The sequence below is a fragment of the Tripterygium wilfordii genome, chromosome 3, assembly GCF_013401445.1.
Source record: "Tripterygium wilfordii isolate XIE 37 chromosome 3, ASM1340144v1, whole genome shotgun sequence".
In the NCBI taxonomy this organism is placed as follows: Eukaryota; Viridiplantae; Streptophyta; class Magnoliopsida; order Celastrales; family Celastraceae; genus Tripterygium; species Tripterygium wilfordii.
The window spans coordinates 2,162,725-2,287,546 of record NC_052234.1 but is presented as its reverse complement, the minus strand read 5'-3'; the positions used below and the strand labels follow the sequence as shown (position 1 = coordinate 2,287,546).

Below are 124,822 nucleotides of genomic sequence, written 5' to 3'. Positions count from 1 at the left end.
TGAGGTAGAGAGAGTAGAAAGATACGTGAGTTTTAGAGAGAGATGAGAGATGGGTGAGGTAGGAGATGGGGAAAAAAATTTTAGGGTTATGTTATATAGAATGACATTTTTGTCCAAATTACTTTAAGTAAATTATTGGAATGTTAAAAATACAAGTGAATCTAATGGCAAAATTTTAATGAGCGATCGATGTATGGCCTATAGCCTATGTGTAATTCTCCTTTTTTTTATTAGATCGAATTGAGATTAGAGCAGGTTTGCCAATTTTTTCAATCTAGTTATTGGTTCCAATATTAATGAGTATCAATTGTGACATCTGTCAGAGCCTCCGCAATGGTGAGGAGTAATTCAGCACTTGAAACACTTAAAAATTTGTGTAACATTTGTGTTTTCAAGTTTTTGTATACTATACATTCACAATAGAACCAAATCTCAAGTGCTATAAAATACATAAACTATCAACTACCAATCTATCATTCCCTCCTAGTTGTAATGGTATATGGTAATAGAAATTTTGTATTGATACAACTATAAATTTTCACAGTTAATTATTAATACAATTTTATTTATTATTTAAACATGCCTTAATTTTCAATCACATCTATCCCACCAATAATGAAGACACACACGTTTTAATTGTTTTAATTGAGGGAATCTGTATTATGTGTTTGTATTGTCAATATTCACTCATGGTCATCCTAGAAATTATTCTTGCCAACGAATTTAAAGTTCATTTGAGCCAATGTTCTTCAAAGCCATCATTGCAATATATTCCCTTCGTTCATGATTTATCTTTAGAAGCCCATTCATAATTTCATACATTTGTGCAACATCCTAGTTGTGTCATCTCTTTTACCCAATTAAATGGCAAGTCCATCAAACTGGCGCTTTCAATCACAATTTATGGAGGAATTTATGTCTCTACAACAACAAGAGCTCGACGACATTGCCAATCTATCATTCCTTCCATCTTTTCCCTCCTAGTTGTAATGGTATATGGTAATAGAAATTTTGTATTGATACAACTATAAATTTTCACAGTTAATTATAAATACAATTTTATTTATTATTTAAACATGCCTTAATTTTCAATTACATCTATCCCACCAATAATGAAGACACACACGTTTTAATTGTTTTAATTGAGGGAATCTCTAATATGTGTTTGTATTGTCAATATTCACTCATGGTCATCCTAGAAATTATTCATGCCAATGAATTTAAAGTTCATTTGAGCCAATGTCCTTCCAAGCCATCATTGCATTATATTCCCTTCATTCATGATTTATCTTTATAAGCCAATTCATAATTTTATACATTTGTGCAACATCCTAGTTGTGTCATCTCTTTTACCTAATTAAATGGCAAGTCCATCAAACTGGCACTTTCAATCACAATTTACGGAGGATTTTATGTCTCTACAACAACAAGAGCTCGATGACATTGCCTTGCTTGAGCATGCGCTTGCAGAAGTAGAGGTGCCCGAGCCCGAGCCACCACGAATTAATACATGAACTTTCATTAATAGAGATCATGCAAAAGCGCATGAGGATCTTGTCAAAAAATACTTCGCTGTCAACTGTATTTACCCACCACGCATGTTTCGACGTCGGTTTCGCATGACAATTGAGTTGTTCCATCGAATACGAATCAACTTACAAGAAGCGGCACCATACTTTCAATTGAGATATGATTGCACAGGTAGGGCTGGGTTTTCTTCAATCCAAAAAATTACAGCAGCATTGCGGATTCTGGCTTACGGTAACCCAATTGATCGTGAGAATGAAACTCTATGCATTGTAGAGACTACAACTTTAGAAACAGTTCGTATATTTTGCAAAACTATTATCCAGTTGTACTCAGATCAGTACGTACGAGGTTCGAATCAAAGAGACCTTTCTCGTTTGCTAGAAGAAAATAAGTCTCATGGTTTTCCTGGTATGATTGGTTCATTAGATTGTATGCACTGGGAATGGCGTAACTGTCCCACTACTTGGCACGGTCAGTATGTTGGACACTATGGTAGACCTACCATGGTCCTAGAGGTTGTCGCATCTCAAGACCTTTGGATTTGGCATTCATTCTTCGGTATGCCAGGTACATATAATGATATATATGTTCTAGATCACTCACCGCTCTTCGACAGGTTCATCCGATGTCAGACTCCAAACATCCCATATGAAGTAAATGGTAGGGTATACCATATTCCGTACTACCTCACTAATTGCATATACCCTCACTATGCAACATTGATACAATCGATCAAGCACCCAAGGACCCAAAAGGAGAAACATTTTGCAAAAAAAAAAAGAAGCGGCCCGCAAGGATGTGGAACGAGCATTTGGGGTGTTGCAAGCCAAATGGACAATAACTCAAGGACCCGTACGATTATGGGATGAAGAAACTATTACAAACATCATGAATTGTTGCATTATACTGCATAACATGATAATCGAGGATGAGATGCATGCTAATATCGAGCCTTGGCAACCTGTAGCTGGTGAAATTCCACCAGATGGTTTACTGGAGCATGATGAGCAACTACTAGGATGCTTTATACGCTCACGTATGGAACAAGTACGTGATCGGTCCATTAACGGTATGCTTAGGCATGACTTAATGGAAAATTTATGGTCCAACTTTAGGGGAGAAAATACCCTTATGTAAACTTTATATTTATTTAACACAATCACGAAGGGGTATGGACCTCAACTGTTATTATATAGTACGTAAATCAATTAATTATGGTAGTATTTAAATATTGATAAACCCCATGAACTAACAAATTCAATATCCAGTGACCAAAATGCAACTCAGCATACATGTTTTGTTCAATAGAAAAGACCAGTTACCAAAATCCAACTCACATACAACAGAAGCACAAAACAAGTTAAGCTATTTCGTGCAATAATTAACAAAATCCATCAAGTATACTATAAACATCCATCACCCCTTATTGTCATCCTTCAAATTCATAATTTTGAGAAATAGTGCAAGTAAATAAGTACATTCTTCCACCCAATTGTAATCCATCAAGTTGACTACAAACATTACTAAAAGGCTGTCAAATAGTGCAAGTAATAATGAAGGGATACCATGCAAGCACATGTTTACAAATGCATGTTTGTTCCAAACCGATCATACTTGTTGTTCAAGTACGATCCCCCATTGACTCAGCATCATCAAACCTGCTCTCGATGTTGTATGGATTTATGTTATTCCCTTGCATTTCATCACGAATTCTTGTTGATGCTCTAGGTGAGAATTCCATAGCTCGAATGCCTGTGAAAAATAACTATAATATATTAATATAACAACCTGAAATCCTACCAAAAAAAACCCTGTACAGTTAATAATAATGGGTTGTATTCACGATTCACTTCTATATTTGTTCCCTTCGAAAAGCCAAAAAAATGATAGAATGCCTAAAGTGAGCAGGAAATTGTTGGCATTATGGCCTTGAAAGAGTTAACCATGCATATTTCATTGACAAGCGACATGTAATATATGTAACAAATCATAACAAGCATATCATAACAAGTATATGATGCTTACGTTGGTGCTCTTTGTCCAACTCATCAAGCTGCCTCATTCTAGCAAATACTTAAGCAGCGACCTCATCTGTAGGGAGTTCTGGCATCAAGGACAGCAAATCCTTCTCAGTATTCACAAGATCTTTTGTTATTTGTATACTCTTTTGAATCTCCTCAAGCTTAGCAAACTTAATAGCATGGAACTGTTGCTCTTCATTTATTTGTTTCATTGATTCTAATCTTGACTCAGATTTCTGTTTCCAAGCACAGATGGCTGAATGCAATCTTTCACTTGCAGCATCAGAGGCTTGGGAGCTTGTACCCACAGAACGACAACGTTTATCCTTTGCAGATTTCCACCCTAATGGTCGTTCAATATGCCTTTCCAGAAGGACGTGAAGAGGCTGTGAATTTTTGAAAGCAGTGTTGGGTGTACCAGATGTAGGGGTTGTAGGCATGCTAATATTATTGCTATAATCACCTATGCCATCCAAACCTGGACGTCAAGATGCAGAAAGATTGATTGATGGCATTCTGGATAGAGTGTTTGATGCTTGTATTCCAGAATTTGCATGCCTACCTCTTCTACCGTCTCCTCGGTTTTGTCGTTCATCGATGGAAAGATGTCATTTTGTGCATTTGCTTAGTTCTTCCCAACAATGGACTAACTTGAAATCCCGGCCATGGTCACTTTTAAAAAGAATATAGCATGCTCCCCATTACAAGAGTCAAAAGCATCAATGTTAAATTTGTAGATAGAAATAAGTGAAATACGAGCAAAAGCATCAATTCACATATAAAGCGAAAGAGGAAAAAGAATATCAGGGGGTGTAGCCCCAAACTCATGAGTTTCATAGAATGCCAAGAACCGACTCCTCCAACCCTTTTAAGTTTATTGGACTTCCAACAGTTGTTTACTACAAATGTACCACTATAAATGTCCAACACTAAAACACCATGATACATATACCACTAATTAACTCATGGCAAACAAACCAAAGACATATAGTTGAATTTTAACCAAAATAACTATAGCAACACATAAATCTACAAACCTTAAAAATGGTGGGAATGGGAAAGTGGGGATGGACAAATACATTGAACATATATATATCAGGTCTCACTCAAATCTTGAGTGAGTATAGTTGGGAGGGGAAAAAAATATTCATGATAGGTATGGCTATACATGGGATCAACTGGAACATCATGCACAACCGAAGATCATTAATTAAATGTTCTGCAATCAACTGCACACACACTCAGCAGAAAACTCATATATTCCAAAATCTATAATATGCAGATATTGTGGGTGGATCGATGGGCATTTTGAAATAAATCTAACCTTGCATAAGCTATACTCAGAAAAACCAAAAAGACAAATGACCAAGCAAACAACTCAACCCAATCTTATCCCCCACTCTCTCCACGATAAAAATTAAAAATAGATAAGAGTGTTGAGTATGCTATCATCATCTGCAAAAAAACACTATCTATTTACATATACATATAAATGAAATGCAAGAAAGCATGAGCAAAATATAGCATAGAAGAACAATGCATCAACAGTATCCAAACAAAAAAAAAACCAATCCCTCCATATACAAAAGAGAGTTAAATATTCGCATGCTTTCCTGACGAGATCCTCACTTCTTCCATGCCAGAAGGTAAAGTTTGGACATTAAATTTTAAGAATTGAAGTTGATTATCACTGTCAACAAAACAGGACCAAGTGACAATTTCTTTTCAATTCTTATTCTCATAGACAAAAAAGCATTGCAGACCAAGTGCGAGGATTTGGTATTCTATACAATGGAAGAGTAATACTAACCGGCAAGATGTCCCACGTTATCATATATATTGTTATCACTTATCAGGCTTGAGATGATAATAAGCAGATCCATTCAAAAGAACTGGACTTTGGAAATGAATATAAGGCTATAAGCATAAGATGTTTGAAATCTTGGGTCTTCAAAAGAGAGAGAATCCAAAAAGATGAAATCTTTTTCACTATTTGCCCATATATATGTGAGCTTTCAATGGTGAATGTCTCTATCTGTTTGTGTTTAAGCAGGATTTTGTGTAAAAAAATTTTTTTAAAAAAAACCTTTATAGACTTATAGCTGCTTAATTAGTACAATAAAAGTACTTCAACACCAAGGGTGGAAGTTGACATCACAATGTTGAAAATTAAACAACAAAATCTTGCCGTACAAAGCCAAAGCCAAAGCAGTGAAAATTCTTGTGGTGTGATCATAAAAAACAAAGACGATTAACAATAGAAATTGAATATCATATCCACAATTGTAAGATACAAAGACAATTGACTTCCTTTGTCATATGACTCAGTAAGTTTAAATCCATAAAATATATTACTTAATTTCACCATTCTACATCACTGTTTTATTATGAGTATCAGTCCATTGACATTCAATATACTAAGTTTAACCAACACAACTACCAGAAAAAAATCCAACAGAAAACAATCCAACATATGAGTAACCATTAAATGAATGGAAGAGTACCTCATCATTTGGGTTAGTCCCGCTACCCCTATTTCTATGCACCCGCGTTACGATAGCCCTCCACTTGGTTACATCACATTGAATCAAAACCCATCTATTCTCACAAGCCCGTTGGGGACATTTTGTCCCAGGCACACGCTATTTGAATTCTTTCCAAACAGATAACCAGAAAGCATCATGAGCTTGACCATTCCCCACAATTGGGTCCTCAGAAATACGAATCTAAGATTGACATAGTGCCACATCCTCATTAATTTTCCAGCTTGGGGATTTTCGGTTTGTAGCTTGTGTGGAACGTGAAGTATTTTGAGTTGGGGGGGTTGGGCTTCGGAGTATGAATGGTTAACTACTGTATTAGTATGTGTGTTGGGGCATGAGGAGAAATGAGGATCTACTGGTTGGTATTCGGTGTTGGAAACACCCCCTAAGAAGTTATTGAAAGGATTAGGCTGTGTGAGAAATTGTTGTTGACAGAATTGTGCAAACGTTGTTGCTTGAGCGGGATGCATTGAGGGCGGGGCGAATGGGAATTCAGTTGGCCATTGGATAGGGTTGGAAGAATACATTTGGGGGTTATTTTCGCTATCATTTTCTTGAGAGTGGAGATGCTGTTGGGAGGGAGGTGGGGGATCTATTTCGTATCTGATGCTTCAGCAATGCAATCAATAAATAGCATAAATTCAAATCACAAGAATAACATATGACATTGAACTAATTCTAATGGTGATTCCAGAAATGAATAGCACATGGACAATAGTATGAATTAAAATAAAATCAATGAAACATCAATATATGAAAAACCATTTTAAAATCACACTGGATTGAGTATGATGCTGATATAGATCAAATATATGTAAGAGAAAACACCATGAAACAGAACCTTGGAATTTGATCAATGATCGATTGCATAAGAGGGGTAATGTGGTTACTGCCTAAATCTCACCCAAAAGAAGGAAATCAATGTGGACCGATTTAAATCTCACCCAGAAGAAGGCAATCAATGTCCACCGATTTAGGGCAAAAGCCAATTCGTGCAGATATTGAAGAATAAATAGGAACTATACTCACAGGTAGATACGAAATGGAAGATATTGATGAAGATACACACTTGAAGAAGAAGGGCACGATGAATCGATGAAGAGAGATGATATTCTTCTACGCGCACTGTCTGAAGAGAAGGATAGGAGACGGAGGCGGAGGCGGAGGCGAAGAGGGATATTGTGGTAGGTTTGTCAAAAAAAGAAAACATAGGTGGCACGTATTGATTGGATATTGAGTTTACTGTACATAAACTACCTCATACTTCTTCACTCAAGTATTGCTAAAATTACCAGGATACACCACATGTTTTCAAGTATACAAAAATGGCCCATTGTGGGACTCTAGTGCTGAACTTTACCAAGAAAGGGGGTTTCAAGTGTGATTTAACAAAACCATTGTGGAGGCTCTCATATGCTAACCACCAACGACCTTTCAACTACCTAACCTAAGTAATCAAATTAATCATAAATAATAAATGTATATTTTTCCTCACACCAATTTATATATATATATATATATATATATATATATATATATATATATATATATATATACAAAAATTCTCTCATCCGAACTAAATGTGTGAACCAACTTTGTGAATACGAAATTCAATAGTTGTAGTAAACACAACAAAAAATGGGGGCCACACATTTTCTATGGTAGATGGTTGAAAAATAAGTTTACAAAGTTTATTCATACTTTTTATTCACTATATATATATATATATAGAAATTCTCCTATATGGACCAAAAGTGTGGACCAAGTTTGTGAACTTATTTTTCAACCATAAATGTGGTGGGTCCCATAATAAATGTGTGACCCTCACTTATGTTGTGTTTTATTACAACCATTATATTTTGGTCCACACTTTTTGATCCACATAGGAGAATTCCTATATATATATATATATATATATATATATATTATTTCGTCCCCACCTTCGTTGCATTATTAAGAGTTGAGACAAAACAAGCAACATGGAGAGTGACTGAGACAGGACCATGGCATGTGACGTGGCATGTGGATCAGTGGATGGATTTCACATCGAAAATTCAAAAACCAATAATGTAGAATTTGATTCACTTGATCAATCAATTACTCCTCTCAAAAACAAACATTTCTGTTGATTTCAAATCCCAAAGGATCTCACTTCTTACCTTGGAATCTCAATTATTATCACTCCCTCCATTCTCAGCTTCCTCTGAATTCACTGTGCACTAACACTTTGAATCTATTACTGTTATATCAAAATTTCCAGGTTCATATTTGTGGTAGATTCTTTGAATCTACTACTTAACTCTGAAATTGCTTTATGGGTTCACTCTTTTAATGTTTTGGGTTGCTCAGGAGCTTGAAATTCCAAGATAATTTTCTTCCAGAGATTCAAGAAGAAGATTGAATGGAAGCAGCAATAAGAGTTGTAATGGCTTCACTACGTGAGAAGATGAAATCTGAAGGAGTTGATGTCTCAACAGCAATATTTCCTCTACTCAAACTCCTCTCCCTCACAATCATAGGCTTAATTCTTGCCCACCCAAAAGTCCAATTAGTCCCAAGATCAACCTACAAGCTTCTTAGCAAGCTTGTTTTTGCTCTCTTCTTGCCTTGCTTGATATTCACCCACTTGGGTCCATCAATCACTCTCAACAACTTCCTCCTCTGGTGGTTCCTCCCTGTGAATGTTTTAATCAGTACTGTCATTGGCTGTGTTCTGGGATACCTGGTGGCACTGCTATGCCAGCCACCGCCGGAATTCTTTCGATTTACCATCGTCACTACCGGGTTTGGTAACACGGGTCATATCGCTCTGGCTATTGTTGGATCAGTGTGTCATAACCCAGATAACCCATTTGGTTCTGAATGTAAGAGGTCTGGTATGGCATATGTTTCTCTGACTCAATGGGTTTCTGTGATTCTTGTTTACACGTTTGTGTATCATATGATGGAGCCTCCATTAGAGTACTATGAGATTGTTGAGGATGAAGAGGATGAGATTATGGAAGTAATTGATAATAGTAATGTGAGTAGGCCACTTCTGGTTGAGGCAGAGTGGCCAGGGATGGAAGCTAAAGAGACTGAGCATTGCAAGACACCTTTTATAGCCAGATTGTTCAACACTAATAGTGAATCCAACATTTCAGACAGGAACATTCCGGACCTTGAATCAATTGACGAGGAGAGAATTAAGTCCATAAGATGTTTGGCAGAGCCTAAAGTTGTCAGGAAAATCCGAGTTGTCGCGGAGAAAACACCAATTCAACACATTCTTCAGCCTCCAACCATTGCTTCTTTCTTGGCAATTCTTGTTGGAATCATTCCTCAGGTCAAGTCTGCAATTTATGGCCAGGATGCAGCGTTAGGCGTCGTTACGGACAGTTTAGACATCCTGGCTGAGGCTGCAGTGCCGTCTGTGATGCTGATACTGGGAGGAATGCTTGCTGAGGGACCTAAAGATTCGCGGCTCGGAATGAGAACCACTGTTGGGATCATTGTTACACGGATTTTGCTGCTGCCTGTAGCAGGAATAGGGGTGATATGTTTAGCAGATAAATGGCATCTTCTGGTGAAGGATGATCGATTGTATCGGTTCGTGCTTCTGCTGCAATACACAACACCAAGTGCAATCCTGTTGGGGGCTGTTGCAAGCCTGAGAGGTTATGCAGTGAAGGAGGCTTCTGCATTACTCTTCTGGCAGCATGTGTTTGCCTTGTTTTCACTTTCATTCTACATCATTGTATATTTCAATCTGCTGCTCCCTTATGTCTAAAGATTGATCTTCCCTTATCAAATATGTAATCCATTTAGCACATATATCATCGCATTGATTGAAGGCTGGCCTTTGAAGTTTTCTGTTCTTCAATACAAACCTAGAGTCCATAATATTGAAGATATGAGAATCAATTTAAGATTTCTGCATAATCTCAATCTTGAATCCATCAGGCCTTTAAAATTAATGATTATAATTTTGTGCGTAAATATAAAGTCCGTGGGACGAATTTATCCGAGAAAAAAAGACAAACAATGTTGCAGACTCTCAATTTATGATCCTATTTCATCCTAATCATATGTGATATGTCTGATAGTTATTGGTTATAAATATATATATATGACCCATTTACAAACACAATTCGAACATGCCACATGGATTGAGAGTTATAAATTAGGAATATCAAGCATTTTTCAAAAGAATAATTAAATCAAATTAAACGTCCAAACTTTCATAGCGTATCTACGTTAAGTATTTTATATGGATTTATATAAGCCGTAATAGATAGCAAAATGTAACGGGACGGCCATGTTTTGAAAACCGGACCGGCCCTTGAACCGGAAAACTATCTGGTTCACGGTTTAAAAGGTAAACCGGTGTCAAAATCGGGTTCGACCGGCCGGTTCAGTCAAATTTACCGAACCGGTTAAGTACCCGGTCACCGGTTGAACCGGCCGGTCCGGTCCGGTTTTCAAAACCCTGCGGGACGGGTCAGATAATGAATTTGACCGTGCTAATTTATGGAGCATACGGTGAGTTTAAATTTTCAATTATCACAATTTATGAGTTGACCCTTGCTCAGTCCACATGCCAATGTCATTCTTCCTTAGCCCAAATCTCACATGTTTGATAGAGTTGCGGGATCTTGTATGTGAGAGGGGATTTACCAGGCTGTGAGCAGCGGTGGTGGGTAAATAGCAAGACGCAGATCTACCGTCGTTTTAGTTGGGTCCCTTGTCTTGTGATTGTGGCTTTGTGCCTCTGTCCTTCTGCGGACATACAGATCATCCTCTCTTTCAGCTTCTTCCTCAGCTCGATTCGTACACAGGAATTCGAACCCTAATCCACATCCAAGAAGAACTGTTGCACTCGCAGGTACAAGAAAGGTAAGTTACTTTCGTCTTTTTAATTTTACACGTCTTTCAACACCCCAAGAGTGTCGTTAGTATTGCACGATTCAGTTATTTCTCTGAAACCACATCGTTTCCATGCGATTTTTACGTAGTTTCGATGGTTAATGCTGTGAAAACTCTCTGTAAGGAAATCAAATCTTGAATTGAAAGGAATGCTCAGATGTTTAAGGTGCATTGAGTCGGTATGCGTTTTCATTTTCTTTGGTGTGGACTTCTACTTCTTTCTAAAATTGGAGATGGTACAAATGCTATGGTTCCTTTGTGTAACACTTTTTATTCCTTTTGTTTCATGTTGATATTCTTGCTTGTGCTGATTATGGTTCAATCATCTTATTTAAGGATTCATTTTGATTGAGGATAGGTTTGATCTATATGCTTTCAATGGAGAAATAAGATAATGAGATAGGATGGTGTTTTAGAATGGCATGATTCATTCCAAATTGCGCAATGTTGGAAAATTTGAACTTTTCTTGCTGAGAAATGTATGCAATCTCCACATATATGGAGGTCATTTAGTTTCTTATGAGACTCTTGATACTTTACAGTTTTTAAAGCCGTGTGCATTTATTTTATGGGACATTGGAACTTAAGTTTTAATCGTGATTTCTTGAGCCACACCTAGATATATATTTTTCTCTGAAACCACTTCATAAGATCCAGGTATTGAAGGAATTTGTAGTTAAGAAAGATCATGGTGTTGCTGAAGTTTTCAAACCTTTTGGATTGTTAATGAAAAAGGAATTTCTGTTATAGAAGAAGGGGCTAGAGGGTGTCAGTTCAGGGGTTTGTTGGTGTGGGTTCTATATTCTGTTTAACTAATTCATGTTTTAGCTTAATCATTTTCATGGATTTTTGTGGATTTTTCCTATCGTTGTTGGATCTCTTACCATGGCTGCAAGCATGTGGCCTTTAAAAATTTATAGGATTAAAGATCACTGGCGGCCATTGGTTTCTTTAGTTTGGGGATTGTCGTTGTGGGAGTTTTTTTTTCCCCCTGCTCTCAGGGCTTCCATTGGTTGATTTCTTCAATAGGAGTTGTTGAGACTTGAGAGTATGGCCTTAGACAGGAATGTTTGGCCAAAAAGAATGCACATAGGGGATTCTCCTTAATATCTCTCATGGATTCATGTGCCCAAGCCCAAATAGTTTGGGATGATTATGAATTCACAATGATGATTGCTTGATTTTTTTTTCCTTTTTGTTGTGCGTTAATGACTGAAAGAAATTCATGAGAGTTGTCTTGCTTGAGTGCATCTGTTGGCAAATAAGATTTTATATCAAATGATTTTTTATCAAGACTTTTTATTCCATTTTGTAATACCTTAAATATCCTTTTCTTTGCCTTTATCTTCTTCTTCTTCTTTCCCTTATTGTTCTACTCTTTAAAGGATACTCTTATCTCTTTCTTGAAATAATTATCTCCGTGAATTCTATTTCCCTTTTCTAGTTTTGAAATTTTAAAATATTTTTATTTCTTTAACAGTCTTTTCAAGGCCCATTTCTTAGTTTCTGTGTAGTTTTGTTTACACCTTATTGGCGCCTTAATGAAAAGTTTACAATTCAAATGCAATGGGAAAGGGGGCTCAGAGGGATTGCAACCCTTAGAAACAAGAGGCAGAAATAACATTACAAGACACAGAGAGCACACAAAAAAAGAAGAGATTTCAACAAAATCTCTTAAGGACTTATGATTTGACCACACCTAAATTGATGTCATGAAAGAAACTATTACAATATCCGTCTATAACCACAGTCTTAATGCAGCAAGCCAGTTTTCTTCAAAATGGTTTTGTGACTCAGAGAATACTTTTGTCGCTCCTTTTCAGTCATATATGTCAGAAGGTGGCCATGTGCAAGCTCACCTGAAATCTTCCTTTGGTTCTTTTTGTACCAAACCAGCCCCAAGCTATAATTCAGACACCAAGATATTGCTGGAGACGCAATGGATCCCATACAGATGCCAAATAGTATTTTAGATTTTGTCTTGTCCAAGTGCAGTGATCCCATTCAGCTGCCAAATTTTTTTTTTTGGTTCATTGAAATGTGTATTTCTAGTGCTGCTGTGCTCATCTTGAAGCCTTTTTTTGTCATTTTTCTCCTGGTTCACTATGGGATTCTCCTAGCACTGTTCATTCTTCTCATATTGTATTTTTAAAAATCGGCAATCTCACTTTTTTGCTAAGTTTTAAATTTGCTGAAAATTTTCATGCGAACAACTGATATGCTGTTGCAGCTGCTCTTTCTTGAGTGGTGCAAGTTGCATAATATCAGGCATGGAGGATGTTAAAGAGCAAGAAAAAGTAGATGGAAATTGCCAAGAGTATGAAAAGTCCATGCCATCATCTAAAGAGGAGGTTGTGTCTATAATTTGAATGTGTTATTTATTATGACTGGATATCAAAAAATCGACTAGAAAAACAGTCCAGAAGAAGGGTTCTTACGGTGGCAATGTTTCTTTTAGGAGGCAGCACTAAAGAAGAAATATGGAGGAATCGTGCCCAAGAAACCACCACTAATTTCTAAGGTGATCTCGGGCTGTAATCAATTTATTACTTGTCAGTTTGAGGAGTTGTTGGTTTATGCTGTATATTCCAGCTGAAGCTTGATTTTGTTCTCAGGACCATGAACGTGCTTATTTTGATTCTGCTGATTGGGCACTTGGAAAGGTACTGCTGTGATACATTCCTTCACAACTGTACTTATGCTAAAAAGGTGCTATAGTTTTGTGCTGAGTTAATTGCTTAATATTTTTTTCCCTGATGCTTTTTCGGATAACAGCAAGGGGTAGCAAAGCCCAAGGGACCTCTTGAAGCCCTTCGACCCAAGTTGCAGGTATTAATTAATACTTTTGTATTCAGCTGGATTTGGATTATGCCTGTTTCAGTTTGCATAACCTTGACATTTATATATTGTCAATGGGTAGTGTAACTGTGGTCACATGTCATTATTTTTTACTTTCTGGACAGCGTGAATGGTTTTTGAGTTCTTGAACTAAATAACTTGAAAGCAATCTGACGTATTAACCAGCTGGAAAATTAAAACTTTTTCCATTTGTCAATTTCATGTTATATATAATTATTAGTTTCTGCTTTGGTGATAAACAAGATATTTCATTCAGGGTGACTGAGAAAGTCAGATAATATAAAACTTAACAGAAAATACTATAGGAGAAATGGTCTAGGAGGAACCACATCAGTTCAACGATAGTAGTGAATGACCTCCAGGAACTTACCATGGATTCTAAGTTTCTAACTGCTTGCAAGTTATGCGTCAATGCTAAGTGCCGGACTTGATTCAATCATTGAATGAATGTTCATGTGTGTGTGAGAGATAGAGCTCAACATGAAGGGTCAACAAGGGAGACTTGACCTGGTACCAGCGTTTAAAATGTTTTGAGAGCCTCAAGGAACCACATTTGGCAGCCTGAATTGGATAGCTTTCAATAATCTGTGTGGCTTATATTTAAATTGAGGATAAGCTGATGCTAGTGGTTATGTAATTTGTTTGGTGTAGGCCCTGATAAAGCTAGAAAGTAGGAACTGCCTGCCATTACTGGTTTTTCATAAATTTGGTTAATTTTTTTTCTTTTAAAATCCTTGTCTTCTATAGTTTCTGAATTTTTACTCATCTGTTTGATAAAGATAATGAAATTTAAGCAATTCCGTGAAGGAAGTCTTAGAAAATTAATGATTGTTATGTATATTTGTTCGTAATTGGTTTTCCATAGTTTACGCTCAGTAAATATGAGAGAGGAAGTTGATGAAATACTGGTACAGATGAAGTTGAATTTGAAGTCGAAGTCAGCGATTAAGGAGAATGCTTGGAAATCCCTACCCGGCCTCTTTTAAGGTTGGAACCTCGAGTTCTAGCAACATACAAGAAGATATCCTGCTAGCCCTCAAACTTGCTCAGTTTTAAAGTATGGTAGATGAGCTTGGACATATGCTCTTGTGTTGATGCTTGATAAGTAATAACCCTGTTTCCAAGCCAAAAAAGTCATGTGCTTGCTATAATGCTTCAGTTTTCCCTTGGACTAAAATTTCTTCAACACAGCACTTCCATCGTACTTAAAAATCTGACCTAGAAATTAGTGTTATATTATGAGTGAGAAGCTGCTTAATTTAATGTTGGTAAACCTATTTTACCCTCTTATATTTTATTGGGTTTCTGCATGACACTGATGACAGAAAGAAACTTGGTGAAATGATGGAGTTGGAGTATGTAAAGGATCTAAAAGAATTAGAGGAATCAGTCCAATATTGGAATTTATTCTACATTTATCCCAATTTTTTTGGTTCCGTCAGTGAAAATTACAAACATAATACTATAGTTGGATTTCCGTAGCTCTTTGTTCTTCTGGATTTCTAATGGGTTGATTATGAGCAATAATAATTTTCGGTGGACGCCATATGGAATTCCTTGATAGATGAGTTTATGACCTTTGTGTTCCTGTTATGTTCTCTCAGTTTAAATGTTTATTTGTTGATTTATGGTTCGATGCTTCAGAATAATGAGAGATCCTAGGTTTGGTTGGTAGTGGTGATGGTACAATGAATATATAATCTGTCTCAATTATTTATTACTATTCTATACATCATTCCTGGGTAATGATCTTTATGCCTTATATGTTTGCTCCAGATATGGATGACTAAATTGTTTTCCCCTTAAGAATCATTCACCACTTCAAAATGAAATGAATTGTTCATGCTAAGCATATTGCTTTGTGAGATGAGATGCCTATGAAAATTGTTCCATGTGTCTTCAATTTTTTTGGGTGTTTGATGATTTTCTTTTCCTACTTCTGTGTAATAGGCTCATAACCCACTCAAATCTGTGGGAAATCTCCTGCTGGGTTTGGTTGGTGGCGGTGATGGTACAATGCCTCAGATGTGGATAACAACTTTTCTTGTTAAGAGCCAGCAATTAATGCATGAAGAAATAAATTTTGCATGCTTAGTTTAATGTTGTTGAAGATGCGCATGAAAATTGTTCTATATATGTCTTGGGTATGTAGTGTTTTTTGGGTGTCTGATAATTTATATACTTCTGTATCAGCCCACACAACAGCAGACACGATACCGGAAGTCTCCTTATGCCCCATCAGATGGTGAAGGTTAACCTCCCATCTCATTGTGCTTCATTATCAAGCTCCTTTTGTTCTTCTTAGAGCATTTTTTTTTAACAAAAAAAAAGACACTAACTCTGTTTCCCTTTCCATAGATGCGGGCAGTGCTCCATCTGAGGAGACAGCTGCGAATGAATGAGGGACTGATGCTAGCTTTTAATTGTGTGGGTGACTGCTGATTGTTGCCCTAATACTCGTATAGGTAAATGAGTTAGAATTCAACTGTTGTTTCTGAGAATAAGGTTGGTAATGATGTTTCAATATCACCTAAAAAGAAGCAAGCGACGACATTTATGCAATTGAGACCCATGGAACCCAATTTCCCTCAGTTTTCTTCGGTGGTTTTGCGACTTCTCTGACATGGGACATTAGTTCTTGTCTTTTATGATCAAAGAGCGTACTAGAGGAAATGAAAAAGGACCCTTGTGAATCCTTAATCATTCGACCTTTGTTCCATAATTATTATCATTTGAATGTTTTTTTTTCCTCTTTCAGAAACTGAATGGACAACTTGTATTTCAAATATTGCGGTGTTTGGTCATTTGGTGCAAAATGCATGTTTTTGTGTTTTTGTTACTTTTGGAATTTGATTCAAGAGATTGAGAGCTGGCTTGGAAAACTCACCAAAGAAATTTGTTTTGATGCCATTTTCATAGATGATGACGATTACTTTTCAATCTAATGAATTCAATTCCCCATAATTTTGTTGAGGATGAGCCAGTTAGCCAGACAACCCTGACCCCACTCACTGCAGGAGTCTTTTGCACAGGGTTGTTTGCCTTTTTTAACATGAACTATGAATTATGGACTTTGCTCAAAATTTGTTGTAGGCTATTGGTCGGGCTCAATTTTATGAATCATATGCTCGGTTTTTTAAATTTTGTTTCGTGATGGAACTGCCGGTTACAAGCTAGGCATGTGGATAGTAGTTATGGATCAAACCGGACATTCGTGTTGGTGCCCTATGATAACTTTTAGGTGATTGTGTCATTCGTCTCTTGTGCCCATTCTTTTTATCCAAGAAGACGATCGTTGGACACTTGATAAATGGGGTTCATTACTTTGTGTTTCACATGTTACAAATCAATGGTGAAAAGATAAATTTACACTTTTAAGTACGCATATGAGAATTCTGGTTCATTACTTTGTGTTTCACATGTTCCAAATCAATGGTGAAAAGATAAATTTACACTTTTAAGTACGCATATGAGAATTCTTATATATATGTATATATTCTTGGCCAAAGTTGATAGGCAAGACGGAGCAAAGGTAACCAATTATATAATGGGAAAATTTCCTTCACTAAAAGTTTTATTCCAATAAGGACACTTCAATAAGTTTTGTTCTATAAGGTGCATTAAGTTTAAAAAATATTTCGTAAAAGATAAAAAATTATACATATTTATTTTATTGATAGAAATACTCTCATCTTCCCCATTTGACACCCAAATTGAATCTTCCATTTTTGACAACTATTCCGACCAGCCAATGGGCAAGGACGGTGTGTCTAGGTATGGGTTACAATCCTATGGTGGTTGCTTGTAGCGGCAAAGTCTCCGGTGGCAGGATTGGGCACTTTTCTTCACGGTTGGCCGTAACTTCAAGGTCAAAATCCAATGGAATCAGCAATTGGTGGCAACGAATGATGGTTGAGGATTGGTCGTGGTGCTCCGAAGCTTCGTTTTGGTGGGTTGGCAACCTTGATCGGTGGCCGGACAACGGTGGTCCACCATTCCCATGAATTTGGTAATTGGTAATTTGTTATTTGTTTCGACCTGCACTTGTTGATATGTTTATCTGTTTTTAATATATAATATATGTTTCTAGTAGATATCTTATTGTAATAGTGGAGAAGGAAAATTATGTGTATTAGATGTGAGAAGTTAGGAAACCACGATAAAAAGACATGTAATACTGTCATCTTATTTTTTGTGATTTTTTTTTTTTGGATTTTATGATTGTATTCATGAACATATTATGATAGATAATGAAATTCTGGATTGTTAAATATATATGTTATCTGTAAATTTTGAAGCAGATAAAACTAATTTGGTTTAATTTTTTTATGTTTTTTAGACAAATTTCATTTGAAAATTTATGACAGATGAAACAGATAATATTTTGGAGAAACAGATAAAATTTCAATAGATCCAAAATTGATAATATATAAACAGATCCATCATAACCTGAATCAGAAGAAAAAAAAAATTTAAAAATGAAGAAAGATTATGCGCCTTATCATATGTAATTGCGCCATATGCAAAACAAATATAATATTAGCAGCTCCAAAATAGATAAAATATCAGATCTGGTGATGACAATCGAATGACGGCTTTTTTCATTTTCGTTCTCTATTTCTCTCTAGACCAAGAGCTCTGCTTTGTAGATCTGTCTTTGTCCCAACCGAAGGAAGAAGAAGAAACCTCAATTTTAGTTGCAAGAAAGAAGAAGAATAAACGTCGATCTATGTCGCAAGCAAAGGAAAAAAGAGAGTAGAAGCAATGAATGAAGAAGAGAGGAGACACCGATCAAGGAAGAATAAAGTGGAAGAAAGAATAAGAGTATTTGTCGTAGAAAAAGAAAAAAGCGGAAGGAAGAAGAAGAATAAGAAAGGAGAATGTATGTATATATAAGGGCATTTAAGTCACTTAATTTCATTTGTCCTCTTCTCTAAACTTTTTTCCGGTTTGTCCTTATTAGAGTACAAATGTTGTATTTTGTCCTGCTATCTAATTTTTCCTTATATAATTAGGGTTAAAATATTTGTAGGCAAGACATGTCAAGAGGTAGCTAATTAAGGTTGTCAAATAGAATTAGGGTTCAAAATATATATTCATCTTTAGTGAGAATGTGAGATAATCGAGTGTTTCTCATTAAATATTTGTTGTATGTATTATTGTTTTCCGACTACGAGTATTCCCTGTCCGACTTTGTGCCAAGCTGGTTATATACATTTTGATTGCAAAGGAAGCTTCATGTTGGTACAAATTCGTAAGTATACGAAATCACGCAAGTAATAAAGAGACAGTAGAGTATCGTCTCACATAGATTTTGACAATTTAATTCAATATCAATCAAACCTACAATTATATTAAAGTGGAGAAGTGAATTGGTTTGGATTTTGTTTGTTCTAAATTAAAGCAAGTATTAAAAAGTGATTAACAACAAAATTAAGCGAGTAAGCAAGAACAAGTTGAACTAAAGAATGAAAAGTATTAGGGTATCTAATTTCACCATCCCTAATCCGATTCAACTCCCTTGACTCTTTAATCTCCTAAATAACTACCTCATTGTTGACAATCGGTTTCCCTATCCTATCTGATGCTCCATTCCTAGTTACACCAAAAGTGTCTGTATCCTTAACCCATGTTATTCCTAACAATCGGGATCAAGAAACAAAGACCCATTAAGATTTGTGGATTATCCGTGTAAAGATTGCATAGGTCATGCCGCTATATTCCTATGGTTCATGCAACCTATGATGTCTATGGTAAGAGGCAAATCCTAGATATCTCCTTCCGGTTTCAATCTAGGCAACGAATCAATTGAATGATGGTCAAACATCCAAAAGTATTAAACACACCCATAAACAATCAACAATAGATGGAAATCAAAGCCAAGTTTATTAAATCATCAAAGTTAGGTTACATTAGGTCCCTAGCAAGAGAATCTAGCCACTCATGGAGTCAAGATACATCATAATAGAATGAAAATAAACCATAGAAACCAGGATAAAAGAGAGAAGAAACCCCCTTCTTCTCCAAGCTTCAATGGCTTCCTCCTTGAGAGCTCTAAAACCCTAGGCTCCAAGATCAATCCAAGTGGGAGCAAATCCCCCTAAAACCCTAAAAACTACCCTTTCATACCTCCTTAAACCCCTATTTCGTTTCTCTAACAAGTTGGGGGTCATTTTGGCTCAAACCCACTTAAATTTGAGACTTTTTCGAGAAATTTGATGTGCTGTAAATAGTAATTCCAATCGATCGGAAATGGCTTATGTCTCCACGAATTCAAGGGTATTTTGGCAAGTTCGATCGATCGGGGGTCCCATCCGATCGATAGGAAATCGCTTCTAGAATCCAAATATTCATTTTACACTTTTTTCCTCCATTTCTTGTCGTGGCACCTACGATATGCAAATATAGCTTTCTTAGGCAATATAAACTCTTAATCAAGTCAAAATGGGATGAACTTATGTGTAAAAAATGCACAAATGTATGTATATATTTGGCACATCACTTCGTCAATCCATCAAAAACACTTGTTTATGTTTATCATTTCGGATGGCACTATAATCATTTTTTGCTGGGATTTATATGTACAACAAGTTGTATATCCGTGTTTACGAGTCTTTTATTTTATAGTTAGTTGGAACTATTATGAAATTTGACAAATACAAAAATTTAGATATACCTCTACATAATTTTTGAAGAATCAAGATCTCGTCGGTTATTCACCGTCATCCCAACAATTTTTTGTAGTGTGGTGGACTAATAGTGAGTGACATTTCATATGTTGGCCTTACTATATATACTTGTTTTTTTCTTTTTTTTTGATGGAATATATAGTTCATTTGTGTGGAAAAAATAAATTGAACATACATTTTTAACAATGCATGTATATGGCTACGTGTCACATGAATATGATGATGTGAATGCTATGAAATTTCTCTAAACTTCCACTTTTATATATTGTACAGATAGATAGAAGATAGATTAGAGGTCGTGGTCAACAATCTCTTTTGGACCAAAATATGATATCTTGTAACACGTAATAAGTCATGCCAGGACTTTTTATTAATTAATTATAATTAATATCAATAAAAAAACATATTTATTAATTAATTAGTCAATATGTCCTTGTACATTTTTCCCATTTTTTAATTTTAATTATCCTTGCCGTCGCACCTAATCTTGTCTTTTTTTTCCTTTAAAATCAATCAATCACCCAAATCCTACCATTCGGAGACTATTTATCTGGTCAGACAACGCATTTAGACTCCTTGCACTCTATATATATATATATGTATATATAATGTATGATATGGTAGCCAGCCAGAAGAAACACAAAAAAGACCCATTTCAAAGAAAATTTTCTTCATGATCATGTCTTCATGTCTGCTACCTCCATATGGGGTAGCTTCTTTAAGCAAACCCATATCTCTTAAGAAGAAAAAATTTGGAGCCTTGCAAGCTAGAGCTCAAAGCTTCAGAAATGAAGGTAATTAAACATGCATATATATATATATATATATATATTGATTCTGTTTATACATAGTTGTTTTGGATATAGTTATATGGAAGAAAATTAAGGTTTCTAGGTTACGCAATGTTTTGCAGGGAGACCAGGTAATAATAACATGGTTGATGCAAATAAGAGTATTTTAAGGGAGAAGATCGAGGAAGTGAAGATGAAGGAGAGACTGGAGAGGTATTGCAGACGCGAAATTGGGTGGAATAACCACAACTACTGCAAGATCATCAAGAGAGATCATGAGGCAGCAGAAGGGTTATGGCATGAATTGGTTGAATTGGTAGGAATAGTTGGTGGAACTGTTGGTATTACCATTGTTAGTTGTACTGCTTTTCTTTTCCTCTTTTCCTTCTTAGTCCATTTATATTCATAATCTTAGTTAACAATATTAATTTGTACATAAAATGATCTAAAAATCCTTAACTTTTGTACTTGTTTAATTGTACTTCTTATATTTGAAGGGAAGAAAGAAGGTAACTGAATAAAGCATTTGACATTGATATACTGATCATATATCTTGCAAAAACCCTGAACAACTGCGCCTGTGCTTGCATGGGGATTGGGAAGAGTTGAGGGGCTAGTGTTGGGAGGAGTTGGGGAGAGTTCGATTGGCAGGAGTTGGGAAGGGTTGGATTTTTGGGTTTGAAGTTTTAACACTTATTTTGGAGGAGGTGGTGGATTCGAAGGGGCTCTAATTTTTTACAAAGTATTAAACAGGGGCATCCCTGGGGTTTCTTGAGACTCGGGTACGCCATTGGTATAAAGTTACTATCATACATCATTACAACAATTTATTATCAATCCAATGTTTGTTTACTACCATGTCCGATGCTAAGATCCCATAGGCCCCCTGACCAAAACCTTTGGAACTACCCATACCCATACCCCATACATGAACCTCAAGAGGAAAAACCTACACAGTTACACACTCATCGAAATCTACGTTCTCGCTACTTGGGCATATCAATCTTAGATTTTGGTATACCATATTCTAACATTCCTAGCACGTATGGCCTGAACAATCCGACGGCCCAACATGTGAAAATTCAAAAACCGTTAAGAGGTATCCAAACATATGCATGCCTCAAATTCTCAATGGATACCCAATACGTGGAAAATTCAAGAAATGAAAAATCCATAAATTGTAGAAGTTAATGTTTGAACCCAAGACCTATTGCTCCGAAACTAGCCATCATATAAATTGTTAGTTTGTCATTCAACCAAATTAATTGGGGCATTTCAAAATGATTCATATCATATTTTAACACTACTTGGTCATAAAATCTACGTTCTCGGTGCATTTTAGCTTTATATAGTATTATTAACTGAGAGAGACAATGGACAATAACTGTCTTGATTTAAATATGAAGAAACTTGTGAAATTTGAGAAGACCAAGTAAACCATATATATTGTAGAGATAAACACATAAATGACATATATATATATATATATATATATATATATATATATATTAACCATATTGTATATATCCATTGTCAAACCTAAAGATAAAAGGGCTATTGGACATCTATTTTGTCTCAAGCTTTGGAAGATTACTAGTCGACCAATTTTGACCGTAATTATATATATATATATATATATATATATATATATATATATATGTTTTAAAAAATGACAATGCATAATATTCCAAGCATGGTGGTTGAAACAATCAACTAATGAGTTGGATGTTACTAGGTAACCTTTTCTTTTGTCATTCTTGCAACTTGATATAAGCACGAGCCATTTAAAAATTTCTTAGACTAATCTAGTCGAAATACAATTTTTAATTCTCAAAATATATAAATGATTTTTTTATTTTTTTAAATAATTAAACATTTTAAAATTTAATAGATGAAATTAAAATCTTAATCTAATTGAAATAAAATTTAAAGTACATTTATTTTTTAATTATGTTTTGTAGGTTGAAGAAGTTTTTTGAAAAGGACATAGACCTAATTGTATTGATTCACCCAATAAATTAGGTAATTGAGATTCATAGTCACTCGAGCCGTCATAAAAATAGAGTACAACAAGATGACTAAACGAAAAACAACAAAACACACAAACACTAAAATGGGCCATGCATTGTCGTACACCCCGAACAACACTGTAATATACCGGACATTGTTGGACCTCACCGGTCTACACCAGATAACAAAGACTAAATATAAAAATAACACATAGATTACACCTTGGATCTACATCAAAGATATCGATCTTGACTTCTCCTTCAACAAGAGAGGTCGATCTCCCTCAGATCTGAAAATCTTATCACTATAAAAGCAAATATATGTAGTCGGAGCACACCAGAAACGCCTATAATCGAAAATCTATAATAGATAGAGGAGATCTAGAGTCGAAGAAAAGAAACCCTGCAAAATACTTATTCAACACAAAATATATATTAAAAAAAAAACATATCTAGATTGTAGATCTGAGGAGGGGGGAGTGGTGGGGAGTAGTTTGAAGAAGTTGATCATCATGATGAGGCGGCAAGAGATGATGCCTGCCTGAAAAGCTCATATAATTAAGAAATGAACTACTTCTGCATGTCTTTATTATTCTTGGATTATATGTCATCTTTGTATGTTGGAGTCTGTTTGCATGGGAAGATGTTTTCAAATTTATATTAATTATGTTTTGGATTATATAATTTCTTTTTTTTTATTATTCTTGGATTATCTTTTGAACTTTGCTATTGTTATCTTTTTATTATTGTTATTTTATGAAATGATCTTAAAACATGCAGAGAAATTTAACACGTTTTTTTTCTGTTCATTATAATATATACACACATATATATATATATACACACACACATACATACTAATATCAATGGCAACGATAAATAGTATTATTAATCTCTTTTTTTTTTTTAAATACCACAGAAAATTATATTCGTGGTTGAAATCGAACATTGTGCACACGTATGCATAACCCAATCGATTGTCAACTAAGCCAACTATCGTTGGTTCTTACTATTTTAATCTTATTAAGACTGTATTCGACATTAAACACGATATAAATTTGTATGTCAAATTGCTACTCCAAATTAGAAATGAAAATATCACCGTTAGCTCGGCTTCACGATCCAATATTACAGACGAAAAGAGACTGGGCCAATTCTAAGTCTAGAATATTAGCATTGCATAAACCCAATGAGTGGCCCAAATACAAATAAATATAGAGTCTAAGCCATAAATAAATAAAACTTAAACACTGGCCACTCTCAAAATAGAGAGAAAAAAAATACAGAGAGAAGTAGGCCCAAAACTTAGGGCCTGACCTGATGGATTACGCTCAAAAAATATTCAAAGAGAGAAGTAGGCCCAAAACTTAGGGCCTGACCTGATGGATTACGCTCAAAAAATATTCAAAGCCTGGCCCAGTGTATATATCACATTAACACCATCCTAGTAGTCTAAGTTCTACCATTTTAGTCTATTAGATGCCAGGAGCTTAAAGATGGTCTCAAATGGAGGGTGGGTAATGGTGATACAGTACAAATTTGGCAAAGTCGCTGGCTCCCCCTCCCCCGACCAATTTTCTTTGGACCCAAAGCAAAAACAACACAAGTATATTTTACATGCTACAAGCCAAACATAGCCGAGCTACACAGATAATTTTGATCCTCAATCGCAGTCGGTGAGTTCGTTGAACCCAATACCTCTCGCCATAGTAATTGCCGCCCAATTTTGACATGAAAATCGTCTCTATATGCGCCTCTCCTTTCATTTCGTCTTCTCCAACATTGATCTTCCCAAAGTTAACATTCCAACATTTCTTCCCTTCCTCCCATCTCTCTTTGATTTCCCCATATGTAATAGTGTATCAAAATCTTGTTAGGATCAGCATGATGGGTCAGATGAAGCAGGGTAATGATGAGTCTGATGAAGAGGGTTTTGACATGCAAATGATTGGCAACTTTCTTAGCTTTGCATCGAGGGGGGACAGGGTTGGATTGAACCAGATGCTGAGGAAGGGTACTTCACCCAATGTTCAAGACTATGACAAGAGGACTGCTTTGCATCTTGCAGCAAGTGAGGGCCACGCACCCATTGTTGAGCTTCTTCTTCATTACAAGGCCAATGTCAATCTCAAGGATCGATGGCAACGCACCGTAAGCAACCCTTAATTTCTGCAATTTTGTTGTTTATTTTTGTCAGATTGTTGTCAGGGTGGTGATTCTTTGGTATGTTCATCACTTGAAATGATATTTGTTGGAAATTTGAAGAACGTGAGAAATGCTGACAATGTGCTTGTGGAAATGTTACATTTGTTTCATTAGTTCAAATTCGATTGATATATGAATTGTGCTGTTGGTGCTCTATTAATTCATAAGTTTAATCTGGATTAGCTGGAGGGAGTTTGTATAAATTACTACTCCATCTACAAAGTGCTTTAAAATTATGCCATCGAGGCAATTCGTGTTTTTGTTTTAGTTTTTTTGTTCCTTTAGCTTTTGAATTTTTTGTTCCTTTTGATTGCAAAAGGCTTTATATAAAGTTTTTTGCTGTACTATGATGACAGTTAAAGGGTGTTTCAATAAAACAACACGTAAGCACAACTTGTTTGATTGCAATTGATTTTGTTCTGCTACTATGAAATCAAGCCATTGACAGATGCAAGACTCTATGGACATCGAGATATATGCAGGATCCTGGAAGTAAATGGAGGCAAGGAGTTCATCAATGATCAACCTATGGTACTTGTTGAATTTATTTTTTTCAGTTTTGATGATGATTATTCTATAGCTAATTGTGAAGCTGTCTTAGGTGGCATGTGTGGAATTGTTTCCGTATAGACTTTATGAGATACTTGCGTGGTTAATATTTTCAACAAGCTGGGAACATGTAATATAAATGTTCCTCCTTGTGGGGGACTGTTATAGAATGTTAGTACATAATAATCTTTGTATATAATCCCAATAAAAAAGCTAACCTCTAAGTCTCCAGATTTCCAGTTTCCACCCATTTACAGCTCCCCTCCCTCTTTTTTCTCCTGTCCGCTGTCTCTTCTCGCTCAATTCTTCCTGCTGCAACTTGATTGCCTTGATGGACGAAGACATATCAATTTGTTCCACTTTTCACTTCCTTCTTGCAGATTGTGCATCTTCTTATATTTTCCTTTTACTGAGACAATCGTGTAATGAAAATATTAATTATTTAATTTAATGAAAGTATATTAGTTTACTCTAATTTTTTTTGTAGCAACAGCTCAAGACAATGTGTATGCTGGAATCTACTTTATTTTCTTGTGGTAGTCTCTGCTATCCAGAATAAGTCAGTGCATACAAAAAACTCTGGAAGTGAAGAGTAGATAATGTGGTCTGTCGGATTGGTTTCCTGACTTTCCTCCCTCCTCCTAGTTTTGCCAACAATAGAGTACAAAGAAGTTTAGACTATTCTTCATTTACATTTAACCAAGGCATCATGCTATGGTAATTTAAAATTCGTAAACTTGAAAGATCTTATATGGCAGCATGAATTTTACGTTGGATAATACATATTTCACTTATTGAGTTGTTATGCAAGTTTTTGTCTTTTTGTGCAGACAGTTCGAAATGAGCAAGACTCCATTGAATTAAATTTTGATATTTCGGAACTGAATTTGCAGCACTCTTCAAACATTGAGCAGGTACACAATTGCTGTAAGTTGGTGCAATAATCTCAAGCTTTCTTTTAAAAAACTTTTCCAAAGGCAATAGTCTGTAAATTAGGAACTTGTTGCCGTCCAGCAGTAAACTTCGTAAATGTTCAAGAATCTTTTAATTGTAGACTAGTTGTGAGGGTGGTTGTTGTTGCTTGGGTCTAAATCTTTCTTTCTGGCTCAGCTCATCGAAAATGGATAATAATAAGTAAAAACTAGGATATGGCACTTGAGCTAATGAAATGCTCTTGAACTAATTTTTCTGAAGTGTTGTAATGTAAACGAGTTTATCAATGCTGAAAGAACATTAGCTTGATGCTTTTATCTTGCATGTAATCTTCAATGTTGAATTAGGTATAATGATATTATCAAATGAAGTTCATAATAGAATAATTACTGATTTGTAGTATGATTCGACAACACCCCGACGTTGTTGCCAGCAGATTTCTTTACGCCTTACTGGATCTACAAATGAATTGATTGACATAAGTTCCCATCATCACTGTTTCTGTTGAATACTGTTGTTGGCTAAGGTCTTGTATTATATGATATATGGTAATTCATTCGAAAGCATACCTTATCAATGCTCCCACAACAAAATTAACTTGGTGAAATTATTAATAATTTTCAGGGTGTATTTGGTGAATCGCAAAAGGTCAAGTGGCGAGGAACATGGGTTGCTAAAACAGTAATTAAGAGACACATACATCATCCTGTACAAATGTATGCTAATATACTTTCCTTTTTCCCGTTTTCCTCATTCAAATTAATTATTTTAGTTCAATGAAAACTAAGAGGCCAGATTATTTTCAGCCACTGATATTACAGTGCTTCAAGCACAATGCAGGATATTGTCTGCCAAGGACAACTCGCTATTACTCGAGCTTCGACATCCGAATATTTTGGAGTTTCTTGGTTCCATTGTGCATGGAGAGGAGATGGTTCTTATTACAGAATATCTGCCTCAAGTATTTCTTACCTTGAATCTATGATATCCTGTTGCTGTCCTTCTAATTTTTTTGTTAATCATTAGCTCCTGATATTTCATGCCTATATGTTCAAATGTGCATTATGTTCTGCGTTTAGGAGATATCCATATATATTGCAACGATGTAGAGAGAATGAATTTTCGGAATCTTTTGACTTCAATAAAGAAAAGCTTCTCATAATTGAAAGTTTGAAAAACATCTACATGACCACCTAAAGTTTACTGTGATGCTTAGTTAATATAGTAGTTATATATTATTAAATTCTAAATACAAAATGACACTGTTCTCATTTTTATTGTAAAACGAGGATGGGGATTTGAACCCGCACCCCTTGGGCAGGATGGTGAGGAGCTTGATCCCCTGAACTAATGGTGCTCCACAACAATGTATTACTTTATCTGACAAACTTTCTTTCTTATAATATTGCAGCATATTGGTATTTAACCAACAGAGCGATTCCATCTCATCTTTAGTTACTTCCTGCACAGATATGGGATCAGATCCCAATTCCTAGTACAATAATCATCATCAGTTTACTACTTCTAACTCTTACATCGTGTTAACGCGTGATCTCTGAAAGAACATACACATGTTAAAAAAATGGTTAAAGGGTTGTCAGTCCAAAGCTAGTCTTCAGTATGCCTGCATTTTTTTTTTTTATCAAGAAATAGGTACTACATTGTTGGTCTCAAGAAAAATTAAATTTTTAATAATTTTCTTACTGGAATATCTAAGCATCTCTGCTGTGTTGTTTCTTTTGTCTCATTCTTGACATTCTTATAGCACACGATTACATTGTGTATTGACGCTGGTTCATGATTATTCTATTGTATATGATTATTGCTTGATTCATAGCAAGAAGAAATGTGAAGTGTGAGGTAAAAGGAAAACCATTTAAGGTGTAAATTGGTAAGCAAATCTGTAGTTGGATATACTGTATTCTTGCATTTATCTCCTCTCTCTTGTTCATTTATGTGTTTGCCTTTCAAATATACAACAAGCTTTCAACTATAATCTGTAGCCATTATTGACTATTAATCGTCTATTCTCAAGTGTGTAATTCTCGTTCTTTTGTTCTTATGTTAATTAAGGGAAACCTGGATGATATCTTGAAAAAGAAGATACCGCTGGACCTACCAATTGCTTTGCGCTATGCCCTTGATATTGCTAGGTAATCTGCTTCTCCTGTCATAATTTTTATGAATAACTGCCTTTTGTTAATTGATATACTACATCTCACTATCCATGCATATATACATATATATGGTCAGATGTTTTATTATACCAACTATATTCCGTAAGAAGCACTATTGGATTGGCTGCTTACACACTTGCATATATAGTATATACATATATATGGTCAGATGTTTTATTATACCAACTATATTCCGTAAGAAGCACTATTGGATTGGCTGCTTACACACTTACTCCTAGTCTAGTCTTGACCTGGGCTTTTTAGGGATTCCCTGAAACCTGAGCAAGAACCGCTTTCTAGTTGGATTCTTATTATAGCTCCTCGGCTTCAGTTGAAGCTACTGGCCTATTGGTTGATGATAGGCATACATACATATGGTCAGATATTTTATTATACCAAAAGCTTAAGCTAACATTTGGGAAATAATGCAAAAATATACGTATATATATTTACATGCATACATATATGCATGTAGACAAAAGTGATCGTTCATGTGCATATGTATGGATATCAGGATCATGTTAATTTTGTATGCATGAAATGAGATCCTTGATATTTTGTCATTTCAGTTGATTTGCACGACATTGGTAATTATATCTGTTTCATTAATGTGTCAAACATGCCTTGATGTTTGAAATTATTGACAGGGGAATGAATTACCTTCACGAGCACAAGCCATTTCCCATAGTTCACAATCATTTGGATCCCAGGTGAACTTTATTTCCAATATTCATAGATCTCCTTGACCTCTTATTTGCATCATGTTGCTAGAGGACTTGAAAGACTATTGGCTCCTTTTGCTGTGATGGTTCTTTCGAACGAGCATCTATTATGCCTTATTCTTTTTTCTTCAATCTGTTGTGAGTTGACTAGGAACAATGCAGTTAGCATTGAAGAATTTGTGCTGGATTCCGTAAGAGAAATCAGTTGTAATCCACTGTGGATTTTCCTTCATTATTTGTTCCGATCTAATGCTGTGTTTTCTGCTAATTCTATACAGTTCATTCCTTCCTTAAAACTTCCGTTAATGTATTTTTGGCCTCATTCGTCACTGCCTCCTTCTTCAGTTTTCTCTGATAATGGAAGATGTTGATGTCAACCACATATACATCTTTTATCTCTTTATATGGTTGACAGTCCTATAGACTACATCTTTCTTTTTGTTTGATTGCTGACTTATTTTCACTCCTATATCCTCAAGTCTATCTGTTGACAGTCTGAAATTATAAAATGCCTTCTGATTGGATGCAGAAATTTGTTACAAGATGAAGGCGGCGACTTGAAGATTGGCGAGTATTGGGTTCAAATGTTATATAAGGAAATACAACCTAATCAAGACAACTGTGCGTTACGATCATCCTACTGTTAAAATTGTATATTTTGCATTTCCATTGCATTTAACTCTCCCATTTTGTTTGAAGGCCAAAGGAATGATGATTCAAGCATTACTAGCAAGCCAGTGGATGATACTAAGAAAGATATTCAGTCATTTGGATTTATGTTTTATCAGGTAACAATTGGATAGATTTTACCTCACCCAATATGAATATAGGTTGGTGGTTGATTCCTGGAAAGCTTAATGATTTAGTTTATGTGATGTATTTTGAATGTCATATCATGTTTTAAATGTGCTCATGATTCATGAATGATGCAACAGATGCTTGAAGGAAGGCACCTGCTGACCAACACGGACTTCGACCTCATACACCTCAAGTCTATTGATTTTGAGCCAAAATTCCAATTCAGTCGACGCTTTAAAAGAATTCAACAGTATGTGAATTTCATTTAACAATGTCAATTTCCACTGTCATTGGAAGTACTGCTGTTCTTTTACATTGTGAATCTTCAGTACATCTCTGCTCTCTTGGATAAAAAGATATTAAAATTCGCAGAAGTTGCTGATATGTTTTCTCAAAGCTCTTTCTTTCTCTCCTACCATTAAATTTATTTGAAACGTTCACGCCTATCAGTTGTTAGCTAATTGAAAGCATGCACAACAAATATTTTCGCGAGATAGAGCATTTGCAATTATTAATCAGGCAGTGTTTATGCCAATGTTAATTTTTGCTCCCCGTATCAATTATATATGTGGTACTAAGTGTAAGGAGAAAATTTTGCAGGTTGATAGAGCATTGTACAAGCAAGGATCCTTCTGAAAGACCCTCGTTCGCGGGTGTCATAGAAATCCTGGAAGAAGTTTCTGCATCTATGGGGAGACCTGCATGCCCTGTCTGTTGAGTGCTGCAACTAAGTTAGAATATGACTTCATTTGCTGTGACAAAAGCTTGACACATCTACCGAACCTCGTTATTTAGGGCTTACGGTAATTGTTGCTGGCATTTGTTTTATGTTTGGTAAGATTCACTGCTTCAGATTTGGTAATATATGATATCTTCAGCTTTACTTAACTACATATAATTTAGCTTTTGCCAGCTTAAGAAATGAAGATGACCGTCCAACAACATTCTTGTTAGAGCTTAATTTCCATGATGAACAACTGCCTCAAGGACTCATCATGGAAAGCTCTTAAAAGATTGTTGACATAAATTTGACGTCATTTACAGCCTAATGAAATATAAGATTATTAACCACTGAGTGTGGCCAAACGCTAAGCATGCGGAAGGTCTGTCGTTTAATTCCGGCCAGAATCAATCCTAAGTGGCCACGTGCTGGGCCGAATGCCCAACTCAACTTGTCTGTAGCTAGTGCGTGGGTACTTGTTTGGCCTTGGTTTATGCCCTATTTGGCTGTCCAAAGGTCAAGCTTAATTCTTGGTTTTCGGTTTTAAAAAAATTATTGATATTTTATAGAAGTTTTTTTTTTCCTTCGAGTGCCCTCAAGAAAGAATGAGATGTAGACCAATTAACAGATTGTAAAGTAGAATTATTGAATGAGCACTAAGATATCCAGCCTGAAATGTAAATAATAATAAAAATTATTAGAAATGAAAATAAATAATTATAATAATAAGAAAGTCATCCTGTGACAGAACAGGAACACAAGCTCACATAACCGACACCGCCCCTATACATACTATAAGACTAGGACTATATATATATATATATATATATATGAACACAAAGTGAAACTTGTGAATGGGTCCCACACGCATTTGCCAAAGATTTTTTATGTTAATTGCCAAACAAAAAAAAACATTTGATACTAAGCATGAAAGATAGTGCTCATACTGGAAAATGTAATTCACCTTCCCATCCATATATATATATATATATATATAGAGAGCTTCTCAGGTGAGGGATCCCGCATTTTATTTAAAGTGCGGGATCCATCTAACACCATTCACTCGCGGGTCCCACGCGGGTCCCATCACATGTGGGGGTCACACTTACACATAATGAATGGTGTTAGATGGATCCCTCATTTTAAATAAAGTGAGGGATCCCTCATTTGAGAATTTTCATATATATATATATATGATTATATAAAGTAACTACAATTCCTTCTATATTTCTTGTACGCGTAGCTAACTGTATTGTCAACACAGGCACAACTGGCTCTCCTAAGATTCTTCCACCAAAAAAAAAAAAAAAGAGAAAAAAAGTGACCCTTATAAATAAATCATTCAATCTAACCTCCATTAGTTATAGTTATCACCCACCACTTTAGACATTCTGTCATCTTCCTCCTCCTTCATTCATACTCAAAGCCTTCCACATATCTATCATACTCATCCACAAACTATAATTTGCTTCAACCACCATTACTTTGTTAAACATAAACTTCTTATATATATATATCAAGCAAGCTAGTTTTGGAGGCTTTGTCATTGCATTAGGTACGTTACACAACGCAAATGGGGAATTACATCTCTTGTACCTTGTCAACTCCATTACCCAAACACAAACACTCGTCAAGATCAACCAAAGTGATCCTCCCAAGCGGCGAAATCAAGCAGTTCCAGGCACCCGTCAAGGCGGCGGAGCTCATGCTCATGCTAGACATGCCAAGCTTCTTCCTTGTCAACTCTCAATCCCTCAAAATCGGGTGCCGGTTCTCCCCTCTCAGCGCTGATGAGGACTTGGAATTGTCCAATGTGTATGTCATGTTTCCCATGAAGAGACTCAACTCTACTGTCAAGGCCGGTGACATGGCTGCCTTGTTTGTGACCGCCAAGCGCGTAGCTCGTGCGAAGGTGAGGGTGTTGCCGGAGGCCGCCGGGGAGGTTGCTGATCATCAAGTGGTTGAGGAGGTGAAGATGGTGCCTAAGCTTAGCTTGGATGACATAGAAGAGTTTTCAAAGGAGGAATTCATGCATAGGTTGTCTATGACTAGGTCAAAGAAGCCTTTGCTGGAGACCATAGTAGAGGAGCCAATTTGCTCAAGATGATTAATTTGGTGTTTGGTTATTAAAAAAAATAAATCCCCTTGTGAGCTCTCTTTGTAGTTTTAACCAAAGGGAGATTAATTCTTTTTAGGAATTTAAGGATTCATGTGTTTGCATGTGGAAGGTAAAGGGGGAAGACTAAGCAAACGTAAAACAGAATATTAATAGCATTATTGTTCTTTTAAATATTGTGAGAATGCAAATGTCTACAATATTAATTGTTCTACTCAATTCACACATGATGTGATCATTACCATTTAATTGCTGTTTTTTTTTTATTTAAGAGATGTGAATTAAAATTAAGTACATTGTATGATTATACTAACAATAATTAGCAGTTAGTTTAAGTAAATATTTCTATTATACTCTACCATGGTGGAGCATTTGTGCTTGAAATCGATTCTCTTTTCTTTTCATTTTTTGTTGTTGTTGGTTTTACATTAAGGCTATTAGTCAGTTGACCAAGTAGATCTCTATCTCAAAAAGATTTATTTGTAAATTTATGGACTATCTACTTCTTCTTTTTTAAATATCATTGAGAAATTTGCTTCTCATTGCAATCGAACTTTGGACACACATATACCTAACGCAGTCAATTGCCAATCAAGTTATTGCTCGTTGGTTATGGACTATCTACCTAACTGGCAGTTGTAACTTATATGATATGCTTTGACAATATTATAAGGTTTTAAAAAACCTTTCAAATCAAAAGGCAAAAGTATCTTCGAAAGAATTATTAAATAAAATTGTTATCATCGAAAGATGGGTTATGTTTCAATTCAGTCACTCAATCTCAAAATTTTTTAAATCAGTAACATAAAGTTCAGATTTGTTCCAATTTGATAACTCGTGTAGTTTTCACCAATTTTGATCAATCAAACAATCTACATGACAAGTTGATCGTTAGAAATCCATCAAGTATGACGACGTGGCATAACGGATTTGTTGACATGGCTAATAGTGCTTACGTGTCATAAGTGTGACACTCAAAATTTTCCCAAATCATACTCCACTTTCGTAAAACCAAAACCTAACTCTTGTCTTATTCACAAAAATTTCCTGATGTAGCACTCACCCCCCACAATCTCCCTTGGATGAAGCACATCACATGCAACAGTCACCCGCCGCACCACACCATCTCCCTTGGATGAAGCACCTCCATTGGATGAACAACCTTACCCACGCAACATCTCACCATCTCCCTATAACCTTAGCACCCCATGAAGCATCCACGCCTTAGTGATAAGAGTTGATTCTTCTCTTTTCTTTCATTATTGTGCATATTTACTCTAATTTTTATTTTGATTTGAGTTTGTAACAGATTTGGGTATTAGGATTTTTATGGTTTTGATTGATTATTCTGCTTTTTTATTTGAGTTTGTAATTGATTATTTTGTATTTTTTGTGATTGTTGACCTGCAGTTTAGTTGTTGAAAATGAAACCTACCGCAAGGGGACCTCTAACCAAGTCACATTCTAAGATTAGAAAGGTAGTGAGTTAGTTTGAGGTTGTGAATGAGGTAGCATTGAATGAGATTTATTTTGTCACTTTTGGTGTTGATTGTTCTCTTGTTAATGAGGATTAGGATGTCCTGGAGGCGTATATGACAACTTTGAAAAACAATGATGGAGGCATTGTTGATGGCAATGTTGGCAGTTGAGGTTAAGGGTGTTCATGAGTTATTTCGATAGGTTTTTTATCGGTTTTTTTGGTTCGATTTTAAGTGGAGAAATGTATAAAATTTTTAGGAACAAAACTGACCAAGCGGTTCGTTTTGATCTGTTTTGGTTTTGGTGATTTTTTTTAAGAGCCCTAGTTGAGGTATTACTGATGGCAATGGAGGCACTAGGGTTCTACTGATGGCAATAGAGGCAGTGGGATAGTTTCTATTGATCACAATAGAGGAGGTGCAGATGGAGGCAGCGAGGATGTAGGCAGTGGAGATGATGACAATAAAGATGATGCCAGTGGTGTTGATGTTGATGGCAGAGTGATATTGGAAGTGGTGCTGATGGCAGAGGTAATATTGGCTGTGATAAAGACTCAATTTGCTGTAAGAATCAGATAATGAGGACATCTTGTTGTATGAAGATGATAATGAAAATGACATTATGAGAGATAGTGGAGCAAATCCAAAGTTCAACCCTAAGGTTAATTTAGAAGAGTTGATATTTGAACTTGGAATGGAGTTCACTGATCCAAAAGAGTTTAAGAATGCTATCAAGAGCTATGCAATTGATGGTGAGTTCCAGATATAGTTGGTGAGAAATGAGAAGACAGCATGTCAAGCAAAGTATGATATTGGATGCCCTGGATGATATGGTGCTCCAAAATCAATGGGGAGAGTACTTTTCAAACCAAGATGCATGTTAAAAGACATGGTGTAACCGGAGACTTAAAAATAAACAAGCCAACATCACATGACTAGCAATGAAGTTGGTGGACAACATATGGGGGAAATCAAAAGTGAGCCTTGCAGATTTGGTGACATATGCAAAGGACCACATGTCTTTGACAATTTCAAGGGCACATGCATATAGAGTAAAGAAGAAAGCATTGGAGATCATCAATGGGAAGCATAAGGAACAATACAGTCAATTGAGAAGTAACATGTTCGAGGTTCTAAGGACCAACATTGGTATACTAGCACAATGTGGAGCTAACCAATGGAGAGAATTTATGGATAGTCATTGGTGGTGATAATATCGTACCTTTACCAATGAATGTATACACACATGAATTTATGTGCATCATGTGGAATATGTAAAGCTTACGATTCACTTAGATTATGCGTGTCAAACTCAGCAGTTTTGATAATTAGGATATCAACTGTTGGGATATCTATCATTTTCGTTAAAACAATTAGTTAGTTGACCCGGTCTCTAGCTATCTCAAAAAGGTTCATCTATAAATTAATGGACTATCTACTCACCTTGTAGTTGTATGAGATGCTTTGTGTGTTAATAAACCCTTGTTTGGAATCACAAATCAAAACGATGATATTATAAGGTTTCATAAAACCTTCCAAATCATAATGCAAAAGTATCTTCTAAAGTTGGTTCTTACTAACAAATGGTAATTCCAGAGCTAATAAAAATAATAAAAATTAGTGTCGTCTTTTTAACATAATATAGTATTCCAGAGGTAATAAAAAAATTTAAAAAACTTGATTGTTATTTGTTTAGAAACATATTCCATAAGTCCAATACAACAATTAGTAATTTGTTAGTTTGGGTATCTAAAAAAAAAAAGATAAAAACTATGAAAATCGATATGCTAGCCTAATGCACAATAGTCATGTTTTAAGCTGACTACTCATAATTTATATTTTTTAATTCTAGATAAACTATCAATATAATCGTATCAATAAAGATAGCAATTGGTATCTGAACCTTTATAATATTTTAATAAATAGTAAGCAACAATCTTTTAGACAATAATTCATTTTGATACACTATCAAATGACAGCAAATCCAGATTGAGGTTGAAACCAAAGATATAGGAAGAATGAAATTGTTTTTCTCAATTTGATGAGAGATTGACCTACTGGCATATTATTTTCAAAATTTTCTTTTCTGTCATAATTGATGTTTATTTTTTCATTTAGGACAGTCAATAGGGATGCCAGTAAAGAAGTAAATATTGAATGGTGTCTTTTTAACATAATTATTTACTTTTTCAAAATTTTAAAAATCATTATTAAAGTCATGTAAAATCATAAGATGTTACGAATTTCGGGCGTCTAATAGAGATTTTAGTAGGATTTTATCGAATTCGGACTTTAAGACATATTTAAATGGTTTTGTTGATGTGGTATCATAAAATCCTAGAATTCTAGGATTTAATTAGGGATTTGAACAACCATGTCATGACATAGTAATCACAAATTTTTTTATTTTTTTTATGAAATATACATGAATTGGAGCTCTAATCAATTCTCCCGCCAAAGCTTTGTCACCGGCTCCTCCGGTCGCTCATACTAGCATTTCCCGGTTGAAACAAAATCCCCAATTTAACCCCCATAAACATAAACCCGAACAAACCTTTCTTTAATTTCTTGTTTCTGTGAAAACCTGCTAGCGATTCACGATATAAATTTCTTCTATTAGGGTTTGGGTTTTAGTTCGATGAAGGCTGTAGGAGTTAGGGTTCCTGTCAATTCCTGCCTGAATCCATCCTTCGACTGTTCCTTGCTTTCTCCGGATTCGCCACAATGAGTGCTGTTAACATCACGAACGTTACGGTTTTAGATAATCCGGCGCCCTTCTCCTCCTCTTTCCAGTTTGAGATCTCCTACGAATGCTTGACCCCTCTCAAAGACGGTACTCTCTCTCTCTCTCTCTCTCCCTCTCTCCCTTTCTCTCTCTTTGTGTGTGAGCTTTTCTTTCCTCTCTTTGATTTTTGATTTTACTCTGTTTCATTTTTTTTCTTTCGTTTGGGGTTCTATTCTTCTTAGTTCGGGTGTGGAAAAAAAAAACAATGACTTTATTTTCTCAGAGGGGTTGTCTGGAGGACCAAATTGAGGCTAAGTTCTTGGCTCACATTGTCGGTATGTGTGGTCGGTTACAGGAGTCAACTCCAGAGAACTTTTTGTCTGATCTTTTGTGTGGTTTACCATGTATATACAGGGGGTCTTTCAAGTGATGTGATTTTTGACATAAAATTGTGTTGTCAAATTATAGAAGATGCTTCTTTTTGTTCTTGTAATGTCGAAAATTGTGTGTTTTCTGTTATATACTGTGATTTTCTCAGGAAATAGAGGTGTGGAAAGCAGTCTTGAGGCAGCAATCGAAAATTTTGGTTGAACACTCTTTATGTAATATCTTGCTACAACTATTTTTTGATTATGTGCTTCTCAAAATGAGAATATTTTTCCCTTTTATTTCCCTATTAAGTGAATGGACAGTAACCGTGGGGCTTGAAAGAGTCGGAAGATGTCCCAGGTCCACCTTCCAATGCTGAGGCCAATTTGAAGGATTTTTCTAGTTTGAAGGCCCAATATCTGGTTCAAAGGTCCTGTGTATACAGACCTGAATTTCTCTGATGGCCGAGCTTAATTAGATTTTAATTTTACATTCGAGGCTTCCTCTTTGGAAGTTGTGACAATAGTCAATTTCTAGAGATTGTCGGTTATTAGGGTTAAAATTAGAACACTTGAGTTTGAATGAATAAAAATCAGAATTGAAGGTGACTGTACTTCTGCTGTAACTATATATGAATTGAAGTAGAGGAAAATAAGGAAATGTAGGTTCTTTAAAATCACCAGTGATTTCTTGGTATCCACCAAAGAACCTGTTGGGTCATAAAATCGGATTCTTTTGTAATTCTGATCCTTTAGATACTTTCTTTCTTTGAGTATTATTTCGTAAATTCTAATAGGAAACTAATGGGACTGCAAATGACAAGGATTGACTAACATATTAAACTATTAAAAAAAGAACATTTTAGTAGTGACAATGAAAACATTCCAGTGAATCTGTGTAGATATTATATGAGAATGCAGAAAAACCATATAAAATTAAATCAAAACTATTTACTTTAGAGATAATTCCATTTCTATGTCTCATTGTTTGTTTCATCTGTCAGTTGATGTATTTTGGAGCTTATTATCGCCTGCATCACTCTCCCATGGCTTCAAAATAATTGTCATGGATATTTGAAATGCCAAAATAGCCAAATTGCTCAAAGTACATGATTGGATTATTTATTTGGATTTTAACTCAAGCATTATGTTGGGTTCTCCTTCTCGGTAGTAGGTAATGGCACCAGTAATATCTTCTTGTAATCTGCATGTTCAACCCAAACAACAAACTTTGTAGTAACGAGAAAATAAGTGAATTGCATAGGCACTGCCATATTGACTGGATTGCCATTTTGAATAATGAAGATAGGCTCTTGCGTCTGTTGTACTTCAATCATCTTTGTCTTGATTTCACTTTCTTGCAAATTTACTAGGACAATCAGTTTCACCATGGCTGAAGTCTTCACTTCTTTGCCTTCATCATCATCAATATTTTTATGAGATGATAATCTTGTTGAATGAAGCTAAGCAGTAGGTTTTCCATTGTCTCCTATAGTGGCATTTGTTATGTTTGCTTCTTTAATTTCTTGCCGACTTGCTGAAATTCTTCTTTTGGCAATTGGCATGCAACTTTGGAGGTTTTTTTTTTTCTATGTCTATTGTTTACTGTTCTGATATGTTAATTTGCTCTCTTTTCTAGTTGTCGGTGTGTGTCCTTTTATCTGTTGGTTAGTTGACTATGGTCGTACTTTTTGTTTTTTGTTTGCTGTATTTTCTTTTCTTGATCTTTGATTATCAGCCCATCTGTTGGTTGGCCAATTCAACTTTCTAAGTTATGCAAACAAATTTTAATCCTTTTGAGCATTTCATCCTATTCTTACATATGTATGGACATGATTTCCTTTCTACTGTACTGCATGGTTTTCATTTGATGTTTCGAAGTTGGTTCAATTTTAGAGAGTGCCTTTTGGTTACCTGGCTGACAGATGATTATGTTGCAAAGTAGTATGCATGAAGCCTTTGTTTCCTACTTCAGTACCAGATTGAAGGTAACTGCTGCTTGGTGTTGAATGATGTCATAGGGTTTCTAATTTTTTTGTATAATTAAGGGAACGGAGAATTGGACCGAGGGAGAAGCATTGATTGTCATATGTATCCTGCACAGCTTCTGTTTATTTGTTACACAGCTATAGAGATTACAACGTACTTATTCACTTTGCTTCCTTTTAGGCTATTAGGCTTCCCAAGCTCGTCATGCAAAAATTTCATGGATGGATATAATTGAGAATCTCAGTGTTGATCATTTCTTGTAATGTGTGTGCCTGTGTGTGTTTCCTGGGATCCTGTTGTGTTGATGGTTGACAGAAGTAAAATAATTTTTATGTGCTGATGGCTATTAGTACGTTAATTATAGCTAGAAGTTCTCCTTTAATCATTGGCACTTGTGATTACTTTTCAAACTGAGAAATCACATCCATGCAAGTAGATCTGTAATCCTACTTTGAGAGTTAAGTTTTTATGATTTTCTCTTTTGATTGATTCTGGAGGTTGTTTTGGGGATTCATGTCATGATTCACATTATGTCATTTCTCATCAGGAGTATAATCTGACTTCAGTGTATAAAGAATTGTAGGGACTACAAATTTAATGTAGATAAATGTATCTTCTCAACAAATTACTTGCGCTTGTTATCGTGAGTATAATAATATGGATTCAGTGTATGAGTAGGTGTTGGGACTAATAAATGTTGAGAAATATATGTGCTCAACAGATTATTCTTCTTCTTCGTAGCTTTCTCTGAAGCCTCGTGAATTTACACTACTCCCTTTACAGATTCTAACAAAATTCTTTTTGCTTTTATCTATTCAGATTTGGAATGGAAACTTATCTATGTGGGATCTGCTGAGGATGAGACATATGATCAGCTTCTAGAGAGTGTGCTTGTTGGTCCTGTCAATGTTGGCAATTATCGTTTTGTGTTTCAGGCAATCTTTACGGACTCTTCAGTCTTCAATCCGTTGCAAAATATGTACCTATGTAATTTGTTTAAGAAGTACATTTGATTATAAACTTGGTTTGTATGCATTGCAGGCAGACCCACCAGACCCATCAAAGATCCGTGAAGAAGATATTATTGGTGTGACAGTGCTTTTGTTGACCTGCTCTTATCTTGGTCAGGAGTTTATTCGAGTGGGATACTATGTGAACAACGATTATGATGATGAGCAGTTAAGAGAAGAACCGCCTCCAAAGCTTTTGATTGACAAGGTTCAAAGGAACATTTTAACCGACAAGCCTAGGGTGACAAAATTTCCCATAAATTTCCATCCTGAAAATAATGAAACTGCAGACAAACCCCAACCAGATCAACCAGCTGAAAATGATGGTGATGGAGAACAACCACGCACTTCACCTGATCAAACCTCAGACAAGGATGAACCTTAGTTTTTGCAGTAGCAGGTTTCTTGTTCATGGTACATGGCATGATAGGTTCGTGATGTTTGCCACAATTTTAGATGACCTTATCCACAGCATTAGTTGGCTTCACAATCATCTAACATAGAAATTTTAGAAATTGATGCATGCTGTAAGTGGATTGACCTGACCGGTGGTTATAGCACCAATTAAACTCATTACCTTTTTGTGCATTTAGAATTTTGGTTTGTGTAATGATGTCAGGAGGCGGTTCTTTTGTTAGCTCTAGCAATTTTGTGCTTGAAACTGAAAAACTTGTATTTAAAAGTTGAAACTGATTGAAATGTCATGTGAATTTTGTTGCACTACAATGTATCTGATTTGAATATAATAATGAATGGTAAGATTCATTAGGTTATGTATTCTTTTATATTGGTTTCTTGTTGAACAATATTCAGATGAGGAGCAGTCGACAGTTTGACTCCATGCATCTCCACTTGACTCGGGGATATAGTTCAATTGGTAGAGCTCAGCTCTTGCAATTGGGTCGTTATGATTACAGATTATATGTCTAATTGTCCATGCGATAGTATGAATATTTTGTACCTGAGTGAGGTAGGATGGGTGGTTGGTAAACTGAATGTACATGGACGGTAGCTGGGGTAAAGTTATAGGAAATGGGACTGGCATCTCTGAAACATGAAAAATAGGTTTCTGGTTTGCTACCTTTAATTGTGAAATAGAGACCAGGAACAAGAATGGAGCACTGTACTTTGAGCCTTCAATGTCTAATACAGTAAGCAATAGCATTTTATTATGGGAGTTACCTCTGTTGTTTGGCATCAAAAATTATAGAAAACATAAACTGCATAACAAAGGTTCTTCTGTTAGCAATCCTGCAAATTCGGTAAATAAATAAAATGCAGACAAACATACAAGAAAAAGTGTTGATCAAGAGACGATAAATCATTGTAGAAAATTATATAGTAGAATCTGCAAATAGATCTCAGAGTTCGTGCATACAAGAAGAAAAACTCAATCAAGGTTAACATCCATTCAGCCGAAGAAAGAGCGAGCGACAAGGCTAAACTTCAGGGGTCTTGTTGCATATTTTCCAAACACTAAATACAATGTATAATTTTTTTAACCTACAATGAAATGTAAATCAATCCAATCTAAAACAATAAAATCCAATCCAACCCACTCTATTATAATGCTTATCAAATATCATTGGATATGCCTTAAACATCCAGATGGTTTATCCCAAATGTCAACTTTTAGCAACTGAATGCAAAATAAGCAGATACTTCTGAAAAAACCCAGGAAACCAATTAACCAAGGGCATATTTTTCCTACAACTTACAATACACAATGCATTCCAGGTTCTACACATTCTTTTGGTTCATGAGAGATCAATAACCTTTGAAACTACACATAACACAGAGCATCCAAATGTCGATTTGTCTGAAATTATAGAGTAACTAAACCAAAATTTCAAGGTGGTGGGCATAATACAGTCACAATCTTATACACAGAAGGACGAAAAAAATTCAGAATTAAAACAAATTCACAATAACTTTAGCACTTATGAAATCAAAATTACAAAATAAATAGGTACCACATGTTAGCCAGCAACCTTGCAGAAATTAGTGGTCCTTCTTTTCTAACTGTCTCTATTGATTTGCCATTCAGTCAGAGAAGAAAACAAGACACTTCATTTCTTGCCTCTTTTTCTTTTTAAGGGGGAAATTTTTGTTGATTGCTTTGCAGTCTCCACGTTTGAATCAACTCCTACCATCCTCCTTGATCTCTTCCTCTGTCGCTGCCTTCCTTTGCTTTTCTTTTTTGGATTTTTCTACCCAACGGCAAAAATTAGCTTAACTACATGCACATCTGGCAAAACCACATAATTCAATTAGAAAGGATCTTAATTAACCAACCTCTGCCAGAGCTATAATTCGAGCATTCATTTCCATGGGAGTCTCCTGGTTCTCAATTTCCCCATCACTGTTGAGCATAGTCGTCAACCGACCTTCCTTCAGTAATTTCTCAGATCGACCATGTCTCTACAATAATAAAATGCATTCCTTTTATGTCAACTTCAGAAGTTCTACATTAAACCTAATACAATCATAACAATCTCGACTTCAACTTGATCATATTAAGAGTAACGGAACCTATGGAAAATACTAGCACTGTCTTCCTTTTATGCCCGACAAGAAGGTTTTTCCTAGAAAAGGATGTTCCCAGTCCCTCCAATTCCATAACACATGATATAAGACTATCATATCACCAGAACAAGCTAACAAGAAAAAGTTTAAGCTTCATTGCTGACAGCATATTCCCCTCTACTAATAATAATGGGTCAAACTTCAGACAAGTTTTAGAGAGTGAAGCTTATGGTTCACCTCAAACTATACAAGTTCAACCAGACTTATTGAAGATCATAACCTAATCTTAGCCTGTTAAGAACTCAGCTAATCTTTTTAACCTACCTATATCAAGTGAGTTGACTGCTTAGTTGGTCAATTAACAAGAACAAAACGATGGAAAGAGAGAATATGGCTACAAAAGAAGGGTGGTGATAGTTGTGCTTCTGTGAAGTGTGAAGTGACATTCTCCCTCAATGCGCTTGAAGATTATGCAACGAACACCATACACAGAGACACCATGACACTTGCAAATATGCATGCATTCATCCCTATTGTCTGCATGATGTTATTGAAGATCATAACCTAATCTTAGCCTGTTAAGAACTCATCTAATCTTTTTAACCAACCTATATCAAGTGAGTTGACCACTTAGTTGGTCAATTAACAAGAACACAACAATGGAAAGATAGAATGTGGCTACAAAAGAAGGGTGGTGATGGTTGTGCTTCTATGAACTGTCATTCTCCCTCAATGCGCTTGAAGATTATGCAATGTACTATGAACACCATACGCAGAAACACCATGGCACTTGCAAATGTGCATGCATTCATGCCTCGTCTGCATATGGCCCATGCACTAGCTTCAAATTTTGAATCCACATTTGGATACTATCCTCCCACCATCTGACATTATACCAAGGTTATCAAAACCAGACCGGCCTGTCAACCGGTGACCGGCTCTCTGTCCGATCGTAGAGGCTATGTAAACCGGTAAGTTAGTAAACTGCCGTTTTCAAAGAACCGGTTTGGAGCTGCCACTTTAGACCGGTTGATTAAATTGTAAAATTTTTGAAAACTTGCTCCTGGTAGGATTTGAACTCATAACCTTATGTTAAAAATAGGATTTGAACTCATAACCTTATGTTGAAAAGACCAATGCTCTAACCAACTTAGCTATTATAATTTTTTGTTTAAAGGGATACATTAATTGAATATATGATCTTCCCTAAAAATACCCTTACACATTATAATACATATATTATGCTGTATTTCAAAAATTAAATTTATTAAAATTGGTTGTAATAACAAAGATATTACTTTATTGAATATAAATAAAGAAAAAAGAAATGAACTTATTGAATTTATTGAAATTTGTTGTAATATACATATGATTCTGTTAATAAATATATATCTATTAAATTTTATATTGAACCTGTTCGAACCCGATCTAATCCCGATTGAACCATGGACCAGTAAATTTTCCGGTTCAATGGCCAGTCCGGTTAACCTTGCATTATACTGATGATACCTTCTAAGTATTATTCTTGCAATGAAGCGGGAAAATGCCTATTATTTTCATGATTTGTGAATATTATTTCCTGCGATCTTGTTCAGCGGAACCATTCTTAATTTTTCTTTTTTCCCTTGGACAGGACAGACATGATATAATATCAAATTGAATTTACACCTAGAAACTCAAATGATTACCAAAATAATCCAACTCAAGTAAACGGTTAAAAAAAACAAGTTCTAACCAACCAATATCTCTTTGGAAAAACAATAACAACAATGGTAACTGAACACCCTCAACCCAAAAAAAGAAAAGTAAATAAAAGAAAAAGGGAAGCAGACCTGTCAAGAGCATATGATATGCTAAAGGTGAGTGGGGGATACAGTTTCAAAGGCAGTGCCTCACACTAAGTATGCTTAAACCCTTAAAAAGACCCATTGCATCGATCTAGGGTCTGGTGCTTACCAAGTTAATCAAGATGCTGAGGAAGAGAATGTGTTAAAAGAGGAATTTGGGTGAAACCATCGCAATACAGGAAAGGGAAATGGAAAAAAAAAATCATTATGATTCCTTGTTCCAAAAAATTACTTTAACATCCTGCAGAATTGGGGGTTGTTTTTATTAAATCAAAGAATATAAATGGTTTAGATTCAGATAAATAGTGAGTTTTTCCATGGAAGTATCACAAAAGAATGAGAACACCTAACGGTAGATTGTTCTCGGTGAAATGCATTGGCACATGGAAACAGACAAAGTCAGAAGGGTGGTGGCCAATTTATCCTCATGCATCCAAGTGACGATCCCTCCGAACAAAAGTTTGCCAAATGGTTGAGACAGTAGTAGTGTACCACAACAAATATTTTCTTTAAGAAATGAAATATGCAATTCCTTACCTTGGAATTAAGATGAGCCCTCATAGTCTCCTCAGTCAAGCAGACGATACGAGGGCAAAGCCTGCACTTAAAAACTGATTTGCTTTTCATTATGCAGTCTGGCATGTCTTCTGGTACTGATACCTTCTCATGTGTGATTTTGGACAATTTCTTTGGCATTTCAGGTTCATGTTTGCCAGATAACTGACAATGGACAAGAATTTTTCTTTCCTTTCCGCTTTCATTATCATCTTCATCTACAAACCAGCCATGGTCTAATAATGTCAAAAATCCACGAGGATACCTTTTCCTTTGTCCTTCCAAGAAAGAACAAAAGCATGCATTTTTAAAGTTACATGTAAATGTAATAAATTATTGGATTCTAGCAATTCGAACAACATCAGTTACCACTATGATATTACGAAACCAGCATGCTTACAAACCAATATAAATGCACTGCTAAACTTGATACCCAAATGAAAAGACGAAAAAAGCGGACTTGTAACATCACAAATATATTTTCTTTATGTTTATTTTTAACAACAATAGTCTGCAACAGTGGCAGCTAATATTGTCATATTCATAACTAATGTGAAGGTAAATTAAGCCACTAAATTCTTGACAAGGTTAGGCCCTTTCAGGGGTTCTGGATTTACTGAAATTGTTCATTTATCTTCAATTTCTCAAGAATCTCTCCTCTGTCTACTTCTGTCCTCGCCCCAAAAATAAATAATATGTTTGTTCATCTTTTGGGAGAAACCACCTTGGTGCTCTTCTCTATTTGTTTGCTTTGGCAGTAAAAAAATAAATAATATGTAGCGTACCGCATCAATGAGAAGTGAATGACAAATTAAAAGCCCTCAACTCGCTTAAAGGAAACGTCATCTGGGAGTGGTTGTAGATAATGCTTAGCGTTGAAGTCATGCGTCAAATCACTGGCCTATGTGTTCTTCTCTTTTTCTAAACCTTATATGTTTATTTACAAAACAAATAACTAACAGCTACAAGAATTCATGGTAGCAAAGGTTGTAGGCAAGAAAATCACAGAGTATGACATCAGGGGACCAGAGCCTTCTTTTCTTTCTTGGACATCCAAGAAGAGATGCAATCCTAAACGTTGAGGGAAATGAGAGCCTAATTCTTACTTACTCTAATATCCGCTCTTGTTTGAGTTAGAGTAACTAACAAGTTAATTTAAGTTGGCTCATTGGCAAGGGCTGTTCTTGAACTTAAATATATTGGTTTTACAACATGGCACAAAACGTATATATTCACTTTTTCAAGGAGTTGGCTAACTTGTGACATGTTTAACAGCTAAACAAAGATACATAGTACCTGATGCGTCAACACCAATCTCATTTCCCGAGCTATCCTCACTTTCATATCCTGCTATATAGATATCCACAGAAAAGAAACAGCATCTAACAATTAGTACACTCAAAAAAAGTTATTGATACAAATCATATTCGTAGAATAAGAACTTTCTTCAGGCTTAAAATATAGAGATTTAACTCCCATCTCCCAATGCAGATACCATCAAAACACAAACAGACTTTGAAAAAATAAAACACAAACAATGAAATCAATTTGTTGATTAACACATGAACACCACAAAGTACCAAAATAAATAACACAAGCAAAATCATAACACAAACCAGAAGTACCCAAACATATACACGATTAAAAAACAGAACAACTCATTCAGCAAAAAAAAAAAAGCTTTTGCATCTCAAATTGTCGACACAATAGCACAGAGTTCTAATATTCAGAGATGAACAAAGAAAGATAAACAGAACAGTGTGAACAAACCAGATGAGGTGGAACGAGGCTCAGCATTCTCATTCACCTCCCCTTCTGATCCTTCACTAGCTTCCTCTACTTCGACTTCAGAGTCAGAAGAAGATGCCCGTGATGAATCTGAGCCATCGCTGTTATCTCCGTAATCAAGCCTGTAGAATCTTCTCTTTATCATACCTAATTTGCTGCTTCAACTGCAAAATAAACACCAAAGCAAGGACTAGTACAGCATCATCAAAGAGGATTTCATGCCCCAGAATCCAAAATAATATTTTCGATGAAGCTTTTAACAGTATTCATTCAAGAGAGAGAGTGTATTTACAGGGACAGATCAATAATCAATAAAAGAAGAAGAAGTGAAGACGTGTGCAATTTGCCCCGCATAGGCGGACGGACAGACTAGGGTTCTGGTGGTGTTTGGTTTGTACTGTCTTCCCAAGAACTAATTTCCAAGAGAACCCAGTCCAAACAGGTCCACTGCTTAAGCAAAGCTCTTGAGCCTAATATGACTAAGTTTCATCAGACTAATAGTTTCATGAGATAATCATCGTATCAGATGTAAATTGTTTACAAATATGATAAAGCTTTGATTGACCAATTTTATGCCAAAGTTCAAATTGGCACCATAACCTTTAATTGCAAGTTAAGACTTTATACATACTAGCCGAACAGAATTATTTGTGACGAAAATTTATCAGGTGGCTCTCTCTCACGGACCAACCCATCTCCGACCAAAATTCAGTGTCTTCTCCGAAAAAGGAGGACATGATTATGTTTCTGCTATGCCGGGTATCACACTAGTGATTCCCGGCAGCCACGGCCACCCCGGCCATTGTTGGCCGAGTCAGCTATACAGAGAGAGAGTGGCAATACCTAGCGTGTCCTCACTCTCGGCGGCTACTGGAGGCAGTTTGGATTCTCCGGCGGTCGTCCTACTCTGCTGGTAACTGTAGTGTCAAAGGGGCGCGGCTGCTAGGTTTATGAGGAAAAGTGGCGCGAGTGGGGTGGAGGATGAAGAAAAGAGTTTTCTTTAGGTTTTGACAGAATTTTATTATTTAAGTTTGACCCATCTAGTGTTTTTTTCCTCCAGATTTCACCCACTTTTTTTTTATTTACACTTCATTTCATTTAAGCCCTTAATTATTGTCTTTCATTTGCCCCACCATAGTCAATTTGTCCTATCCAAAAATCGGGCCTTTACATAGCCAAATAAGTTTATTAATTGGCTTTGAATGAATATGATTTTTACTTATTTCGGAATAATACACTTTAGGACTCTGTAATTATTTTTTTTGTTTTGTATTATTTTCACATTTCGAAAATATGTCAATTATTCCCTTGCTACAAATTTCATGGACGACTATGTAAGAATTTCATAAAGCACTGCTATTGAGAGTGTGAAATATTTTGCGAAAGTAGCTATTTCTATCTTTGGTCCTGAGGATTTGAGGTCTCCCAACAGCAACGACATTGATATATATCCTTTAATGGTTATAACTATACAATGGGATACTACCTAGCCGATGGTATATATCCTTCATGAGCTACTTTCGTGAAATCAATCACCTTGTCACAAACTACAAAGACCAAACACTTTGCAAGGTGTCAAGAATGTGCAAGAAAATATGTGGAATGTGCGTTTGAAGTGCTACAATTACGATTTGTGATTGTCCTTTGACCTGCTCGTTATTTTGAGACTGAAATACTTAAAGTCATTATGCTTGCATGTGTCATATTGCACAACATGATAGTTGAGACGAACAGCATCTACACCTTCAACCAAATATGTCTTTCATATATGATCAAATCGATAAAAGTCCTCCACCAATAGAAGTGTCAGATGACCACGCATATGAACTTCAGGATTTCATGGATCAATATTTTCAAATCAAAGATAAGGAAGTTCATTCTTAGCTCTAAACTGATCTTATTGAACATTTATGAAATATTCATAGTGAATCTTAGTTGTACTATTTGCATTGTATTTTAATTATCTTATTAGAGAAGTGTAACTTGCAAGTAGTTTTAAGTCAATATAATATTGTTATTTGTTTTAAGATTTATCCGGTTAAATAGAAAATATAAATATAAAATGTTGTTTATATTTAAATAAATTTAAGTCAAATAAAAATAAATATTGTTTGTCATACTAAAAACAAGTTGATTTACGTCACTTGATAGACAAAAAAATAATTGGTACCCTAATATTACAATTGGCCTCATGACATCATATGTTCTCATTATTTTAATATAAACAATTGTTTTCAAGAGCTACAGTGTTCCTCTATCTTTAGCGGAGCACTGTAGTGCCACGGCAATATAACAGGTTTGGTTCGATATTATAAAGGGACGGTTGTGGTGGTTTTTTTATGGGTTTTTTGATGATTGGTTCGTTAAAATATGATACAGGATGTGCTAAGCATTGTCGCTGGGATGCTCTTAAAACATCCATAATGGGACTTGTTTCAAGTGCTCCAAAACACACTTTCTCCATATATCTAGTGCTACATATCTACAATAGCAAGTTTTGAACACTCCAAAAATAAAGCAAAACTTAGAGCCACTCCACATTTGAAGTAGTTATTAGTTGATGAATAGTCAAGAGAGATATGACGAAAAAGAAGAGAGAGATGACGAAAAATAAAAGAGAGATGATGAAAAGAAAGAGGGAGAAAAAGAGTATGAAGTGTTGGCTCAAGTGTGCTCACTGTGAGTATATTGAAATGTAGCACTTGTTAAATGTATAGTTGTACGAGAATTGAGGTGTTTGGAGTATGGGCACAAACGTTTAGAGCAACTCCAATGGGGAATTAGTTTCAAGTGCTACATTTTGCCTTGGTGTTTGTGCATGCCCATATTATGAAAAGACCCCCTACAATGGTACCAAAATACATACACTTAAAACACAACTACTATTTAACTATCATTTCCCTCTCTTTTGTAAGAATTTTAACCAACGACCACATAAAATTATAATTAAACCTCAAATGTGTTAAGATTCTTTAATTTAATGAAAGTCTGAAGTTTGATAAACTGTCAAAACACAAGATAATGGAAGTTTGAAGTTTGATTCGATTCATTGACGTTGTATTTTAAAAACTTGGAATACATATGATATCATTCTGTTGGTAAAAGAAAGCAGCATGTGTGCAAAAAGTATCAAATTTAACATAGTGGATATGACGGCAATATGAAATCAGTGAAGTAAATAGAATATTTGAAGCATACAACTTCATACATCATAACTTTTAACCTAAATTTGAATTGAAATCGATTAAATAGAACCTACACACATTCCTAAACCCTTAATGAGCCATATGATTATCAAGAGAAGAAAAACCCTGACATAAAACAAACCAAATCAATCCAAAAGCACAAACATCAAACTCTATTATGGACTCAAAATAGGGTTCATCATCAATCTCATAATTACATATCTCAAAATTGACTAAATCAATATGAACAACCAACATTGAGACAAATCAGAAGTAGTATCATATCTAAATAAATGAGAAGTATATGAAGGAAATGAAACAAAATTATTGTGCTCATACCTTGACGAAATGAGTATGAGAAATGCATGCCTCTGGTTTGAAAGATAGAGGGGCGGAGTCGTTGGTCTCTGGAATGAATCTGGAAGACAATAATGACGACGGAAGAAACCCAAAAAATGTGAAAGAGGAATAGATACGCAAACGCGCGTAGAAAAGAAGGTAAAAAAATGATTTAGAATTTGTTAAATATGTGTCTCGTTTGTATTGGCCTTGTGGGTTCAATTTTTATCCTCAATAGGCACTCCATATCTCTAGTCTATGGAAAGTTTCAAGTAAAACGCAAGTGTCATTTTTATCCCACTGTGGGCTAGTAGCACTACAAATTAGTATCTCAGGTTCTTCATATTGTTGTTTTCAAGAGCCCATTGTAGATGCTCTTACGGACCCTTACTTTAAATCCTATGTAAGAATATATATATATATCAAAGGTGAAAATATGGGTTCGCATTTTAAGTTTGTAGTTGAGAATTCCTTATATATGTATGTATGTCAACAAATCTAGCATTCTTAACCTTTTTTAGAAGATCACTATCATATTTTGGAATACTATGTGTTGGCCTTCAAGCCCTGGCCATACATTCAAGATTGTCAAAATCGTGCTCTTATATAAGATCGATGGAAGGTTGAGAAGATTGAACTATAAAACCATAAGATTTTACAGATTTTGAAAAAAATATAAAATAATACAATAACTAATTAAATTGTTGACATAATTTTAAAATTCTCATTGTAAAATTAAAATATGTTTATTATTTACTTATAAAACATGTTAATATGGCACAACACCGTAATTTTTTAAGACTTACAAAAATTATGAAAAGCAAGATACAAAATATAAAACACAATAATAATATTACAAGTTGAAACTTGTATTTTATACTTATTTCCTAGAGAAACTATGTATAAAAACAAGTGATATTCCAAAAAACACTATTCCAAAATAACTAGTGAACAACACATCATAGAATATCAATGTACTAAAATATAGTCTATCATTAGCATATATATGAATCATAGAATACCTATAAAGAGAAGTTTATCTAGTTACAAAAATTGTGAAAGATGTGATTCCCACATGCTCCAATCATTCTTTTCTTTCATTGTGAAATATGTGATCTCCTTGCCCTCGAGCCTCCCTTACTTTAATCGTTAAATGGAAATTGAGCTATACCAAGAATTTCACCATACTTCTATATGCATCATTAATGGATTTATGACATTGATATTGCATTGGTAAGTTTCTAAACAATGTGATACGTGTTTTAGTTTTTCTGTTTTGGACAATTTGTTCATTAGTTTGAGCTATTGCACTTTGAGTTTGATCATTGAACTAATTTTGCTACCATGAATTTTATCCTCAAAGGTTGGTATTTTGAGATATATGTTGATCCATGAGCAGGTATTTTGCAATAGGTATTTTGGCATAATTGTAAAATGTGGCTTGTTTGCAATGAACAAGTAAATGTCTATAATAATTCTTATATAATCAAAGGTTGTATAATGATATAATAATCAAAAGACCCTTCATTCTTTATTTGTTATGTGTGATGGTGAATAAATGTTTGAATGGTAGTTAAAATGTGCGGTGGTGAGAAAATGTTCGAATGATAGCTGAAATGTTGTAACTTAAATAATGAGTATTTTAATTATTATTTTTTAAATAAATGATTTTGAAATAATATAAAAATTATTCAATTAGAATATAAATATTAGTTTTATTAATTTATATCAATATATAATGACAACATTATCAAAATGGGATGTGTGTGGTTATGAGGGTGTCAGAAAACTGGTAACTCAAAATAACTTTTTAACTTAAAATAGAGAAATCTTGTACCCTATTTAGGGTACGAGGTTTGATAAGCTCAGACTCTCCAAACGAATCGATTGAACCTACAAAAATTGTTGGGGATAAGTATAGAATTGACCCTTGTACTTTGTTTTTTAGATCAAAAAAGCTCTAGAATTTTGTTGTGGATCAAAAAAGTCTTTGTACCTATAAAAATATTAAACCTTTAACCCTTCCATCAAACATTCATTAAAAATTACTGATTTGGCAGTTAAGTGTAAATTTCCTCATTTCTGATGTGGCGTACATGTGGAATTGACCAATGAAATGGTGACACGTGTCATTTAAGTTTAATTAAAAAAATTGAAAAATGATAATCATCATCTCCGATGGCAACACTCCATCTCCGGCGAAATCCCATGAGGAACCAAACCCCAAATTCAAATCAAAAACCCAAAATCAAATGATTCTTCAATCTCATCTAAAGTGGGTAATCTTGGGATTGGTAGATGGTGACCTCATCTTGGAAGCGTAACCGACTTCACATTCAAACCTCGGATCAGCACCGCTGCAAATGGATGTGGAACTAGCAAGTGGGTAATCTTCTTTCATGTGGATTTCAAGGGAAGAAGAAGCAAGTGAGTAATCTTCTCTTGATCTGCACTGTACTGGTCCACTAGAGGGTGGATAGGAAGAGTCCGAAGAGGTAAGATTGATTTTTGTTTTATATTTGATTTTTGTTTTTTTTATTGATAGCCATGTAATCTTTTACACCTAATTTTTAATTTTCTTCAAATAAATGTCATGTTAGATATGTTGTGCCAAATCAATTGATTTCAACATAATCTTGACAAAAGCGCTAACATTTACCATTCTTATAAGTACTGAGGTTTTTTTTTTTTTTTTGAAATCTTAATTGAAGAGTTAATGTTTATCGTTCCTGTAAGTACAAGAGTTTTTTTGATCTAAAACAAAATTGAGGGGCTTTCTTGAAAAAAAAACAACTTACAAAGACCATTTTCATACTCATCCACAATGTGTGGGTCAATTCTGATAACACTGAATCAAAGAACTAATTTTTTTTCTCCAAAAAATACTTTTTTTTTAGTAATATAAAATAGAACGCATTGGATGACAAACACCCTCGTAAATCATAGTGCAAATTTTGCGGCCCACTCCAATGGACTTTCCTAAAAGCGCCGGGACACACATCAAATTTGCTTCCTCAAACCGCAACATTCAACACGTCTCGTAACTCTACAAAACACAAAAAGACGGAAACGCCGTCGTGTTAGGTAAGCGTACACCCGCCTATTTAACCGCCGGACACTCCGCGACTCCGTCATCTCCGAATTACTCAAATTCTGCACTTCCACAGTTCAACTCCAATGGCGGACTCCGACTATCAGCCCTCAAATTCACACGATTCTCAAAATGCGACTGTCGATGGCAATCTCCTTGCCGCCAAATCCCTGGCACGCTTTGGCGTGTCCCACATGTTCGGTGTGGTGGGAATCCCCGTTACTTCACTTGCGAATAGCGCTGTCTCTCTCGGCATCCGATTCATCGCTTTCCACAACGAGCAGTCTGCGGGATACGCCGCTTCTGCCTACGGTTACCTTACAGGCAAGCCGGGGCTGCTCCTCACTGTCTCCGGTCCGGGTTGCGTCCATGGGTTAGCTGGCCTCTCCAATGCCATGGCTAACACTTGGCCCTTGGTTATGATATCCGGCTCCTGTGACCAGAAGGACGCCGGCCGCGGCGATTTCCAAGAGCTTGACCAGATTGAAGCCGTGAAACCCTTCTCGAAGTTCTCAATTAAAGTGAGGAAGATCAACGAAATACCGGACTGTGTTGCTCAAGTTCTTGATAGCGCGGTCTTGGGCCGGCCAGGTGGGTGTTATTTGGACATTCCTTCTGATGTGTTGCATCAAACTGTGTCAAAATCGGAGGCGGAGGGTTTAATACTGGCGGCAGAGAAGTCCAGAAAGAAGGAGTCAGTCGCGAGAGTGGAGGGTTTTGAGATTGCGAAAGCAGTCTCTATGCTTCGAGAGGCGCAAAGGCCATTGATTGTGTGTGGAAAAGGTGCGGCTTATGCGAAAGCAGAGAATGAATTGAAGAAGCTGGTTGATAGTACTGGTATTCCCTTTTTGCCAACACCAATGGGGAAAGGATTGTTACCTGACACCCACGAGCTTGCAGCAACCGCGGCGAGGTCGCTAGCCATTGGTAAATGTGATGTTGCACTTGTAGTGGGTGCCCGGCTGAATTGGTTGTTGCATTTTGGAGAGCCGCCAAAGTGGTCTAAAGATGTGAAATTCATTTTGGTTGACGTAAGTAAGGAAGAAATTGAGCTAAGGAAGCCACATTTAGGTTTGGTCGGAGACGCAACACTGGTGTTGGAGATGATAAACAAAGAGATTAAGGATGATCCATTTTGTTTGGGGAGGTCACATCTGTGGGTGGAGGCGATTACCAACAAGGCCAAGGAAAATGTGGCAAAAATGGAGGCTCAATTGGGAAAGGATGTTGTACCATTTAACTTCTTAACACCAATGAGGATCATAAGAGATGTAATTGTGGGAATGGGAAGCCCTGCGCCAGTTCTGGTTTCTGAAGGGGCGAACACCATGGATGTCGGTAGGGGAGTGCTTCTGCAAACGGAGCCAAGAACGAGATTGGATGCTGGGACTTGGGGGACAATGGGAGTCGGATTGGGCTATTGCATTGCAGCGGCGGTTGCTTCACCTGATCGGCTTGTGGTAGCGGTTGAAGGGGACTCAGGATTTGGTTTCAGTGCCATGGAAGTTGAGGTATGCCCCCCACTCGAATGCATGTACTGATATTCTTTCACCCTGATATGTTATAATAACGAGGTAGCTATAATAGTAGGTTTTAATACGGGATTTCACAAATTTTCCACTTCAGTTTCGCCCGAATTGCCGTTACATATTTTCAGATTTTCTTACTTGATTCTCATTTGAAAAGGACCAACATACTTTCCACCCTGATGTGACTTCACCTTTACTACTAATGATGATGTTTACTTCTGTAAGAATCTCTATTTTCTTTAAAATCTGCTATGTAGGTGAGAAAGTAGGCTTAGATTTCATTTTTACTACTGTCTTCTGAATGATTTTCTCTTTATGGTAATCGCTTTTAAATAAGCAGTTTTATCAGATGATTGATTGATGAACTATGATAATGTAGCATACAGACAGGCTTGGGCACTTTTGGATGTGAATAAACATGTTTTTTGAGACGTTTTATTTGCTGCTGTTCACAGTGGATAGACTCTGTTTGAGTGAGTAAGCTTAGATATATAAATGGATTATCAATATTTTCTCCATATTTCAGGATGCCTGTGATAGTTCCTCCTGTTGATGTCTGAGTGATAAAATACCCTTCAGGTTACATGACAGCTCTAAGTCCCATGAGTTTATCATTGTTACTTGTGGAACCCAGGCTGTATATAGAAATAGAAACAGCCTTACCTTGATACTATACCAGAATGAGGTTTAAAGGGCCTATTACTGGTAGGCAATATGCTAAACACTGTTTTAGAAGCTATCTTGCTTTGTTAATAACATTTTCATCATTATAAATTTACTTTACCAGATTGAACCTGAGATCTTGAAATGGGAAGATTTAGGATTGGGCAGCCAACCCCGGGGAGAGAGGGATAGTATGGCCATTGAGTAGGGATGCAACCTAAAATTTTGGCATTACAAAAGAAGAAAAGGTTTATAGTAGAAGCTTGGATATGTTTAACGATGCTTATTGGAATGAGGACCTCCATACCCTCTCAAACCAATCATAATTGATTGGTTAGCTATTCAAAGTTTTTCCATTTTTGTCCATGAATTTATCTCTTAAATTTTCTTAAACAACATTTATCCTTGCTATTTTTATGCTTTCATTTGGGGTGACAAAAGTGTCTTTATTCCCCTAGGTTTTTGTTTGGATAGTTGGTTATTTAATGATGCATATTCATGTTGACAATGGTTTGTGATTCTTCTGAAAACTGTGCAGACATTGGTTCGATATCAGTTGCCTGTGGTTGTAATAGTTTTCAACAATGGCGGTGTTTACGGTGGTGACCGGAGGAGTCCTGAAGAAATAACAGGGCCTTACAAAGAAGATCCTGCGCCAACGTCTTTTGTCCCTTGTGCTGCTTATCACACTCTAATTGAAGCTTTTGGTGGGAAGGGTTATCTTGTTGGGACTCCTGATGAACTCAAGTCTGCCCTTACTGAATCCTTCTCTGCACGAAAGCCAGCTGTAATAAATGTCACTATTGATCCTTATGCCGGTGCTGAAAGTGGGAGACTGCAGCATAAAAATTGAGGTATTTGTTACCTGCCTTGTTATTTAAATCTTTACTTTGTCTTCTTACTGCTTTAGCTGGTGATTTATGGTGCTGTTCATTATGTAGCAAGAGGAATTAGAGTTACAGGTGATCTTTTTTTTTTTTTAGTAACAATTAAAAAGCCTCAAGCCTTTAATTCATCTTCTAATGAACTGCACATCACTTACTGAACCCCCCTAATTTTGACTACAATCTCCCGGAGACTCCTAGACCAGCTGCGGTGAATAAGAAAATGATTAACTGGTCCTCTTCTTGTGATTTTCAAAGATTAACATATATTGATCATAGTCCGGCCCCTCCTGCAGATGCTATCCATTTTGTCTCTCTGTTTGGACTCTAATCAGACTTGCCTGGTTTGGTTTTTTTTTTTTTTTAGCCACTTCCTCAATAAAAGCTCTATTGACTTAATTAATACCCAGATCCCCCAAATCCTTGTTCACTTGGGAAGTTTTGTGTAGTCACATTGAACAGAATCATTTGGGTCCTGCCATGGATTGTCCCCATAAGAAGGTCTCTAGCTTGATTCCAATCTTGAAGGCGCGGGAAGCAATGACATAACAACGTTAGCTCCCCCAAATCCTTGCCACAGGCGAGAAGGTGGCCCAGTGGTAGAGTTCTTAGAGGTCACAAGTTCAATTCTTGCAAACAGCATCCACATATTATGTGGGTGCGGTATGTGCACATTCTGTCTATCCCCGACTTCACCAACTGTTGGAGTCTTGGGGATAAGGGGTGTTTACCAAGATCATGCATTTTAGTCAAGGACATAACAACGTTAGCTAGTAGTTTCTAGAAAAAGACATGTGACTGATCATCTAGCTAACTGTGAACTCGATTCCTCGGTTCAGCAATACATACATACACTATATATGTATAGGAAGAGCGGATACTGAAAAAGGTTTATGGGTTGGTTATGCTAAATACTAATTATTTTTTTTTTTATTTCTTGATTACAGATGAAGCTCTGAGAAGATTCAGGTGTTTTTGTGCTAATAAAAGGTGTCGACCAGTCATGGGAATTGCGTGCTAGAGACTTGCTGCAGTCGTTGAGGAAGAATTTGTCAGTAGTTTTCTTACCATAAGCGTGTTGTAATGTTTTTCGTAAAAATTGATTGACGTCGAATTCTACAAAACAAGTATAGCTTAATCGTATTACCTAACTCAATAAACTACGTGAATATAAAAGAGAGAAAAGAGAATGTAGCTAGAAAGAAAAATAAAATGATATTATTGCTGAAGATTTTGTAGACAATAGGAGAAAAGGCTAGGGTAGTGATTTCACCAAGCAATCCAATTACAAGTCATAAAGATCAAGCATACAATATCAGCTCCAATTCAGGGGTTAATTGTTTCTCAATTATCTTAGTCCGTTCGGTCGTAGTGTCAACAAGTATCATTAAACAACGAATTAATCATGTTCGGTCGTAGTTGTTAATCCAAAGCTAATGAGCCATTAAGATTAAAAGAACTATCTCAACCAAATAATCTTTTAAGACATGAATTTTGGTTGTTCGTTAGTCTTGGCTAGATTAGTCTACATGTGCAAATTTGAATGGTGATCAAGCAATCAAAAATACAATAAACTTTTAAGCACAGAGATTAAAAACAAGAATTGATGAATCAAAATTGTATACTCATAAAATTGAATAACTTGTAATTGTCATGCACCCTAGCAAAGAGATTTAGTTACAAACCAAACACATGAAAATTAAATATGAGAAAGCCATGAAACGAAACAAGAACAAAGAGAGAAGCTAGAGAGAATGCGACAAATAAAAGCTAGAGAGAACGTGGCTCTCCGACCCTCCTTCACCTTTTTATAATAGTCCAAAGCTTCCTTCGATTGATTTCCTCGTCCAACTCGATCTCCTTCTTTTAATCATCTATTTAATGAAGTATAGGTAGATGATTGCATGTTGCAAACAATAGGCACATTGTCATTATGATTTGAGACAAAGGGTTTAGAATAGTTTGAAGGTCCTGCAGGTATGCTGTCAATACTGCTGATTTGTCATCTTCTTTTTTTTTTATTTGTTTCTCTTACAGGTGAACATGTGATCCGATGTTAGTTGCAGGGGTGCAACCTAGAGGTTTCATGTTCAATTCCAATAAACAGTCTCTCCACATATTATGTGGAGGCAAGGTCTACGTACATTCTGCATGTCCCCGACTCCGTGCCCACTGCGGAATCCTTGTGCACGAGAGTTGTTTACCTGAAAAATATCTCTTATCCTGTCCACAAGAGACAAACAAGGTTGACTTTTTTTATTTTTTTTATTTCTCTTATCCTGTCTTCATATATAGAGACAAACAAGAGCATAATGTATGTATATTGTGTTGAAAAGATGGTTGTATTTTCTATATAGGGTCCCTAGCTTACCACTGCTATAGGAAGAGAAGAGATATGGCAGAAACTGAAGAGAAAAGATGCAGTGGCGGGTACGTGAAAGAGCTAAAGAAGGTAAGCTATATTGCAGCTCCAATGGTGACAGTGAGTGTGTTGCAGTATCTTCTGCAAGTTGTATCAGTAGTTATGGTTGGACATCTTGGTCAGCTCGTGCTATCTAGTGTAGCCATTGCTACCTCTCTCACCAATGTAACCGGATTCAGTCTTCTTGTAAGTATTTTCTTTCTTCTTTCATTTTCCATCGTTTAATTCGACACGGCATTTGTGTTTAAATTAGTTCATTTTCATGCACAAGACCATGTTAAAGGGCAAAACAAAGGTTTTAGCAGAACAAATTAGTTCATTTCTTCCCTCATTTCGTACATTACGCGTATAATTTTCAATGACAAATACTGAATCTGAAAATGTCAAGCAGTCAGGAATGGCTGGTGGATTGGAGACACTATGTGGTCAAGCTTATGGAGCACAACAATATCAAAAGCTAGGAATCTATACTTACAGTGCCATGATATCTCTTCTTCTTGTTTGTCCCCCAGTCTGTGTTCTGTGGATCTTCATGGACAAGCTCTTACCAGTTGTCGGCCAAGACCCCCTAATCTCACACGAAGCCCGCAACTACGCAATCTGGCTAATCCCTGCACTCTTTGGAAGTGCAATCCTTAAACCACTAACACGTTACTTGCAGACACAGAGTTTAATCCTTCCAATGATGCTAACCTCCTTGTCCACACTTTGCTTCCATACAGTTCTTTGTTGGACTCTTGTATTTAAATTCGATTTAGGAAGTATCGGTGCAGCCATCGCCTACGGTTTGTCGACTTGGTTGAATGTACTAGTGTTGGGGCTCTATATGTCATACTCTTCAGCCTGCGAGAAAACTCGTGCATCGTTGTCGAGAGATGCTTTGCTTGGTCTCGGACAGTTCTTTCGCCTTGCTGTCCCTTCTGCTGTAATGGTTTGGTAATAGTCTTCCTTCTTTTAACTAATATTGTCTTGTTCAATGATCGATTTCAGAATTCCGGTTTTGACTGCTCTTTTGTGTGGATGATTCTAGTCTGAAATGGTGGTCAATGGAGCTGCTAACATTGTCCTCTGGCCTTTTATCAAATCCGCAGCTCGAGACTTCAGTGCTTTCTATATGGTATGCTTAATTCACATCATCACCACCATGTCATTGACACACATTGATGAAATTTATTGATTAACCAGAGTCTAAATCCTTCAATCTCTGTGACCAGCCTTACAATCTCTACATTGCATTTCACCGTACCTTACGGATTTGGAGCTGCATCAAGGTCTTTGATTTCTTGACATTTTAATCTTCCCTGAATACACAAAACTACATTTTAGTTAATACCCACATGACCAATTTATGGACTCAATTTACAGTATTCGGGTCTCCAATGAACTAGGAGCTGGAAACCCTCGATCGGCTAGAGTGGCAGTTGGAGCAGCAATGGCCATAGAAGCTGTGATTGTAAGCGCAAGCCTGTTCTGCAGCCGGAACGTTTTAGGGCTTGCTTACAGCAATGACAGGCAAATACAGCATTACATTGCAGTCATGACTCCTTTCCTTTGTCTCTCAATAATCACAGACAGCTTACAAGCAGTCCTTTCAGGTGAATAAACTAGTCCATTTTTCAGTTTCCTGGAACGGCGATTTTCTCGACACTTTTGATCTGAACCATGAGTACACATTCTTGGCATCAGGGGTTGCTAGAGGATGTGGATGGCAACACATAGGGGCATACATAAATCTTGGAGCATTCTATTTGGTTGGACTTCCAGTGGGTGCTCTACTTGGTTTTGTAGCACATTTAAGAGGGAAAGGCCTGTGGATTGGAATAGTAGCTGGTTCAATTGTGCAATCAACACTTCTTTCTCTCATCAGTGTTTTCACTGATTGGGAAAAACAGGTTTCAATATTCAACATCTCTTGATGTGCAATCTTCTTTTACTTCTTTTTTAAGGATTTAGTTTTGTTGTTTCAATGACAATTATCAAACACTTTTTATGTGCATATTGCAGGCAACAAAGGCAAAGGAAAGGGTGCTTGTGAGGAAATGAGTGGAAAGATGTCATCACAGTTTGTGTTTTGCACCTTATATGTTTGATGGTGTGGATGAGTGAGATGATAAGTGGGGTCCGCTACTTTGGGTCCCACATATTTTAAATCAAGGGTGTTATTTTACACTCTTACTTTGGATCTTTATGTGAGAATTACTATATATATATATCCCACTACAGAATTCAAGTGTTAAGACAAGTTATGAGAATAAAATATTATTAGGAGCTTATTTTTATTTATTTTATATTATAAAATAATACATCTTTTCAAAACTTTCTTTCTTGGGTCTTTTTTTTTTTTAGAAAACAAATTGATGCATGACTTTTGTAGGTTGAGATTTGGAACATATGATTTAACGTGGGTAGAAATTTTATTATAATTTCTAATATCAAAAAGTTACTAAAAGAAAAAAAAATAAATGGCTTATTTTGAAACTACATGAAATTATTTCTAATATGTATTCGTAGGTTCTACTAGAGCTTATTTTGTAGTTTGACAAATTTTGATTTTTGCAACAATTTGATGTAAATATAGCATTCTTGCAATATATGCCTTAATATGATTTCAGGGACAAAACATTTATTTTTTTTTCACTTAATTGAAGGATGAAAAATGCCTCATTTTTATAGTTTAGGGTAATATCGTTGACGTTGGTCATTTTTTTTTACATAGATTTCAAACATGATTTTTTCTGTCACTTCATTACTTGAAGAATGAAATATGTACTTTCTCATAGTTTGAGACATGAAATTGGGAAAAAAATAATAATTTAAGGACGAAAATGAAATCACATGCATAGTAGAGGGACGAAAAATCATATTTAACCGTCAAAAATTGAAATTGCATTACTAACATTATTTGTGACCATTTGAGACAATGTCAAAACATAGCATATCACTTGATATTTTCGACAAATGTAATGTTTTGGACATGTTCATAAATCTAAAATATGTAACTTGTGATAGTAACACACATTGCTAAGCATTCACACACAATTTACGTATATAACACACAATTTAATTTTTATAGTTTTACTCGAAATCAAATAATATAAACAAATAATGATAAACTAATATTTTAAGGTTGTAGAGATTAAAAATAGAGATTCCAATGCAGTTGTTAGTTGTTGTTGAATAGAGAATCTATAAATTGCCAAAAATGATATCTTAATAGATAAAATAGATAATCCATTAAGAGATACCAATGCAAGCTCTAATGGGTGCCCCAACCGGACTACTATTCTATAACATTAATAATATTTTTTGATAAATGATTAAATGTCTTTGTACAAAATATGAAGGGTATGGTCCAGGATCAAATCCAAAAATACACCCGAGTCACTAGTTGGAATGGTAAAAATGATGTGTATCTATATCATCTTGGTGACTTGGTAATCAGGGTTCGAATCACCCTTTTCCCATTTTAAAAAAACACATAAATTCATAAATATGATAAAGTGGATAGATTATTTTGTATATTTCAGAGCACTCACACTGGTATCTGTAAACCAGTGTGAGTCGTTATTATCTAGAGTAAAATTGAAAGATTGCTTAAAAAATGGGTCTACATTGGTATCGGTAAAAAAACTGTATAATACCGACAATTTATTTTTTGCGCCAGAGTTGTTGCAACGCTACAATAATCTATACAAGATAAAATTAATATTTTATTGAACTTTATCTCTCCATACTCTCTCTCATCTTCATCTTATCTCTCTGCTCACTCTCATATCTCCCTCTCTGCTCATTCACATCTGCAGCAGAGTTAATATTAATAACTAAATATTAAAATATAAATAACAACACAAATGTTAAATTAATAAAAATAGAAAATATTAAATTAATAACATATAAATTAAAAGCTTACGCATACGGAAGTTTAATCGAAGAACAACATTACGAGAAAATAAACATATCGAACAACAATATTACTAAGTATTGCTATGAATGTTCCACAAATGCTCCACAAGGTCAGCTTGAAGTTGAGTATGTATTTCTCTGTCTTGGATGCGGACGTATTGGTCAATAACCGTTGAAAATATTTACTTTTCAAATATAACCGTTAAGAATCAGTACTTTTGAAATATAACCGTTGGGAATATTTGCTTTTACTTTATTATATATTAATAAATATTATTAAAATTAAAATTAATTGTTTTGTCTAAAATTAATATATAAACTAGATTATATTTCGTAAACATTTTAATCCTTACTTGAAATCATATAATACACATAAGAAATATTCAAATAAGATAAAACTAATATTTTAATACGATAGAGATTTAAAATAGAGATACTGATGCAGTGTATGTTGAATAGAGAATCTGTAAACTATCAAAAAGTGGTATTTTGTAGATAAAATAGAGAATCTGTTAAGAGATACCAATGTGAATGCTCTCAGATTAAATTGTTTGGTTTTGGGAAGTTAACAATTTGGGGTATAAAAAGGGAACATTGTGGGCAGTTGGATTTTCACTCAATTGGATTCTATTATAACTCTGTAAAGCATATTATTATAAAAAAAGACAACTTAATTATATCGTCTCACCCAAAAAATGGGAGTTTAGAAGATTAGATTTCGTGATTAATAATAATAATAACTGAAAGTCTCAAAGCCGTAACGACTAAGCAAAGTAGCAAACCAGGAGAGGAAGCAAAAACCGATCTTGGTCTTCTTCTTATTCCTCTCCCTCTATCGAGATTCGAGAGAAATAGAGTCAGAGAGAGAGAGAGAATGGGAGTTCTGTCAAACAAGATTTCTCGAGATCAACTGAAGCCAGGAGATCACATCTACTCATGGAGGCAGGCCTTCATCTACGCCCACCACGGTCTGCCATTCTTCTCACCTTCATTTTGACTATACTTGTTTATATGCCACTGTTTGCTCTTAAAGTTTCGATTTTTTTATTTATTTATGGCGATTGATGATATCATGAATTCTTTGCTACCCATTAAATATGAATGTTGGATCCTGCTAAATAATGTTAGATTTTGTATTTCCAATTAATGGTTAATCGAATAGAGTTTCTATGTGTTTTTGGCTTTCTGGGTTTTGCTTATTATCCTCCTAAATTACTGGAACCCTGTTCATTTCCCCCTCACAATGTTTGTAGTGCACATGATTTTGATATTAGGAGGTCACACGTTGGAGAAATTGAATGTAGGAGAATGTTGGGGCTGATCACTGATGTATGACAGCATATGAAAACATAGCATAACAAAATGGAGACATTTGAATCAATGTTGACATGCCTTTGTTGATAAGACTAAGAGATCTTCATATAAGATGCTTGGGTTGGGAGATATGCAACATAGGAATGCTATTAGTCTCGGTATACAAAAATGTGATCAATTTCATGTAGGAGGTTGCGAGAAGGGAAGCAGGAGCACAGGGAAAATGCGAATTGAAGTAGTATGGACTGAAATTGTGATGTGAATGGAGTAGTTAATAGTGTAGTTTTGGATATGATTGATTGAGTGATGAATGAGTGTACATGCTGGTTATTGCTAGAAAGAAATAATGGGCATTTTTTGAACAAGGAAACAGATTCAGACCACTTCATGGGAAACTGGCTATGCCATCTAAAATTTTGGTTATCGAGATATTGTGACAATTTATGGGGTCTATCAGTCTTTTTGGCTCTTAATTTTCTCATTCCCCAAGTTCTGTTGTTGTTTACCTTTCCTCATTTGGACATGTTTGGTGCTTCTCAATAAATATGTTCTTTCAAAGAAGGTTATTTAGAAATCCTGTTGTTGAACCTAAAATTTTGCTCGACTTTTTCATTTGTTGTCCCTGGTTTTCTAGCGTATATACGGATTCCTATTACACTTGGGATAGGATATGTTATTAAGCTAGGAGAATGTGTTATTAAGCTGGGATTTTTAATTGGAAATGTAGTTACAATTCAGTTGATTTCCCTTTCATCTCATCATTTCTGCAAGTAGGACTGTAGGACAACAGCAGGTATACTGACAAAGGCATTCCAATCTGTGGATCTATGGCCCACTTATTCACTTAACTTTGATTAAATTGGTATCATTCCAGAAGATCCTGTTACTGGGTGCATGAAATTGAGGATTAGAAAACACTAGACAAGCATAAGATCTAACCCGTTATTATATCTAACCAAGAATAGTCTTGGAAGAAATTTTATTAAATGAAGCTCATGTTTGTGGTTTGCACTTTGCACTTTATACCTGGGCTCTGAACAATATTTTCGCTTATGTGTAAGTTGAAGTGCTTAGTACACTGATTGGAAAAGTGAACTGAATTATAAGGTATTGTAAAGTGGTGTTGAAGACCAAAATGTTTACATTCTTTCCCTCACTTGATTAATCTACTAACAATTTCTTTCATACAAAAATGACCTGCCCAATCATTGCTGCTTTGTTAGCTAATTAGTTCCTTTAATTTAAATTAAGTGAAGTAAAGAAACATCCAGAAATACATCTGTTCTTTACAGAAACTGAATTTTTGGCCAACGCATTGTTTGCTCTGCATTTAATTCTCTCAAGGACTATTTATCTCCTTTAAACTCCAAAGCCTATTAATAATTTGACATTTGTTCTCTTCCTCTTGTTTGGTTTCATACTTTCATTTGGTGGGGCAAAAAAATGAGAGAAAAAAAGAAAATGCCTTAACTTTATCTTCCTCTTCTATCTATTTTTCTGCATCCTTTTAATTTACTATTTATTATTTAATTGAAGATAAGAAAAAGAGGAAGAAAAAAAGGCTTCCATCTACCTTTGAATCTCTCTGTGGAAATCATACCACCTTTTTTCCTGTCAGATGTTCCTTCTTTTGCTTGCTCTATATGATTTAATCAGAAAGGATATCAACGAATTGAAAAAGATAAATAGGCAAATAATATGTTCAGTTTTTATCCTTACCACTATTTTTCCACAGTATTTCAGTAAACTGAAATGCTTGGAGAACGTGGAAACTCTCATAGGTAGCATGCATTGAATGCACCTTGGAATGTATATCACAGATAGACGTGAATAGCTAGTGCCAATTAAATCCAAGTTACTCAAGGGGAGAATGGAATTGAAACCTGGTACAAGTAGAATATTATGAATAGTTTGAAATGTGAGTGTTCTCCTCCCAGCCTTAAAATTGGATATAAGTAAAATATGGAACAGTTTTTCTCTCCTTGAAAAACTCATTTGAAAAATGAAAAACTATGTTCTCTTAGTGGAAATCAAAAATAAAAATCAAAGATATAATTAAATGAACTCGAAGTAATTTGAAGTTTTGTAATTTATTTATTAAAAGGATTATAAGCCTATATTTGGATCTTCGTTTTAGCTTGTTTTATTTTCTTTTAAGACATGTATTATGTAATGAGTGTCTGATACTCAAGGGAGCATCAAGTAATAGCAGAGTCACTTGGCAAAAATTGTGCAAATATTCAGTGTTTGGGAGGTTTGGTCAGTTTTCTTGTGTAGGGGAGTGGGGTGTTAGGGCTCCTTTCTACACTTGCCTCATGTGGTTTTGAAGTAAGTCCTAAACGATAATAGACAGAATTTAGAATCTTGTGAACTGACTTCGAAACTTCTTCCGTTTTATTTTTCATTTAAATCTTGTTGTTGGAGTTACCTCAAACAATTGTTATTTGGGATATTATTGACCTCTGAAATGGGTTTTATCAACATCCCTTGTGTATGATTTTTTATAATACATCCGGAGTGTAACTCTCTTTTCTTCTAACATGCTGCACAAATTGTATGCTAGTATATGTAAGCTTTACTAATTCTTGTTGGATACCCTTTTTGTTTGTATGTTCCAGTATCACTAGGACAATATTTGCTTACATGTTGTGCACAGCACTGAAAATATCTATTCTTTAACCAGTGGCTCATGATGAAAATTTCATGAACTTTTAGTTTTGGCCCATTACAAAAGTAAATCCGTAAATATCAGCTTTCTTATATGCATGCTATTAAACCTCAGGAATATATGTGGGTGATGAAATGGTGATCCACTTCACTCGAGGAGCAGGGCAGGAAATTGGCACAGGAACTGTCCTAGATCGTGTTATTTTCAGCTCATCGGCTCAAACATCTGGAAATCCATGCCCTAAGTGTGGTGACCACTCAAGAGTTGATGGTGTGATTTCATCTTGTATTGACTGCTTCCTCTGTGGTGGCGATCTCCATCTCTTTGAGTACGGAGTCTCGCCAGCCTTATTTGTTGTCCAAGCTCGAGGAGGAACCTGCACTCTTGCTTCTTCTGACCCGCCAGAGGTTGTTCTTCATCGTGCTTCTTTTCTCCTCCAAAATGGTTTTGGTGTTTATAACGTTTTCAAGAACAACTGCGAAGATTTTGCAATCTACTGCAAGACTGGTTTGCTTATTAGCACTAGCCTCAGTGTTGGTCGGAGTGGACAGGCAGCATCATTTCTAGCAGCTGCTAGTGCGATCATTTCTTCCCCGCTAAGATTTTTGACAACCAGCTTTAGTGGATTGGCAGCCGTTGGTTGTGGTATGTATTGCATTAGCAGGTTGGTTTCAGATATGGGTGTACGTCGCGATGTCATCAAAGTCCCAGTCGAAGATCTCATTAAACCTTCTGGCGTCGTTGAATCAGACATTTCAACTGAGATGGCCAAGGAAAGATAATCATTATGTATTGAATAACTCTGTGTGGATTGCAATTGTCGTTTCTGTTTCTCTCTTGATTGTTTGCAATGGTGATCAAATAAAACCGCGATTTTATGTATTATTGCTAATTCTTGATGGTGTTCTGTTGAATGTTCTTGGTTAAGTGTTTATTGGGTTAATGCTGTATGTTTTAAATTTTTGACAGGTGAATACAAGTGTACTCCATATGATGACTGCCTGTTTGAATGGGAGAGGCATTACACATGTTTTTCCTTTATTTTCTTTGATAAATTATTGGTATTTGCATACGGACAAGGCTTTTAACAATCGAAAAGGCATTGATGAAGAGATCATTTTGAACACTGAAAATTGGGTAAGAACATACAAAAACCTAACTTACCACCAGAAAATGTATGAAGATGATCCGGCTAACTTAGCCATCCCTCAAAAATTGTAAGAACCTGCCTGTTCATCTCCATAGCCAACTTCTCAAATTACTTCTGCATGAGATTGCTCTCCTCTACTATTTACACAAAGCAGCACTCCTAATTCCCTGAACCGTAAATTTACCTGTTGCAGATATTTTGAAGTAATCAATTCTTGTGAAGTTCTACTTTCTTCATGGTTTAATGATTTTTTTGTTAGAAGCGTGTTATTTTGCATCTCTTGTAATGCCAAAAATCAATGTAGCTGTTCTATGTACAGGGGAAACGTCGTGGAGTAAACAACTGGTTCTCTTCATGGCCTTCTCCCTCTTGGTTGACAAAGGTGGCCTATCCTTTTGCATGACCATCTTTCATACTACTACATAAGAGGATCATTGTATGTTTTTCTCTTTTCTTTTCTTTTTTATTCCTGTGTGAACTGATGAATATATGTCAACCACCTGTTTTTTAGATATATATATATCTAACCACAACTAAAGCTATCTGGTTTAATATAACAAGGACTTTCAAAAAGTTAATGTCAATCTATTGGAAATTCCTGCTTGATATTGCTGAACACATAACTCTTGTATTTGTACAGAGTTTTGGGAACTAATTTATAAGTTTAAGCAACCAAACATTGTATCGAAAAGAAAACCTGGAAATATATTATGCCTGCATAGGTATTATTAAAAAAAAATACATCAATCGTATGACCGTCTGAGGGGGAGAAAACTAATACAAAGCCTTCCCCTGCATAAAGAACAGAGCAACCAAAAATAGTAGAATACAAATAAAAGAAATTATAACAACCCCTAGCATATATATATATATTACATCCACATAAAAAAGAATTTATAGCCTAAATTTGAACTTACAGCTACTGTTTCTAATACTTATAGCATTATTAGCAGACAAGCTATCCACCTCCAATTTGCACCTAACATATGATTTGATCTTGAAGAGCTTCAAGTCACCAAGTTTAATCCTCACAGGCTGCTTAACCTTAAGCTTCAATGGAATCATACCGGTTTGTTGCTGCTGCTGTTGCAATGATGTGAACAAATCAGTTGCATTCTGTGTTTGTCCAGTCAAAGGCACATTGAGCACAGTTGTGTTCTTGTGACCCTGATAGAATTTTGGTAATGAACCTTCACATAGTTGTGTGTCTGTGTACAACACACTTATATGGCTTCCTCCCTCATAGTATATCCCAATCTTCTTGTTCGGATTAATGGCAGTAATCGTCACGTCGAACGTGGCGAATAAGCTGTTGTTGTTGCTGAGATCGAATTGGGTGATTTGCAATCTGTCTATTGAGTAATCTGGTAGTTTTGGCCTGAACACAAGGTATAAGACACCAACAGTAATGCCAATCAGAACTATCAGAAGCAACAAGAGACTAAATATCCAGCAGAAGCACTTGCAGCAACAGCTTCTTCTCCTCTTGGGTGGTTTTGCATGCCTCACCGGAATGGTACGTCGAATCGGCGGTTGCTGCTGATTGTCGGCCGGATTTCTGTTGTCGGATTTCGAGGTGCCCCGAGCCATCAAGGGAGCTGTTGGTGTCTGCGGTGCCTCAACATCATGAACAGGAAACACTCTCTGCTGATTATTATCTGCCATTCTTGATGAAAAACAAGCAACCCAGGATTTGGAATGCTAAGAATTTATGTGGTGAATGAATTTCTTTGTTGTTTTTAAAGAAGTTTTGGTTGATCAAGTCAAATACAATGTGGATGGTTTGAAGGTTCATTTCTTTGACTTTAAGAGGTTATAATATATGATATAATGTCTTATGGGAGTAGGTTACTTTCTCACATGCCTACATGCAACGCGTGTTTGTATACAATTTGGACTGACTTGCTATTCATTCTTCTAGACTTTCAGGCATGTGACATTACAAATAATGGAGCCAAGTAGCCACCACCATGTAGTACATATATTAACTATTTTCTTCACTATATGATTTTTGATTTGATATATCATAAATAACACAACGTGACGCAATATTTAGAAAGAATCGACATCCACGAGTAGCTCAGATGATACTTATCTGTATGATATCTCATAGAGATCTTGAGTTCGATTCTCCCTCATCCCCTTCCAGTATAATAAAATATATATATAGAAGACTTTGCCTTGTCAACGAGGAAATGGCGCAACTATTTTTTTTAATCGGGAATGATACCATATAAGTTTGTCATTTATAAATCCATAGGCTTAAACTCAAATCATTAGGTCCATGTGTATAGAATTTTTCCACATAACGACAAGGTAAGTTGGATTATTAAAGCCCAATATGTGGCCACAAAGATATTATTTTTAATGAGAATCGAATTCAGGACATTCCAAATCCGTAAGAGGTTCACTAAAATTGTAAATTAATTTCTTTTTTTTTTTTGTATAAAAGCACTAGGACTAATGATTTAGAAGATCCTGTAGCTTTGAACTAACATCACATTAAGCAATAAATCAAAAACAAATGGTCCATAGAAAAATTATTCCTTTCTGAAATGTGATTATGAATGGGTTATCTTATTCTTTGCAACTAGTGGGATTATTATAAATAAATTGATAATTAATGGAAAAAAAAAAAAGAGAGAGTAGGTATTAGTGATGTGGTAATTATTAACTTTATATGTATGGCGTGTTTGGGTGGTGAACGGCCCTTATTTGACTTATGCTTATGATGATGCCATGGAGTTGGTAGCGACGGGCTAACACCTAAACGCAACCACATATACATCTCATATGCCTTTCGTCACCTTCTTTTCTTTAACTTACTTATTTAATCTCCATCTTTTTTTCTTCGTATATATATTTTTATAATTTAGGAATTATTTGTTTAAAACTCATAATTTTTTAGTATTTTGTCGATGTAATTTTTTCACCGAAGATAAAATTAATGTAAACAGAAGAAAATAATGAAATATTAACAAAGACGTAAGGATAATTGACTCAAGGATCGAAATTTCTTTTGGGATGTACGAATGACGAGTCAATCTGAAAAGGATTGATAGTAGGACCTAGTGTCAAAATGGTAAGAGGCCAAGAGTTGAGGTCAAAAAATTATGGGGTGGTTGACATCGAGGTTATAGAGAAGTCTAGGTGATACATGGGTCATTTTTTTTTAGTATAGGAGGAGATTCGAACTCGAGACTTCTATGAGATACCACACACATAAGTGTCATCTGAGCTACTCATTATTCTCTTGTACAAAAGCGGTTTGGATACTTATCCATTTATTATAACTTAAACTTGCAAAATAGTTTTTTTATAATTGTAGTGGATACTTCATAACATTAATCTAATAAATTCTTTAATTTCGATAGATTTTCTTTTCTCTTTCACTATAAACAAATAAAAAAAATACCGAATTTTCCTGACAAAAGTAAAAGCAATTCACCCTTATAATTTATAAATAAGCAAAAAAAAAAAAAACAAAAGTAAAGCAATTTAGCCGTTACAGAATTTGAATTGAAGAATTTAAATTAGGATACACGAATCTAATAAATAAGGAAAGTATTTGTTTTTTTAATTAATAAAAACGGAAAGTTGGTGGCACGTGCGGAGGTCAGAGTCAGAAGACCCAACAAGGCAACAACAGTAGATCCCATCTAACGGTTCTCTCTCTCTCTAACGGCTCTCTTTTTTCAAATCAAACACACAACTTTCTTGCCCGCCTTTAGCCTCAAAATTTTGAATTCCTGCTCTGTTAATTCCAAAAAGCGACTACCTTTTTTAAAAAAACAGAGTCTCTCTTGGACAGAGCACCCTCTCTCTCTTCTTCTCTGATACAAAAACTCATTCAGTTCTCCCCAATACAGAAACCTAACCCCAAATAGAGTGTGAACTCTCTGCATGCGACAATTTGGTTCAAATGGGTTGTTGTGTGAGCAAGAAAGAAGTTGGTTCTTCTACTGTTTCAGCCATACCAACATCACATTCTTCCTCCTCCATGGAAACCCACAAGTTGGAGACTCAGATTCAAATCCAGAAGAAGAAAGCTCAACAACAAGAAGTGGAAGAAATCAAACAAGTTCAAGAAGTGAAGAAAACAGAAGCAGGAGGAGGAGGAGAGGACGCCATAGTGAAGAAGGAAGTGTTAGTGATTAAGCACAGCAAGAGTCATGATAAGGAGAGGCCTAAAGAAATTGAAGATGAAGTCTGCAATGTTGGTAAAGTGAGGACATCAAGTTGCAGCAAAGAAGAGGTGGATGCGATTCTTATACAGTGTGGGAGACTCAGCCGGAGCAACTCGTCCGGGAAGGCTAATTCTTCTGGTGGGAAGAAGTACTCTGGATCCAAGAGGAGTTATGATTTTGATGTTGAAGAAGTGAAAGGGAGTGATGAGGGTGATGGGGAAGAGAAACGCCAGCATCGTCAACGCGAGCGGAGGCATAATAGGCCTTCTTCTTCTTCTCCGAGTGGGAGGAGGAGGACACCTAGTAGAGAAAGAGACCTCAATCAGCAGCAGCAGCAGAGGTCTGGAAGCAGAGAGAGAAGTGGTGGTGCTGGTGGAAGTAGTAGTAGAAGGGTTAGTCGATCGCCGGGGAGAAGATCCGACACCAATAATGCAAATTCAAATGCTAATGGGGCCGTGGGTACTGCTAATAGGCCGGGGAAGATGGTCTCAGTGCCTCCTACGGTTTCTTCATCATCCTTGGAGAGGAGCAATAATGGTGGGGAATCAGCTGCAATTAAAAGGACCTTGGTCAAGAGAAATGTGGGTGGCGAGGCAGCGACTAGAGGTGTAGCGTCACCGCGTTCTCAGTCCCCTGCAAGAGCTAATGCCAAGGAAAATCAACAACAGCAGCCATCGTTGAGTCGCAGCTCTTCTAGGAAAGCTGAGCAATCGCCTTACAGGAGGAACCCGTTGAGTGAGATTGATCCCAATTCACTTGCATACCCACAATCCTCCATCGACAAGGCCCCAGGTAGCAATAACCACAAATGTAAAGAAATTGAAGCAGAAGTTGTTCTGAATCAGGTATTTTTTTTCTTCCTTTGCCCTTGCCAATAATATTAACTGTATTCATACTAGTTGCATTATAATGGGTGTTGAATGTTCTTCTGATTGATGATGTTGAATGTGATCCAGAAGCAGAACCTGGAGATGAACAATGATAGAGTAGTTGGTCAAGGGAAAAGCCATAAGAAGGGTAACAAAGGGACTCAAAACATGAAGGATGTGAGTGCAGATTGCTTGGTGAAAGAACAGAAACAGATTGTAGAGGAGGCTAAGAGACAGACTACTACCACCACTGTGATACCTGCAGGAGCTGAGAGTCTGAAACCCCAAACAGTAACAAGAAGCAGGTCATCTCGTCGATCCCGGGATCTAGACATCAACCCTGAAGCTTTGTTGAATGCTGAACCTTCTTATACTAGGCTGTTACTTGAAGATATCCAAAATTTTCATCAGAAAAACACAAATACGAACACAAACACGCCTTCATTTTCACTACCAGCATGTGTCTCCAAGGCCTGTTCCATCCTTGAAGCAGTTGCTGACCTAAACTCCACAACAAGCTCCAATCTGTCATGTGCTTTATCTGATGACAGAAGAGTCCTTCCAACAGATCAATCCAACTCTAACAAGGCTGGCTACACTTTTGTGGGGAAGAAAACAGCATCAGAAGCAAAAGACCCTTTTGTAGAATCCGAAGTTGTTGTTAATGATGACCTAATGGAGCCAAGCTTTCACAAGTATGTGACAGTGAGAAGGGGTGGCACATCAGGTGAAGAGGATGACATGGATGAGCAAGAGTCCTCTGGCAGCAACAGCTTTTCGGGCACTGGTGCTCAACAGAACTGGGGAATGTCTTCCTCTTCATGGGAGCCAAGTTCAGTTGACTCAGCAGGTTGCTGGACTTCAAGATTCAATGGCAGAGAGGAAGATCACAGCAATGCTCCGGCATTTCAAAGACAAGGACTCTCCGAATCAGGCCGTGCTATGGATGAGGCTAGGAGGGGCGTGAGTGGTAAAAGGAATCGTGGAATTGGGCGTAACATGGTTGTTTCTGGTGATGGTTTTCTTGCAACTCCTGTTGTTGCTGCCACTGCTTCGATGTAGTTTTAGGACTTGAAACTGTTTCATTCATTTGTAGCTTTTCAGTTGCATACTTGCAACCATTTTCCTTTTCTTATTTGAAGCAATTAGATGATTGTCTAAGGGATTAAAGCAGATTTCTTCTGCTCTTGCATATATTCATTTATCATGTTTGTGATGTTCTTTTTCTACCTCTATTGATGTTAGTTCTTCTGGCTCCGAAGATTGGACCTTCCATGAATTTGTTTGACAATGACCAAGAACTCTACCTTCTGCGAGAGTTATGAAGAGAAAAAAACAAAAGCAAAGAAGTATAATGCAGCTGCGTTAAGCCATACTGAGTATTGTCAGATGCCTATTTCTCCTGTAGAAGTCCAGATTTGCCATTCCCAATCCAAGGGATGAACGGAACCACTATCTGTTGCTTAGAATGTCAAAAAACTTCAATTCAAGTTCCAATCTTCTCATTTAATAAACAACTAATATTTTTGCATGATATAGCACACTAAAGAACAAATCCCCAAAGTTTTAAAGAAATCAAAACAATAAATCATTAACTGGAGAGCAAATAATTTCATAGCATCAAAGAGGTAGTTTAACAATACTATACAGCTTGGTCAAGGAAATAGCTGGAGCAATTCAATCCTTTTAAGCTATGAGAAAACTTCGTACAATTTCAACTAGTTTTACATGTATTTCAAAGGAAACAGCCTCTGTTCCAAAGTTTTTTCTTCAGTTAATATTCTTTTCTTTCTTGTATGTACATGGTCCAGATCCATATATCTGTAGTATGATGTAGACTCAGGAAACTCGGTGACCTGCCAATCTCGCCCTCATTTTGTCTTCACTCGCATTGTGAAAGCATCATTCCAGACCATATGCTTCAATTGACAGAGTCCCGATAATTGACCAAGTATATTCCTACTAAAGTAATGGTAGCACCGACCACTTGCAAGGGTGAAAAAGTCTCACCAAGATATAAAAACCTGTACTCGTGAAAAAGAACACAAAAAGGAAAGACGGGCATGAATAGTAAAATGATTCAATTATTCACATTTTCGTTATATATCAAAAAAGCTATCCGAGACATTCCAATCTATTTGCATCTTGAATTTTTTCTATTGTTATGCTTGGATCAACCTACCCGAAAATTGAAGCAAAAACTGGAGTTAGAAAGGTGAGGGAACTAAGCTTGGTCAGGCTTCCTGCAATGTATAAGAAACCCATTTCAAAATAAAGCAAACAATTAAGATTAGGCATCAAGTAAATTCGCTAAAGACTGATGCATGATACTGTTGTATATCAAAAGAATAATACAACTGAGTACCAAATGACCAACTTATCTCAAGGAGGAAATGAACCATAAAAAAAATGGTGAGACACCCAGAAAGTCAGAAATAAGTTAAGAGTAGAATAGTAGATCCCAACCTCTTGTTGCACTGTAGAAGTATACCCCGTAACTTATGCAACTTCCAAAAATGGAGGTATATAGAAGTGCCAATATATCAGTTGTTGAAAGTTCATTAAAACTGCCGCTAAGAGCAGGATCATGATTGAGAAAAGATACTACCGCGAGAGGGAGGCCACCAATAACCATGTGCTGCAATAAAATTTTAACGTGCATCAGTCTACAGTCTGCATTCCTTTTATTAAGAGTTTGTATGTCCAAAAGTTGGCAGTGAGGACATCCCACAACTTTTCTAAAGAAAATATTCACAAGAATCACATGTGCCTGATCATCTGCAAACAAGGGATATTTAGTTGAAACTATTTTGAACTGAGTGTCATCTGATATTAAACAGAAGAAAAGCAAATGAGAACCGAAAAAACAAAAATGCAGAAAACAAAACCATGAGTATGTTAGTTTTTGCCATGACAAATTACCAGATCATAGAGAAAAAGATGACAGGATTGCTGCAGTGTTGCGAGTTGGGACAACGTACCCATCCAGTCGCCATCACAGGGTCAGAGTACTTGGAAACCCAGCGGACCATAACTGTGCCAACTGCCATGCTCTGTGCGGCAAGGAGCATCCACCACTCCCCACTCCCCCACAGTGAAAACTTACTTTCATCAATAGAAAGTGCAGGCACCTGCAGTAGACATCTCATTATCAAAACAAAGCATAAGAGAAGAACTAACAAGAAAAACTGTGCTTGAATTGCCGCTAGAATACAGGAATATGTTACAAGCTTGAACATGAAAAGAAAAATATTTTCCGCCTTAAGGAGCTCAAGAAAACTGAGTATGTCCCCACAACATTTTAGCTTATTAGATGAAATCCATTGTGCATAAGGATGTAAGACAGGTCCATAGAAAATATGCCTGTCAATCCCAGTCAGTTCAAGCTTACAAATGAAGGACAAGCTTACAGTTACAGATGAACTTACTTGATTTTTGTTTATGAGGGGAGGAAAAGTTTGATTTTGACTAATACAATGACTAAGCTTGAATTCGAGCCTCATATAACACATTTTTATCTATGTATCATGTATGATATTTAAAGTTTCGAAATTCGAACTAAAAAAAACCACCCATATATTTGAAGTATTTTAGACAAGGGTTGCATACTTGCAGTTACGGCAGGTTGACAACCATTATAGAATTTTGTCAGACCTTACGAACACAAATCCAAAATGAGAAATGCTCACTATTTTCACATGGACTCATGTGGTAAACCCCAACATTATTTCAGAAAAAAGCTTTTAGCTTTGACACCGATAATTAAATACACTTAAATAAATCCTGTTAAGCTCAGTTCAGCTTGTGCGCTTTCAAGCAAACTATTTAAACTAATTAAGCCTTTGAGGTCGAATTTAATTCGAGCCCGTGTGTCCATCCACTACTCTTTTTTTCAACCAAAGGAACACCCGGCACTTCTGTGCCATGTCCTCCTTTCTATCCAAAGAGCCCCTCTGCTTCTACCTTCATGCCAAACTCTGTACAAAAACATAACTCTTCTAGCATGAAAATGGTCACAGAGAGGCTTCTTTTGAAAGGATAAAAGTGAAGGACATTATTTGGCATTTAGTTAAAGTACGTGGGCAATTAAAATCATCATACGTTTTGAAAATATAATCAAAGAAAACTGCAAACTTCTCCGATTCCCAAATTTTCTAGTAAGCAATACATTCACTACTCTCAAGGGTTCTTCCCCCAATGCCTCCGCATATCTTGCCAACTCAAAAAGGACCAAACTTACAACTTCAAAGAATATGTAAGGGTCAACATTATATCATGAAAAATTCTCCATTCTAACATTCTCACACAAACAGTACACTAAAAAAGCAATTACACAATCTTGTCTCGCCTGTTCTGAAACACTACTCCATGAGCCCTCGTCTCCCCTTTGACCTCAAACCATTATGCTTCACAAAATTTGCTATACAACAATGGTCACATCTTTATCAAATTTTTATTTAATCAACTAAGATAGAGTAATAACAACTAATCCAGAGAAGGCTTTACATGCAAATTTATAATGGAGTATCATTATTCCAAAATTTCAAACACAGTAATTCAAATGTTTGCAGTGAGCCTGTTGAAACGATGTTTCCAGGAATCAAACACTTTAACAAGCAAATATTAGAAAGTTGACTCAAATATTGACAATGCATCAGAATACATGATATAAGACAAAGCTTAGTTTGTTGCAAGTAACTTCCTAGTGAAAGATATATAGACCTGACCTCAAGAAGTAGAATCCCGACAACACCAAGTATAAGCCCAGCTGCTCCTAGAAATCCAATTGACTCACCAAACAACAAGGCTGCCAGCACAGCCACGGTTAAAGGCTGCGAGTCAATTATCACCTGCCACGAGAGTTTTAAAAAAAAATGATACACTAGTATTTGTTTCTCAAGAGTACCCTGACAAGAAATATATCAAAATTTGCAAAGTTGACAAAATCAACTTCGAGTCTTTAACATAAGCAAATAAGCAAACAGATAAACATACATACGCTGCCCAAACCTGCAGAAGTCCTCTGTAATCCTTGAGCCAGAAACCCCTGTTCAATTCAGTTCCACCATTATAACAAATACTTAAATACTCATACAATTGACACAAAATTACAGCAAAGACACCAATGGAATATTAAAGAAAGGGAAGAAAAATGAACCAATTACCTGAAAACAGGTTGCATCAACAAGAGCAAAGAGGGCAATAGAAAGCCAAGCAGTAAGGCCGGAGGGCATAGGCCGATCTTTGTATGCGGCAAAAGCAACCAAAAGAAGTCCTGCTGGAATCAGCCTAAAAGAAGAAACAAAGAAGGGACCAGTCCTTGGCAACACCTCCTTCATGGCAACCATGGCCGTGCCCCAAAAAAAGAAGGGCGAAACCAAAACCCCCAACTCCCTTAAATCCATGACTTCTTCTTTTCCGTCATCACCACTGGGTAACATTGAATCTGTACTAACAGTGCACTCCACATCCAGGCCAGTTCCCACGCCAACATCGGCTTCTGATTCCATTTCCGTACCACTGCTTCTGCAATTGAACCTGCTCCTGACATATTTGTAGGGTCTGATAGTAGTGGGTTTGAATGAAATGCAGAAGACACAGGGATTGACATTGCGTCGATTTCTGAAACAAGAGCAAGTAGAAGAAGGAGAAGACGACTGTGGGTTTGGGGTTAATCTTGAGAAAGAAGACAAAGAGATGGTGTTCAAGGGAGGAGAAAGAGGTACAAAATGTCTGCGTAAAGAAGATGATGCAGAGACTGAGAAGGTACAGAGCGAATTGCAGGCCATTTTTGCTGCTTCAGATATTTTTTGTTTGGTACTCACGACCATATGCAGCTTAAACAACGAAGTTATGAGAGAGAGATAATTGTTATGAGAGAGAGATAATTGTCTATTTAGACTTAAATGGCCCAGCCCAGTAAGACAGATGTTTTTCTTTTCTTAAAAAATCGATCCACATGTGCCTCCCAATGAACACTCACACATAGGATTTGAATTTTTTTAAAAAAACTCAAGAAGTTTTATTGCTAAAAATAAAATTACAATTTAAGTATTTAACAACATAATCATAAAAATAAAAACTTTCAAATACAAATTGGAGTTTTAAATCTAACCCAAACCCAAAAGTACAAAAACAAAATTGAGAATGCGACACAAGTAGTGTGACTATTTACCCTCTTAAGAGATCATTCTATTCTTTTGAGCTTAAATATGCTAGTTGGATAGAACTCAATCATTTGAGAACCAACCAATATAAATGGACTTGGGTCGGATTGAAAAACACTACTTTGCATAGGGGACGACCAAATAGTGTCAAGATTTTTCATATATACGAAACAAAATCAAAAGTTCTAGTTGAAATCCTAACTCCACTAACTAGAAACACACACTAGCTATAGATCTCAAGAAGAAAAGGCAGTCCATGGAGAAAACCATCCAAAACAACAGATCAGAAGAAGAAACAAACCCAAATCAGAAAAACTCACATAAACAGCTTGTCAATCGACCAAAATAGCATATCACACCCAACGATCCAGTAGATCCATGAGAAATATCTACAAAACAGGTTGCCAATTTGCTAAGATCTATGCAAATTAGTAATACTACTAACAATATATTATTGAAGGAGAAGTACTTGCAAACAGAAAAAGTAGTGAAATGAACTTAACTAGACTAGAGAAGATGAGGAAGATTTGTAACGGCCTGTCTTTTCCAGTCCAGTAACCCTTTATCTACTTTGGGCCCAATTGGCCCTCACGAGTCATGACATTGTCTTCCTAGGAGGTCACTCATCCCAATATTACTCTCACAGAAGCATGCTTAATTGCGGAGTTCCAATGGGATTGGGCGCACTTCTCCAAAGAAACTAGTTGTTATTGGATTGAAAGTTTGACCCATTATATTCTGCACTTCCCTTCCTGTAACGGCCCGACCCACTAAAGCCCAATCTCCCCACCAACCATCGAACTTGGCCCATACCAAGCCCAACCTGGCAGTTCCCAATCCCTTCCGGCCTATACCAGAAAAGATTGGACAATAGTTTAAGGTCTGCAGCTCATTATATTCTGCACCCAGGGACCTTCCTTGGCCGATGTGGTATTTCATCACAGAACAGTAACCCCCACACCTCGCCTCATATGACGCAGAGCAGGGCATCACAGTCCACCCCCCTTAGGAGCCCACGTCCCCGTGGGTCACGCCAGACACGGGCACCGCGCCCCGACTAGACGCAAGGGACGAAACCCACATACCCACCAAGGTCGGCTTCGATACCAACTGTAACGGCCCGACCCACTAAAGCCCAATCTCCCCACCAACCATCGAACTTGGCCCATACCAAGCCCAACCTGGCAGTTCCCAATCCCTTCCGGCCCATACCAGAAAAGATTGGACAATAGTTTAAGGTCTGCAGCTCATTATATTCTGCACCCAGGGACCTTCCTTGGCCGATGTGGTATTTCATCACAGAACAGTAACCCCCACACCTCGCCTCATATGACGCAGAGCAGGGCATCACACTTCCTCTCCTAGATGATATGAGATTTATGAGATAGTCCTGACACTTGGTAGCACAACATACACATCTTGCTCATTTGTTCTTTTTTTTTTTTTTTTTTACTGAGAAGATAGTTATAGTGTTCAAGTGTTTGTTTATATTTGGATGTTTCTTTTAGTTTGTCTCTATATTAGCAATTAAAAATAATCTTGTCATTAAATTCTTGATGTTGGGTGATCATTTGAGCGATTATACTCGTACTCCATATGGTTGAGGTCGTTTTCCTCAACTTGGCACTAGTAGAGTGCCTACGGAGCATACTTCCCCTCACAACATAGCCTCATCCCCTCCTCTGTGAATTCGCTACATGTCTACACCCACCCATCGAGTCCTATGCAAATATGATATCACCTCCCCAATTATATACTTTCGAGAGGTGGGAGCAAAACCCATCGCCCATCTTCACGATATTCCAGAACCCTCCACATATGCACCCTACCCCACATGCATCCACTACCCAGATCCCGCTACCAGACACGCAGGCGTTCAGTTGCTCCTCTTCCAAAAGATTAGGGCTTTGGATCTTGCAGATGGTCGTATGTGGATCTAACCATATTCTGACTCTGTGTAAGTACATTTTTCTTTATTCTTATTTATTATACATTAATTACAAAAACATTTATGTAACTAATATGTTCTTCTTTTTTTTAATTTCTAGTTTCGAGCCTTCTTTCATTCATAAAAAAATTAGTTCGATCATGAAGGGCAAGTTCAAGCATGCCGCGAATGCATGGAAGAGTGTTTTAGCGACGGAATTGCACTATATTTCCGTCACTAAACTAGAATTCTTATATTATTAATAAAACAATAAATAAACTTTAAAATTCCTTTGCTAAAGTCTTGGCAAATTAGCGACTGAAAAGTTCGTCACCAATTTGAAAATTTTTAATTTTTATTTTGTGACGCCGTGTTCTGCCTTAGAGGAAAGAGCTCATGTGAGCAAGGGTAGACAAAGTGAAAGTGAGAATGTCGGCTTGAGTAACGACAACATTGGTGAGAATCCAATACCTTGAAAACCCAAGGGTTCCGCCGCAAGGTTCGTCCAAGGAGGGTGATCAGTTGTGTACATGATGTGGCCCAAATGTTCGAAAGGGGTTGCCGATGTAATAGTTAAGGATCATGATGGGCTTGTGTTACAGATCGAGTCGAATAACTACTCTCTCAAATATTTTGATTGTAGTTTATCCCAATAAATCTTTTGTTTGCAGTTCAGTCAATGTTGTACTAAAATTTTAGTTTGGGGTTTCATATAGAAGCTATAGTAGAAGCATAAAATTGCACTAATTTTCACTCATTATTTCTTTAACTATGACAAAAGGTTACAGGTACACACATACACAAACTTGACTGAGAAAATTGAAAAAAGATTATCTACACAACTACTACATGTCTTCGAAGATTACAGAAAAGAAGAAGAAGGCATAACTGGAATTATATGATATTATGTGGTTTCAGTTAATGGGCTTGAAAGTCATAAGCGTGTTGAAAATGGTGGAGTTCATCGCCAGAAATGCAGCTCCAACACTTGCTGTTCAACATCTTGAAACTTGGCTCCTTTGGAACTGTCAATGCCCTATTTGACCTACATATATACATATATATATATATATATATATATATATATATATATGCATACATTAAGAGTCCAATTAGTGAGAGTAAGCAAGTTTCTTGAAATGTTTGTATATATGTGTGTGTGTGTGTATATATATACCTTTGTGGATAGAAGGGTCTATCAAATAGAGGCATCAATTGGGCTCTTGGAACCATCTCCTTTCTCATCATCCGAACCTCTTCCTCTTCAATAATCTAAGCCGCAATCCCATTAACCATATATATATATATATATATAATTACTTTCTTTAATTTGCTGATCATATCAAATCCTAAGAAAAGTTTTTGCAAATTTTCAATGCTTGATTATATTAATTACCTTGTGCAACCTCTCAACTTGTTTCTTTTGTATCTCTGTCAGATATATCTTCGTCGCAACCTGTAATTAACAAATCAAAAAACTAATTAAATTAATTTACGCTCCAAATTAAATTCATGTTAATTGAAAATTAGTGATTGAAAGAAGGGTCACCGAATAATTGAACATTGCGCGTCTGAGAGCTCTTTGTCCAGTATGGAGTCTGAATTCTCGTGGCTTTGTATTCTCTTTCGCTGCAGGAGCCTTTGATGTTGCTGCAGCCTGTACAATCAAGGAACTCCCCTTAATTATATCATATAGAGAGATGACTAGAGATAAGTGCGTAAAGTTGGTGCGCTTATGAGAATTCTTATATATATATATATATTAGAGTAATTACCTTATATTTGTCAAGTCGATCTTTGGCTTCGTTTCTTGTCTGTGTAAAAGAAACAAATTTGATCATCCTTTCACTTCAAGATTCATACAACTTACATGCATGATAGGACATGTGAACTAATTAATTGAGACTAGACTATTGCATATGTACGTGGTAATTTTTTTTGTAATAATTATTGTGGATAAAGAAAATGTCATGCCTAGTCAACATGATAGGTGACACTGAGAGTGAAGACCTTGTAAAGGAATGAAAAAATTCATTGAGTCGTACATACCAAATTCAGAATTTTACATCTACGAGAGAAAGAAACATTTTGACCTAGTGATAATCAGTATTTTTTTTTACTTAAGCCAAAGAAATGTTTGAATCCTTCCACACCTACTAAATTATTGTAAGTAGCTTACACAAGTATTGAAAAATTGAAGAGCATGAACAAGAAGAAGAAGAATCATATATATATATATATATATATAGCAACCTTGTTTGGAGAATTGGTTTTTGGTGTCTCCATGTTTAACGATGCACTAATTGCCTTGAGCTTATGTATTCAAACACACAAATCAAGTGAATTTAAATAGCTAGCGAGCTCTAGGGTTTAACACAAATCAAAGTTTGGCAATTAGTAACTTTCTTTATTAGTTGATGAGCACTTTCTGTTGCCACATCACAAACATGCACAAAGAAATTAAATTAATTTGCATGCTCTTTTACACCAAACTTTCTGTTTGAATCTCCCTCTCATGCTCCCCCTACACATTCAATTCTTGACTATGTAACTTCCATACTGTCATTCAATATCAACTCTACCTCTTATTGTTCATCATCTTCTATTTATTTTATTTTTTTATTTTTTAATGTGGAACCCACCCACCTGCCTAATGAATAATTGACTAGTAAATTTGGGTCACATGGAAGACTCCGCAACCTCCATCAACTAATTGAGACCTGGGCGCGCCTCGACCTAGTACACATTCAATTCTTGACTAATGTAACTTCCATATTGTCATTCCTCAACTCTACCCACCCAGCTGCCTACTGAATAACTGGATAGTAAACTCGGCCACATGCAAGACTCTGCAACCTCCAAGGACCAATTGAGACCTGGGCCTCGACCCAGTGCAGAAAGATAACACAGGGTAGTATTCGCACACTCTGGACTGAGCAAGAGCATATCTCGTAAATTACGATAAATGCAAAAATACTCATGAGACTTGAACTCACGATCTCCCATTTGAGTTAAAAGTTAACGTGGTCAAATTCACCATCTCAACCAACAACCTATCACTTCCCTACTTTGAGTAGATTAGCTATTAAGTGGAGAAACTCACTCTCCAAAGCAATTACTTTGGACGTTGAGTTGTCTAAGTTTACTCACAAAATTCATAGTGCGCTTTTTAGGCCCAATGTCGTTTTTGGTGTTCTCAATTAAGTTAAAAAGTGAAGAAAAGGTCGTTAACCACCCCACATATCATAATTTCTTGTTAAAGCCGTTATGTAACCAAGAGAGAAATTAAACAAGAAAAATAGACCAAACATGTACATTATGGTTGGTCATGAATGGAAAACTAACCTACTAATGCAATGCTTTTAATTGAAGTTTGTAGGAATCCCATGATTAGTCCCTTTAATGGCAATACAAAATTTATTTATTGAAGGCTCTCTACATGAGCTACACCTATTAATTAAACAAAAATGCTCGAGACCCTCAATTTAACTCTCATTTTAGCCCCAATCCATGTGAAATTGTTGGATATTAAAGAGGTCCTACATATGTATCAATCAATTTAAATTTATATATATAAAATGGAGGTCTCAAGGATGTTTCCCCTTAAATTGTGGAGAATAACAAAAAGAGGGGTAAAAAGCTTCCCTTTAATTATGGGAAAATCATCAATGCTAATAATAAAGACCCACCAAAAATTAAATAAACATAATATTAAAGATGTTAATTATGAGAAAATAAATGCTAATAATTATGGAAAAGTATTACAAAATACTGAAGTGCTTTAGAAGCTTCTATATGGCTCAAACTTTTACCACATGTAATAAAATAAAATTGAAGTTGTACTAAGAAAAGCTTTCAATCATCACGTCTTTTCCACCTCATGTGATCAATCATATGTTACAATTCAATAATGTCATGTTATATATAGCAGTGCTATTATTTTGTTACTGAATGTACTGCATTATAATTAAAATCTTTGTGAAGTATATTGCACTTCAAACTTGACCATTTTTAAAAATATTTCAGTTTTACCTTTTAGTCGCGTGAATAAATAGGGACACATATTTTCGCTCTGTTGACGCTACTGAGTACTCAGGTTTAGAATGTGATTCATGATTTATCCATTTACTATTATGCATAGAATGTTGTCCGTACACATGTTCTTGATGACCTTTGCCACTTTGTAGAAAAAAACAATGCAAACAAGAATTGTTAAACTCTGAACATATTTTTTCCTTATGTATCAAATTTCTTGCTCCCTCCTAGAAAATTATTTCTTAGCATATTAAGAAAAATGTATTGTAGTTATTTGTTCATCTCACAATTATCTTCATTTTCTACAATTCAAGCTCTGTTGTTTATCATGGTAACAAAGTATTGAAAAATTGTCAAAAATCTTTATTTTCCAAACTAATTATGTGACGCACGAAGTGCGGACATGCAACTAGTTTATACTATAATCAATGACAACATATCACATGGATTGGGGATAAAATGCGGATCATAAATTGAGGATTAGTAGCATTGCTCTTGATCAAAAGGTGTTTTTTTATTTTATTTTATAATATGAGTATCCATAATCACTAGATTTTTAGTAAATTCAATGGCATTCGTAATAACTCGCAAATCACGCATCTCAGATAAAGAAATTCAAATGGTTGGGCCAAGTAAAAAGTATCCATCGACATACTTTGTAAGGCCTAATTTTCATTTCTCCCTTTGTTCAAAGGCTTTGGCCAAGTAAAAGGCATTCACATACTTCGTAATTTTTCTCGCACTCCTTTTATTCTAAATGAAGCGGGCCGGCCCTCTTGGCCCAATGTGTATAGACACGACGGCTTTTCAGCATGCAGGGCTAGGGTTTATAATAAACAGGCCGACCCAGCATTTAATTGGTAGACAGCGGCCTTCTCCAACACAAGTGGGTCGGGTCACAGGCCGGACCTTTGTCCCACATAAATGGTATATCCATATGGACCATATCCATATGGTCAACGCTTCGTCCCTTCTTTTTCCCCTTCAACGGACGGACGCACATGCGGTGAGAGGGGGACTGAAGCTTCTTGCGACAACCCGACTCAATCAATACCTTTGTCTGCCTTCGACGATTCATTCATTAGCTTCTTCGCCATAGCTACACTGCTTGAATTCGTTCAGTTACTTGTCTATTGCTTCGTCTTTCTATTGTTGGTTTCAATCTTCGATATTCAGTTTTAGGGTTCCGATTTGGATTGGTTACGATTGTAGTGAACTAGTGATATTCATTATGGAGATACAAATGTCTGGAAAGCCTATAGATTCGTTGTTGGAGAAGGTGCTGTGTATGAACATTCTGTCCTCTGATTATTTCAAAGAGCTGTACCGGCTGAAGACTTACCATGAAGTGATTGATGAAATCTACAATCAAGTCGACCATGTCGAGCCATGGATGACCGGGAATTGCCGTGGCCCTTCCACTGCATTCTGCCTTCTGTACAAGTTTTTCACTATGAAGCTCACCGTTAAACAAATGCACGGTCTGTTGAAGCACGCGGATTCTCCTTACATCAGGGCGGTGAGAACTAGCTGCTCTGCATTGCTTGTGCATTTACAAGTGCTATTTATGTTGATGTTTTCTAAGAAATGTCATTGTTATAGATCATTAATCCAAGAGCAGGTGTAGGATGTCTATTCATGGCTGGCACCTTGAGGATTTTAAGCACAGGTTTCAAGGGGTACATAATTTCTCGCCAATCTAATTTGAATAGAAAGAAGGGAAATTTGAGTAGTTGCAGTTATCTTTATATACTGTTAATAATATGCCAGCCCTTATATTAGTTTTGGTTTCATGTTGCATATAAAATCTTGTTATTAACTATTAAGGTGAAAATTTGTGGAATTGATATAGTGAGTAAGATTTGGAGTCTTATCTGTTTCATTTACTGATATTTTCAGTTGTAATTTTATAGTAATTTAATTGTGAACCCTTTAATTGCCACTTTATATTCCTGTCGATGATATAAAGACATGCATGCTTTGAGTTCTTTGGAACTAAAGGTTAGACTTTTCGTATTTGATTTTGCACTAAGGCTTAATTCCTGCATGTCATAAGTCTTTTAAGGTTATGATGTTATGCAATTTATTTCTTAAAATTTAATTGCAGATTGGATTTCTCTACTTGAGATATGCTGCTGATCCAAAGACACTGTGGAATTGGTTTGAACCATATGTTAAAGATGAAGAGGTATATGTTGGAAGTGTCATGCTTCCTTTTCAGTTTTTTGTCAATTGATCTGTAGTACATTAGCCTCTGTGTTGGGTTTGCTTGAGTTGGAAGGTTGTTTTAAGTCCCTGCCCCCCTTTTTCTCGCAGGGAATAAGATGTCCGAGTCTCTGGTGTTAATTGAATATCTTAGATGGCAAGGCATTATTTAATTTGTTGAATGTGGCTTCCTGCTTCTGCATTATAAGCATGTATTTCCTATATTGTATAATTTGTATCTGGAAAAGTCTTTCCTAGTAAGCTCTGCACTATGCCTGTGGTAAAAGTTTTTTTTTTGGTGTTTTTGCTGCAATGCTTAATCTTAAGCTTATTTGGGATCAATAACAAGCTGAAAAATGTGAAATATCGGATTATTTTGAAGTGTACTCTTATCCAAACCCATTACCATTTGCCATTACTGTTTGCAATTATTTTCAAGTTGAGATGCTTTTTTGGATCATGAAGAACTTTGGAGGATTAATTAGTTTTATATTATTAGATATAGAATTTTCCAGCTGGTGGGTTATTTAATGTGATGATAAACTATTTAGAGGAAGCCACAGGCATGAATCAAGAGAAATCAAGAGATCATGTTAATAGATCAGTTAAATATTATACATTGGCTTTAGCTAATATTTATTGAGTGCCTCAACTTCGGATGATTGATTGAGCTAACAACGTGATAAAGCTACTAAAATAACAAAGAAAGTTTGGATATAAGTTCTTAAATTGGAGTCGGAACTTGGAAATGATAAAACGCATTCTTCGATTGGCTTGCCATTATTCGTCAGTTGGTTAGTTCTTGATTGTTATGATTGTGGAATAAGATCTAGAAGGATGGTGCTTGTGTGATTGGCAAAATTTTGGTGGACTGCAGTTGAGGCCGATGTATAAAGGATGATACAACTTCTGATGGGCACTTTGGTATAGATGAAAGCTAAGCTTTTGAGAGATGTACTGCACATGCCCCTAATATATCATGAGAATTTGTGGTGAAGTAGTTTTTATCTGCAAATAAGGCTGCATTCTGCAGCATAGTTGATGCAGATAAAAATGAATAAGTTCATTGATCGTGATATTTTTAGGGTTATGGTATTTTTCCAACACTTCAGATTCATTTTGATAAAAACATTATGCAAGTCATGGTATAAATGCCGAAAATAGTTAATACTTTTGTCTTGGATCTTGTTCCACAAGCCACATACTGAGTTTGTCACCTTTTTTGTTTCAGGAATTCTCTCCTGGATCTAGTGGACGAATGACTACGATGGGAACATATGTGCGTGATCTGCTTCTGGGACAGGTTGTTTTTGCAAACCATACTTCAATTGCCATATGATTTTGTTCCTATCGCAAGCTTTATTTTCCTCGCAAACCTTATAAGAGGTTGCTTGATTAGTTGATTGCTTATTTTCCAAATGTATGAACATAATATCAAATAATTATTTTCCCGGCTGAGAAGCCTTTGTATCTTTTTCTGAAAACGAAGATATGTAAAAATGTATGAATTTTTTTTCAATAACATCGTGTCTGGATTTTCTGCGAATGCATTAACTTTTCTATTTTGATTCCAATTTCTTGTTGAAATAATTAGATTATTTGTCTGATGGATGTTGTGTTTCATTCTGTGCTGTTTTCATTGTATTTTATTAGACTCTTAAGTATAATAAATTTTCTGAGAGCTCTTCTTGCTTTGTCACTCGTTATGGTCGCAGGGGAAACAATGTAAATTAACTGGATTATCACTAATTGAATAAAATTATCTGATTGGAAAATATATGTCTGATTGAGATGGTGATGCCTCATCCAAACTTTTGTCAAGCAACAGATATCCTATATTGAACCCAAAATCTAGAGTTGTCAGTTCTCCGCAATGAAGAAAGTGTTTTGTCTAAGATCAAGAAACCTTATCTCCTTGGCAGTTGTCTAGTTCTTGATGTATGGCTGGTTTTGTTTATTTTATTTTGTCTTATAAAACCAATGGCATTTCGCTATTGCATTTATTTGCTGGAAAAGTTTTCAGTTTGGTGAATTAGGTTTGTGTCAATGAGTTGTATCAATTTATGATCCATTGGGAAGTGGTTAACTACTCGTCATAGTAGAATTATGTGTTCGAGTTATGTTATCGTTTAGACTGCACCCTCTTGGTGCTTATTATACTCCTGATTTCTCTACTCTCTAGTTGATATTGAAATATCTTGAGGTTAAGAGATTGAATTCTTGTTTGTCAGTTTGAAGCATGCATGACCTAAGGATCTGTATAATTGTTTGTTGTTGAGTTGCATTTCTTGATTTTGTCTTTTTTCCCATGTGTAGTTTTCTTGATCTTAGTGTTATCTGAACTGCGATTGAATCTTGATAATCATCTGCGTTCTAGGTAGTTGTTTTAGAGTGGCTAGTGGTGTATTAGATTTGCTTATTGTTTTCAAGTTTCAGCATCTCAATATGGAATGATCTGATAGCATGTTGCATTTATTATCCGTGTCTCATTGTCAACTATTTGATGCTCTTCAATCAGTGCTGTCATAGAGAAAGGAACTGACACCATGTTTCTGTCTTTCAGTATTACTTTGACACACTCTTTCCTCGCATCCCTGTTCCTGTAATGCGTCAGGTTGTATCTAATCTTGAAAAGATGAAGCTTCCTAGCAAGCATGCTGGTGTGACAGGAGATACCACCCGTCATGGATCTGAGGAGACTGCTCGCCGGCCACCTTCCGTAAAGGCTGCGCTTTCAGTTTCTTTTGGTCAACGTGCTCCACATCGTGCATCAACCAGGGACTCATCACCTGTTCGTCGTACCCTACCGCCACCTTCTTATCACAGATCCGGTGGTGATGATGGACGAAGATCTCCTAGCCGTAGAAGCCAGAGTGTTGATAACTCTGACAAAGAATACTTAGATAGAAACCAGGGTCGAGACAGAGACCAGGACCGAGACAGGGGAAGGGAGAGAGACAGGGACCGGGATCGAGATCGTGAAAGGAACAAGGGCAGAGATCGGGATCATGAACGAGACAGGGAGCGGAGGCATGATTATGATGGGAAATATAAGTATTCTGACAGAGAATATGGAAGGGATGATGAAAAAAGCAGCCATTATAGAAGCAGCCATTATAAAGAAACTAGTTCTCATAGAAGCCGTAGCAGGAGCAGGAGCCGGAGCAGGAGCAGGAGCAGAAGTAGAAGCTTGCAAGCTAGTGTTGCGCACTTTGGTTCTCGTTCAAGTCCACAGAGAGATGGAAACAAGGAGAAAACAGATGCATCTAGCAAGCTGGCAAAGCTTAAAGATATTTATGGTGATGTGGGAGAACAACAGAGAGGAGATGGTGGCATGGAAAGGGTTCCTAGAAGAGACAGCAGTGAAGAGGTGATCAGACTTGGTGGTTCTACATGGAAGTAATATAAAGGAGGTCGGTCTAATGAAATACTTGCATTTGAAATGCAACATCACTCTTGAGATGCGGATTCTCTCTCATCTGAACCAAGAAAACAAACTTCTCAACCTTCAATTCTCTTAGCGCGCATGGCATTTATGCATGATCTGTATACCACAATGTTTGGTTGATTTGCTTGTTACTGTTCTGCATATGTATTATTTATCAGGAGAATTTGCGCGGAAAATTCGCAGAAACATGTATCATTACCTGTCCTTTTATGTTTTTCTTTTGTCAATCATTTCTGCTTAGTATCGCAGTCTGAAATATTTGTGTCACCTCCTTTCTACTTTTGTAGGTTGCTGGTGGCTCTCATCAAGACGTGTCCTTGCCTCCAAGCCAACCAGACACTTCTGTTATATGTGGATAAGTGCTTTGAATCTGTGAAATCCAGTAACGAAAAATAGTCATAAGGTGTTTAATTGAGATGTAGTTTCAACACAGCATATTTGCTTCCATTACCAGAATAACATGTAGAGTGTTGACTGAAAGCTGAATTTTATGACAATATACAGCATGTAGAGCCAATAAAGATATGAATTGGACTTCTGTAATAAGTTCATAGATAATGCATCTCCATGAGTAGATCAGACAAGCCATATGATGCTAACACTATTTACTCTGCTCTCTTGAAAAGTCGAAAGAGATTGCCAATGGCATAATATCACCTTTCAAATAAGGTTTCAAGGACTTGTTCTTGCTGAGCAAGTGCAGGAGACAAAATGATAGGGTCTGCAGTGTGGGAAGGAAGGGCTACAAAGAAATTAGAGTGAATTTGGGGTTGAGCCTCATGTGTTCGATAAATTGTCACAACCATTTGCATCGCTTTCCCTCGATTGTTAACCAGAGCTAGAGTAACTTGGGAGGAAACTGGCTATGGCCTTGATGTTGGGAAAGGCCATAATAAGGAAGTGAGACCTTTGCAGAATAACAATGGAAAGAAAAATCAAAATGGCTGGCAAGATTAGATTTTGATTTCAAAATGAAAGTGGTTTTCCCGCTATCATACCAGTGGGCAGCGGTAATGAGCAGTTACTTCTATTTCAAATCCCAAGGCAAACGTGAATCAAACCTACCATTCGAGAGAGAGAGAGAAATCCAGATCCTTCGTTATTTCCAGCAAAGGCAAAATTTGATAGGCATCGATGAGGATAAAATGCTTACTGCTTAACCATATAAGGCATTTCTAGGTTGTCCTAAATTGAATATGCTCTATGCCACCAATCCATGAACATTGCTGCCAAAATTGGATGTGAACCTTCTGAACCCGCAAATAATTTCACATTAAGGGTTGGTAGAGTTAATCTGGAGTTTCTATGTCAAAAAGTTTTTTACGCCTCTGCTCTTACTACATAATTATACTCACATACTGGTTTTTCAAATTTCAAAATGATTCAGGGACTGACAATGCACTGCCATGCCACAGCACTGGTAATTGTCTTGTAAATTTTCTTTTCATTTCTTTACAGATTTTTATATGTCACTGGATGTAACCCGTTATTTGTTACCAGGTCAGAAGCTAGAGTCTAGCTGCTCCCAAGCAAGGCTGGAGAGTCTCAATATCTACACAGGTAAATTCCAACTTTAAAGAATAAAGAAGAGACTAATAATGTGCAGAGGTTTCATGAAGAGCCAAGTTTACTTTCCTTTTCAGGTAATGAGAGAGCAATAGTATGGTTCCTGTTTTTTGAATCAGTAGTCTTGGTAGTTTTTGCCGGACTTGTGAGATTCTGCTGTATATTTTGGAGGAAAAAAAGAATCTTCAAGGCCAAAACTTGGCAACTTTTCTAGAAAAGCGGGTAAGGTTTGAATTTCTCTGCCCTTTCTTTCACCTCCTCCGCGCAAACTTTTGTTCCCATGATATATTTGAATGAAAGAAGAATGTCAGATACAAAAGTGAAATTAAATTTCAGCAGAAATTTATAATCTCACTTGATTATGAACATTTTTTCTGTGTTCAGCGGTCTCTCCAACTCAGAAAGAAGGCGTTCGATAGAACAATCACAGAACTTCAGCAAAAGGCTGCAGAGGAAGCAGTAGCAAATGACGTTATTCATGAACTGGGTGATTTGGTACAGAAAAGGGAAGGTATGGAGAGAAAGCTGTCAACGATATACAGTTTAGGAAGAGATGAAGCCGGTTCAAGCTCAAAATTTCTCATTCCACTCTACGATCGATGGTTTAACAAGGAGCTACTCGTTCCAAAATGCTAAGAAAGAAAGCGTTACGGTCTTCCATACCCCGAGTGACCATCTTCAATAGAAAGAGGCAGCGAGACAGGGAATGATGACTTGAATTTTCAAGAAGACATTCCGTTATCAGCTAAAGCAAAGGCACCAATTGAAGCGGAGAGTTCAAGCGATGATCAACATTTCGAGAAATATTACCTGAGAAGTCCTTCAGGGGAAGAAGCAAACTCAAAGGGACCTGCATGTCAATCCATTATTTGTGGAGATGTTTCAACAGAAGATAGATTACATGATGAGGGAGAAGCAATGGAGTCCATGCCTAGTAGTAGCAGAAAAGCATGGCTAAAGAGGAGAAGCACATCTATAATTAACTAAGACAGACTTGATAGTTGATATTCATCTGCCCTGTAAAATTTTTTCTTCTTGTACGCTTATACATGCAATGATCTTGAAATCAATACTCATTGATAATTATTCAAATTTGGAAATGAATCCTCCATCTACAGCTCCACCTTACTAACTTAGCTAGCTATCAGGAATGCGTACAGCCGGTGTCGGATTCCATAGTCTCCTCCTCTTACACCTTCACCAGTACACAGTGAAGATACATAATGGATGGCCTTCTCATTTGATCAGTCTCAACTGACGTAGCCACAATGAGGGTGAGATGAAGTAACAAAAGTGCAATCAAATGACGCCCGAGTCACTAGTTGAAGTGGTAAGGATGGTGTGTATCAACATGGTGATCAAGGTTTGAATCACCCCTCGCCCATTTAAAAAAAGTGCAATCAAAAATAGAGGAATAGTAATACTAGTACTGCCCATGGAAGAAATCAACTCAACAACTATAATGCATATATACTGGGAGCTACCATATATGTTGGACTGAGATGGCCCATTGCATTAGCCCAAAACTTAACACAATAAGCTCCATATTAGTCTAAGCCCATTATGATATGAATATAGCTCAAAACGCGTCGTTTTTGGGTGAAGTAATTCACGGAAAGCAAAAGATTTCTTGCGATTACAACGACAACTATCGGCTTCGGCATTACCAGTCCAGGCGAGCGTAGTCCGTCATAGAGATTAGAGACGATTAAAGAAAACCCTTTGAAAGTGTTGTCGGAGATCTGTAACTCGGTGTGGTCTCAACAATTCCCTTCTTGTCAGGTAAATCTATCTAAGTTTTCTCTATAAAAAAACTTGGTTGATGAAAAGAAAACTATTTCTTTAACACTGAAACTTGAAATTCAGCATCGTACAATTTCTGGGTTCGTCACGGATAGTTGACAACGTTATTTTTATCGTATAAAGCCCAATTCTTTATTTAATATATTTAGAGAAGCGTGTTTGTGAGTTTATCATTACATGCAGAACAAAATTCTAACTTGATTTAGCCTGATTTGATTGTTAGGGTTTAGATGGCATGTCCCTTTCTGTTGACTAAATTGGAATGTACTACTTGTTAATTGGGCGAAAGCTTGTCTGCGATTTTAGTATGTCGTACTTACTGGTTTGGGTTGGGGTATGCCTATCTGGGGTCTTGTAAAATTGTGCGATGGAATTGAGTCCTGGAAGCTCACTCTGCGTACAAAAATCGTGTTTGGAATTTGAGCCTGCCATTTTATTGGTTCTTCTTATTTGATGGGAGTAGCACCAGGTAATGACCTCAATGAGCTATCGGGAGTAGGACTGCTCTTTCTGTGGTGTGAATTTTCTACAGATTATCTGTTCATTTTACATTGCAAGGTACTTTTTCGTGCATCTCATGTGTCATACACTGCACCATTATTTTTCTTTTCAAATAAGTTAAGAAACATGCCTGTGCATGTTTTGCAATTGAAGTGAACAAGCTACAAAAAAATTTATTTCCGATAAAGAAGTTACAAACCTTTGTTGCAATAATAACTTTAGACAGATGTTTGAGGTACATCTGGTTATCAGTTTTCTTGTTGCAGTACGAAGGGTCGTCTCATGCAGTTTGTTTAAAGATGGAAACTGAGGATATGATCAACCTTCCGGCTTCAAGCAATTCTGTCTCTGAAAGTGAGAACAATGAACTTCGTGGCACTGATAATGGTGCCATTCAAGCCGAATCTCAACATCGTGATTCTATAGATGATAAAGACAAAATAGATGGGAAGAACATGGGGCTTAATGAAGGCGAAATGGGAAGTACTGATACACATGCTTTACTGGAAACAGATGGTGATAAGGCTTTGATGAGTGATTCATCTAGCATGGATATGAGAATTGAATCGACAGAAAATGTTGCAATAGTGGAAAAATTAGATATCTCCATTTCGGTTGTGCGTCCTGAAGATGGTTGCTCTGTTATCCAGCATAAAACCCCCACCCGCAACCACATGGCTGATGGCACTTGTATCCTTTCTCATTGATATTGTACTTCTATTTTGTTGCATCTCCTCAAACTCTGTACTTGGACTTTGATTAACCAAAGAAAAAAGTACCTTGATTTTGTTTCCTACTGTTCTGTATCTTTGTAACTGTTTCTTGGGTTGCATCCACTCGGTGCTCCTTCAATAAAATTCATTTTTGCTTTTCAGAAAGAAAAAGACAATTTGTCTCATCCTGCAGTTTTTTATGATCCGTGGTCCTAAGTTTTTCTTCATTGAGCGTGCCAGTAATAACTGGTGTTAAGAGATCTCGGATGACATATGATGAACAGCAGCCTTCAGTGCATGTCAAGTATGACTCCTTAACAAGGTCAGGCTCAGAGTATTCATCTTTCAATAGAAATCTATTGCGTATTGAGAAGCCCATTTCGAGAGTTTTTGTTGATTCACGAGTAAGGTTCTTAGTTTATTGTTTTGAATTTTTCCAGTGCCAGTAAACGAAAGCTTGAGGAGCTATTGCAGCAGTGGTCAGAGTGGCATGCTCAGCATTGTTCGTCACAAGTAAGTCCACTTACACTTTTCCCCATAGTTTAAAATTGCGAGTTAAATTCTCCTGTGGTATTTCTTAGAAGTTGGAAGTTAGGCTGCTGTTTATGCACTCTTGTATATTTATAATTTTTTTTGGTACATTTAATTTTGATTTTTGTAATTGTGGTCAAATTGCTCTGAGCTATTTTCTCTTTCAATTTATGTTTATTTAGGTTTCAAATGAAGTGCTGGAGTCGGGTGAAGATACATACTTTCCTGCTTTACATTTTGGCTTGGAGAAGTACTCTGCAGTGGTAATATTTCAATTTCCAACCTCTCAAGTCCTGCACAAATTGTGAACCATCTCTTGTCAGCATAGGCTTGAACCGGCTATGCTTGCAAGTGGGGTAAAAGAGAACTAGGTGATATGCTATGTTATTAAATATTAACAGAGTTTGATTTTTGTTTTTTAATTCTCTTTCTAGGGAATTTCTCATGTAAATTTAAGAGGTTTTAAAAACTATTCAGTGCTTATTTCAATTAAGGGTGCTTTCTTGTCTGGGAAGGCTTGCCATATAAGTATTGGCTACAACTGGCTATATTTTTGACAAAATAGGGTTAAGAGTTCCTTTGATATTTTTGCTGCTGGAAAGTGCTTAACCTTTGTTTTAAAGTTGGTTTTATGGTTTAGCAACTAGAGCTTCCATAAAGTAACGGGTCTCCGGTTTCTTGAGGATTAAAAAATAACATGAAATGGAGTCTGAATTGTAAATGATAAAAAAAAACATAGGTGAGTGAACCATGAACATTAGTTGAGAATATTCTAAGTGGTAGGTGTGGCTTTTCTGGGGGTTTTCAGTATGGGGTGATAATTAATGGGGGAATGGTTGGCGTTGTTCAAGTAATCTTACTTAAGACTAGAGAGCATGAGTTGGATTTATTTTCTAGTTTTTATTTAGCTTGTGCTTCCCTTGGGCACACACCTACTGCCAAGCACCTGGGAAAACTTGCGATCCTGGCACCTCTATCTGCACCTTTTGCCATTGACAAACACCAAGTTGTGTAATGTCATAACGTTCTTAACTGCCACCACTAATATTTGTTCTCAAAGGACTTGATGGATCTTGGGGCCCTTAACATATGCTTTTGTAAATTTTTGTCATATTCAACATATCAATTCATTGTTTCTATTTTCTTTTGTTCTACAAAAGTTTTGTTGTCTATATATATATATATATATATATATATATATATATATATATCATCTGAGTCTTTATCCCAAAAGTTTGGGGTCAGCTACACGAGTCTATAAAATCATCATTTGTAATCCACCACATGTATTTCTTTCTCCATTCATTTCTATCATGGATCATGCATTCATCCACTCCTATTAAATTCATATCATTTCTTATAACTTCAAGCCATGTCTTTTTAGGTCTACCTCGCTGCCTCCTTCTCTCTCCTATAAAAAGTCTCTCATTCCTCCTTATTGCCGCACCTCTATCTCTACGTTGGACTTGTCCATACCATCTTAACCGATTTTCTCGTAACTTATCTCCAATAGGTGTTACTCCTACCTTAGATCTAATAATCTCATTTCTTATCCTATCTTTCCTAGTGTGACCACACATCCAACGAAGCATTCGCATTTCAGCTACATGCATTTTTTGGATATGTTGTATCTTGATAGCCCAACACTCGGAATCATACATCATTGCTAGGAGAATAGCTGACCTATAGAATTTTCTCTTCAACTTTAAGGGAATTCTCCGGTCTCATAACACCCCAGATGCACTCTTCTACTTATTCCACCCGTTTTTAATCCTATTAACTATATAATCACCTATGTCACCATCTTCTTGGAAAATCGATCCAAGATATTTGAAAATCTTACTTTTTGTTACTTCTTTCCCATCTAGTTTAATTGTTTGTTTGTTCCCTTGCCTACTCTTACGAAACTTACATTTCATATATTCTGTTTTAGTCCTACTTAGTTTAAATGCTTTAGACTTTAATGCTTGCCTCCATATTTCAAGTTTTGAGTTAACTCTCGATATTGTCTCATCCACTAGAACTATATCATCCGCAAACAACATACACCAAGGTATCCCACCTTGGATATGTCGTGTGAGTTCATCCATCACTATAACGAACAAGAATGGACTTAGTGCCGACTCCTGATGTAATCCTATCGTGATGGGAAACTCCCCTGTAACTCCTCCAATAGTCCTAACACAAGCTACGGCTCCTTTATACATATCCTTAATCATAGTGATATAGCTAGTCAGGACTCCTCTCTTCTCTAAAATCCACCACATTACTTCCCTAGGCACCCTATCATATGCCTTCTCCAAATCTACAAATACTAAATGGAGGTCTTTTTTCCTTTTGTCTATATTTGTCTACAAGTCCCCTTAGTAGAAATATCGGACTGTCTTGGCATAAAACCAAATTGATTTTCGGATATCATGGATACCGATCTCAATCTCCGTTCCACAACTCTCTCCCAAAGTTTTAATGTGTGGCTCATAAGTTTGATGGCCCTATAATTATTACAACTTTGGATATATATATATAGTTTTTCTATCTTGCAATCTGCTGTGATGACATTGGTGCGTGGGTAAATATTTTTTGGTGACATATCTATAAGCCCTTTTGTAAGTTTTTTATTGCTTCTTGTGTTATGTGGATTTGCTCCTATCAACTGCTCTTTTATGTGTAGTCTTTCTGGATAGACAACCAAACAAAGAAACAGGAGAGCAATGGTTTCATTTCTTTGGATAGTCACTCTGTACCTCTTTATGATCGTGGATATGCATTCAGTCTGAGTTTAGCAGATGGTCCTAGCAATATGGAAGGGTAAATGCTCTTTGTTATCTTGTATGGATAAGTGCTTTTGAGATCTGGTCATATAATTGTAGATTTTCTCAGTGTTTCTTGTTTAGTTGTATGTTTATGTGTTTAATTTGAGGATCATATTTTTACGTTTTATTAATAGGAGAGCTGTAGTTTTCTGATTATGATGCTCTATCTACACTTCCTTAGCTTTCCACTTGGGTTGTTTGGCTCTGTCTTCGGAATTGTCAATAAACAAATACAGAGGTGTATTTGAGGAGGCTTAGCCAGGGGATACTTTTTCTTTTGCTTTAAGCATACCCACCTGAGCATTGTTATTAGTTGGAAGCTGTGATAACTTTTATAGATAGCGCTCTATCTGATTGAAAACAGTATCAGATTTGCAGGATGAAATTATTAAATTGACTTGTATGTTGGAACAAATTATTTATTAAAGGGAAGGAAGGCAAATAGTTGTTGGAACTTGGAAATTGTGTTGTGTTCAACATGTAAAGCCTATGCTGTGCTGAAACTTTGATCTAGGCCTTATGGGACATCCTGCACTTGGTGGTAGTCGTTTAGTGAAAAATCATTGAATATGTTTTGATCTTCTGAGGAAAACTTCCTGTTGCTTTTCTGTCAATTGTTTTCTTTTGTATATCTGGTTACAAAGTATCATTCCAGACATTTATTGAGTTTTCCCCCCTTAGACTACCTTGCATTTTTATATATTGGTAACATTCTGGCTTTTATCTTGGCAGTGCATTGGAGATAATGCGCGATGCTTCTCGCTGTTTCAATTGCGAGTCTTACAGTCATTCCTTGAAGGAATGCCCCAAACCTCGTGACAATGTTGCTGTTAATAATGCTCGCAGACAACACAAATCAAAACGTAATCAGAATCCTGGGTTGCGCAATCCAACTCGATATTATCAGAACTCAACTGGTGGAAAGTATGATGGCTTAAGACCCGGTGCGCTTGATACTGAAACACGACAACTATTGGGTCTTGGGGTGAGATCTTTGCAAACTGAAATAGTTTTTGTTTTGTTTGTCTTTTTAATTATTTTGTGCATCATGTTTCTTATCTGTTGAGATTTTAATCTTTGCACAACACCTGTACTTTATAACGTGCAAATTACATCAGAGACTCAGAGTTGTTATTTGCTGTTACTTATAGAAGATGTGGAACTTAAATGTGCTGAATGGCCAAGAGAGATAGATGCAGCCTCTTGGAATCGTTTGGGATCAAAGCCCACTTTATTGTAATTGGTGTTTTTCACCATGTATGTTACCTTAGTCAAATGCAACATTCCATATCTCCATGTATATATTTTGACATAAAGCCTTAGTCATATGACTGGAGTACCTGTGAATATTTTCTGCAACTGTTTATGCTGCAGGCATACTGTCTCTTGACTCTTTTCTTTCCCTATTTTTCAAGGAAACAAGCCTTTGTTTTGCTACAAAAATATTCTTCAAAATGACCTAGCTAGGGTGTTTTCATTTTCATAGAGAAGGAAAACCAGCTGGAAAAGGGCAAACCAAAGAGGCCCCTAAAATATTTTTCTAGCCTTTGAGCATGGTGCTTCAAATTCTGTGCTTAGTATCACCTTCCAGTCAGATGAAAAAATTTATTTACCCTGTTGAGCATACAAATGCTTTCTGTTTTTTGTTTAGATCCCTTAAGGAAGGTTTTTGAAAGCCATTTATCATATCTAACACTTGAGATGCTTAGTCTTTTCTGCTAGCATTGATATACTATCCTGAAGTAGCTAGACTAGCACTTGCAATTATTTGTTCAAGAAAGTAGCCACTTGCATGGATTACTTGTGATGGAGTAATACATTGCAAACATTAACAATTTATACTTGGAAATAACTTAATTGCCCATAATCATGAGTAGTACTCATCCTTTGTCCTTGCTATTTTCATTACAGGAATTTGATCCACCCCCTTGGCTTAACAGAATGCGGGAAATGGGATATCCACCAGGATATCTAGGTAAGCATATAATATCTGCATGTGTTCATTTTCAAGTGCATATACTGGCAAGAATTTTGGACCACTTGATCACCACCATGTATTTAATTTTGCTCCGTTAGATATGGAAAATTTTCTTAGTTTTGTCTCCTTACTGTGCCACCATTCAGAGGTGACCTTGGCCTAGTGTTTGCTTCTTACGTTTGGCCGGCACATGGTCCCAACATCCCATTTTGTGGGCTTTATGGTAGTGGATCTAATGAGCATAATAAGGGAACAATTTTCAAAGTAATTATACTGGGAATGCTGGCCCAACAATTGGGGTATGATACAAGATTTTATTATCTTTTCACTTCAGAATGGACTGATGCAAATGCAACTACAAAATTCTAGGCTTATCTTGCTTGGAGGAGGATTTAGAATGAGGGGATTCTTTAATTGAAAGTTGTCGTACAGTTGGAGAGAATATGATCGGCTAGTAATCATTATATAAACATTTATTAAGGTTGTTCTCTGAAGTTTTTGTCATGAAGGCCAATTGATGTTTGCTTTTCTTGAAAATCTAGATTTTATATTTGTGGATAGAAGGTTGTCATAAATTTGCTGTCAACGCATTAGTGCAAGCTTACTTGATGTTGGGCACTATGGTGCCTTATTTGTGAACAAAATTTTGATGTAATGGGAGTTTGGTTCCTTAGAATGTCGAGGAAGGAAGTTTATTGCAGCTTTTGGTGAGCTGGAATCTACTTTTCATCTAACATAACTGGTGTTGACGTGCGCAGATCCGGATGATGAGGATCAGCCATCGGGGATTACAATCTATGGTGACAAGGACATCAAGGCAGATACGGAAGATGGTGAAATTATGGAAAATGACTATTCTGAAAAACAGAGGAAAATGACTGTTGAATTTCCTGGAATAAATGCACCAATCCCAGAAAATGCAGATGAAAAACGTTGGGAAGCTGGACCTTCAACAAATTCTGATCTGTTTAGGAAACGTTCTCACCGCACAATAAACTCTTCTTCAGAACCTGTCAGCAGGGGACATTATTACGAGCAAAGGTGGTCAAGGGATTTCAGAGACGATGGACCTCCAGGTTGTGACCCAGTACTCAGCCCATCTGCGTCTTACCCTCCAAGGTACAGTAACTATGATTCTATCTACAGCCCTAGGGATAACATTCAAAGACCAAGAAGCCCTACGCTTGAGAGGTCCCAATATGATAGAGGAAGAAGGGTATACAATGACTCTACAACGTATGGATCTTACAATTCCTCACCATACTCGTCCTCGAATAGACATAATTCATGGAGGGACCGTGGCTTTTCCAGATTGGAGTATGATGCTGATGAAATCCCGGATGACCATAATTTTGATAGTTCATATCGAAGAAAAGATGAAAGCGACAGTTATCATCGCCGTCATAGTCGGTGGTGAATGGGATTTTACCTTGATTGTAGCATGTACGTATCTCAACATGAGACTAGGGGTTTGACAGATTTAATAATGGGACTGGCCAAAAGCCATGCTCACCTAACTATGTATTTTTTCTGTTTAGGATGGGGATGAGCTGCAATGGGCATCTCCATTAGAGCAGGAGGTGTATTGACTAAGATATTACTTTTGGATTATTCATTTTTTGACCAGACAGGCTCTTTCTTTCCCATCAGGGATTTTATTTACATGTTACTTCATCTATCCACAGACCAGGAAGATAGCAATTTTCAAAGAATCAGATTGGCTTTGATCAGTTTTAGATGTTGCAATTGTAGTTTGTTTCTCTTTAACGTTATATTTGCAAAGTATGTGCAGTGTAGATTTCAAGGTTAAAGATCTATCAACTATGATCTCCTTAATTAGTGATCAGTCATCTTTTGCATCCAACAGGCATCCAACTGAATGAGATAACATTATGGTGATGTGTTGGGTTTTGATGTAATTTATCTTGTTTTAGGTGGAAAGCTTTTGTTCGTGCGGTTTGATGACCCGAGTTTAAACTCGTATCATATGTGGATAAATTTATATGGCGTCATTCCGGTTATTAAAAAAAAAAAAAACCGAATGGGAGAATCAAACAGACTTGACATACTAGAATACAAACAAAGAATTTACTTGATCAATATTCTTTTTCTACAATTCGGTTCTTCACAATACGGTTCTTGTTCAATACTTTTGTCCTTGCCTTGCTTAGGTAGGAGTTTGGAGACTTTGTCATCCTCTTCAGTAACTGTTTTTCTTCTCTGCTCACAAAAGTTAACATGGAGCCATCTTCTTCTTGTCTTACAGCTTCATGCTGATAGAAGTGAACAACAATCTCCTCTCTTATGGGTGTGCAATCTGCATATGCATCCCATGAAGAATCCTCTGCCATTGTTGTCAACTCGAAAGCATTGCGAAGACGATTGTTCTCCATCATGTGTGTGGCAAATTCATTTTCACCCAGAAAATTCTTCAGGAAGTTCAGTTGAACTATCTGAGACAATGATGATAAAACCAGTCCATCTTCACCAATCATTGCTGCTCCAAGACCATAACCATCCTCCAAACATCTCAAAATTTCCGCGGAATGTTCATCCTCCACTATAGTCAGTTTGTTCACTATGTTTTCCTTCACTTCATGCTTGAATTCATTCAAGGAATTGTTTATCTCACCAGAAAACTTCTCAATAGATTCAGTTTCAAGTATGAGAGCCAGTGCTTCACCTGCTGCAACTCGAACCAATTCCTCCTCGTCGTCTAGTAGATTAGATAACCGAGATACAGCTCTTCTCCATGATTTATGATTCAGCCTCCACCCATCAACAGTTGAAAGTAGAAAAGGCCAAGCAGTTATTGCTGCAGCAAGAACAGGTTTACTTGTAATATTCTTATTAGCAGGACAAACATATTTCCAAATTATCTGCATAGCAATCTGAGTTTCCTCTGAATTTGCAGAACCGAAAAAAGTCACAATCCCTAGACATTCCAACATCCTTAACCCCTCATAATCATGTTCGAGAGCCTGTGACAGAACTGAGAGAGAGTCTTCATACACAGTATGAGCATACTCGTGGGACGAGACAGTAATCGCCAACAATCCTACTACATGGGAAGCTAACAATCTCTCTTTACCACAACCCTTCTTGACAGAATTCAAGAGTTGATGCAGCAATGTCACAAACTCGGCCTCCACAAACTCGTTCTCCACATTGATGGACAGAGCTTCAACTAGATATGACAGTGCTTCCTCTCTCAACCGTCCCAGCCTGCTGTTAGAAAACTGACCATAATAGTCTTTCAGAGATTTTGGATCAATATGGAAGTTAAGATTACCATCTTCATCTCTGCTATACTTGCCTCTTCTACTACAAAGGGTGTGACCAATACAACGCTTTTTGCTGCCACTCAATGACTCATGCTTTTTAATCATGGCTGCTGCTACCATTGAAAATTGTGAGTGAAGAGGTCTTTCTTTCTTTCTTGTCTCTGGTAAATTAAAGACAAAAGTATACAATGAAAACAAGGGAAGAAATCATCTGTATATATACATAAAGGTATGAACTTGTTGCCCTAATAGGATTAGGACTTGCGATTCCCTAAACAACTATGATTTTCTTTTCCCGACCCTGTATGAATTGATCAAAAAGAATCACAAATATGATCTTATGTTTCAGCCAACTTTGATTTTCCGGCATCACCCTGATCTTCTTCCAGTTTACCACACTGTTTCAGAGAGCATAAAACATTACATCAGAAAATCAGTCGTCTCCAGTACAAAAAAGTTTTTCTGATATTTGAAGGTAACAAAAGATAATCCTTGCCAAGTTTGCATGATTATTTGTCAAACCCTAATAGATTAGGTTCTACTTCGGGTTCATGATATGAACTAAAAGGGTGGAACGTAAACAGAAAACTTAGGGAATGTAAATTCCCATATCGTAGACATTTATTAGTTTCTCTCATACAATGTCCCATCGCTCTCCATTTTAGAATCATGTTCATACCCATACCAGTCGTGAGCTTCTGCCATTCTCACCAGCGACTCCAGCCAAAGACACATGAGAGTGATTAAGTCGTTCTGTATCACTAACTAATGGCTGGCTAAGGAGCAAAGTGCATTGATTTGATTTAGTTGATATTTAGTGGAAATAACACCACAAGCCCACAGTGGAAATAATACATCGGGCTCGCACGGCGGCTTCTCAGGGGCGGCCCTGGGGTGGGGCGACAAGGGCGGTCGCCCGGGGCCCCCAAATCCCAGGGCCCCAAATTTTTGAAAAAAATATTAATTTTATATTAATCTAAACACAAAAAATCAATTAAAAACTAACAATTCTCCATATATTTCAACTAAAAAACTAATAAAAGAAAATTTTTTGATTTTAAAATAAATAAAAAAGAAAACACGGGCCCCTTTTCTAGAGCTCGCCCGGGGCTTCTGTAAACTCATGTACACCACTGCGGCTTCTTTCCTCCCAAGCCCAGCTACTACAGACCGAAACCATAAACTCACTTGTCTATATTATTAAAAAGTGACCCCTTACTTTACGCCTTACTTTAGACCCTTATGTAAGAATTCATATATGTGTATATATTGGTCCACACTTTTTGGTCTACACAGGAGAATTCCTATATATATATATATATATATCACATCTAAAATTAAGAACTCATTTTAGGATTTTAAAGGAGATGTTATATATATATATATAAAATGTGAATAAATATTAAATACTAAATACTGTAATTCTTTGAATAAAAGTCAGTGTGCATGACCATTTAAAACTGGAAGATGTCAATATAATTCTGCCATTGAAACTTGATCTAGCACTTGGGATTAGAGGACTACCAAAGGTGATTTACAGACAAAAAATTGCATTTTGTTACATACTTTCCCTATTAGTAAACAGTGTTCCCCCCCCCCCCCCCCCCCCCTCAATATGTGGTTTAATTAGACACTGTAGTTTAAAAATGATGTCAGATTGTGGGTTTCAATGTCTCTACAATTATGGATGCAATATCACTCATCATCTCAAGACGGCTATAAGAACAAATTTATCAGGTAACAAATTGCACAAGCAGATCAGCTAAAAACAATCATTTTCTATTCAATACACAATCTGCAAAATACTCGTCCATGAAATAAGAGTTGGTATTACATCAAACCCCTGAGGTTGTTGGAAAAATAGCAATAATAATGATAAATGGAGTAGCCCCATGACATCCTAATCCTCGATTAAAAAAAAAGAACAAAGAACACAGGAAAACCCTTCTTTGAGAACATATTGCTGTTAACTACAATGAAAATGTTAATACAGACCGCTAGTCGAGATCGAAAATACAAAAGAAGATAAATGATATACCTTACAAACCTAGAAAGCCACCCAAAAAGAAAACATGACTAGAATATTATGTTGTAAGGAAGGTCCAAAGTTTCTTTCCTATTGATGCTTCCCCAACATGTTGAGACTCTCCCCCATCATCATCATCGTCGTTGTTGTCAGCATCCTCGTCCTCATCAGTTCGATACTCGTCTCCACCAAATTTACCAGCTCTTTCTGGTGTCCCATTCACTTCTTCACTCAGTGCCATATTTTCAGCCAACTTTGATTTTCCGGCTTCACCTTGATCATCTTCCAGTTTTCCACACTGTTTCAGAGAGCATAAAACATTACATCAGAAAATCAGTCAGATAAAGTACAAAAACAATCATAGTAAACAAATCTCCACTAGACGCAGAAAACGAGTTCCGTAGTCATTTAAAATCAACTAAATACTTCAAAAAATATATTGGTGACAATAGAATTCAAAAGGACTGAATAAAATCTGTGATAGTGTAATAAAAATTCTAATAACACATTCATCTCTCCAGTTTGATTGCAAAAGAGAAGGTTAAAATCAATCACAAAAGTGTGCACAATTCACAATGCTCCCACCAATGAAGATGGCAACTGTCATGTATTACCTGCGCATCACAAAAAGTTGTTTCTGATAATTGAAAGACAAGAGAATCCTTTCAATTTTGCCAAACTCGCCTTGAAAATCATCATATAAGGTTTTGCATGATTGTTAAACCCTAATGGAGATTAGGTTCTATTTCAGGTTCATGATATGAACTAAAAGGGTGGAAACATAAACGGAAAACTTAGGAAAGTAAATTCCCATCTCATGACATTTTTTAGTCTCTCATACAATGTCCCATTTCCCTCGATTTTAGAATCCATGGAACAGCAATTTTACAGCACTGAAGCTATCATAAAACATAATTTACATGTAAATAAGTTACACTAGGCCACTTGCAGTTGCAGAAAAACAAAATGGGTCTTAAACACATGAACAAGGAGGGGCGAAAGAGACGGACCATTTTCATTTCTTGTCCCAAGACAGAACAAACCAATCAAATAAAGCATCCAAAACCAATCAAGTAAAGCATCCATAACACAACCCTTTTTCTTTGAAAGATTAAGCATCTCAAACATAGTAGCAAAATGCTACAGATATAGACAGTAGTTTTTAAGTAATAGGTAGAGACAGTAGTCATGTTCATACCCGTACCAGTCGTGAGCTTCTGCCATTCTCACTAGCAACTCCAGCCAAAGACACAGGAGCAGCCTTAGAGGTGATGACCCCATCATCCGAATCTCTAATACCTTCCACCACATTCTCATTTTGTTTGTTTACAGCAGACAAGGCTCTAGCAGCTGGAGCTGTTTTTCCACTGTAAACAATTAAACAAGAGTTCACCCATTAGTTGTTTTTCCATAAAGTAACCGATGACAGTGATTAATTCGTTCTATATCACTAACTAATGGCAAGCTAAGGAGCAAAGTGCATTGATTTAGTTGATATTTAGTGGAAAACTGGAAATAATACCCACAAGGCCACAGTGAGAAGTTATCAACCCATCACTAAATAAGAGTTGTAATCTTACATTCTCGGACGCCGCCGGAGGTTATATCGAGTTTCACCCAGAGTTTGCACGTCTTCAGCAACTTTTTGTCGCCTCTTCTTATGCTGAACAGCTGTTACACTATCAGACTGCACTTCACTGTCATCACCAGCTTGCCCACTCATAGTTACTTGAGATGTGCGAGCATGACTACGCTTTCTGGGATTTCTTGTAGTTCCCTTATCAGCAAGGCTAGACTCACCCCTGCTTTCACTAATCAGATCACCAGAATCCTCAGCAGTTCCATTTTGGTGCTCGGCATCAAAAGCTTCCCCAAGAATGGCCCTTGCATCTTGGACGACTGCCTTCACGGAGTGTGTTCTATTTACTCTAGGTTTTCCTCTCCTGCGAGGCTGCCGGCCACGCTTCAAATCAGGAACATGGGAATCAGCAAGTACTTCAGGTGCCTTACTGTTGTTGCTGTGATGATCAACTGATAGATCCTGGCTAGCATCAGCATCTCTGCCACTGGTGTCAGATGAGATCCTCTGAACATCAAAAGAATCATTAGCAATCACATATGATGGCTCAGCTTCATTTTGAGTTTTGCTCAATCTATTTGATGGTCCCTCCCCGTTATCACGCTCACCAGAGAGAGGTTCCTCTTCATTGAAATTCTGAAGGGCAATAGGCTCAATCTTTTTGTTTGGAGAGAACTTGAATATCTTTGAGGTACACTTTCGGAGCCAAGAAACTGTTCCACCAGAAGTTGGAGACTTTAAATCATCCACTTTGGGACTTCTTTGCCTTTCAGCCTCAGCTGCATCTATATGAACACCTTTATTCAGATAATCATTAACCACTTTTGGAACCTCTATATTCTCAACTTCTTGAAAAACTTGTAAATCAGTAAGCACAAAGTCAGAGGTTAGTTCACCACAAGTTTTGCAACTCTTGTGTTGCTCAACAAATAAAATGAAACGCTCTTTCTCTTTACTGAATTGTTCTCTCCGGTCTTTCAATTTCTCACTAAGGTCAACAAGCTTGTCAATATCTTTTCGCATATCAAGTTGCTGTTCTTCAAGCAGCTTCTGATTTTCTGCCACTTTAAGTGTCTCTTCTTCAATTTTAAGTTTCGCAAGCCTCATCTCTTCCATTTCCCTTGAAGCTACTTCCCTCAATTTATTTATACTGCCCAGTTCTCTATCTTTCTCTTCATTGAATGACTTCTCCTTCTCATGCAACTGTTTTTCCAACTCCTCCCGCCTATGCTGCAAATCAGTCTCAAGTTCTGTTTTCAGAATCTCAAATTCATGAAGGAATTTGTTTCTTTCACATTGCACTTTCTCAGACATCATGGACTGATCATGCTCCATGCTGGCTGCAAATGATTCTTTTGCAGCTTCAAGAGCTTCCAGCTCCCTCTTAATGTAATCCTGTGTCAGCTGCTTTTCACTTTTTAATCTCTCTTCTTCATAGTGTGTCTGCTTTTCAAATTTTTCCTTCTGTTCGATGACACTCTTCAACTCTTTCTCAATCTCAACTCTTTTCTCATCTAGCTGTTCCCATTCTCTCTCAAACAATTCCTTTTGCTGCCTCAAATCCTCTGTTTCCTTCAAAAGCAATTCTTCCTGGACCCTGCACTTTTTTATTTCCTCTTTCAGCTCTGATTGCAGATGCAAATATTCTGACCTCTCTTCCACACTTATTTTGAGCCGATTGTTCTCTTCACGAATCGTCATTAATTGTTCCTCATTGTCAGCCCTTATTTTCTCAACTTCAGTCTTCAAACGTAGTAAATCTTCATTATCAGCAGCAATCTGTTTCCTCTCAGTCACCAAGTTATTCTCCTCAGATTTAATTGCCTTTTCCATTTCCTCTAGAGCTTTAAACTTCGATTCATATTGCAGCTCTTTCTCCCTAAGCTTTTCCAATCTCTTATCCAATGCCTGTTCTCTTTTTGAAACTTTCTCTTCGATGTGATTAATTTCGGCTTCCTTCTTCTCCACTTCAACCACCTTGCTTTTCAAATCCTCATCAAAGGTTTTCCTCTTTTGATCAAGTTCCAAATCAAATTCGCGCTTCTTCGCATCCAATAAAGCATTGTGTTCATCAACAAGCTTTTGAATCTCAACCTGTACGTATTCCGCACCAACAAAAGAAAGGCATAAATACATTTTACTTAATCAAGAGTTGGCATACTACAATATACATAAAAATTTAAAACATAGTTTCAGTTGCGTTCTATTGCATAATTAGCATTAACATTTGGTAACTTGTCCCCACCAAAGCCCATTTCATATGAGGTTTACCCTTTCCCACTCCGCCCCCTACAAAAAAAAAAAGGAACCAAGAAAAGGGGGCGGGGCGGGGCGGGGGAGAATCATTCAAAACTAACATATTATAGAGCAGGAAAAAAAATGATCTATCGAAATTATGACTGCAATATATTTCACTTAAAGAGTTATTCCACTTATTTGTATGGAACCCAATAACTCATACGATTTGAGTTCATCTTTCTTAGATGCAAATTTTGTGTAGACAAGCAAGAAGTTTGAATGAAGAAAAAAGACTGGCTACCCTTTTTTTGGGAACATGTTGGCACTCATTTGTGTTTATTGCACTACCCTCATCCATACTCCCGCCTTGTTTTTATAGGCCGCCAAGAGAAGTAAATGCAAAAACAAAGGTATACATAAGGCGTACTACATTTCATATCACTTAAATGAATGTGCTCTGAGACCATAGAAAGGAGTGAAGGACCTGCATATTGCAAAGTTCCAATCGAGCAAACATATATCTTCACTCCTATAAAAAGAAGAAAAAAAACAAAGACAGGACACAGCATGCAATATCCCCTCACACAAGAAGGGCTTAACAAAGAATAAATATCTTCTGCATAAATAGAAAGAGAAAAGAAGTAGCGAAATGAAAAGCGGAAATTTAATCAAACAAGAGATATTTTCCTGGTACCAATTTGACAGGCTAATTATTACTTTTCAAACCAACATTAGCCTGTCAAATCACATTTTATAAAGTACAGAGACTACCACAACAGAGAACTAACAAACACAACATCCTAGGCATACGTCGATAACCACCCAGTTTGCATGGACAACCTAATTTCCATAAGATTTTTGGAGGACAAGAACCAATTGTAAGGACTTACTCCTTCTCTGGCATTTAATTTCTCTTCTAGCACAAGTAGCTCCCTCTCTTTCACCACCAATCTCTCCTTCATAGAATCATATTCCTGAAACGAAATAAAACTGGTACACGTTAGAATGCACCAAAACACATAGAAAAAATTATCACAATGTAGTAGAACAGCCTACCTTCTGTTTGAGCTCTAAATCTGTTAGCCTGCTGCTTATGTCTTCTTCCTTCTTTTTCAAAGATGCATTTGTTTGATTGATTTTCTTTTGTGCCTCTTCAAGATCACTCTCTCTCAGTTTAAAGATCCTATCATTCTCGTTTGCTCTCTCTTCTCTCTGGCTAATGATCCTCTGTAATCTTGATTGCCTCTCTTCTCCCTCCTGTAATTTCCTCTCCCATTCTCGTAAGTCCTCCCTCTGCTTCGACAAATTAGTTTCTTGCACTTCTCGCCTAATAGTGATGGAACCAAGATCATTAAAATGTGTAAAATAACTAAAACAATGTTTCTGTAGGAAATTCAGAAGCACAAAGCTAGCAAATAAGGTAATACTCTGCAATGAAAGACTTGCGTTCCCTTCGAATCACATTCTCTCGAGATTCCACCTCTTGGAATTTTCGCTCAATCTCTGAACTCTTTCTGCTTACTTCAGCAAGCTTTGCATCAGCATTGTACAATTTTGCCTCAACCTCGAGAGATTTTTCTTCGATGCTAGTAATTAAAGCATTTGCTTCCACCAACTTTGAATCAGCTGTAAATTTAATTTCTGCATTTTTGGAATGCATTTCACGCAAAGCCTTCTCCAGCTGTAGCATCCAAAATTATTCCCACATTAAAAACCATCCATAACCTGGATTTATGTCGTATCTTCAAATGCTGCACTGGCTTTATATAGCAGGGAAATTATATCTCACAACAATCTTCAGTTGTGAGAGGGAAAATAAATTAATGCCCAGAAGAAAAGGTTTAAAAGATTTGTCATTTTTCTCTTACTAAGTATGGAAAGGGAAAAAAAACAAAAAAAAAGCCTTGCAATTTCAGCTAACACACGCAGTTTCAATCAATAAATGGATATAACTGACTACAAATGACAGCATTCTGTTCACAGTTAATAAAGAGACAAAGCATGTAAGCAAAATGGAAGGCTCAAACTCACATCAAGCACACACTGTTTCTCAACACCCAATGCCTTCCTTAAATTCTCTTCTCGCTTCTCAACATCAGAAATAGCAATTAAATGTGATGCTTGCTCCCGCTTGACAGTTTCCGTAGCTTCTGCCAATGCCTGCCCAAGTCCTTCATATTTAGAAGCCCACTCTTTTTTCTCAATCAAGAGGAGCCCCATGTTATACTGGTAATCGAAAAGCTGCGCAAAAAATATATCTTCCAGTATAAGTAAGACAGTCTATTAATAACCAATTCCAAAAGATAGAGAGTGAGAGAGATGAATAAGGGATAAAACAGTTGGCTAATGTGTAAAGCATGAAAGACAAAATCACCATCAACCTCTATCCAGACAGGATGTTTATAACACAACAAGAAGTAAGGCAGAATAAGAAAGTACTTGATGCTAGAACAAGCAAAAACAAACCCATGCAATAGTAGCACTAGCAAATGCAGAAAACAGCATCCTCTAACAAGTGCATAAACACTTGGGATTATTTTTGCATACGGGGGGACGATATGGGAGTCAAAAAATTACAGAGCAGCAGTTCCTAGTATGAGTGTATAACAATTAAGGAATCACAAATGCCTGTAAATTGCGCTTGGGTAACTAACAGCATTCGATACAATGTAAAGAAACAGCACGCAAATTCAAATCATATTTCACGTTCTCGACTTTTCATGTCATTTAGTATCTCAGTAAATTATGTTCTATCAAATATAAATGATTTTAAAATGGTTCAAGAGAGAATATTTTAAGGTTAATGAGATCAAGTGAAAGAAAGGCAATAAAGAGTAAGAATAATCTCTTTATGTCACGCTCCGTACCTTTCAGTCCAAGTTTGAGTGTAATCACTATAGTGGATTAATAAGTACTCTAGACACCCAAACATGTTATGAAGGGAAGAGTAATAAGCAATTCAAACATGTAACTATTGTATAGCCATCAAACAAGAAGGAACAGCCTATACATTCACTATTACATGCCAACTATTTTAAAGAATACACCAAGATTCATAGTTATCTCTGAAGCCCATCATTTTGGGGGTTGAAGATCCCTTGATCCTTCACCGTAATAAAAAAGATCATAGTGGACCAAGAAAGAACTGTATGTCAAGATACATTAGATCCCACATAAAGCAGAGCAAGAAGATAAAGCACTTTTAGGCCAAAAAAACAAAGGCACTATACCTCTGTATCACAAAGAAGTAACAATCATCCACAGGTGATCAACTCCTTTAGATCAAAAAAATTTCCCCCACCCCAATAAAATTCAAGAGAATGTAAGCCCCCACGTCTTCTCTCCCACTAACTGATTCATAAAAGCTTCAAGCCTTTAATTCATCCAATTCTTCAAGATTAAATAATTCACATATCAAAATTTCAGGCATTAAAAGAGGCACTACAAATAAAATGTGACGTTCCTCCCAACCACTAACCACTTCTTTCCCAGCTAATCAAATCTTCCATGCTCAGCTTTCTAAAAAGATAAATTGAAAGGATATATAGATTCAATACTTTGTAGACAATTTAAAGAAAGCCAACCTGTTCCATAAGTTGGGACACAAGAACTCTCTGTATTAAAAACAATTATCATAGTCACATGCATATATTTATTTTGGCTAATGTACAATTGCAACGGAAATTTACATCTAGATGTGATGCAAATGGCAACTTTCAAGTGTTAAACAATATATCATAGTTCTGACAGTTGCATGATTACAAAGGATCTTCCATTCAAAACAAAGTGAAAAAGGATTTCAATGACTCACACATTGAGATCTCAAGCGACTGATTATGACAATAACGAACAAGGGTGTCAACCAATATTATGCCTGGCCACTTGATGCTTAGCTACTATCTAAAGATAGAGTGCAAAGACAAGCCATTATCTTGCCCTGGAGATTTGGTAATTCCAAATTAATTCTAATCTCCCAAGCCAACGAAACATTGTCAACTTAACAAAAACAACCAGTAAAACACATTGAAAGATCTCTTACATATCACTACTGTAAATGAGTAGAACCTCAGCCCCAGCACAAGATTTGATTGTAGTGCAGAAACTATCAAAATTACAAAAAGAAAGCACCAAATTTAAATACTTCAACACACCCAATTCAAAGAATCCAAGAAAGAAATACACCAACCTCATTTTCGAGCTTGGTGATCTTCTCCAATAATTCCTCTCGATTAAAGGAAGTCTCAACCGGCCGCACACCGTTCAGACTCGGACTTGGCCCATTCGAGTTTGAATCACCAGTCTTCTGGGCGTCCCTCCTTGGGGTAGGTGACCACCCGCTCCACATCTTCTTCTGCGGCGTCAACATCGCCACGACGACTCCAACAACAGCCTCTCCTCAATTTCCCAGGTCTACAGATCTTAAACTCAAACAAACAACAACACAACCCTCAATTGAACAGTGAATATTCGGTATCAAGTACAGACATGGAGCGGACCTGAACCCAAATTTCGATTCAAATTCAAAATCCCTCTATCCGGGTGGCATCGAAAGATTGAAACCCCAAACCGGACGTGAAACGGGAATTATGAATTCCGGTAAAACTTTTGTCTGAAGTCCGCCAACGTCTCGAAACGAACTTCTCTCTATCGTCTTCTTTTTTCAGCCCCCAAGCCTTTAGTAAGAATCTCGCACGTTCTCTTTTTTTTTTTTAAATCTTTTCTTAAATTTGTTTATTGCTAAATGAATTTACCTTTACGTCCTTATAGGGTAATGGAATTACTTGCAGTATTACAAGGGTAGTGTTGGGATCTGGAAAAGGCGGCTTTCTTGAATGACGTAATCACCCTTATTTGGTAACAGGAGTGGGCGGATAAGGAAAGGGTTTGGTGGTAATTTAGTGGGTTGGGGCCGCCAGTTAAAGAAAGAGCCGTACAAAGAAAAGTGTGAAAATTCCATGCTGTCATCGACTCATGTCATGTTACTTGGTAAGGAGGTTTGCCCACGTGCTGGGAGGATGGGGAATATAAAGCGGAAGCTTCCTATTTCTATCACAAGCATGGGTGAAAAGCGATCGGTTTTAGTTTTTCACATAAGTTTTACCGATCAGTCTGATGATTATTGTCGGTTTTTCCAGTTTTATCACTTTTCCATCCGTTCTTTAAAAAAAATATGTAATTTTTTTGGACCGAACCCAATCGTTCTGTCAATTGTCGATAAATTTTTATAGTCCTAAAATGTAAAAATGGAGAAAATATTCTATGATCCTGACACGTTATATCATACGTTGACGCTAATATGAGGTATCAATATTAATAACATTGTGACTTTTATAGAAGTTTGTCATCAATTTATCAGTGGTTGAGAATGATTTAAAATTTAAATTACAAATTAACTATTTTCATCCACCATTCATGTTTTTGACATCACAAGTTATGAATTATCGTGATTTTATTGGTTCTGATGTATCAAGATCCTGAATATGTTTTTATGAAAGCATGGAGTAGGTCCTTGGTATAGTTAAAACAAAACGTAGAAAAAATGTTAAATTTTTTTTTAAACATGTAGAGAGTGTCTTTTTCTTTCTCCGCTCATCATGATTTCCTTTCTTATTTTGTTACCTTCATGCTCTTCTTTTCTTCCTTTTTTCCTGGAGAAGTTAGTTTATATTCTGGTACTTTTAGTTTAGTTTCATGGTATCATTTGTTTCTTGCACAGTGGGTTGCTGGATTCCTAACTTTTGGTACCCAGGTGGCTCAAGAAATAGCAGATATACCTTGCTCTACCATGGCATGTGTTCTTAATTGGTGTTGTTATAATTTGAAGGAATTGATGTCAGAAGTTATTATTGTCCACGATTTGAGCACTCGTGTGGCTTTATCCTTCAAAAAATACTTTCAATGTCATTTGTGTTCATGTTGTCTTAACAATCCCACACACTTCTAGACTCGGTTATGCAAGACACAATAAATCAACTATACGGGTCAAGGTTCTTGAGATACACACTTCTAGACTCGGTTATGCAAGACACAATAAATCAACTATACAGATCAAGATTCTTAGGATTGAATTGGCTATGTTTCTCTTAACTCAACATGGATTAGCATGAAGATCCATGTTCTTTTAGCTATGCTAAAACTGGCAAAACCAAGGATCACTAACACACTCTGATGCATAGTTTTAAACCCGTATCATACCGACGATTCAACCGGTTGAACCGTGAACTGTGAGGTTCAACAGTATACGATACCTCTAAAATACCATTTAAGCATTCGAACCATCTAAACAGCTGAAATACCATCAAACCGCGAACATCAGAGTCTGATGTACAACAAAATTAAAATAAGACTTTCTTCTGATCCAACATTTTCAAGCAGCTAGGGGTGCATTCATCCATTCAGCAACAAATGCTGTCTGGGAAAACAGTTCTGTGTCACTCGTACAGGGAATTGTTACAAAAGAGAAGAATGATGGGTCGCAAAATCCGCTTGGAGAAGCGAGAAAACGCATTCTTCTGCACTGAGCATTATTCCAAAATGGTGAAAGAAGAAAAAAAGACCAAAATCAATGAGGACCACCATAATTCTTATTAATCAGCTTGAATTAGCAGGTAAAATGAAAGTGTAGGCAAAACTTTGGAGACGCTTCCACGATACATTGACAAGCCATCTACATCCATAAGTGTTCTCCCCTATATTCTCGCACAATTACTGGTACACTTGTAGGCGGAACCTGAACGAGCCAGACAATGTTGAAGTCAGGAAAGTAGAGCATTATATGTGCAAAATATCACTTCTAAGGGCAATTAGAGAAACTGTCGGGCTTAGGAGTTCAGGGTTTACAAGGCCGAAGCAAAGAAGAACAGTTCTATAAACAAATACAGGAAGAAACAGCTTTAAAAAAATATGCCAAAGCAATGCTTAATATTGAGATCTTCCTCTTTGTTTTCATCAGTCCATAACTCTGCTCGAGGCCACAAATCACCTAAAAATACTAGGATACAGCCATACAACGCAAAACAAGATTTTCACTCTCTTGCAATTCACCTTACAAGGCTCAAAATACAAAGAGCAGAAAGCCAAATATGTTCCAAAAAGCAAAGTCAACTATTTTATTTATTAATCATGATAGTAGCTTACCATGCCGTAATCTGTAATAATCATTGAAACATAATCCGAAGGCATTGCGTCATACCTGTCAACAAACAACATGCACAATGTGTGGTCAGTTGGGGAAACTAGCAACTTCAGCAAGTTGCATTTAAATCACAAAAAGTTACATCAGATTCAGAAGCTGCAGATTTTCACTGTTGGCCCAATGATCCAAGACATTGATATCCTGCCTACCATAAACCTTTGAAATGGCATCTGGATCACCTGCAAGAAAGTAACACACTTGCAGAGTTAAATCATCAGTGAAGGAGCCAAGTCACAAGAAGCACCTCCTTCAATTGAGTACTAGCTAAAAATGCATACCGAGCTCATTGGAGCATATTGAATCAAGCTGCACCCTTTCATGAAACTTATACGCTTCACAACAGACTAAGACTGGGACACGGAATGCATGAGCAACCATAGCAATGCTTGCGGTTCCAACTCTTGAGAAGACTGTCCCATTAGTCAATACAGATGCAGCACCAAGAAAAACACGGGTAACCTCGTGCATGATGTAAGAAACAGCATTTATATGAGTATAAGTACAACTAAGACCTCTTCCAACCAACCTACGAAGTAATAGTTTCCCTTCAAGCTTTGGACGAGAGTCCACCACCACAACACGAAACTGTTTGCCTAGCTCATGGGCGTGCAATAGTAGCATTTCAACTGCTGAGGATAACCCATATGTAAGCAGAACATCACCATCATTGATCTTTGTGACAGCATGTTTGACTATCACCTTATCTGCTAGTATGATCTTCTCATTTATAAAACGTTCAATATCCAACTGAAGAGAAGCTTTTGCTTCTGATTCAGATAGAGTCAAGGGTAACTTCGCAATGCGATTCTTCAAAAACCTAATTGCATTCCCCATGCTGATTGAAAGTGGCCGACACTGAATAAAGAACGAAACATAACAACTAACTTTAGCAGTTAAGTCTCTGGAAAGAGTCTTTTCTGGAGGCGTGGAGTAGTCTTTAATAACCTCTTGTAATGCTTGCAGCATTGAAACACAACGAGCATTGCCACCACATATATCTCCTGACAGATATTGTAGTCCAACCTGAAAACAAGAAACAATGAGAAATATTATCCTCATATCCAGCCATTCACATAATTAATAATGGCCTTATACGTTTAGATCACGGTGCCCACTCCTCATCATTTAGCTAAAGATGTCAATCACTGCATTGCTTCCATGAGTTCTTCAAACAGAGCCAGATGATGGTAGGCTCATAGCCAATACCACATGGTTTGGGCAAGAGTCAGTCAAAAGGTCCAAAGGGTTTATTGCTCTAGCTTATACGTTTCCCAATCTAACTTCAAGGCATAACAAAAAAAAAACAACTCCTAAGCAGTTGAACACACATAAATACCTTGTACACAGCTGAATGCATGGGTTCAAGCTGGAAAAACTTTGCTTCGAGATCACTAAGCTGCGTTCCATGTTCATACTGAGGCAAATGTCTAAACGATTCTACTATGTTCCTAGCTTCAGTTTGTTTAACCACAGCCCGCTTTTTTGCCTTTTCTACCCGACTTGTATCATCATATTGCATGCGTGGATGAGGTACATCTTTCTTTCTATCCTTTTCAGATGGGCGATCTACTCCCTTCTTCTCAGGAGTAGCACCTGGGCCACAGTCATTCTTCTGGTAAAGGGTCTTTGAGGGTTTAGCTGGCTTTATATTAGCTGAATTCACCACCCCGGACGCAGCAGTGTGTGCCTTGCTCCCTTCAGCTGATATCCTTGATCAAAGGGAATAGGATTAATGATATGCAGAATGGAGATACAAAATGCAAAACACAAGGAAAAAGAAAAACTAACGACCATCAGATGGTGCTGTGCTTTATATTGTAACATCAGTAACCATCAGGAGAACAGACACAAATTCTACATATTAAGTATGCTAGACAATAAAATGAAGTAAAAAAGGAAAAGGCAACCATGGAAGAGCCAGTCTAGAGCGAAGGAGGAATGGCTAATAGTCTATATAAACAGCTGAGATAATTGATTGCATATTAATTAAAACGGCCCCATTGAAGGTGTTCTAATAGTCATAAGTCTGAAGAAAAAATAACAAAATTTGTATCCACCTTTTGCAGCTCGTTGAGCCTCCTGAAGTGCCCGCCTCTCAGCTTTAGAGGTCCTCTCTTTCAAGGGCTTCGAAGTTGTGGTTCGGTCATGCTGCACTTCAACTGATGCACTGACAGCCTTTTCTGCAACCATATCTTCAGACATTTAACGTTTCATTCTTGAAGAAACTATTATCAGCACTAAAACATAAATATATAGCTTATACTGCAAATATCTTAGTATCTTACAAAGTATACAACTACTTCTTAACGTGATAAGTCAAACCTCCTTCCAGTTAAAGAGGTAAAAAGTGGTACTTGAATCCAATAAATAGTCACATAATCAAAATCAAACTCACTTGATAAATATGTCCCTTTAGATTCTAACATTACCATGGCCTCGTATACCATACACAAGAAATCCAACAACATTGAAATGCAGATAATATTAACCAACTGTAGTTTTAATCAACCCCAACAAGTCTTTCCTTTACACTGCCTAAAATGTACACCAGTTAGAACATTCACAAGATATGGAATGCCAACCCAAATAGACGTCAATATGCTGTCAAAATCATTGATATAAAAATGAATAAAAACAAAGAAATAAAAAGGTTCCTTTGGTTATAATGTTGGAGGAGATCATATTTGATAAGCAGCCCATATGTTGTGTACGAAGCACGAGAGAACTGATGTAGCATAGAATTTAATATTCTTTATTTGCACATTTAGGCTTGCATTAGGACTTATTCTAGGTGCAACACCAAATGTTTCATACTCCAAAGTGAATGAACAAAAGTTAAGCTTCATAAATGAGACTGGCAATCAAATATGCAGCCACCCCTGATACATAAGACAATAGCTAGCTTAAGATTAGCATAAAAAAGAGGAATAAGAGTATCCAATGATGTAAAGTCCGTGATAGAGTCGTGCCCATACACGCTCAGCACCCAAGGCCCAACCGACACCCACCCATATGGGCCGGCTGTACCCAAGGCCTCCCAGCCCATACTAGAAAACCTTGGGTACTAAGGGAGGCCCATACCTCCCCTATAAACAACATCTTAGCTCCCATATCTTTCGATGTGGGACAATCCTATCAAGCTCCCATATCTTTCGATGTGGGACAATCCTATCAATACCCTCCCCTTCAAGACCAACGCCCACGTTGGTCGAGCACCATGGCCGACCACTCTGGCAGGCGCACCCCCGTTGGTCGAGCACCATGGCCGGCCACTCCGCAGGCACGGTCCCAAGTTGAAAGCACAACAGGATCATGCTTCGATATCATTGATAGAGTCGTGCCCATACACGCTCAGCACCCAAGGCCCAACCGACACCCACCCATATGGGCCGGCTGTACCCAAGGCCTCCCAGCCCATACTAGAAAACCTTGGGTACTAAGGGAGGCCCATACCTCCCCCTATAAACAACATCTTAGCTCCCATATCTTTCGATGTGGGACAATCCTATCAGTCCGCTAAAAACTTTATAAGATACGAATTTTTTTTGCAAGCTAGTAAGTCCATGTGAGTGTGCTCATTTTCTTTTATAGAAACTAATGCAATGAACATGGAATATTTTGTAACGTTAATAGACTCACCATTTTCTCTAACGTTGTCTCCCCCCCCCCCCCCCCCCTCTTTTTCAGAAAAATCTTTAATGTTGTCTAGTTGCAAATATAATGTAGTCTATTATTCTTCCTTTATATGGGCTTGAGCTATGCCAATGATAGTCTGAGGTTTGCTAGACCGTTAAGAGGGGTTTGATATTAGAAGCATAATAAATTTGAATTACCACATTGTTTGCAGAGGACTACCCCCAAACAAGTTTCAGTAAAGCTATTGATGGTGAGAAAAATCTGCAGGCCAAGAATTCACTTTCAAGAGCTTTTTTATTGGTGCAAAACTGTAAATTCATTCCGGAGGCCATCAACAGGAATTTATACATGCTCACAGCATTACAATTTGAAATATTTACTTGGTCCATCTTGTAATAACCGCTTCTCAACTTAGCATCCTTTTCATATGTTTTGTTATTCACAAGAAACTAAGCTGAAATGATCAAAAAGAAAATAAAACATCAGAAAAGCAAACGAGGAAGGCCATTAAGTCAAAAAACGGAAGAAAAAAAAAATGTAATCAATGGCTCAACCAAAAACTCCACATCCTAAAGTTTAGTTATTTTTCAAAAGAATCTTCATCAAACTTCCTACAATATCAATATTTTCATCTGACAAAAACAAGTATGCTTAGTCAGTGAAAATTCTCTTCTCCTTTATTCTTTCAAGTAAGGAGTCAATCAAATCCCTACTTCTTTTAGCTGAAAACAAATGCATAAAATCTTGGAAAAGCCATATGATTTTTTTTTTGCTCTAATCAATAAATACAAGCTGCTAAAACTACTTTCAGGCAATCCTTTGACAAAAAATCCTTGTCTTCTGGTTAGGATTCTGCTCAAGGAAAATATAAAAAAAAAATTCACAAAATACTTAACCACCTATATATTTCCAATCCAGAATCATGCTGATGCTAATTTGTAACTAACACACAATTGAGTCCCAGATTCCAATTTCGTTCGCTTACATACATCTTCATATCTACACACAAAAACACATTCACACAAGTGTAACATACTAACATGCATATAGCCCAATAGCAAGTTTCTGCATATAAGAGAGATACCAGGCTGCAAGTTGACCACTGAAACGGTAGTCAATCCACTCGCTGGAACACTACTCGGCGCAAAAGCTGGGGCTCTCTTGGACCGGCCAGGTGACACCCCAAGGTCATCCGAAAGCTCCGGGTTTGGGCCTGTGCTAGAGGGGGAGGTGGCAGGGAATAATTCAGAAGCATTGTAGCTTCCCACAATCAAGGACTCCACGGCGGCGGCGGCCATGGAAGATCGCTGGACAGGGGATGATGAAAGTGTGTCGGAGGGGTGGCGGGGCGGCGGAATCATGACAGGAGAAAGGGAGTTTCCGGGCAAAGGGGATGAGGAGAGATCGGCGACGGGAGCGGAGGAGGAGAGCATCTGGTCGGTGCCCGTAAAAAAGAACCCGACTTGCCGGACCTTCGGGTCAATGACGGAGCGCGGGGCTCGTCGTTGGTCCATTTCGGGGGGGGCAATGGGATGGGAGTGAGTTCTGACTAGTGAGTCATTCATGAGAGTTCAAATTTGTAGGCGGCGAAGTGGCCACGACATTAAAGATCATGAAAAATAAAATTTTCCTTCATTAAAGAAGGGGTTAATTTATAGTATCACTTTTTGTAATTGAAAGATGTCCAAAATTTGATTTTGGTCTTGGGAGGAGCAAACATTTCAAGTGAATTAATAAAAATTGATTGAAAAAAAAGTATCTAATAAAAAAACTTGATCATTTAGAGCATTTATAACAGAATACATTAATAAAATTTTTTAAAATACAGATAAAATCTCACTGTTCCTTATTTTATAAATAGTGGAAGGGTTATTCCTTTCCTTCCTATGTTCTTACTGTGCCAATATATATATACACACACAATAGCATTATCATTCACAAGCGCAGCTCCCCAAATGGAAAATTTCCTTGTTTTGTTTCGAGAAATTCATGGGCCTGGCCTGCACATGTGTGTCTCAGCTCAGGCCCATATTTTAGGAATATACGGACCCAATAGCCCATGATCAGCATTCAGCAGGTGAGATCTGTAATGGGCTGGAATTCAGTTTGTATGGATTGGGCCATTCATTAATTAGCTGCAACGCAAGCGGTAGTAGACTAGTAGCATACCATACTAGATGGATTTGGGGCTCTCAAATTCTCAGTGGTCATTCAATTAAGGGACTTTTGGAGGCCGGTACACTAGATTATACTTAATTGTAAAAAAGTGCAATCACTAAAACATCCTTTTAAAAAAGTACACTGGGGATCATCTTTTACCAAAATAACCTCAATTTTGATTTTCTCTCTCCACGAATTGTGATACAATAGTGATACTTTTAAATAGAAGATCCAATTTAGTGTTCAATTTATATTTTTGGCTCATAAAATGATGATATAAATGTTAGAATGTAAATTTGATAGCATTACATGTCTTTCTGGTTCAATTATGTCATTTTAGTGGATTTTTGATGTTCGTGATACTATAGTGATACATCTCTGCAGCTGTAAATGTTTTTCCAAAACGAGCAAGAGATGTACAAACCAAGAAAAGAAAACCAAGAAAGGAAAAGTAATTAGGAAGAAGAAGTATGCATATTGGTTCAATTGTATCATTTTAATGAATTTTTTGTGTTCGTGATACTATAGTGATACATCTCTGCACTTGTAAATGTTTTTTCAAAACGAACAAGAGAGGTAACCAAGAAAAGAAAATCAAGAAAGGAAAAGTAGTTAGAAAGATGAAGTATGCATACTAGTTTCATCATTTTAGTGGTTTTTTGGTGTTGGTGATACTATAGTGATACTATAGCGATACATCTCTGCAAAAAACGAACCAGAGTCCAGATCTGCAAAAAAACAAAGCACAACCCAGATTGAACAACGAAGCATAGTCCAGATCTGTCAAAAACGAAGCAGAGCAACTCGACGCAGTCCAGATTGAGCAACGACGAAGAAGGAGATGAAGAGAGGAGAAACTCGGCCAAAAACGAAGAAGAAGACAACGAAGAACCAGATCGAGAACCAGAAGAAGAAGAAGAAGAAGAAGGAGAGAAAGAAGGAGATAACTTTTAGTAGAG

The 124,822-nt window shown here is 36.7% G+C and overlaps 19 protein-coding genes across 31 annotated transcripts; 12 read left to right on the top strand and 7 right to left on the bottom strand.

Moving 5' to 3' along the window:
- The first annotated feature begins 8,238 nt into the window (after positions 1-8,238).
- LOC119989872 (protein PIN-LIKES 2-like) lies at positions 8,239-9,926 on the top strand. The gene is made up of 2 exons (XM_038835613.1): positions 8,239-8,354; positions 8,444-9,926. The coding sequence occupies exon 2, from the start codon at positions 8,496-8,498 to the stop codon at positions 9,861-9,863; it is 1,368 nt and encodes a 455-aa protein (XP_038691541.1). The 5' UTR covers positions 8,239-8,354; positions 8,444-8,495; the 3' UTR covers positions 9,864-9,926.
- Positions 9,927-10,675: 749 nt separating this feature from the next.
- LOC119985413 lies at positions 10,676-16,689 on the top strand. The gene is made up of 7 exons (XM_038829719.1): positions 10,676-10,969; positions 13,230-13,350; positions 13,458-13,520; positions 13,615-13,662; positions 13,775-13,828; positions 16,052-16,109; positions 16,217-16,689. The coding sequence occupies exons 2-7, from the start codon at positions 13,270-13,272 to the stop codon at positions 16,258-16,260; spliced, it is 348 nt and encodes a 115-aa protein (XP_038685647.1). The 5' UTR covers positions 10,676-10,969; positions 13,230-13,269; the 3' UTR covers positions 16,261-16,689.
- A 4,465-nt stretch (positions 16,690-21,154) lies between these two features.
- On the top strand, positions 21,155-21,878 carry LOC119995329. The gene is made up of 2 exons (XM_038841800.1): positions 21,155-21,341; positions 21,461-21,878. The coding sequence occupies exons 1-2, from the start codon at positions 21,221-21,223 to the stop codon at positions 21,745-21,747; spliced, it is 408 nt and encodes a 135-aa protein (XP_038697728.1). The 5' UTR covers positions 21,155-21,220; the 3' UTR covers positions 21,748-21,878.
- A 2,973-nt stretch (positions 21,879-24,851) lies between these two features.
- Positions 24,852-31,619, top strand: LOC119988730 (integrin-linked protein kinase 1-like). Of its 3 annotated transcripts, XM_038833895.1 has the most exons (12): positions 24,852-25,023; positions 25,225-25,498; positions 25,991-26,083; positions 26,932-27,015; positions 27,659-27,750; positions 27,875-27,995; positions 29,108-29,187; positions 29,859-29,921; positions 30,463-30,554; positions 30,633-30,721; positions 30,869-30,981; positions 31,332-31,619. In XM_038833895.1, exons 1-12 carry the CDS (start codon positions 24,965-24,967, stop codon positions 31,447-31,449), a joined length of 1,278 nt encoding a protein of 425 aa, XP_038689823.1. In that variant the 5' UTR covers positions 24,852-24,964; the 3' UTR covers positions 31,450-31,619. The 3 variants fall into 3 exon arrangements, with proteins under 3 accessions (XP_038689823.1, XP_038689816.1, XP_038689829.1); XM_038833888.1 differs by having other exon boundaries at positions 24,891-25,498; XM_038833901.1 differs by lacking the exon at positions 31,332-31,619 and having other exon boundaries at positions 24,891-25,498; positions 30,633-30,736; positions 30,867-30,981.
- Positions 31,620-32,806: 1,187 nt separating this feature from the next.
- Positions 32,807-33,782, top strand: LOC119995192. The gene has a single exon (XM_038841614.1). It carries the CDS (start codon positions 33,026-33,028, stop codon positions 33,557-33,559), a length of 534 nt encoding a protein of 177 aa, XP_038697542.1. The 5' UTR covers positions 32,807-33,025; the 3' UTR covers positions 33,560-33,782.
- Positions 33,783-37,599: 3,817 nt separating this feature from the next.
- On the top strand, positions 37,600-41,858 carry LOC119988541 (histone chaperone ASF1B-like). Its single transcript, XM_038833614.1, has 3 exons — positions 37,600-37,879; positions 40,948-41,063; positions 41,170-41,858. Exons 1-3 carry the CDS (start codon positions 37,771-37,773, stop codon positions 41,521-41,523), a joined length of 579 nt encoding a protein of 192 aa, XP_038689542.1. The 5' UTR covers positions 37,600-37,770; the 3' UTR covers positions 41,524-41,858.
- A 1,077-nt stretch (positions 41,859-42,935) lies between these two features.
- On the bottom strand, positions 42,936-48,856 carry LOC119987114. 3 transcript variants are annotated; one of them, XM_038831868.1, is made up of 6 exons: positions 48,698-48,856; positions 47,837-48,018; positions 47,363-47,416; positions 46,049-46,284; positions 43,434-43,559; positions 42,936-43,348 (listed from the first exon to the last, which is right to left on the bottom strand). In XM_038831868.1, the coding sequence occupies exons 2-6, from the start codon at positions 47,997-47,999 to the stop codon at positions 43,208-43,210; spliced, it is 720 nt and encodes a 239-aa protein (XP_038687796.1). In that variant the 5' UTR covers positions 48,000-48,018; positions 48,698-48,856; the 3' UTR covers positions 42,936-43,207. The 3 variants fall into 3 exon arrangements, with proteins under 3 accessions (XP_038687796.1, XP_038687816.1, XP_038687805.1); XM_038831888.1 differs by having other exon boundaries at positions 47,363-47,413; XM_038831877.1 differs by having other exon boundaries at positions 47,837-48,044; positions 48,698-48,832.
- A 5,585-nt stretch (positions 48,857-54,441) lies between these two features.
- On the top strand, positions 54,442-58,683 carry LOC119995081 (2-hydroxyacyl-CoA lyase-like). Of its 2 annotated transcripts, none has more exons than XM_038841454.1 (3): positions 54,442-55,980; positions 57,200-57,515; positions 58,493-58,683. In XM_038841454.1, the coding sequence occupies exons 1-2, from the start codon at positions 54,556-54,558 to the stop codon at positions 57,512-57,514; spliced, it is 1,740 nt and encodes a 579-aa protein (XP_038697382.1). In that variant the 5' UTR covers positions 54,442-54,555; the 3' UTR covers position 57,515; positions 58,493-58,683. The 2 variants fall into 2 exon arrangements, with proteins under 2 accessions (XP_038697382.1, XP_038697383.1); XM_038841455.1 differs by lacking the exon at positions 58,493-58,683 and adding an exon at positions 57,726-57,898.
- An 848-nt stretch (positions 58,684-59,531) lies between these two features.
- Positions 59,532-62,217, top strand: LOC119995083 (protein DETOXIFICATION 14-like). Of its 2 annotated transcripts, XM_038841456.1 has the most exons (8): positions 59,533-59,790; positions 59,903-60,153; positions 60,359-60,903; positions 60,998-61,084; positions 61,182-61,238; positions 61,333-61,562; positions 61,654-61,859; positions 61,972-62,217. In XM_038841456.1, the coding sequence occupies exons 2-8, from the start codon at positions 59,941-59,943 to the stop codon at positions 62,008-62,010; spliced, it is 1,377 nt and encodes a 458-aa protein (XP_038697384.1). In that variant the 5' UTR covers positions 59,533-59,790; positions 59,903-59,940; the 3' UTR covers positions 62,011-62,217. The 2 variants fall into 2 exon arrangements, with proteins under 2 accessions (XP_038697385.1, XP_038697384.1); XM_038841457.1 differs by lacking the exon at positions 60,998-61,084 and having other exon boundaries at positions 59,532-59,790.
- A 2,403-nt stretch (positions 62,218-64,620) lies between these two features.
- On the top strand, positions 64,621-68,845 carry LOC119994444. Its single transcript, XM_038841231.1, has 2 exons — positions 64,621-64,838; positions 67,967-68,845. Exons 1-2 carry the CDS (start codon positions 64,745-64,747, stop codon positions 68,632-68,634), a joined length of 762 nt encoding a protein of 253 aa, XP_038697159.1. The 5' UTR covers positions 64,621-64,744; the 3' UTR covers positions 68,635-68,845.
- An 839-nt stretch (positions 68,846-69,684) lies between these two features.
- On the bottom strand, positions 69,685-70,784 carry LOC119994428 (NDR1/HIN1-like protein 6). Its single transcript, XM_038841229.1, has one exon. The coding sequence runs from the start codon at positions 70,665-70,667 to the stop codon at positions 69,897-69,899; it is 771 nt and encodes a 256-aa protein (XP_038697157.1). The 5' UTR covers positions 70,668-70,784; the 3' UTR covers positions 69,685-69,896.
- Positions 70,785-72,801: 2,017 nt separating this feature from the next.
- Positions 72,802-75,317, top strand: LOC119987852 (uncharacterized protein At1g65710-like). The gene is made up of 2 exons (XM_038832752.1): positions 72,802-74,034; positions 74,146-75,317. Exons 1-2 carry the CDS (start codon positions 72,925-72,927, stop codon positions 75,118-75,120), a joined length of 2,085 nt encoding a protein of 694 aa, XP_038688680.1. The 5' UTR covers positions 72,802-72,924; the 3' UTR covers positions 75,121-75,317.
- Positions 75,318-75,647: 330 nt separating this feature from the next.
- Positions 75,648-79,872, bottom strand: LOC119989562 (WAT1-related protein At3g02690, chloroplastic). Its single transcript, XM_038835173.1, has 7 exons — positions 79,224-79,872; positions 79,058-79,105; positions 78,786-78,908; positions 77,040-77,189; positions 76,525-76,696; positions 76,241-76,301; positions 75,648-76,082 (listed from the first exon to the last, which is right to left on the bottom strand). Exons 1-7 carry the CDS (start codon positions 79,845-79,847, stop codon positions 75,980-75,982), a joined length of 1,281 nt encoding a protein of 426 aa, XP_038691101.1. The 5' UTR covers positions 79,848-79,872; the 3' UTR covers positions 75,648-75,979.
- A 3,005-nt stretch (positions 79,873-82,877) lies between these two features.
- LOC119995705 (protein TPX2-like) lies at positions 82,878-84,455 on the bottom strand. The gene is made up of 6 exons (XM_038842215.1): positions 84,406-84,455; positions 83,928-83,966; positions 83,702-83,809; positions 83,549-83,608; positions 83,330-83,424; positions 82,878-83,197 (listed from the first exon to the last, which is right to left on the bottom strand). Exons 1-6 carry the CDS (start codon positions 84,436-84,438, stop codon positions 83,071-83,073), a joined length of 462 nt encoding a protein of 153 aa, XP_038698143.1. The 5' UTR covers positions 84,439-84,455; the 3' UTR covers positions 82,878-83,070.
- Positions 84,456-87,129: 2,674 nt separating this feature from the next.
- LOC119995150 (pre-mRNA splicing factor SR-like 1) lies at positions 87,130-92,424 on the top strand. Of its 4 annotated transcripts, none has more exons than XM_038841551.1 (5): positions 87,137-87,706; positions 88,295-88,375; positions 89,624-89,695; positions 90,956-91,805; positions 92,128-92,424. In XM_038841551.1, the coding sequence occupies exons 1-4, from the start codon at positions 87,419-87,421 to the stop codon at positions 91,793-91,795; spliced, it is 1,281 nt and encodes a 426-aa protein (XP_038697479.1). In that variant the 5' UTR covers positions 87,137-87,418; the 3' UTR covers positions 91,796-91,805; positions 92,128-92,424. The 4 variants fall into 4 exon arrangements, 3 of the variants coding, with proteins under 3 accessions (XP_038697479.1, XP_038697478.1, XP_038697480.1); XM_038841552.1 differs by lacking the exon at positions 92,128-92,424 and adding an exon at positions 87,790-87,866 and having other exon boundaries at positions 87,565-87,706; positions 90,956-92,085; XR_005467632.1 differs by lacking the exons at positions 90,956-91,805; positions 92,128-92,424 and adding an exon at positions 87,790-87,866 and having other exon boundaries at positions 87,130-87,706; positions 89,624-89,701.
- Positions 92,425-95,019: 2,595 nt separating this feature from the next.
- On the top strand, positions 95,020-103,421 carry LOC119994989 (zinc finger CCHC domain-containing protein 8-like). 2 transcript variants are annotated; one of them, XM_038841343.1, is made up of 9 exons: positions 95,020-95,188; positions 95,977-96,400; positions 96,664-96,745; positions 96,864-96,936; positions 97,137-97,217; positions 99,626-99,762; positions 100,500-100,752; positions 101,679-101,742; positions 102,504-103,421. In XM_038841343.1, the coding sequence occupies exons 2-9, from the start codon at positions 96,010-96,012 to the stop codon at positions 103,160-103,162; spliced, it is 1,740 nt and encodes a 579-aa protein (XP_038697271.1). In that variant the 5' UTR covers positions 95,020-95,188; positions 95,977-96,009; the 3' UTR covers positions 103,163-103,421. The 2 variants fall into 2 exon arrangements, with proteins under 2 accessions (XP_038697271.1, XP_038697270.1); XM_038841342.1 differs by having other exon boundaries at positions 95,963-96,400.
- A 420-nt stretch (positions 103,422-103,841) lies between these two features.
- On the bottom strand, positions 103,842-105,149 carry LOC119993271. Its single transcript, XM_038840325.1, has one exon. It carries the CDS (start codon positions 105,147-105,149, stop codon positions 103,842-103,844), a length of 1,308 nt encoding a protein of 435 aa, XP_038696253.1.
- A 1,638-nt stretch (positions 105,150-106,787) lies between these two features.
- On the bottom strand, positions 106,788-115,531 carry LOC119989691 (protein CROWDED NUCLEI 1-like). Of its 2 annotated transcripts, none has more exons than XM_038835368.1 (8): positions 115,059-115,531; positions 112,904-113,113; positions 112,300-112,553; positions 111,929-112,199; positions 111,763-111,846; positions 108,636-110,728; positions 108,260-108,422; positions 106,788-107,353 (listed from the first exon to the last, which is right to left on the bottom strand). In XM_038835368.1, exons 1-8 carry the CDS (start codon positions 115,236-115,238, stop codon positions 107,114-107,116), a joined length of 3,495 nt encoding a protein of 1,164 aa, XP_038691296.1. In that variant the 5' UTR covers positions 115,239-115,531; the 3' UTR covers positions 106,788-107,113. The 2 variants fall into 2 exon arrangements, with proteins under 2 accessions (XP_038691296.1, XP_038691287.1); XM_038835359.1 differs by having other exon boundaries at positions 108,254-108,422; positions 115,059-115,530.
- A 1,602-nt stretch (positions 115,532-117,133) lies between these two features.
- On the bottom strand, positions 117,134-123,291 carry LOC119985538 (translation initiation factor eIF-2B subunit delta-like). Of its 2 annotated transcripts, none has more exons than XM_038829831.1 (7): positions 122,788-123,291; positions 120,125-120,259; positions 119,404-119,768; positions 118,346-119,090; positions 118,150-118,246; positions 118,010-118,064; positions 117,134-117,602 (listed from the first exon to the last, which is right to left on the bottom strand). In XM_038829831.1, the coding sequence occupies exons 1-7, from the start codon at positions 123,266-123,268 to the stop codon at positions 117,540-117,542; spliced, it is 1,941 nt and encodes a 646-aa protein (XP_038685759.1). In that variant the 5' UTR covers positions 123,269-123,291; the 3' UTR covers positions 117,134-117,539. The 2 variants fall into 2 exon arrangements, with proteins under 2 accessions (XP_038685759.1, XP_038685762.1); XM_038829834.1 differs by having other exon boundaries at positions 120,125-120,247; positions 122,788-123,290.
- Between the last annotated feature and the right edge of the window lie 1,531 nt (positions 123,292-124,822).

Bases quoted from the DNA above. Each gene is read 5' to 3' on its own strand.
- LOC119989872 (XM_038835613.1), top strand. From the start codon at position 8,496: ATGGAAGCAGCAATAAGAGTTGTAATGGCTTCACTACGTGAGAAGATG.
- LOC119985413 (XM_038829719.1), top strand. From the start codon at position 13,270: ATGGAGGATGTTAAAGAGCAAGAAAAAGTAGATGGAAATTGCCAAGAG. The intron at 13,351-13,457 runs GTTGTGTCTATA...TGTTTCTTTTAG, and splicing joins TGCCATCATCTAAAGAGGAG to GAGGCAGCACTAAAGAAGAA. The intron at 13,663-13,774 runs GTACTGCTGTGA...TTCGGATAACAG, and splicing joins CTGATTGGGCACTTGGAAAG to CAAGGGGTAGCAAAGCCCAA.
- LOC119995329 (XM_038841800.1), top strand. From the start codon at position 21,221: ATGATCATGTCTTCATGTCTGCTACCTCCATATGGGGTAGCTTCTTTA. The intron at 21,342-21,460 runs GTAATTAAACAT...AATGTTTTGCAG, and splicing joins TCAAAGCTTCAGAAATGAAG to GGAGACCAGGTAATAATAAC.
- LOC119988730 (XM_038833888.1), top strand. From the start codon at position 25,079: ATGAAAATCGTCTCTATATGCGCCTCTCCTTTCATTTCGTCTTCTCCA. The intron at 25,499-25,990 runs GTAAGCAACCCT...TATGAAATCAAG, and splicing joins AGGATCGATGGCAACGCACC to CCATTGACAGATGCAAGACT. The intron at 30,982-31,331 runs GTATGTGAATTT...AAAATTTTGCAG, and splicing joins CGCTTTAAAAGAATTCAACA to GTTGATAGAGCATTGTACAA.
- LOC119995192 (XM_038841614.1), top strand. From the start codon at position 33,026: ATGGGGAATTACATCTCTTGTACCTTGTCAACTCCATTACCCAAACAC.
- LOC119988541 (XM_038833614.1), top strand. From the start codon at position 37,771: ATGAGTGCTGTTAACATCACGAACGTTACGGTTTTAGATAATCCGGCG. The intron at 37,880-40,947 runs GTACTCTCTCTC...TTATCTATTCAG, and splicing joins CTTGACCCCTCTCAAAGACG to ATTTGGAATGGAAACTTATC. The intron at 41,064-41,169 runs GCAATCTTTACG...TATGCATTGCAG, and splicing joins ATTATCGTTTTGTGTTTCAG to GCAGACCCACCAGACCCATC.
- LOC119987114 (XM_038831868.1), bottom strand. From the start codon at position 47,999: ATGATAAAGAGAAGATTCTACAGGCTTGATTACGGAGATAACAGCGAT. The intron at 43,560-46,048 runs GTAAGGAATTGC...TTATTATTGTAG, and splicing joins GGGCTCATCTTAATTCCAAG to AGACATGGTCGATCTGAGAA. The intron at 43,349-43,433 runs GTTGGTTAATTA...GCCGTTGGGTAG, and splicing joins GAATTATAGCTCTGGCAGAG to AAAAATCCAAAAAAGAAAAG.
- LOC119995081 (XM_038841454.1), top strand. From the start codon at position 54,556: ATGGCGGACTCCGACTATCAGCCCTCAAATTCACACGATTCTCAAAAT. The intron at 55,981-57,199 runs GTATGCCCCCCA...AAAACTGTGCAG, and splicing joins TCAGTGCCATGGAAGTTGAG to ACATTGGTTCGATATCAGTT.
- LOC119995083 (XM_038841456.1), top strand. From the start codon at position 59,941: ATGGCAGAAACTGAAGAGAAAAGATGCAGTGGCGGGTACGTGAAAGAG. The intron at 60,154-60,358 runs GTAAGTATTTTC...AATGTCAAGCAG, and splicing joins TAACCGGATTCAGTCTTCTT to TCAGGAATGGCTGGTGGATT. The intron at 61,239-61,332 runs GTCTTTGATTTC...CTCAATTTACAG, and splicing joins GGATTTGGAGCTGCATCAAG to TATTCGGGTCTCCAATGAAC.
- LOC119994444 (XM_038841231.1), top strand. From the start codon at position 64,745: ATGGGAGTTCTGTCAAACAAGATTTCTCGAGATCAACTGAAGCCAGGA. The intron at 64,839-67,966 runs GTCTGCCATTCT...ATTAAACCTCAG, and splicing joins CTTCATCTACGCCCACCACG to GAATATATGTGGGTGATGAA.
- LOC119994428 (XM_038841229.1), bottom strand. From the start codon at position 70,667: ATGGCAGATAATAATCAGCAGAGAGTGTTTCCTGTTCATGATGTTGAG.
- LOC119987852 (XM_038832752.1), top strand. From the start codon at position 72,925: ATGGGTTGTTGTGTGAGCAAGAAAGAAGTTGGTTCTTCTACTGTTTCA. The intron at 74,035-74,145 runs GTATTTTTTTTC...AATGTGATCCAG, and splicing joins CAGAAGTTGTTCTGAATCAG to AAGCAGAACCTGGAGATGAA.
- LOC119989562 (XM_038835173.1), bottom strand. From the start codon at position 79,847: ATGGCCTGCAATTCGCTCTGTACCTTCTCAGTCTCTGCATCATCTTCT. The intron at 78,909-79,057 runs GTATGTATGTTT...CTCTCGTGGCAG, and splicing joins CTTCTGCAGGTTTGGGCAGC to GTGATAATTGACTCGCAGCC. The intron at 76,083-76,240 runs GTAGGTTGATCC...TCACGAGTACAG, and splicing joins GTTTTTGCTTCAATTTTCGG to GTTTTTATATCTTGGTGAGA.
- LOC119995705 (XM_038842215.1), bottom strand. From the start codon at position 84,438: ATGGAGACACCAAAAACCAATTCTCCAAACAAG. The intron at 83,967-84,405 runs GTTGCTATATAT...TCTTTTACACAG, and splicing joins AAACCAATTCTCCAAACAAG to ACAAGAAACGAAGCCAAAGA. The intron at 83,198-83,329 runs GTATATATATAC...GTATATATGTAG, and splicing joins AGACCCTTCTATCCACAAAG to GTCAAATAGGGCATTGACAG.
- LOC119995150 (XM_038841551.1), top strand. From the start codon at position 87,419: ATGGAGATACAAATGTCTGGAAAGCCTATAGATTCGTTGTTGGAGAAG. The intron at 87,707-88,294 runs GTGAGAACTAGC...ATTTAATTGCAG, and splicing joins ATTCTCCTTACATCAGGGCG to ATTGGATTTCTCTACTTGAG. The intron at 89,696-90,955 runs GTTGTTTTTGCA...TCTGTCTTTCAG, and splicing joins GTGATCTGCTTCTGGGACAG to TATTACTTTGACACACTCTT.
- LOC119994989 (XM_038841343.1), top strand. From the start codon at position 96,010: ATGGAAACTGAGGATATGATCAACCTTCCGGCTTCAAGCAATTCTGTC. The intron at 96,746-96,863 runs GTCAGGCTCAGA...GAATTTTTCCAG, and splicing joins AAGTATGACTCCTTAACAAG to TGCCAGTAAACGAAAGCTTG. The intron at 96,937-97,136 runs GTAAGTCCACTT...ATGTTTATTTAG, and splicing joins CTCAGCATTGTTCGTCACAA to GTTTCAAATGAAGTGCTGGA.
- LOC119993271 (XM_038840325.1), bottom strand. From the start codon at position 105,149: ATGGTAGCAGCAGCCATGATTAAAAAGCATGAGTCATTGAGTGGCAGC.
- LOC119989691 (XM_038835359.1), bottom strand. From the start codon at position 115,238: ATGTTGACGCCGCAGAAGAAGATGTGGAGCGGGTGGTCACCTACCCCA. The intron at 112,200-112,299 runs GTATTACCTTAT...CATCACTATTAG, and splicing joins CGCAAGTCTTTCATTGCAGA to GCGAGAAGTGCAAGAAACTA. The intron at 108,423-108,635 runs GTAAGATTACAA...AATTGTTTACAG, and splicing joins CTCCGGCGGCGTCCGAGAAT to TGGAAAAACAGCTCCAGCTG.
- LOC119985538 (XM_038829831.1), bottom strand. From the start codon at position 123,268: ATGAATGACTCACTAGTCAGAACTCACTCCCATCCCATTGCCCCCCCC. The intron at 120,260-122,787 runs GTATCTCTCTTA...AAATGTCTGAAG, and splicing joins AGTGGTCAACTTGCAGCCTG to ATATGGTTGCAGAAAAGGCT. The intron at 119,769-120,124 runs GTGGATACAAAT...CAAGGATATCAG, and splicing joins GGCTCAACGAGCTGCAAAAG to CTGAAGGGAGCAAGGCACAC.